The 132,805-nt window shown below is 39.7% G+C and overlaps 1 protein-coding gene across 6 annotated transcripts; it reads right to left on the minus strand.

Annotated features, from left to right (window-relative positions):
* Positions 1–4,687: 4,687 nt before the first annotated feature.
* On the minus strand, positions 4,688–106,154 carry bahcc1b (BAH domain and coiled-coil containing 1b). Of its 6 annotated transcripts, none has more exons than XM_082152305.1 (29): positions 104,936–106,154; positions 96,232–96,564; positions 51,226–51,402; positions 41,881–42,003; positions 39,803–41,797; positions 38,892–39,006; positions 38,585–38,775; positions 38,238–38,396; positions 34,767–34,963; positions 33,877–34,231; positions 31,261–32,049; positions 26,423–26,580; positions 25,256–25,392; positions 24,796–24,903; positions 18,042–18,165; positions 16,955–17,192; positions 16,655–16,846; positions 15,010–15,174; positions 14,654–14,889; positions 14,487–14,564; positions 13,524–13,674; positions 13,313–13,430; positions 13,043–13,118; positions 10,547–10,655; positions 9,987–10,103; positions 9,710–9,859; positions 7,652–8,856; positions 7,321–7,557; positions 4,688–7,234 (listed from the first exon to the last, which is right to left on the minus strand). In XM_082152305.1, the coding sequence occupies exons 2-29, from the start codon at positions 96,401–96,403 to the stop codon at positions 7,025–7,027; spliced, it is 8,082 nt and encodes a 2,693-aa protein (XP_082008431.1). In that variant the 5' UTR covers positions 96,404–96,564; positions 104,936–106,154; the 3' UTR covers positions 4,688–7,024. The 6 variants fall into 6 exon arrangements, with proteins under 6 accessions (XP_082008431.1, XP_082008432.1, XP_082008434.1 ...); XM_082152306.1 differs by having other exon boundaries at positions 105,992–106,143; XM_082152308.1 differs by lacking the exon at positions 104,936–106,154 and adding an exon at positions 98,596–98,895 and having other exon boundaries at positions 16,655–16,843.
* Between the last annotated feature and the right edge of the window lie 26,651 nt (positions 106,155–132,805).

A 132,805-nucleotide genomic window follows, 5' to 3' on the forward strand; every position in this document is an offset into this window, starting at 1 on the left:
GTTTTCTAACATATGTCCATGTTTTTGGCGTGTGCAAATGTTCAATTCCTAAATCTCTAAATATTCTTGATGCTCTGATTACAGGAGCCTGGTGGCATAATTTGTACATAAATCTCATTTAATGTCTTTTAAGTATTTTATGTTCACCAAGGCTGCATTTATTTGATCAAAAATAGGCTACAATAAACACTACAATTGTAAAATTTTGTTACAATTTAAAATAATTGTTTTGTATTTAATATACTTTAAAATCCAACTTATTTTTCGAACAAAGCTGACTAAGCTGAGCCATTTCTCCAGCACATGATCCTTCAGAAATTAATCTAATATGCTGATTTAGTTCTCATGAAACATTTATTATCATATCATCATTATCGTTGAAAACATATTTGATGAATAGAAAGAAAAAAACAAAATTAATTTGAAATAGAAATCTTTTGTAACATTATACATGTCTTAACTGTAACTTAAATGTTTCCTTGCCTTTAATAAAAACAAAATATCTGACTGACCCCATAGGCCTAACGTTACTTTTGTACGATGTATTTGTCTTTAGGATACAATTCTGATATTCAATACAACAGCAGCACCATTGCAAATGTGATACTTCTTTTATACAACAGTTCTGTAAACAAGAAACTGATATTGAGTAACTTACGTTTCTGAAGTGGCTCAGTTGGTATTTCATCTCCAAAGAAAATAGTTCCACATTAGGCCAAAGTCAAAAGCTTTGATAGTCGCCAAGCAACGCACAGACTAAACTCCGGCCTGGAACTGTCCATGGAGCGGAGCAACAGAAACGTATCCCAGGCCCCAAAGCGTTAATTACTCCTATAAAGATCCACTCCGGCTTTCCAACGCCGACGCTCTTTGGCTTTCAAGCTGCAGATAAAACCGCACAACTTCTTGTTGCGTGAACTTGCGTCTGTTCGCAAGAGAAATGACAAACGCTCCGGATATCAAAAGACGCTTCTCGCTCAGCTCGTTTTCAGTCAACACCGAAAAATGGGTCCCAGCAATAATCTAGATTCTAGAACGCCATGTCGTTCAATACCATATACCTAGACTGTAAAGTTCAATACAAACAAGCGGAGTAATACAGAAAGGTCAACTGTGCTGTTGAACTCTCGGAAGGCCTCTCGGCCAATCAAATTTGAGGACAGGGGTGTTGATGTTAATATTATGTATATAATTGTATTTTTTAATTTTGTCATTATTTGTATTACCTTTACATTGTAAACGTTTTATTTACATGTTTTATTTATATATTTAAAAAGTACTTTTGAGCTATGATGTATTTTAATGTGCTTTCGGTTGCAGTTGTAACATGCTTTATTGGCTTATCAAATGTATGTATATTTGTATTGTATTGCTAAAATACTTCTTAGAATAGGCCTATATTTGGCTAAATTTTGTGCCATACATACAATAAGAAAAGAAATGGACAAAAAAATAAAATATTTTTTTTAAATAATAAAGCTAGCTAAACTTGAAAATATATTTTTTTAATAACAATAATTAGATATTTGTCTCTGATATCTCAATCTCTAGATGCAAGTTTATTGGTTGAATTTTTGAAACCCATTTTATTGTCCACCAAGTGTGCAGACACATGCTGTGAGCCAAACACAGATTTCATGAAAAAATGACACTATGACTATTTCATTGTTTAGCACTCTTTTTTTTTCTATCAATACTTCACTAGCATGGCAAAGTATGGTGTATTTGTACTGCTGAAGCAGTAGCAAGTTAGACTGTCTCTCTCCCACACATCCTCCCTCTATCTCTGTGTACTTGTCCGCTCTCTGCTCGGGCCTTTCACACACCGACAGGTTTGGGACCCCTGAGCAGCATGACACTGCATGATGGATGAGCTCTCAAACCTTCAAACCAACCCCACCATATAGGAGGGGTCTGTGTGCGCTCTCCGTCTCACCAGCAGCACCTCATTCAGAATGCTCACCCCACCCGCTCCACACACTCTCCTCTCGTCCTCCTGAGAGCCACTCAGCAGGCGGGCCAGGAGAGGTCACGCTGCGGGCAGGACATTTATGAGGTGTAGATATTTGCCTTCTCTCAGAAAAACACACTGTGGCATTGACATGGTCTGGCTTCTGCTCTTTCAGGTTTTCAAGTTTCAGGTTCAGTGAGTTGCTGGAATAGCTGTCCTTGTCTGATACAGCTAGCAAAAGCTTAGTATTTGTTTATTTTTTGTCAGTATTCGTGTCAGGCAGCCGAACACGATCGAATCCTGCAGTGTTGCCCAAAAGATTCTGTAAAAGTAAACTGCCTTTATAGCGCACAAACTAATAAAAAATTCCTCCCCCAGTGGTCACATGCGTCTGATGCATGACGGGCCTCCGGCTCCGGGTATGACTGATGCGAGATCATTAACTTCATTAACTTCGGGTCAGCCTCACCCTCTAGTACCAGTGCGGTCACAAGCATCCCAAACCTTCCTCTCTCAACTACAGTAGGTGACATGGCAAACAGGGAAACCTTGACTGGGAAATAAAGTTTAAGAGATTCCATACGGTAAAAAAAAATACCCCTACTGATTACAAAAAAAATTAATAAAAATAAAATACACTACCTGTCTTAAAAAAACAACAACTTATTTTAAACTTTTGAATAGTAGTGTATCACAGTTTACACAAAAATAGTAAGAAGCAAAAAATTTATTTTCAACACTGATAAATGTTTCTTTAGTACCAAATCAGCATATTTGAATGATTTCTGAAGGATGTGACATTAAATGATGTAATGATGCTGGAAATTCAGCTTTGCACAGGAAAAAAAAATATACATTTTAAAATATATTAACAAATCCATTATTTTAAATTGCAATAATATTTCAATTCACAATATTACTGTTTTGACTGTATTTTCCCAGCTTTGCTGGGAATGAGATGCCTTTAAACAACATTTGAAATCTTTATTATTGTACATAAAAAATGTTAAAATTATGTTTTTTTATTTATTGCTGACTTCTTAACTCATAAGATAACACTTTGTGGAAATACAATTAGACATGAAACAGGAGAAAAAAAAAAGGAATTGTTACAGAATGAGTTTTGAATTTTAATGTGCTTGAAAAGGTATTCAAAATAAGGAGTTATCATGCATGTAAATCACACAGGATACAGAACAATCTTCTAATTCCATCTCTTCGCTGGTTTTACGTTTAACTGTGTGCAGAAACCATATTCTTCCTGCAGTGTGAAGGTGTGCATAATACAATTACATCACTTTTTTACACTTTGTTACACCGCCTGATGCCATGAAAACTTTTTAAGTGGTTCTTTTGAAAACCATCTATAGATGCTTCAAAGAATCCAGAAAGGCTTATTTTTTTTTTCTAGAACTCAATATACTGATCTGAAGAACCCATAGCCTGATCATCAAATCTCCAGAATATCATATAGCCAACTCAAAAATGATATCAATAAGAAGAGAGTTATTTGCTCAACCTATAAGGAGCTGCAGAGAGCCTATAGTGTAGGTCAGTGAATCAACACAAATATCTCCAGATTTTCACCACAAAAGCAAAAGATAAAAATAAATTATATTTTGTATAAAGTACATTAAGCCTGTTGTAATCCACCCTTCCACCAAGAAATACAATTATGTGTAAATAACATGATTCATTTGTATTTGTCATGAAAATAATGTCACAATGTTACACAGGATTCATTTTCTTTATGCAAAATATAATACTGTATTTCTTTCTGGTGAATTAGGAGTGAAATATGACATATTACTGGTCACTCAAGTCTAATCTGTTTAGATTTCAAGCTTTTTTTTTTATTGCCTGCAGAATATCCTGCCAAACTTATAATGTACCATTGTTTGCAGACTTTATTTCTCTATATTTCTCCATGTCCTCTCTCTGCCCACCTCTCTTTATCTTTCCCTTCTCAAAGCGGTATTGGAGTGAAATGACCTGGATGTGTTCATGACCTTATGCTGCCTTAACGTGCCATCGGAAATTTCCTACTTCCCACTTCTGAAGTTGTCATGAAGGACACCAGGTTTATGCTTGGGAAAATCTTATTAAAGCCAAAATAATATTTAGCCTCCCATTCATTGACAACCATATAAACATTCACCATCAAATAGCTAGTCAGCTTGCTGACAATTCTGGAATTTCGGTCAAATAGAGGCTATTTTCGCAATGTATAAAACATATAATACGCTTTAAATGATTATTCATATATGTAAATATGCACTACTTTAATGACCAGACAAGGCGATGCAGCTGTTGTTGAAAAAAACAAATAAAAAATACCAGTCACAGCAGCAATCGTAGACTGTTCGCCATGTTTAAAGTTTATGGCTCACCCAACTTGGGAATTATTATTATCCACGAACTTCCCGGGAATACAGCTTTAGAAGGCGTGCGTTCATGTCCAGTTTTAACAAGGAAACTCGTATACAATAATTCCCGATGGCACATGAAGGCAACATAGTTAACCAGCTGAATCTGAACAACATTAGATTAGTCAATACTCTGGATGACTCAAAACAGAATTTTTAACATTATTTGCCGTTTGCCGACAGTGTATCAAACTGGTGTAAATTTAATAAGACATCACATTTAAGACCATTTAATATATGCGTATACATTCAGGTAAATCAATGTTTTCACAATATCAAACAACCTTGAATAAAACACACGGAGGCAAGGCCATTTAGATTTTTTTTTAATTAAATGCAACACGAATGCAATAAAATTAAGATAAATAACGTTTTAACAGTGGAAATATCTTAGAGTTATATTCGCCACAAGGTCAAAAAGAACATCCACCGTAAAAATCAGTTCCAAGTGGGTCTCAAATTCAGGTTACACAATGATTCTATTTCCTTTGAGGCTTGGCCAACTTCCTGGCACGCGGGTGGTGCCAGTGCCATCATATCAAGCGTTGAATCCAGTGTTTGTTTACAAAAATATCATTTTCTTTTTTTTCTTCAAATTTTTTATAGACCCAGAAAGTGACATTACATTAATTTTCACATCAGATTTCTTAAAGCTTTAGCTTCTGCAGTGTAACAGCAACAATGTCAATAAAAAAGTAAGTCATCCTTTAGGATTGAAAGGCATATCTGTCACCTTTTTCACAATTCCAACACGGAACAATCTGTACAGGCTTGCATATTAAACAAATAAGAGTACAACATTGACAATGGAAAAAACAAACAGAACGATTTTTGGCAAAGCAGGAAGAAAAAAGTGACAAGAGGAAATATTTTAGATTAGATCTGTTTTAAACTGCCATCACTTACAGGTTATGATTGTCCTTCATGATCACGTGACATAGGACAGCAGGAGGCTTCAAGTGCTGGAAGCGTCTGTTCACGCTTTGTTTGCATGTCTATACTCATTCTTTGCAGACAAAAAAAAAAAAAAAAAAAAAACCTTGGCCAACACTTTGCTACAACTTTGCTGAAACATTGTAAGAACATTTCAGCCGTTTTCAAACACAAAAGCATTTGGAAAGCTATCTGCAAAATTAGTTGTCAGTCATCTAAAGTACATCAGGCAAAATCATTGCAAGTGCCCCTTGTTTATGATTCAGTCTACATATTTATTGCAGTTGGAAGTATAGTAGTTCCAAGGACATACTTTGGTTTGTCATTTTGGAGGCCAGATTCCTTCAGTCAGTATTTAAAATGAATTTCCGGACAGTAAAAAAAACCCTCAAAATATGCTATATGGACCTGGCACTTTTGACTTTTTGCTTAAATTGTTACCAATTAGATCACACAAAGACAATGAAATGCAATAGAAACAAACAATTCTTTCAAAGCCAAAATCAAACTCCAAAAGAAAGATGAAAGATAGTAATGAAGTGTACACAGACAGCCTGTTTCCTCTGACTGGACTGTTTGCTCCATGAGCAGAATGTCTTCCCAACCCTCCGTTTCCCTCCTATACAACAGTGAAGATATTATTCAGTAACTAAGGTCGCCTAAATCATGCCTGTCCCCAAAACAAACCTCCCAAACAAACATATTTCATTTAAAAAAATAACACAATCAAGAGCAATAAAGAGGAATAGAGCTCTCTCTTCATTTATATTATATTTACATTTGTTGTTTTTAATATATATTTATATATTTATATATTTACACACATCAAATAAATCAATTGTACAACTATACACCTGAATGAGAAGATAAGCAAGAGGTACAGAAGTGTATGGCTTGACTGGAAAAATCATTCCTTTTGTTTTTGTCTGTGTTTTTTTGTTTGCTCATAAACGGACTTCTTAATATATTGACATAATCATTAGCGCCAAAAAGAATGAGAAAAGAACAATAAAAAATCCCTGGTATTGTCAAAAGAGGTTATTAGACTGTACACATGTGAGAGCATCATTCAATTTAGAACACCAGTTAGGCCTCTAATCTCCAGGTCAACACCCATTCCTGTTTTTTTGTATTTGTTTTTCTTTTTTCTTTTTGTGGCTGATCTCTACATACACACATGGCTGTTCACATATTTGCATATAGCAAAAAATTACCCTCTCATTCACACCTCTCACGCAAACACAAACAAACAGATCATACCACAGCTCAAAGTAACAGTGTATTTGGTCCTGCTGGGATATTTAAAAGTCCTGGTGACATCAGTTTGACTTGATTAACCAGTGAAGAGCTTTCCAAAAGAACTTTCCGCAAATCCAAAATTTCAGTCAGTGTTTTTCACCTCCGATCCATGTCTGTCAGTCTAAATATCCTACTCTGAAAAAATCCAGTGTCTTTTTCATTAATAGATACAAAAATATTCCATGTCTGTGGAGCCTTCATAGAGTGATCACCACGATGTGTCCTCCCCACAATCCATTTGATAATATACTGTTACTCTAAGAGTGGAGATAAAAGTGGCTGCAGAAACCCATGGCTGTGGGTTAAACTCACTTTTCACATCATGCTAGTTTTGTATCTTGAATAAGACTGGCCTGATTGTCAGCCATTTCTTGTATCTCACGATTTCAGTAGTGCATTCAGCCATTTTTAAACGTTAGCAGATGATGGACTCTCCCTCTGCCGTCACCAGCTGGCCACTGGTGGGGTCGTAAGTTCCAGCCAGGTAGTATAGATCTTGACTGTTGCTGTTTGGTTTCCTGATATGACTCAGGCGCTCATATTCAGCTCTGCTTACCACCTGGCACTTATGGGAGATGGTTTGGACGTCATTTTCATCCTCATGGGAACTTTGGTAAAGGGCATGCTGTGAAGAGAGAGGTAAAGTTTTAGGTCTGCAAAGTCTACCTTAAGTCAATCAAAACCAAACAAGACTTCTGGTCACTACTGTACCTTTCCATCCCGGTGCCTTTTTCCAAGCTTGGTCTCCTCAGGGTGGTAGAACCACTTTACTTTGACTACCATGTTGCTGGACCAAGATTCCCATAGACTTTCAATGCGACCAATGAAGGGGAGGTGGGGTCGACCAGCAGAGAGGAAAACCGCACAGTCTCCGACTCGGACGGTGTCTTTTCCCCGAACGATGGCCTTGTAGAAGAGTTTTCGGGCTTTTCCTTTCAAACCCCGTCTCTGATGACAAGAAAGTAAAGTTTAAGGGACATTTTCCCCAACTAAAACCATTTTGGATTGGGATTAAAACAGAAACATCAGAATGGGAAATTACCTGAGTTGGGTTCCCAGACCACCTCCACAGCTGCCGTCCTGGCATGAACGAGGATGAGTTTGGTGGACCCTCTGAAGATGGTAACTTCTGTTTTTTAGGGAAGTCTTTGGAAGATTTGGACTGTACTACAGAGGAAGAGTTGTTGGCAATATCCTTTCTCCTTGGAGGTTTTCCTGTACTACTATTGACTGTAGCCTTTGAATTAGGGATAGTTATAGTTTTGGCTCCGAAAGTATGTCGTGGTGGGGCGGTGGGAGGTTCAGGATGCTGCTGTTGTTGAAGCAATGTGTGATGAGAAGAAAGGCAACCCTGAAGCAGAAGCCGTGATGCCTCTTCTTCATCTGAACTGTAGGACGAGTCATTGTCAGACGAGCAGATGCTAGAGCTGGACAACGAGCCCGAACTAGATGCGCTGGAGGACCCTGAGGACGACGACGAAACAGAAAGACGAGACAGAAAGCGTCCAGTGGTGCGCATGTCTGCCCTTCTGACATCTTCATCCTCGTCTTCATCCATATCTGAATAGGAGCTTAGGCAGTCGCTGTGGCAGTTTGGCCCATAATCTGCATATTCACTAAGCCCAAGACCCTGAGGGTGCTTACGCATGTCTGATGAACCTTTGAGAATATGGCAACTGTTCCTTTTGGCATCTTTGACTAGAAGAACGGACTGGGAGTAACCCATTGTTGAGGTCAGTTCTCCTATTCCTTTGGCTCCAAAGCCCTTTTCCAGTCGTCCACCTCTTTGTACCTCTGGGTTACCAAGAAGCAACAATGCTTTTCCATTCTTAGTCTTGGGGGACGTTACCCCTTCATGGTCCAGTTTGACGAGAAATTCCTTCCTGTCTCCTATCTTTCTACCCCGTAAACCAGAGACGCCCTTGTGACTAAGAGGCAGACCTGTTGCCAACTGCTGATTTCCAAAGGAAGTGCAACCATTAGCAATGCTGCTGAAGGAGTCCACCTCAAAGGAAGTGCTGAAGATGCCTTTGGCTGGAGTGGTCATGGTGGAGCTAAGTAAGGGGAACATGTCTGACTCCTTTCCTCTCAGAGCTTTCTTCGTTAACCCGTTAAACTGGAACAAATCCATGGAGGGTTTCCTCCTGGACATGGTGGCAACTGGCCAGCCAAGAAGAGGGGAAGTGGTTCCAGTCACATTCACAGACACACAGCTCTTTGATGATGCATTGACAGATTTTGGCCTTCCTGTTGAGGAAGATAAACAAAGGTATTGCTATGGGGATGTAGGAAAACAACCCTGCCATCAATGTTAACTTGTTTGCATTTTCCAAGCTCCATTGCTACGATACTACCCTTCAGCCCCTCAGAGAAAACAGATACAAACAAAAATGCCTGACAGCGGAACATCTTATGACTCCATGTTGTTTGTTGTACTATTGATAACATCTGCTGAATTGGAGCTGTTGGACCGGTAGTTCAGGGCTTTAAGTCAGACTCTATAGTTAAGCAGAGTTCAACCTTGACGCCAGTTTCCCTCATCCATTTGTTCAGTTAAACACATTTCATTCCATTAGTCAACTGAACCCTGATTTCATCAGTGCTGGTGTGTTAATTGCACAGGGTCATTTAAAGTAATGAAGGCAAATGCTTTTTTCTTCCGTATTAATACAGATTATTAAACTTTTCATCTGATAATACTTTTAAGGCTCTTGACAAACATTAAATAAACCATTTAGAAGGTGGGTCAGTTCCTGGAACAAGAACCAGGCAAGGTAGTGAAGCATGCCCTTAGGGACAAACAGATTGAGAAACATCTACCCAACAAGTTTCCCTGACAGACCTTGTGATAAATGTGTAAATTACTGAATCATGAAAACCTGTAGTGGAATCTTGTTTGATAGATGTTTCTCAATGTGTCTCTTTGAAACAACACGTTTTACCACTTTGTTGCAGGTTAAACGTAACACCTGGGGTGTCTTAGATGATGCAAAAAGCATTGATTTTAAAACATGTAATGTAACCCAAAATTATTTTAATCCAATCAATGTGGAATTTGGAAAGACATGAGAATGTGGATGATGCAGCTGTCATCACGCACCTGGCTTGGCTTTACCAACATTCTTCCTGGACTCTGTGTTAGCGGAATGCTCTGAGGACACATCAGCCTGCCGAGTTATCTTCTCTTGAGTGGAGGTCTTCCTCCTGCGGCACCTAGGTGAGACCAGGTGGGCTGGTGATGGCTCTGCACCTGCAGTACATCAACAATGCCACAGGCTTAATGACAAGCACGGAAACTTGGCACACTGTCTAACATTGTTAACATGAGACTCTTTGTTTGTATTGGAGATGAAACGTATTTATCTGCAGAAACATACATTGGATTTGGTAGCCTGGCGGAAGCAGACGAATGCTTGAAAGAGAAATCCATCCCCGGTCTCCATCGTCAAACTCTACCATGACACTGCCCTCCTTCTGTTCCTCACCTGGACCTCCTGTGGAAGACACAAATGTACAGCTCTAAAGAGAATGCATATGATTGTATTTGTGTTTGAAAAATTGCTCAAATTATTAACAATGCTAATGATAAAATGTTTTACATTTATTCTAACTTTGTGTGTGTGTGTGTGTGTGTGTGTGTGTGTGGTCCTGGTAAACCCTACATTATGGGGACAATGTCCCCTCAAAGATTGCAATATCCGAAATTCTTGTCCTAGTGGGGAAATTTTTGGTATTCTTTCAGGAAATCAGCTTATAAATCATATTAAATTATATTTTTTGAAAATGTAAAAATGCAGAAAGTTTTCTGTGATGGACAGGTTTAGGGGTAGGGGAATTAAATATACAGTTTGCATAGTATAAAATTATGTGTGTGTGTGTGTGTGTGTGTGTGTGTGTGTGTGAGAGAGAGAGTGATAGTGAGAGAGAATGATCTCACCTCTACGGACATATCCAGGATACAAACAGCGCGAGCGTTCACTCCAGTAAGCGCACACTCTTGTTCCAGCCGTCAGAGTTTCCACTGTCTCCGGCTGCACATCTAAAACCTGAAACACATGGATGACTTTCAAAATTAACCTACATATCTGGCAGACATGCAGCTTATCAAGCATAACAAGTTGATTTAGTTAAAAGACACACATGAAGAATACGAGACATCTACTCTGCAAAAAGCATGGATATCTTTGAGGCCTTCCCTTAAGGCAATTACAACCATGGGTATACCTTTCTCAAGAAACGCTGTTTGTTGATTTTGGTCTCTTTGGTCTCAACGAGAATAAAAAGAGAGAAAATCAGCATCGCTGAATGGAGAGTCTGCTTTGAAATAATGGAATAAAAGAGCAGAGAGGTGAAAAAGGCCTAAATCGATGACTTTATAGTGAGGCTGCCAGCTCCCCTCCCACTACACAGAGCACATGCACTGAGGGCTCTTTTAGGACCAGTTCAAACGAGTCTGCTGTAGATACAGCCCTTTTGATAGACAGCGCAAACGGGGAGCCGAGGAGTTTTTGGCCAGGATATGCACTATGCAGGCAATGGTGTTGGAAGCAAAACAACTGATAAGAAGTCTTAAAAGCAGCCCAGGAAAGACGAGGTATCACTGAAGCGGGGGCTAATGCTAGTGGCTAGCAGTGTCTCCATGAAATCTGACTTTTAAAAAAAGGCATTTGTAGGTTTATTCCCCCAAAAAGTATACAAGTATAAATAGTAGTTTCTATCAATATACTGCTATTTTTTTAATGTACCATCTAGCCCAATATGGAAATGTTGTTTCAACCAATAGCATGCGATTGGGGCATGACTATCTGTTTATCCAACCAATGACAGAGAGGTGAATGCGTAGGCAACCTGTTTGAATATAGTCATTATTTTTGCAATTCGTTTGGTGTAGAAATTACCCACTCCATCTGAGAAAATGGTGCAGGAAACATGGGTGCAATCTGATGAGAGAAATTACACTTGAAATATAAATATAAATATATTTCTTATATTCAGCTTTTTCATTGTAACTAAGTCTCAGCTTGATTTTAGCCATTTTATAATTGATTGGATTGTGAAGAGTGGGATTTATACACCAAAATGGAGCCAGAAAAGTTTTTTGAGTTTGCATTAAGGATCGCATTCTTTCATGTTGACTTATGTTTATGTAAACCTGAGCTGTGTTCGCTTTTTAATTCCATGCTAGTTCCAGTAAAGCTGATACACAAATATACACACAGGAACAATGCTGCAGGCTTATGGGTGAGTCCAATTTGTAGGAGTAGAGTGTAGCGTTCAATGTCAAAGCCTTTACTGTGCTAGCCTTCAGTGAGAATATAGTGCTCGCTCTCTCTGTCTTTCTATTCTCCCAGCTTTATCTCTCCCACAACTATGCACAATCACATCCAACACTGACACAGATGACAACCTCCTCTCTTTGTTTAGCATTTTGTGAACAATCAAGAGCTTTTTGTGTTGCAGCTTGTGGATTGTATCAAGAAGAGATATCGTCAGATGTTTTGTGTACTGTACAGAATTTGAGAGTTGCATAGAGCATGCTCATTAATATGTCTTTGAGGGAGACTGGGGACGGGTGGGTAGAGTTTGCGATAGGCGGTCCCTAGGCAGCGAGACACTTTTTTCCAGCCCATGATACTGAGAGAGATGAATGAGAGAAGTAACGCATATAATGTATTCAAATGAATGCATGCTGACAAAGAGCTGTTGGTTTACGGTGTGTAATCAGCTCCCTTTTTCCCCGTCGGCTTAGATAAACTATGCGTGTAAGTGCAACCCGCAGTTCAGCCCCAAAGATGTTCCTAAATAAGATAAATAAATAAAAAAGGGATAAAACATGCTATTCTGTACGTCCTCCTGAGGGGCCATGCAGAACTAACAAGGAACAGTTATATACAGTCACAATGTGAAACTGTATATGCAGGAATGTAGTGGACTGCTGGACCGCATTAAGAGCAGCTAAGCTAAGAGTACTGCTTAAAAAAACAACAACCAGGCTATATTAGCGATATAAGAGTTCCTAGGGTTGTCTACCCTCCTCTATCACAACCATATGCTGAAATGTTCCTTTACTGATGAATTTGTGCTCAATGAGATAAGAAATGAGCAATAAAAGACGCAAATGCAAAAGAATGCCTAAAGTTGGTTTGGAGTCCTTCACACACAGATCATAGCAGTTTACACGCTTCATGGCTAAGTAACTGCTTATCGGAACACACTCACACACACAACCCCAGATGCTATGTTCCTAACTGCTTTAGCAGAGAAAGTCAGAGCTGGGATGGATCCAGCCTTGAGCTGATGGGGCTCTGGGGGAGAACAAGGGGTCTGTGAGAGCCTGTGAGGGTGGCCTGAAGGGCTGGTTCAGTCCGAGGCCTGTATGGAGAGAGTCTTTTGGGGAATGAGTCCCCTGAAGAAGCTTTTTAAAGGGTCTCACCGCTTCCTGAAGCAGCTGCTCCAGAGAGTAGATCCTCGGCCTGTTTCCACGCTCTCCCTCAACGACAACACTATAGCTGAAGAGACAAAAATTCTAAACTGTAATTATCCATCTATCCATGCATCTATTCATCTATCTATACATCTATCATTCAATCCATCGATCTATACATTTATTGTTCATTCGTTCCATTCATCCTTCCATCCATCCCTAACTATTCAACCATCCATCCATATTTTTTATGTTGAAAATACAGGGTTGGTGTCTTACATATCAGGCAGGTCCAGTGTATGTACATAGGCAGCGTACAGTAACTCGTCCTCTTTTGAGATTAACACTTTCAGTCCATCCTTCAGGATTTCTTTGGTGAGAATGCAGTTGGGCAGGGCTGGTTGTGACAAAGACAGATTAAAGTGAGAGGTCATTCTCCTTTTACCACATGCAGGAGTATAACAGCATTATCTGTTTGTATATTTCTTACCCGGTAATGCACTGCCCATCGGCTCTGGTTCCTCCTCCTCTTCCACATCATCTTCCTCTCCCTCTGAGAAGCTGCTGTCGTCATCCATCCGGAATCCCTCATCGGCAGCAAAGCTCTCCAGCAAACGACTGACTGCTCGCCCCTTAGCCTGCTAACAGTCACGAAACGGCATGTAAGTCTCACACACATACTCACACGCCCCTAATGGCCCCGGGGAGAGTGATTCAGGGCTCCAACATTCATTCAAACTCCCATACAAATATATCATAACCTCTCGAACCTTAACAGGTCCAATCTTGTGCACAGCCCTTGGTACTTAACATTGCTCAAAAAAGCTGTCATATATTAATGTGATGGAGGTTTCGTCACTTGGGGTGATGCTGTTCGGTTTTCATTTTACAAGTGTGTCTCTAGGGCGAGGCCCAGGTGAAGAATGATGCGTGTCTTTGTTCTCTATCGCACACTTTGAGCAAAGCAGGAATTCTCCCCGCCTTCTGATTAGGCAGGCAAAGTCCCCTCGCATGCCTCACTGATGACCTCACAAAGTGCCGACAGTGACAGCCTTGACACCTACGGTGTAAATCCTTTCAAAACTATTGACTGTTTTATTTAGACAATGCATGATTCAGCCCGTGAATTAGCAGGCGGATCCCATCTTATCTTTATTGTGAGTAGATTTACGAGAGCCCCTGACAGGACAAACCACACGAGAATTGCACAATCCTTCTTGGAGGGATGACTTTTTATGGGCGCCAAGAGGGCAAGGCAGACAGATCTAGGCCACTAGGGGCTAATTCGCTATGTGGCGATGCAGCCTCGCTAGATTACACCAACATTCAGCACAACTCTTATAAATGAGCTCAAAAGTTCCTTGAATTCCTGGTCACCAGTATACATTTTATTTTGGAAGCGCACATGTTATCCATCCAATTTTCATGCAAACTGAGAGGAACCATTCTATACCTGCTTGTTTCTGATTCGTCTGCTCCAAGTGATGTCATCATACTGAGACGACAGTGCTTCTAACCAACAGCTTTTCCCCTGAAACAGCCGTATGGGATATGTTAGCACTGTTAGAGCCTTGTTTGTAGCTAATTTACCAAAGTATTCCAACAAAACATAGCTGATACCTTGCCAAAAAGCACTGCACTCTTCCTGGTGGTGATTTCTCGTGGACTAGGCAAGGTCTTGAGAAGCCTAGTGTGGTCAAAGGTGTTCTCCCTTGACCCCTCTCTCCACTTAGAGCCAGTCAATCTCCTTTCCTCCTCCAGTTCTGAGTGGTTATGGTCAGCACTGACCAGGGCTTGCCTACAGGGGGCCTTCCTTCTCTTCACCTCTTCTTTAGTGACGGACACATTCATAGACCCTGGAGGGAAGAAAAAAAAAAAGAAGATATTTAAGAGTGACAGTGAGAGATGAGTGTTTGTGAACTAAGGTGATATCTGTCAATCCCTGCGGTCTAATTAAATAAGGATGTAACATTTACCGTATCCCTGTCTTTCTGTTTTGTTCTTGGCTTTCTGATTGGCCTCAAGCTTCATGATGGAGCATTGTAAAGGACGGCCGACTCCAGACAGTTGCTCTTTAGATGATAGATTCTTGAAGCCCTCTGCCCCTTCCTCGCTGTCGTAGATGCCGTCATCTTCCTCCTCTGTGAAAATGATGGATCGATTGAATGCATTGACATCTTGACTGGATAACAGTTCACAGCGGACATCTGAATCGGTCATGGTGAATGTGAATGCAGCCTGACGATTCCTCTCACTGTATGATTTGTTCGATATTTAGCATGATGAAGTTCATGGAATGGGTGCCAACTGTGACTGTAACTGTCAACGTTCACAGGAACTGTGGCAGTCAGAAAAGTCTAGTCACTGACAGGTTTGACCACCAGACCTTTGCTTCCCACACGTGTCTGCCCTAGTATCTGACTCCTGCTTAAAGCCACACAAACATTACCATTCCAAGTTTGGAATCACTATGAAAAATAAATAAAAAAATCTGTTCTTCAAAACTTCTAATGAATTTTGAAGTAACATTTTAAGTGATTTATTTACTTTGATAAAAGAGACACTGTGCCCACAGAGCTGTTACTGTTTAAAACTAAAACTAATATAAAAAAATGAAGCGGAAATAAAATATGAATAATAGATTAAAAAAACAAAAAAAAACTTAAACATATATTAGAAATGTTGCCTTCACAACTAACTGAAACATGTTAAGTGCTAAAATTATTAACACTAAAACTTAAATAAAACTAAATAAAAGCTAATGAAATGACTAAAATAACATTGTTTTCCCAATACCTACAGCTTCCATTTCCATTTCTATTTCATAACATAAGTTCACAAGTTCATAACATGGATGGAAACAGCTATTGACACCATATGCATTCTAGCTGTCAGTTTATTAAGATATTCAGATAAAGTTACATCTCAAGCTTTCTGCGGCACTGTTTTTGTTTTTTGTATTTTGTACTGTATTTTTGATGACTTTTGAATTTGAATTTCTTACAAAAACCTACAAATGTCTTTGTGATTCCCAATTTTTTTGAGCGGTAGCGTACGCACACGAAGTCATACTCGCATGCTTGGGTGTCACAGATATGTATTGGCAGATGCCGTCTGTGGGCTATGTGTCTCGCATAGAGCGGAGATGGCACGGTGGCAAGCAGTGTCGGGTGTCAACACAGTGCTGACACACTTGTCACTTACAAGGCGCTCGTCAACACTCTCGCAAGCTCGTGAAATGTGAAAAGGATAACTTTCAGGGCAATTAACAGAGCGGCAACAACACCGCCTAGCTCGACCGCAGGCGTAGCTCACATTAGCGTTCATTACTGCCATGATTTCATCTCCACTTTGTTCACTTACAGAGGTGTGTTTGCAGGGAGCGTGGACTAAAACATGTAGCAGAACTGGGGCGGTGGAGGAAGTGAACCATTTTTTTCCCTCTAGGTGTGGCATTCTGAACGCAGCATGATGCAGGCTAGCATTACAGCTCGGGTTTTGCCCAATGCATGCCTGAGGAGGCATCGTTAATTTTTTTTAATGGCATGACAGTCGAGCAGGGAAATGAGAGGGTCCGCTGATCGTCATTCTGGGATGCATCTCTCTCGGCCCATAACTCACCTGTGTTGCTGTCGGAGGGAGAGATGCCCTTCTCGGTAGCTTCTAGCTTGCTATCGGTCACAGCCGTATCGCACATCAGCTGCTGAGTTCGGGTTGGCAGGGGTGAGGAGCTCAGGATGGCCTTTGACCTCACACCTCTTCTCATAGTCCGCTTCCCATCGGATCCCTGGTGGACTGCTGCCCTACTGCCTGCTGGGATAGAGCAAATGTTCTTCAAATTTCTAAATAATCAACAGTAACCTAAATATGAATGCAATTAAAAGTCATGTGTCACATATGTCTAGTATATATAATGTTTACCTGTGTCATTGTTCTCTCCAGTTTTGTTACACTGTGTGTGTTCTTCTTTTCCACTGTGCTCTCGGGACAGATGTTCTGTAATAGTACTCTGTGTTTTGGTCTCTCTGTGACACAACAGGTTCACCAGTCTCGATCCACGCTTAACTTTGGCTTTCTGCTTCAGCTGTGAGCAAGCTTTCTGCTTAAACTTAGTGCTCAGCAGTCTTGGCCTGCCTCTAGGCCTACAGTGAGCCTTCATCTGAAAAAGAGAGAGGAAAATAATTAAACAAATGCCAATATTTGTGTTGCATTTTTATGTTTGCAAGGCAGCTCTGTATTGATGTTCATCAACAGATTCTCCTCTAAATATTATTTTTTTTCCCTTTTTTTTGTATTTCTGCATAACAATGTACTATTGATGTTTCTCTTTCACTTCATCTTTATTAATATGATTAAATGTTATTTCTTAGATATAAACTGGATGCATTATGCATTAAAAAAAGTTATAATAATAATTTTTCTTATGTAAAAGTTTGAAAATCATTTGACTCATTCAAACTCTAATTAACATTTATTTAACCATGTGTGAGAGAACAAAAACCAACAGAAAACAGTGTTGAGTGTCATGACAACAGAAAAGTGTAAGGTGACATTTAAAAAAAAAAGGTAAGAATTCCCTTTACTGTTTAAAGTGTAAAATTCAAGTTAAAAATTAATTATTACTTACATTAAGAATATTTGCAACAATGACATGATTATCATATTTACTGGTCTTGTTCTCTTGCATTTATTTGAATGCTGAATTTTTCTTTCTTACATGTAAATACTTAAATTTTCTTACGGTTAAATAACCGTCTGACAAAAAAACTCCAACCAACCAAGAATGTTTGGCCTTTAAAATCAAACCAATAATGATGACAGCTGTGATAATAATTGTGAATTATTGTGAATTGGTCTTGTCTTGCATTTAGTTGAATGATAAATAGTGATGGGTCTTTCCTTTCTTACAAGTATTTAACCATGTGACAGAAAACAAACGAAAACGAAAACTGTTCAGCATCAAGCAAACTTTAAGGAGACAGCAGTTTAGAAGCGATTAGCTACGAACCTGTGTGCTAGTGAGATGGTGGTAAGGGCTACTGGTCATCCTCCTCTTCTTCCTCTTCCTGTCTCCGCCTCCAGTCAAGTCCTCCACTGTAAGCAGACCCGGCCCCGCCCCCGCTCCAGCCGACCTGTCCATCACAACAGAGAGGTATTCATGAGGGGAGAGAAGAACGAAGGATGAAAAGGAGAGATCAGAGGCGAGCGGAGGGCTTGCCTTCCCTCTCTGTGGCTCTCTAATGACCTTCTTTTCAGGCTTTGATGAATGGAGAGGCAGGGGCTTGGTTCCCCGCTGCACGCTTGAAAAATTGGGATCTGACGCCAAACCGAGAAATATCTGAGAGAAGTGCTGGTAAAGCAACCTCCCACTCATAATTTTGTTTGTTCTTTTTTTCCTCGCTCTCCCTCGTCTCGGTCTCTCCGTCTCTGCTTACTCCTTTTCCATTCTGTGCCAATGGTTTCAGGGCTGTGAATTCCAGCATTACATTAATAAAAAAAAACTTCTCTGTCTTATTACCATATCAATGCATCTGTTCCTGCACAAAGCAGTACAATGCATAGGCCTTCAGGAGGGCAACGAGAGTGAGTGAGTGTGTGTGTGTGTGTGTGTGTGTGTGTAGCCAACCATCTAGCAGACCTATTACACTGAAATAAGGCTCATACACTCGCTCTGCGGCGATCGGCCTCTCGTTTTGCAGTGTGTAAGCATCAGTGTTTTTACTCCTGAGAAACAGACAGCTACTTCAAACTCGCCACAGGCTGCCTTAGTCTATGCTCGGGGCGGGGGGTGGCGGAACAGACATCAGCTGGCCCGTCAGTCACCAGGATGATTGGCAGGTGAGTGTCAGAAGCCGTGTCGGCATGTGGTTGGTGAATTCCAGCCTCCCTTCTGTGTCCTAGCGACAGCTATACTCAGTTAATCCCAAAGCGACCCCGAATCATGACATGAAGACATTTTTAATTTTTCTTGTTAATCGAGGTGCCACATCACCAACTTGACCTCGTGATTTCTGCGGTGCTGGATGCTGGACTGTTTCCCAGCATGCACAGCGGCATGTAGAAATCAATTACTGCCTCATTGTTTACTGTGCTTAATGTTTAATCCATTTTGTGCAACACCGTTGTTGTGTTTCCTTAACTTATGGTACATTTTAAGAGCATATTTCACCTTAATGATGTGTATAATGTTAAGAGCCATATTTGCAAGTTTGAAAACCTTAATTTTTCATTATACAAGTGTCACAAGGTGTCACTTCCCTATTCTGCAGAAATCCTCATTTTAAAATACTGCTCATGGCAACTTCTCCTAATTTAGACATGAGGAGCAAAAAGCAGCATAAAAGTGGACCAAATTTGCACTGAGCATCCCAACTAGGTTGAACATTTACTTGTGCGACCCACTAAAAGTGCAGCTCTGGCCAAATTGATCTGCGCATAACTGATCTGGCACTGCCCACTGGGTCTCACGTGGATAATTGGTCATTAATAATTGATATAATAATAATTGATTAATGAATAATGAAATACTGAATAATTTGTTCAGCTGAATAGCGCAATTTCGTCCTGCTTTTGGAGCATTTGGCTTCCCATACACCTCATAACTAAATAAAAAAGCTGCCTGAAGATGAAGAAGATTACTTTGGCATGCATATGCGAGGGTCTAAACAAAATAAATACATGTGATTTTTCAGGATTACCCATTTAGAAGACGACCTGGCAGAAAGGAATGATACAAAATACATATGCACATGCACGAAGACATTCACTTACATAGACACACATTCATATACACTTTCACCACACAAGCCCAGCACTGGCTGCGTTGTTTTCCACTCTTCCTTTCAGCTGTCTGAACACTGGCTGTCTGCCCTTTACTCAGGCCGGTGCTGTCAGAAAGAATCAGTGTCCCCACTACATAAACCCCGGCCCTCATCCTCAATACAAAGAGCCCCTGCTTTAGCTGGAGATGGAGGGAGGATACCCGCAGAGACAGAGAGGCACGGATACATGACCAGATGGGTGGAAAAAACATAGACCATGCTCTAAAAAACCTCAGTAGAAGAGTCATTCAGATTTGTAGATGGCAACTTTCTCAGGGTGTATTACAAGTTTAGAAATAAAGACCGGGTTCTCTGGAGTAATATAAAAATGTATAACAGGCACCAAAGTTGCGCACCAAGCTTGAGTAGTGTTAACAGCCGCATAATCTTTCTTATTATTATCAATGTTGAATACAGTTGTGCTGCTTAATATTATTTGTAAAAATTGAATTCAGAATTCTTTGATGAATAGAAAGTTTAAAAGAACAACATTTACTTGAAATTGAAATTGAGTAACAATGCAAAAGTCTGTTCTGTCGTTTTTGATCAAATCAATGCATCATTGCTAAAAACGTACTGACCCCACGATTCTGAACTGTAGAGTGTTTATATAAATGTATTAAATATCTATAGTTATATAGAAATAAATATATTACTTATTTGTGTAAATAAAACTTTAGTACTACTATAGACAAATGGAACTTTGTAAGATTAAACAAAATCAGAAAAGCCAGAGGAACACCAAAGCATCACTAAATAGAAAGAGAAGCAGCCAAAGATCAATGTGGATACAAATGAGAATGACTGATGTAGTGAAATGAAAGAAAGAACAGAGAGGGAGGGTGAGAGAGAGAGAGAGAGCAATCCAGAGGGAGTCAGTCGACCGACCGGAGCTGGATCAATGGACACTAACCTCTATCGACTGCCACCACATGCGACGTGAACATCCCCATTTACACCCCATTCTCCACATCTGCAGTTCTGCATCCGATAATTTCATCCAAAAACATCATATTACCATATTACCCACAATCCCCATTCCAAACCACCCCCTTCAAATCACACCTGGAGATTCATTATTGTTTTTCAGGAGAAGATGCAGCAAGCACAACAGACCTGAGGGGAACTGGAGGAAAAATCGTAAAGCACAAAAGCATTACCAAGAGTAAACTGTTCAGCTCTGAACAGAGTAGAGAGAGTGTTGAGTGCACTTCCCTTTCTCCTCCTCGTGGCACAAGTACATCTATCTACAGATCCTCAACTACAAAGTCATTAAGAGCCTTAATAAAGGCCCCGTTTTTGTCAGAACAGAGAATAAAGCTTCGGTCTGCAGCAGAGTGGTACTTTCTCTGGCCGTGTGCATCTCTGATTCGCTTCTTCTGCATTTAAATGCCACAGAGTCTCCAAAACCCCCAAGGCCCGGGAGACCAGGTAACCGTGGAAACCTGATTAGTAACCCGACACCTGGTCCGAGGCAGGGTTTGGTGTGCGGTTGCTTCAGTTTGATGAGGACTGTGGCATGGGCGTCTATTAAAGAGCAGAGCTGACAGCCCCCCTCCCTACTCTCCGCTGCCTGTCGCCACCCAAAGGCGACCTTCTGACCTCCTGACCCCGAAAGGCCCCTCTAGTCCTTGTGTCAACTCCATGTCACATTCCTGCTGTTGAGAGAGTGTGTGTGCTTGAGCGAGTATGCTGGTAGGAGAATTCACAGTCCTCTAATTACAAACCCCTTCCCCTCAGAGAGGTCAGGATTACACAGTAATGCTATTCAGGGAAGGGCATTGATTAGCAAGACACAATCATCAAGCTGAGAGAGAGAGAGAGAGAGAGAGAGAGAGAGGAGAAGACAGCAGAAAAGAGCAGGAGAAAACGGTCGTGTGTGTGTGTGTGTATGTGTTCCTGCCATGGTCCCCTTCACAGTCCAATAATCAAATTCTAGCATTCTCTCTCTGAAAAAAGATGCTGAATGTTGCTATTATTTACCATTGAAACCCTCAATCATTCTGGCAAGTGAATATATATCGGCATAAATCCCAGCATAAGAGCACTGTGCTGTTTTATCATATGCAGGAAACCGTCTGACAACCACAAAATGGCCAAATAGGTTCTGTTTTCATTTTGAACTGTACGTTTTGTACATTTAAACCCAACAAACTTGCTTAAAAAGTGCACACATGCTATTTTTCTCCTCGTTAAAATAAATATCACCTTCTTTTGGCATTGTGTTATCTCAAGCAATAACATTTACACATTTTTAAGTGTCCGAATATATTTTGTGGCTAACGTACACTACTGTTCAAGCATTTGGGGTCTGTGAGATTTTTTTAAAGTTTTTGCAATAAATCTCTGATGTTCACCAAGGCTGCATTTATTTGATCAATACAGTAAAAACAGTAATACTGTTAAATATTGTAATTTAAAATAACTTCGATAGCACTTTATTTTACAGTCCTGTTCCCCATGTACATACTATGTACTTATTATAGTAATTACAATAACTGTGTAATAACTAGGTACTAACCCTGAACCTATCCCTTAACCTAACCTTAACCCATGTAGTTACCTTATATTAACCAGTACTTTCTTAGGTAAGTACACTGTAAGTACACTTGAGTGCACATACTGTAAAATAAAGTGCAACCATAACTTCTATTTAAAAATCTGATTTATTCCTCTGATGACAGCTGAATTATCAGCATCCATTACTCCAGTCTTCAGTGTCACATGGTCCTTCAGAATAAGCTGATTTTGAGTTCAATAAATGTATTATCAACATTGACAAAAACAGTTGTGCTGCTTAACATTTTTGTGGAAACTGTGATGCAATTTTTTCAGGAGTCTTTGATGAACATAAAGTTCAAAAGAACAGCATTTATTTGAAACAGAAACCTTTTGTAACGTTACAAATGTCTTTACTGTCACTTTTGATCAATTTAATGACTCCTGGCTGAATAAAACTATTTATTTAAAAAAAGAAAATATTGTACTTACCTCAAACATTTAAACGGTAGTGTAAACTGAAATGACCAGAATTAAGCTCTGTGCAAATTAACGTATTGTCCAAGTACCGCATTTGATGAACAACATCCAAACTGACTATTAAAGTATGTTCTGTAATTTATAATTTAGCAAAATATTATTATTGTTGTCTAATTTGAATTAAATATCAAACAAAATCCTAGAAGATAAATTTACCTGAGAAGCAACACTGCATAAGACATTAAGACTTAATACAAGTGTATTTTGTCTTACTGCATTAGAACTCTAAAACTCTAGTGTTGCATCTGTAGCATTTTGTTTATGTTTTTTTTTTAAGGATATTTTTCCTGGAAAGCAAGTCAAAAAAGGCCTACTCCCATGGCCTCATGGGATGGTAAAGTGTCCATCAAAGGAAACTAAGCATATTTGGACACAGGGTTAGCTGTTAGCTAAAATCTGTCTCCAATTCATGCTCCCATGATGCACCATCAACACCCTTAACCTTGTCAAATGACCCTTTGACCTCAAACAGATTCGGCCAGATGCCGAAGGATGGTACACGTTTTAGTACACAAATGCATGAGGGGAGTGAAAGACTGAAAAAAAGCCCACATATTTCAACACACAACCTCAAATCCAATAATGCTGACAAACACAACAATGAATGTTACCATTCAATTCCCCAACAATTCATGCCGTCTGCCATCAAACTGACATAAACCATGATGAGAAAGTCAAACCTTGACTTTTCTCTGCCATTCTCTAAAGGGACTCTAAAAAAAAAAACTATTTTTACGACTCGGATAGATTTTAGTGGCGGGAAGTTGTCATTTGTTTTATTTGGCAGGGGAGCTTTATTAACGACACGGATAAATGTGCGCTGGGTATAGCATGTGTAATTAAGCTGTAGCTCCTGCTTTTCATTAGCATGCTGCTAATCAACCAGGCTAGTAATAAAATGGGAGTTTTGTTAATCAGGTAGGGTAAACTTGATTTGACCGAGTTTATCAAAACGTCTAAGGCCCGGCATAAACAGAGGTGTATCTCAGGAGAGAACGCTCATCCATCAGAGTGATAACTTAAAGCCCTGACTTTGCGCAGGCAATTGGTCTCCGCGCTTTATCAAATTAATATCGCCGACGCGTCATGGGTTAGAAGGGTGTTGCAACACTTGTAGATAATCAATGGAAGTTGTAAATATGATTAATGACGGCTCTTTGCACTGATTAAGCACTTAGTCTGCCTTGTATGAACTGATAGGAGCCTTCTAGACTTATTTACATACACACACTCAAAAGAGTCGGATTGCACACGCACGTACAAAATGAGTTCACTAACATAATCTTTCAAAACATCTCCTATCTAGACTGTTATTAATGCATGTGAAGCGTTCGGCTGCAGGTAAGGAATTGTTTCCTGAGCTAGGCTTAATACTGGTCGCTGTAAAGCTCTAATTTAATCTCATCTCTCTCGCTCTGGAAACTGTGAAAGAGCATTTTCCTTATTAATATAAAAGAGCTGTAGAAGAATCGCACAATATTTGCTGCTCTGCAGAATTATATGATTCTAAACACACACATACAACTTATACAACTTGTATAGCAATTAAATATAGCTAATTATAACTAGATTGTTAGCCTATGTTGGGATTAGCGACAGATCTTTTCTTCCATGTTGTGATGAACACAATGAATTACCGAAAAAGAAAAAATGTAGGGTGGTCTAAGTCTAAGGGTATTTTTTTAACCCATTTTATCATCTGCCGCTGGAAAATCGCAAGTCCGACTGGTTAAAAACATAACAGCATAGTTTGAAGTACTAGTAAATTTAATTCAAACATAAGCTGGCCCATTTATGATCCTTTCTTCTAGCAAGGAAAGTCTTTGCAATTCAGAAATGTGTCCCTCACAAATACATGGAAACACCAAGCATGAAGAAACAAGTTGTAAGGGAAACACTCACTTGACTTTTTTAGGGGCGTCTGTGGGGATAGGGGGTGCCGATGTGGACTTGCGCTTGCGTGGCCTTCCGGGTCCTCGGCGAGCTGGACTGCGTGAGGTCTCTTCTTTCCTGTAAACACACAAACACGCACACACACACACAGCCTGTCAATCACTCTAATTCACACTAATGATGTTGAATGAAACGAAACACTAAGCCATCCTAATTGTGAGAGTGGACTAGAGGAAAGACTTAAGCACAGCTCAGGCTTATGCAAAGAGGGCTCAGCACACACTGGGTGGTCTCAGCAGAGCGTTGCGAGGGGACAGAGAAAGAGCTGGAGAGAGACTGAGCGTGTGCTGGGGGATCGAAGAGAGTTCGATCTCTCCGTGCATGTGTGTAAATGGGTTTTGAAAGGTGTGCGGAGTGCATTTATATGTGGAGGGTGTGTATTTGTGAAAGTGGTCTGTGGTTCACTCACTGGTGGTCATGTTTTCTCTGTAGCTTGGCAAGCTCCCTCTGTTTTTCCTTGTAGCGCCGCTGCAGTTCTGCCAGCCGCACACGCATCGCTAGCTCCTCCCGGTCGAGCGTTTCCATGGTACCCTTAACAGGACACACCTACACAATGAAATAATCTTCAGTGAGTTTACAGTCAAAATGCCTTTCAACGTTCTGTATGACCGTTTTTCTTCCATAGAATGCGAATGGAGATATTGTGAATAACGTTCACAATGCTCTTTTCCATAGAGTGAAACAATATAGTGATGACACGCCAAAAAGAACTAAAAAGCACCACAAAATATTATAAAATTGGTCCATTTGACTCATGCACTATATTTCAGGGTTTCTGGAACCATACAAAAGATTTGTGTGAGAAACGAACTGAAATTTCAGTCATTAATAACTAAAAGTATTTTTTTGTAGTTATTAAATCTTATTTGAATTGCAAGTAGAGCTGAACAATTTGGGGAAATAATCTAATTGTAATTGCGATTTAAAATGTGATTTTTTTTTAAAGCTCCAGGTTTGCTGTGCTTATGTGCAGAGCTGCACAAGTTTTGCCAAAAATGTTGCTATTATATAGCATTATGACTATAAAATAATAATAATTATCATTCAAGCTTTAATTGTGGCAGAAAATCGCAGGGAGCCCTTAAAGCTTCTCTTTTGCTCTTTTGCTAATGCTTTAATTGCAAGTTTGGGAAGATGGTGAATGTTGCATTCATAGTACTTGGAATGTTAGAGTTCATGTGGAGCAGCATTTACTGTGAACAGAGTCATTCTGAGACACTGAAAACGCCGCAACACAGTGCCGCACATCGCTCTGAAACGTGCAGCGCATAATATTTAATTCAATCTTTGCGATCTGATAATTGCACACAGCCAGTTTTATTTCAATTAATCATGCAGCCCTGACTGCAAGCGTTACGAGATTAGGCATCATGTGTTTAATGCAACAAATTAGAATATGCAAAAGCACTAATAAGATTTGAGAGCTACAGTTGAGGGAAAGATTTTCATTCAATAACACATTTTTATTATTTAGTGAAGTTTTCGTTTAATTTATTACAGGAGTGCAACTGCTGACTATAGTCTAAACAATGTACAAACAAGCAAATGTAAATTAATGAACATGAGTCACATGTACCGGTTCAGGCCGTGGCGTCCACCTGCACTTCCTGCGCAGATTGAGGATTCTGCGGAGGGGTGGGGTTGAGTCTGCTGGAAGGGGCGGGGCCAGCTCCAAAGCCCGGGCGGCAGCTAGGGTTGCCAAACTTTGAAGGTCAAAGGTCAACATGTCGTCTTCTGCACAAAATGAGAAGAAATAAAGAGATTAAAGGAGACATCACATTATCTCATCTTCTATCACAATGACAGATATGAGGAAGATACAGAAAGACATCTGCCTAGGGCAGGGGAGTCCAATCCTGTGCTTGGAAGGCCAACTTCCTGGAAAGTCTTGCTCAAACAAGCCTGCCTGGAAGTTTCTAATAATCCTGAAGACCTTGATTAGCTGGTTCAGATGTATTAAAAGAGATTAAGATCAAATTTGAAGTTAATTTGAAGGCAAAGTTCAAAACCCAAAGCACAATTATTAAAGGTATAGTTCACACAAAAATGAATAATTCCAAACTTGTATGACTTTCTTTCTTTTGCAGAACACAAAAGATATTTTGAAGAATGTTGGTAACCGAACCACTGGACGAAAAAACAAAAAAAAAACAACCTTCCTTTGTGTTCCACAGAAGAAGAAATGTCATGAGGGTGAGTAAATGATGACAGAATGTTCATTTTTTGGCTGATCTATCCCTTTAATCGATTAGTCTTCATCGTTGTCTTAGATGCATCAAGATGTGGTCACACGTTTTCTGACCCTTTTCAAATGTTATGAACCCTGTTTACATGTGTATTTAGTGGGAATCACTTGAGACAGATGTTAATGCCATGTGTAAACTGAGGCCTGTGTCTCTCCATGTATATTCAAAAGTGACCTAGCAAAACAGACATCCAGTCTGTCCCAGTAGATGCAAGCTGAAAAAAAAAAAACCTGTGAAGGAGCAAAAATAAAAAGAGAGTGGAAGAGAGAGAGAGCGAGAAAGAGGAAAGCCTCAAACGGTACAAAGCCGCCTCTAAGCACGCCGCTGTTTCCTGACAGCACTTTGTGCTTTCAGAGGCTGAATGAGCAATGATGATAGCTATTAACCAGAGAGCTTATCTCTGTACATGAGGCTTAGATGCCAGGAGCCATGTTACAGAGAGAAAGAGAGAGAGAGGGGGAGAGAGAGAGATGAAGAAGGGCGAATTCTCAACATTTATCACTGTCATTAGGGCAGGCCACATGCTCAGTCTCCACTCAGCCAATGAGGCTTGAATATTCATGACAGCCAAAGCTGGCCTGGGGATACTGCGAAGACTGCATGAGTGTGTATGTGTGAGCGTCTGTGTCTGTGTTAGCGGGCATCCACAGCTCGCTATTCTGTTGCGTCACTGCAAGGCAGGGGCACAGTATGAGATCGGCGAGGAGAGAGACTGAACAAGGGGGGAAAGAGGGAGGGGAGAGAGGCAATAAGAAGTAAAGTGTTTATTGAGCTATCTATTTATTCGCAAACATCCCCTCATTACTAACATGGAAAGAATCCAATTTTCTCCTCCGAGGGGAAAAGCACGGTGCACGAGCAGACCTGCGCGCAGAGGGCAGAGAGCAGGAGATCAAAACCAAACGAGAGGACAGGAGAAGAGGGTGGTGAAAACTGTACATTTCATATCACATTTACCACAAAATAAAAAATAGCTTTTTATATTAAAAAATAAATCCATTAGGTCAGGCGTCTTGAGATCTTGCAATTTTTTTTATTTTATTTTTTGAATTTCTTTTAACATGAGGTTCTCATAACACAAAGTCAAAGGGATTCTTCTAGTACGTTTACAAAGAAAGATTTTTTTTCATGACAATTAAGCAAATGTTCCCCAAAGATTCTCAGTGTCACATTTTATGTTTCCCCCCATTATTCCCAATGTTGATTCTCATTATAAATGGTGTTAAAAAAATACTGTAATCATCATGGTAGTATTTCTTTAATTTATATGGATTTAATACTTTACATACTGAATAAATGCTATACAATTTCTAGTAATAATAAAATAATGCAATTCTTAGCATTACAATAATTAGGACTGGGGCAGAAAATGTTTGTCATGTCAAAATATATTGAAAAAAATCTTAATGGTTCTAAAAATAGGCTTAATTTGCTAATAAAATGCAAATACTTTGAATTTCCCATAATTTTCTAAATCTTCACTGTATACTAAATTACTACTTTAGATACTTAATTTATAAAAAATAATAAATTTAAGCATTACAGTAATGAGAATTGGATTGGAAAATGTTCTTAATCATCATGGAAAATGTTAATGTACAAATATATAACATATATAAAATAATACATTTCTATTTTTGTTTGGGGTGAAATATGACATGGACATGTTCTTGACACATTCTGTGAGATTTGCCTCAAAAGGGAGGGAGAGGAGGGAGAAATGTGAATGACACGTTGTACAGGCTTTAAAAGAATTATAGCTGCATGAAGGAAATCTCTCAGCTGAAACGCAAAGTGAGAGAGACAAGTGAACAGAAAGGAAAAAAGAATGAAATACAAGATGAGGAAGACTGGATTATGGGGGTCTGGGAGGGTCTTTGGTTTCCCACCTGGCTGAAATCATTGTGCCACTTTTAGCCCTGTGGTGGTCTTTTTGAAATCGATGCCCATCGCCCTGCCGTAATGAAACCGGTGGGGACCAGAGCCATGGAACAGCACATGGATAGAGTGATGAAATGAAAGCAAGACGTATGAGAGGGATGGAAAAGCTGAGGCCCAAAAAAGAAATGAAAATGAGAGAGGGTATAGGAGAAAAGACAGATAATGCTCTCTGAGAACATTTAGCCTAGACATCTGGGGAAGAGCGGTAACGCTGTGATATCACTAACCAATCAATAACAACTACCAACAATACTTCAAAGAACCTCTCAAAATCTATATAATTTTATCACACGTTATTTGTCCGTACATCACAATGCCCATAACACCGCAAGGAATGTTAGCGGAGCACCTGAGACGTCTGCCATAGATAAGGATGCTTGAAATCAAATCGGTAAATCACTGAAGAGTAAACCCAATCGCATATGAAATCTTTAGCTGGCGAGAGACTGGGTCCTGACAGCCCGAGCGGCCGCCTCACCTCCAGTTCTTTAATAATTCAGAGGCGGGCGTGTTTATTGATGACTTCTTCCCCACTGCAAAGAGCTTTATCATATTCTCTTATTAGTCCCTTTAGTGCAGCTTGCTTAGACAAGAATTACACAGCAGATTACATTCCTGTTTTAATACGGGCAGAAAACGCACACACACACACACATACACACAGCTAAAACGATGCACAGCGCCAAATGCGGTTAGAATTTTTTTCCTGAGCGGTGTGAGAGTTGGGGATTTCTCAGCTGCTAGAGGATGCTGGCGTAAATAAAAACATCCTTTGGCAGGGAGACCCTAAACGGTCCCTGGAAAAGCAACAAGCCTTTAAAACAGCGCTCACAACAATGGGGCCTAATTAGCCGACAAAAACGGCGGCGTCCTGAGAGGAAAAAGATCAGCTGTTTTTACTATTTCATCAACTTCGCACTGTGGGACTCGAAGAGCTGTGGGAAAGCGCAGAGGCTTTTTTCCATCTAAAATGAGGCTTATAAAAGTGATCAAACAGGTTTGAGGAGCAGGGGCAGGGGAGCCGTCCCTCAGGATGAGTGAGTGGACACAGTCCAATCCGGCGGACCCGGGGGGAACTAGCTATCATTAGAGCTGCCTTTTAAGACAGGCTAAAGCCCTTTAAAAACACGGCCCCCTCCTCACCGCTCCGTCTTAGTCTCTCCCACAGGAAGTGCTGAACCCCAAAAGACGGGGGAGCATTTGATCTGTAGGCAGGAAAAGAAGGCAGGAGTGCGAGCTAGTGCACAGTTGAGTGAGCTAGTGTGTGTGGGTTCCTATGAAAGTGGAAAGCTGGACGGTCAGCTGAGAGTTAGTGTTTGTGTGTATTTCGGTGTGTCTCTGCACCGTATTGTCGGGATGGCGGTGTGGGGGGGGCTTTGTTATCTTTCCTTCACACAAAGCCTGGAGATCTGGCTGAGCTGAAAACCCTATTTTTTGCACCTCTTTTCTGTGGGGAGAGGGAAAAAATGAAAGCCTCTGTCGTGGTCTTCCCCTGCCGCCTGTATCACAGCGCTACAAGACCACTCATGCAAATCACTGATGAGGAATTAAATTGTGTGTGATTGGGCGTGCTTTCTATTGTGATAAGAAAGAACAGAACGGCCATTTCTCTGGCTTTTTAACTACCTTTTGTAAACCTGTTGGTGCTGGAAATGTTACATATTTAATTGTTTTTCATTAAACATGCAAAGCTGTTTTTCATGTGTTCTTTTTGTTGCGTTGTTGATCTAATGCGTATTTTGTCGACACCTTCCTTTAAGAGTGAAGTTTATTGTAAAGTTCTCTTGGTTTTGCTATGGTAAATTTGAATGTTTATTTTATCTCTATTTTTGTCTTCCTTTGTGTGAATGTTAGGAAACGTGAGTTAGTGTGCATTCATTATTTTTGGTCCATAATAAACATTGTTGGTTAGACTGCACCTCGGCACCTCGTCTTTTTAACGAGTGTCTGATTAGGAGTTCGCAACACTCACAAACAGAAATTGTTTGCTTTTTGTTCTTTTATAAAATAATTTCTATAGGGTATTTTTAGGGTTTCATCTCATTTATGAACCTCGATTTTGCTAGCAAAAATCCTATAAAAAATCTTTTGCAAAAGCTGACTCCCCTGAAAATTTCACATTTTGCACACACAATGAAAACGAATTTATGAATCTACCACTGAAAAACCCAAACTGATCAACTGGTAACCTGGATATTGGGGGGCACATGTGTGTGTTCGTCCTTACCTCCATTCTCTCCCATGTTGTTGCTCTGCTGTTGGGATCGTTCCAGCTCTGCCAGTTCACTCAGTAACTCTATACCATAATTAGGGGCCACTGCATTCCCAGACACAGGTACAGGGGCCGTCATACGGGCATCTCGTGTGGCACACAGTGCTGCTGCGATGAGCAGCTCCAGGCTCCAAATGCAGCTCCCGGGATACTGATTCCCCAGGGCAGAGGGCACAGGACAGGGGGAGAAAGCTGGTGTGGGTGAGTCAGTGGGTGACGCGCACTCATCCTCAGCAACCCTCTCAGGGTCGTGCTCGGTAGGTTCCACAGACTGTGAATCCTGGGTGGTCATCATGGAAATCTGGATAGGGGCTTGTAGCTCCTCATCTTGCTTCTTGTTGTCTTCAGCTGCTGCTGGACTCTCCATTTCACTAGTCTGGCTATTGGGGATCATGGTTGTCCGGTCCGAATGGGAGTCCGCTACTGTAGAGTCAGTAACGGGGCAAAGGGAAGTTTGTGAGAGAGTGGCATCCACCTGTCCTTCATCCACCTGTCTGTCCGTCACTTCACCCTCCTCCGCTACATCCTCTACTTCCTGGGACATTCTAGTAGGAGAGCCAACACCAGTGTGGCAAACAGGCTCCTCCTCTTTCGGAGAAAGGGGGTGGGGCTGAGGTGCAGGTTCTGCAGGTTCCGCTTGCTCCGCCTCCAAGTCGGCATGCTCAGCCAATTGGACTTCTTGAGGGGAGGGGCCACCCTTGTAACCCATGGCGATGGCGGGGTAAGTGTAGCCAGGAGGGAGATCTGCAAGAAAAAATGGGAATAAAACTGATTGAGTGTTTCCATAAACACTGATGTTAGTTTGGGCTCCTCAACCTTGTTTGAAGTCACTCTATTACAAGCATAAAGATTTAACTGCTCCTGAAACACACTTCAGCGCACAGCGAACCAGCAACCCATTACCATTCATTTGTAATACACATCACAATATGACCTTGTCAGTTAAGGGGCACGGCCCCCTGCCGCTGAAGTGCAGAGAGGGGTGATATATATGCTGTATACAGAAGCATTAGCGACAGTGTGTACCATTCGTTGCGTTTATCTAGTATAACTCACACACATAATGGAGCCGGCGCCATAAAGGCTATGGCGCAGGCATGAGCGAATTTTCCATGAATATTGAATTATGTTCAAGTTGTTATGGATGTAGTGTGTGCGAGAGAAAGAAAGAGTGCACAGAGGAATGTTTGTGTATAAATTAGTCTTTAAGTGAGAGTGTGTATTCGTCTCGTCCGCCACGTGAGTGAAAACGATTGTGCAGGGAATGCTGTGTGCATGAAAAAGTGAGAGTGTGTGTGTGTGTGTGTGTGTCTCTATATGAGATCTGCAGCATAGCCGGGTATATTGATGACAGCATGGTGTCTGGGTGTGATTGCACAGCCAGCCCTGTCACCTCAGCGCTGTGTTATTGATGGTATCCATCCGCCAGATGAATGCGTATCCCTCCGCCAGCCAGCACTCAAGGACCTCTGAAGGATAAGAGAGACCCTGTCTGCTGTCTCACTGACCTCCCTACTGTTTTCTGTCTATCTCACTCATACCTACCCTGTACGGCTAGCTGCTCTCCATGGAGTCTATGCTTTCTTGCACATACCAATGTGTCAGAAATGGATACAATGGTGCAAAGACACAAACACAAAGTGAAAAGTCAGCGCTTATACTTCCATTCATATTAACAGGCAGATTGTCTCCAGTAATCAAAGGGTAACAAGTCCTTCAAAGGCTCTGTGTATCTTATCTGCGGCGAAATATCTCTCTTCTCTTGATCGTCCCTGTGGTCACGGTCTATTTTTTCTACTTCCATCTCTTCTCTTCTTTTTATCCTTCTCTCCTTCACTCTCTCTCCCCCAGGGGTTTGTGGAGCCAGGCGCAATGGCAAGACCCTAACCTTGAGAATGAAATGAAATGTTCCAGTCTCTTTCCTCTAGTTGCTGTGTTTTTTTCTGACTCAAATATGAGGGCATTGGGATAGGAAGTGAATTTGAAAAAACACGACTTTGGCTTTTTTTCTATGCTTTATTCCGTTTACCCCTTTTTTTCAGACTGGATTATTATTTCTGTGTGATTTCTTTATTTTGGAAAATATAACTTGTACCTTGGAAAAGCTATTTCTTATAGCTATGGCAATTAGAAATAAAGGGGGGTCTCTTGATCATTTGTCTATTATAATTGGCTTAAATCAGCCAATAGTATATTATGATACCAATGATATCAGCAAACATAAACAGAGGCTCAACCGTACTTGCTTGACACGCGAGAAAAAAACTCATTGGTTGCTGTGTAACACACGAGAATGAGCCTCATTGGTTCTTACTAGCTAACTTTCCAGCATCTGCCTTTAAGTAAACAAGTTGTGCAAACATTATGAGACCTAATTAATATTAATGAGCCAAGATTACAAGGTATGAGTCCTCCTCCCACTTTTCATATTATTACTACACCCCTGCCACTTATGTTCACAATAGCACCCATCTACAGGTAAACCCATACAATGCATGTTTGTTTCTGTAAGTACACTGAATAAACGTCCTATTGAAATAACAGACATGAATGCTGCCATTTTCCACTTACCAGGCTCCAGCGACTGAGGGTAGTCCTGTGGCGGCTGGCCCTCACCCCTCTTGTCCTGGGACTCGGCGGGTTTTGGCAGGTGGTGGGGGGTGGTGTGGGGGCTGAGTGAAGGGGAACAAGGGGCGGCCACAGCCGGGCTGGGTTCAGGGCAGGGCGTGCAGGGCGTACTCTTGAGATGGGACCGCGGGGCGGGTGAGCGACAACAGGGCGAAAGACGAGAGGCGCAGCCCCCTGGGGACGAGGAGGAGGGGGGAGGTTTAGCGGAGGCTCCAACGGAGAAAGGCTTCGTGTGCTTAGGCGTGCGGAGCTCAGACGATCCCTCAACCAGATCGATGGGGGGATCCTCAGGTTTCCTCTGCAGAAACAGAGGAATTACAAACAGGTTTCAGAGACTGTATAGCACAGCACTACAGCAACATTATTTCCAGTTTTATCACAACTGAAATGCATTTATAGTGGAAAGGGGATGCTGACATAGAGCTAGATATGATTCAGTCACCTCAGGTTTCTTGCATAACGACACGCACCAGGGACGCAGTACAATGGGTGCTAATGATCCACTGTTCACTTGCATTCTGCTCTGCTTCTTTGTACAAAAGCAGCCAGATAAAAGCCTGAATCCTGCCCTGTTCCTGAGAAGAATCCCACTCTTTCAAAACTTCCAACATTTAAATGCACTTTGAAAATGAAAGCTGGCCGTTCTTTGGCTATAACTGCTATGAATTTCTGAGAGCAGGAATGACAGACTTTTCATAACCTCGGGCGCCCTGGGTAGGCCTGCTGAAATACCCGGGGCTTCAGTAGAGAAATAGCTGTTGGGAAATCACCTTGAGTGGTACGAGGAAACGTGGCTACCCATATGTATGTGTGCTGTCTCCTTCATGTGTTACCTGTGAGTGACTGTGTCTGTGCACCAACTCCATTGCCTGTGCCGCTCGGTGCTGCTGGTGCTGATGTTGCTGCAGCGCATAGAGTTCCTGTTGCCGTAGAAACTGGGTGCGGGAATAGACAGCGGGATGCTGCATGTGTGAGGCGGGCCCTCGGGCTCCGTAAACAGGGGGCCACAGTCCCTGCTGCTCCATTACATCTACAGAGAGTGAGAGAGAGAAAGAGAAAGGAATGAGAAAAGAATGAACAAAGGTTTTTCTTTTTGCCTCAAGGCAAGTCTCAGTTATCGCTCTGAAGGCCTATTGATTTACGGCTATAAGATTCCACTCCTTTTCCGTCCCTCTTTTCTTCTACTCTATTTTTTTCTTTCCAAAAGTCATCCTCCGTCCCCAGGGAAAAAATGGAACACACTCAATCCGTGGGCAGAGAGAGAATGCAAACGGCTTCCTTTTTACATTGTCTGTCCCTTGCGCTCACCGTTAGCCTGGCCATACCACAGCGGATTAACGCAAAACGACGGTCACCAGCGAGCGCACCAGCCACACTTGCCTGATCTCTGGCTATCGCATGCCGCAGTGCCAGTCAAGACGATTCAGCGCTGCTGTCTCAAACTGTCACATGAATGTGGCTCCTCTGACAAGACCTTCCTGACAGCCTGCTGAGAGCGGGCAAGAAGGGTCTACTCCAAAATGGCTCACTCATTCACAAAAGCTTGGGTTGGGTTATTATGCCTGTAATGAGGGTTAGGTGAATGGTGTTGGCCTTAAAAAGGAGCACAGATGTTATATCCAGAGACAAACTCTTGAGGAAAGGAGACAGACATGGAAGCGTTAAGGTCACCCGTTGTCTCGGCCTCACAAGGCAGCACCCACTGGCCACCTGATGCATACAAAATGCAAAAACAACAAGTGCTATCTAAAATAGCCAAATAACTAAATAACTGACGCTAAATAACTGGAAATAACTGGAAACAAAGTTGTGTTAACAAGATACTGGGTTGATACAATCAGCAGGGATGAAATAAATCACTGGATTCGGTCAAGTTTGCTAGGTTAGTGAATCGAATCTAGGAGCTTAATATCAAGTTAAAGGGATAGTTCGCCCAAAAATGAAAATTATGTCATTTACTCACCAGAATACTTTCTTCCAAACCGGTATTACTGTCTTTCGTGGAACAATACAATAAAAAAAATTTTGAGCATGAGGAAAGGATGCCAGATTTAACATTTTTGTATGAATTATACCTTTAACTAGACAAGCTGAAATGTGGACCAGACTTAATGCTACAAAGTCAAAGTCTGCCTACATGTGACTAGGCATTTCACAGATGCACTTTTGTGCTGTTTAATCGCTAAGCGAACAGGAAATTTGAAAGGAGTTGGTCATTTCTGAAACAAGCTGATCAGATAGGAAGGACGGAGGAAGGGGGAGAGTGAGGGAGAGAGTGTAGAGGGATGAAGCGCAGCTGTGCAAAGCACTTAGTCTCAGCCTTGAGCCTCAGCCCACAGAAATTTCAACACAATATGTTTTTCTTTCAGCCATTCGGTTTTGCATGCTGCATATTCTCCGCCCCTCCTTCCTTGATGTATGGCAAGGACCTTTGTTTGGGAAAGATTACTGGGACAGGGTTATGTTTCCCTAGGGAGGGATCCAATGGATGCACTTCCCTTCTTTGTTGCGGAAAGGGGAGTGTGACGCTAAGGAGCAGAGAGCTAATTAAATTTCACAGCCAGTGTGGGGAGGAGGAATGCCGAACAGAGGCGCACAACACAGGACAGCAGAGCACAGCACAATACAGCGAAAAGCCACGAAATGATGCGGCGCATAGCAAGGCACAGGATAAATAGGCCGAAAAGACATACAGAGATGCACAACAAATCAAAGCACAATGCCAGAACTGTGTAGACACGATAGCACAGCCAAATACAGCATGGCATGACAAAGCACAGTGCAATACAGTGTAAAACCATTAAAGACATGCTAAGTATACCATATTCTAACCAGAGAATGACACAAACTGCTGGCATGAGCTGATCCTAAATATTGCATTGGTTTAAAGTAACTCACTGTTCAGGTAGAGTAGGGATGCGTTGTTATTAAAATTCTATCTGATACCGATAGGCCAATAATTATTTTCAAGTTATCTCTGTTAACCAATAAATCAGTCATTTTAAATGCTACAAGTGAACTTAGGATATTAAGTATTATAACATACAGTATGAATAATTAATATTCATTCTGAGATTTGCTGAAGATTACATTTAACAGTGTTATTAAATTATTAGTGCTTTTAAAGGTAAACTTTGTAAAAGTGAGCATTAGATGATGGCAAAGGAAGTCTAAAGGTAAACAAATAGAAGCAAGCAAAATTAAATATTTGATATTGACCAATACCAATAACATTTTTTAAATAATGTTGGCCAAAAACTGATATATATACTTAGTATATAGTAGTAAAATGATATTTCGCTGTGCAAAAATGAACAAAACATTTTGATCCCTAAATTGTTATTTTTCCCTGTACCCCTCGCTTTCTTAGATTCCACACATTGACACAAAGGAGACAAACTCCTAAAAGCCCACCTGGGCCAGTTCTGCTGCCATGCGAACAACGTATTCATACAAATTTAATCTAAACCAACAGACCCTGAAACGTACACCCACACAGTGACTTTAGATCTCCATTTCTCTCACTCGCACACGCTTATCTATGCATACGCCCCCCTTCCCCCCCCCACACACACTCAAAGTCAAATACGCAAGCTATCTACTTGAAATGATAATTTGTTTAAACAGTTTGAATAATTCCACTTTGCGCATTCAGAGTGTGCATTAGGGCCGCTTGTGAAACTGTTCCCATTAAGTCCATACTACAATGTGCTGTAAATGCCTGCTTGGCTTAGTGAAGCGTTTCACAATAATGATTACAGAATGATACAGGGGCAGAAGGGGATGAGATGGAACTGTGCAGAGGGGGAAGGGACATGAGACCCAAGGGGAAGGCATTCAGTGTAGAATTCTGGAACAAAACAAGTGGACAGACTGATAAGGATTAAATTGCTACAACTGTCTTGCTGTTAAAGGAAAAGTTCACCCAAACAAGAAATTTGTTTATTTCTAGTTATTAATTGATCATTGGATGAAGGAAAAGCTGTGTGATGATTCTTCAAAAATCAGCTTTTGTGTTCCACGGAAAAAAGTCAGTCACACGGGCTTGGAACAAGATGAGAGTCATTTTTGGGTCATTTATCTATTTAAGGACTATTCACAAGTCTAAAGTGGTTTATGCATAAATAAAAAAAAAACTGCACAAACAATTACAAATATTTTAGCTTTTCTTCATTTGCATGGTCTTTGAATATATGTGGAACTGAATAACCTCCATACACTTTATATTCTAGCCTACTGGCATTGTTGCTAGAAAAGCGCAATTCCTGGGATAATTAAAATATCAGTAATTTTGGGAAATTTACCAAGGTGATGAGTGGCAGGGTGGGCTGCTGGCTCGGTAGGCAATACCACTAGGGCGGCGGAGGGGTCCTGAGGCAGGGGCAAGACTGGCTGCAAGGGGCTGGGCATGGTTGCAGAGAAGCCTGGGGTCAAGTTCTGGTGCAATGCTGCATGACTGAGACCTGAACAGACATGGAAAACTGCTTAATGATGAAAGATTTTGGCTTAAGTTTCAATACTAATGGGTAATTCATTGATTATTTAGTAGGGTAAAACTAATTAAACAACACATGCATAAATTCAACAAGACTATGAAGTATATTGTAATATAATATCATCAAAACAGTAAAAACAGATGGCAATTGCTCACCATAAGAGTGACCCATCCAGAGGGAGGGACTTCCTGTCCGAGGCATCCAGTGATGATGGGCGGGGTGGGCGTGAGCAGATGGCTCAGTGCCTAATTGGCTACCGCCTGGCACAATAAGGTGTGAGGTCAAATCTCCATGGCAACTACTGGAGGGGTGGATCCTGGCAAACTCAACTCTGTCTTTGTTTTCCCTGAGGAGAGGCCATCAAAATGGCACAATGTTACTCTCTTAGACAGGAAAACTACACTGTAGCATGCTGACTCTGCAGGTTGATCTTTGGAAACATCATATGACCAAAAGCCATACCTGAGGAGGAGTTCTCGCTCTCTGTCGAATGGAGGCAGTCCAAGCTGTTCCTCACAGATTCTCTTCCTGTCTTCATCCATCTCCCGCTCCAGCGAGTACATTGGGCGTCCAACACCTAGCACAGAACAGTTCAGCACCATAATCTGAACACCCACCACTGATCAAAAAGTCTTAGTGGCTGTGTCTGAAATCAAAGGCAACAACCAGCCTAGCTGCCCAGTTAGTAACTGACTCAAAGAAACATTTAAAACTGATTTAAAATCACCTTCCGACGCACCATAATGTGATATATACCATTATGTACATTTTAAAACTAATTTTCCTTTAATAATTTATTTAGTAATTTCACTTGTTCAGACAACATTTATATTCTTTCAATCAAATACCAAACCAGAGATACAGGATAGTGGGATATCACAGGCACCAAAAAGTACATTTATTGCATTCATGTCTTGCTGTCTCTTTATACTGTGTATAAAAGTAGCATTTTCAGATATCAGACACAGCCAAGGTGTTGCAACTGGGTAATAGCTATTCAGCATTTTTAACAGGTGGCTGCTAATTGTCATCCTACATTTGTATGATCTTGGCATGTGTTTATAAGAGAATATTGTACACTGTGTCCCAATGAAGATTTAAGAGCAATTTGAAAACAATTCACCGTAACACCTAAAAAACACAATCTGGCAAGGTTACACCTACAAAATATCATGGGATGACAAGTAGTTTGGATTAACAACCAAAACATCTTATTTTTTACCATTCCTTTAATCTCAAGATGTTTTTTTTTTGTTGCATGAGAAGTTCACAAAAGTTCATCAAGCACATCCAGTAAACTGAAAAATGATATATAGCTTGTTAGAACAAACACTTGTACACACACACCAGACCTCCTGTTGAGAGTCGCTTACCCTTCATGCTGGGCATCACTCTGCTATGGTGGCTGTGGGTGGGATGCCCGTCTGGCAGGCGGCACAGGGGCTCTCTCTGCCTGGCAACGGCCACTGCTATCCCTACAGGGGGCTGTCGCACCTCTCCCTCCCCCTGAGCTTCCCCTGAGTCCTTGCCCGCCCGCTCCAAACGCGCGTTCTCCCCAGATGATGAGGCTCTCCTGGGGGGCAGGGTCTGATTCGCCTCCTGTAGAGCACTGCTTGCTCCGCTCCCACTTTTGTCGCTTCTCTCGCTCCTCTCCCCAGTTACTGCCCCCTGCTTGATGCAGCCCAGGCCACCAAACGGGCTCTTCTGAGAGAACAGCAGTGGTTGCTGGCTGCTGTACTTCATTAGACTACTCATGGCATTGCTTTCAGGTCCCTGGTGGCCCAGTGTGGCCTCCTGCGGGGCGGTTAGAGGGGGAAGAGGCCCTTGGTCCCCACGTGAAGTCTGGGAAGCAGCACCCAGAGAGTTGTAAGCCTTGTGCGGTTCTTCATCCAGGCGAGTCGGGTGTCCTTGCACCTCCCAGGACGGTTGATTGCCGGTCTGTTGCCCGCTGTGTCCCTGTGACTTGGACTCCAAGTCCATCTTCCTCTTGTCTTGTGCGCTGTTGCTATGCTCCAACTCTGGACCCTGTCCACCAGTGCTAGCCTTGTTACTGTGCTGCTGATGACGTATCCGTGCAACTCTCTGACTGTTCCTCTGAAGAGTACACTCAATCTCTGTTGCACCTTTACCTTCGGACGAAGCCCTGTTCGACGGACCTGAGTGGGTACAGTCCCGGAAAGGTGGAGTGCTGGCATAAATGCTACTCTTCGCTTGATGGCCACCCTTCGTCCCCTGTGGCAGAGAGGGACGGAAGGCATCAGATTCCTCAGTGCTGTCCAAACTACATGAACGAGCCGAGTGGGGATGCCTATTCTGACTGTGCTGAACCTCGTTTGTGCGTGAATGGGGGCCCGGGGGCCAGTCTGGGCTCTTGTCTGCTTTGCCATATGTGTGTTGCTGCTGGGAAGATTTTCTTTGGCAGCTACTCGGAGGAGGCAGTAGGGTAGCTGCTCGACTTCCACTGCTACTCCTCTCAGGAGTTTTCATTTCTTTCCCTGCACCACCCCCGACCATCCCACCTCCCACACCTCGACAGTGAGGGTTTCCTAGCTGGAATGGTCCACTGGTTTTGTCTCTCAGTGGCCCCACAGAGGGCACAAACGTAGGCCCTGTCACCTCAGAGTCCCTGCCAAGGCTCTTTTCTTGAGCAGTGGGCATGGTTAATGGAGCAGGGGGTGGTGGGCAGAAGAGATCTGGGTGGGGATGATGAGGATGATGATGGTGCGGATGACTTGGGTGTAGCCAGGATGCTCCGACGGCAGACCCTAGGCCCAGGTGAGGGTGCATGGAGTAGGGCACTGGGTGGGCATGGCCCAACATGGCACTTTGGCGAAGACAGTCTGAGGGCTGCTCACTAATTCGCATCTCTCCACTGACTCCCTCCTTGCAACAATGACCATCTCCACTGGTCTGCCGGCCAGTCCCCAGACCTGAGGCCCCCGGCCCCACACAACTGGGCAGGGAGCCCCTGGTTGTGGCCCCTGGATCAGAGCCATTCTGGGTCTTGGTGCTAAGCAGGCAGGAACTAAGTGTCTTGGGATCATCTTTGTGCCGAAAATTTTCTTCTAGGCCATGGGGGTGGTGTTGTGGATGATGCTGGTGGTGGTGGTGAAGGGTGGGAGGACCGTGATGATGACGATCCTGCTTGGACTCTTGTTTACTTTTTTCTTTCTCTTTCCCTCCGGGTGCTACTCTTCGCTCTGCTACACCTGTCTCTTTGGAGCTCTTCTGGGATGCTGTGCTCCCAAGTTCCCGCTCACGACTGCAGGAGTCCAAAGGGTGGGCGAGAGCGGTCCTAGATAATGATGGGAGGCTGTGATTGGTGGAGAGAAGGTGGGGCTGCGACGGGAGGCTTCGTAGATAGAAATCTTAGGAAAGAAAGAAATTTAGAGAAATACTTTTACATAAACTGTTTACTGTTGCTTGACAGGAGAAATTTAACCTCACTCACCTTTCTGAGTGTCATAGAAACGGTGCTGTCCATAGAGTACGCTGCTGTTGCCATGGTGATCGAGGGGGCTCATGGACAGGAAGGTGGGGGCTAGACTCCCTGAAAAGCGGGGATACCCTGGGGCTGAGAGAGAAAGGAGAGAGGGGAGAGAACATTGTCAGGATAAACAAATGTAACAAAAGAGAGTGACAGTTTTGGCCTTTTGCTGTGGTTGGACACAGGTTCATGAAGCCCTACAGCATGGTACAACCTTTCCCAGAATCCCCTGCACAAACAAGTTCAGTTCTTTACTCGACATTTATGAGTAGCTCATCTAAACAAGAGCTTTTAGAACTTCAGTTTACAATTATTTAAAATTACAGACTTTTAAAAATAATCGTAATCTTTATTTTCAAAAAGTTTTTAAATATATTTTTCAAAGTAAAAAGTACTTTTTACAAATTTCATGAATTATTAATACATAAATATCAAGTTTTTGGGGAGTCGCACCCCCTGATATTTTACAATCTGAACTATGAACATTTTTTAATTCAGAAATAAAAAGACACTCATCATAAAAGAGGTGTATTCAAGTAGTTGCATTTATGAATTGCATTTTTTTTATTATTCTTGAATAAACTAATAGACAATACAAAAATAGCATCCTATTATTGACTCAATAACCAATAATAATATCATCAGAAAGCTTTGCCATATATATATATATATATATATATATATATATATATATATATATATATATATATATATATATATATATATATATATACACACACACACACATATTTATAAAGAGAGACACATTCACAGACACAAACCAATACAACATGCTCTTTTAACAGCTATGCACACACGTCCTACTGGTTCAAAGAGAGGTAAATGGCCGCTCAGCTTGACTCTAGTCTCTGACTCCAATCTTCAAGGACACTGAACTGTTTCCTGAGATAGTGAAGGCTACAGTGGGGTGTATTTATGTGTAAACTAAGCACATGGCTGAAACCCAACCACAGACCAGTAGAGGTCAATGGCCAGGCACACAAGGGTCACATGCTTAAGCCGCCCACAACACAGAGCTATTATAGGCCATCTGTGGTGTGTGTGTGTGTGTGTGTGTGTGTGTGTGTGTGTGTGTGTGTGTGTGTGTGTGTGTGTGTGTGTGTGTGTGTGTGTGTGTGTGATTTTGTCTGTTAGTGAAATGGTACTTGTTTGAGCGGAGAGTATCCCGGTGTCTTTTTGAGTGTGTGTTCCTCTGTGAATATTTGCTTGAGACACCCTGTCCTTGCACACTGTTTAATTGGATGCAGTTAAAAGTTTAACGGTCCGGGGCCAAAGTAAACAACAGTCCATAATGCTCATCCTCAGCATTCCACAGAGCCATTGTCCCATAGCCTACAAAACACACACACACTGTCGTGACCCCATCAGTCCTGACACAATAGGAAACTCTGGAAAAAGACGATGGATGTGCACGATTTATTGGTGCCATATCAATCCTCAGCCGATATTAGAGAGTTTTTATCAGCAACATTGACCAACTGTTTCGTGATTGGTAGAACTGATGAACACACACCTCAAGAACCTTTGTTAAGACTTTCACTATAGTAACAGACATTTGGGGCATGAATTAAACCTTTGTGTAACACATATATCAATCACGAGCAAGAGGGTGAAAGTGAGAAAGAGATGTGAACGAGGGAGTGTGAGTGTGATAGAGACAGAGCATATCATTTCAAGAGGCAGATTATGAGGGAGACAGACCGTAAGTGACTGTGTAGGTACATGTGTGAGTGTGTCTGGAAGAGAGAAAGAGCGATTGAGAGACAAAGGAGCAGGGAAGGAGATCTCCCCCTCTCCTGCCTCTCCTACTAATTGACACCAGTGGAGCGTCCTGCTGACAGTGACATCACAGGGGAGTCCAGATGTGTAATATCGGGCCTTCTGGCTGCACCTGTTTCCTACAGCCACTGAATTTCAATGTTATCGACACACACTTACGCGGAGCGCACACATACACACACTCCTGCAGCATGCGTAGATACATGCAGGAGAGACGCACACATTACCGTGAACATGCACAAAGACGAGGGACAGGGAAATAGAAATTGAAACACCACAGTCATTTGTAAACGTGTGTATGTCCTTGAGCACGTATACTGTGTACACATGTATACACTAACGTGTATGTGTACACTACAGTTTTTTTTAATATTATTAAAAAGTATCTTATGCTCACCAAGACTGCATTTAATTGAACATAAATACAGTAAAAACAATGATACTAAAATAACTATATCTGTTTTCATTTATTTTAAAATGTAATTTTTTCCTGTGATGGCAAAGCTGAATTTTCAGCATTGTTTCTCCAGTCTGCAGTGTCACATGATCTTTAAGAAATCTTTCCTTCTAATATGCTGCTTAACTTAAATCTTAACAATGTTGAAAACAGTTGTGCGGCTTAATTTTTATGGAAACCATGATCGTTTTTTCAGGATTCTTTGATGAATAGAAAGTTCAAAAGAACAGCATCTATTTGACATATAATTTTTTTTTGAAACAATGAAGTCGTCTTTAATGTCACTTTTGATCAATTTAATACATGTTTGCTGAATAAAAGTAATAATTTCTTCTTTTTTTTTTTTTTTTTACTTTTGAACGGTAGTGTGCAGTCTCAAAAAGGAGACAAAAAGGAGATAAAAAGGAAAAGGGAACTGAACAGACCAGACCACCACAGTTGATGCCAGACCAGAGGAGAGAAGAGAAGAGAAGAGAAGAGAGGAGAAGTGGAGGCAACAATCACCCCAATCCCTCCGTTCCACAATTAATTTAAATGCCAACAATTAGAGCAGAGCAGCACGGCAGTCTGAAAGCAATCACACTCTAATGATGAGCAATAAATGCAGTCCAGCAAAGACCATTATAGGCTAGAGTGACGAGACACACACACACACACACACACACACACACACACACACACACACACACACACACACACACACACACACACACACACACACACACACACACACACACACACACACACACACACATAACTAATCAAACACACTTATTGTAAACTACAGCTCCCCAGTCTGAATGAAAACTGTATTCATCTAAATGAAGAATGATGGAGCCACAGGAGCTCAGTGTGCCAGATCAAACTGAGATTGGGCTCAGAAGCCAAGACACTGTTTTTGTTCTGTAAGACTGAGAAGCAGTGAAAAGTACAGGTGGGGAGTGTTGGACAGTGTCCCAAACAAAGTCAAAGAGGATCTGTGGTTGGTTGCGTGTGTGTGTGTGTGTGTGTGTGTGTGTGTGTGTGTGTGTGTGTGTGTGTGTGTGTGTGTGTGTGTGTGTGTGTGTGTGTGTGTGCTACACAGAACTACCTATTCAATCATATGCACACAGACATTAACCCTGGTGAGCTGAGCGCCAATGTTTATTTTATGGAGGTAATTTTCTCTTTAGTCTATGAGAAATTATAAACAAATTATTAACAGTCACTCCATACCTCCATCTTTCTCTGTAAAATACTTCCAATTTCAACTTCTAATTACTAATTTCAATTTCAACATATTTTATTGCTAGGACTGTTTAATATAAATAACTAAATCAGTAACAAAAAAAAAGTACCAGTAATAAACCGAGAAAATTAAATTAAATTAACTAGTCAATCTGTTCCAATCATTAAGAAGTGCTGTGAGTGTAACTCAATACCAGCTCCACCGGCACCCACGACACAATCATATACCTTTACATGCAGGGCACAATAAAGTGCTTCAGATTACAGCCTCTCAAGTGCATGACAAACTCAACATCCATGTACAGTACAAAACTGTATGTCATGCAACCTACAGGAAGAGAACAATAGTCACACAGAGACACGTACAGCCCTGTAATCGTATATATGTGAACAAAGATTCCTGAAAAAAAAAAAAAGAAAGAAGAGTAAGAGACTGTGTGAGAGAGATGCGTACCTCTGTTACTGTTCATTATTAAAATTAAATTATTAAAAAAACGATATTTAACATTCGTCGTCTTGATTATTTATTCCTTTAAGTTACATAACTTAATTCATAATTGTTCATTAAAAGTAAATTGGGTAACACTTTACTAAAGCCTTTTTTAATGTATTAATTATGCATTGTAATGCACCTTATAATGAATTGTATGGTCTCATGAATAATTGTAACCACAGTCATATTACACCTTCATAAAGTTTAATGCATTAAAACACGACAAACAACCAAATTCCAGATGTACAGTAACAAGGAATCTGTGTGAATAGTATAATGCATTTTAACTTTGGTGACAATTATTTATGAAAAGATATAATGCATAATAACGAACGTTAAGAATACCTTTATTATGCATTATACATAAAGGCTTTAAGTGTTACCATAAATTATTGTTAATTTTTCTCTAAAATGTATTTACCTTTACTTGTCTAAATACTACAAAACAAATAAATATTGCTATATTTTATTTTTGCTATACACATTTTGTTATGCCATTAAAAATTCATCATTTAAACTGATATAGAGAGAAAGCAGTACAATATAAAAAAAACAAACAGGGCTGACGCACTTCTGATCTTCTATCGCACTAATTGAAGCAAAGCGGCAGAACGAAGCCGGCAGACGGAGGGAGGAGAGAGCAGAACAGAGAGGGGAAGAGGAGGACGAGGGGAGGGGATCTTGTCAGCTCTGTTAATTGCGAGATGTGCTGAATCAACGGCTGCAGAATGTGGCCACTGTGGCTGGCTGCAAGAAAGAAGACGCAATAAGCCACAAAAGGCCAATTCGCATCAAAATCTGTGGTAAAACCACTGTAACGAACACCCTCAGGTGGCTTATTGCTTTAATAAACGGCAAAAACAGCAATACAATAAAAGACTATTATGTTCAATAAATTGTATGATTTATTTTTATATAATCGTAATTGAAATAAACAATTCTTTCCAGCAAGTAATATAGTTCATTCGCCTAAGGGATCACATCCTGAAGTGCATTTGATGATTTTTAACTTGATTAGGCATTTAAAAAATGTAGGGCTCATTGTTTTCTCTATCAAAGAATTACTACCAACATGTTTTTGTATTATATTTTAATATGTAATTTATTCCTATAATGGCAAAGCTGAAATTTCTACAGCCATTAACATTAATCCTTCAGAAATCATTCTAATATGCTGATTTGCTGCTCGAAAATAATGTAGTATTTTATTAATGTTGAAAACAGTTGTGCTGCTTAATATTTTCGTGGAAGCTGTGATACTTTTTTTTAGACTAATGCATCTATATTTTGAGTTAGGAAGGTTTTATGTAAAAAGAAAGTAGATAAATAACAAAAAGAGAGAAGCAGGTGAAAAAGATAATGAAAGATGATGGTCTATCGATAATCAATAGTAAGAGAAGGTGTTAGAACCTCAAAGCAACAAATGATGGGGGAAAAAAAAGTTTTAAAAGGGAAGAGCAATGGATGAAGGTGAAAAATAGAGAGGAACGAAAAAAAAAAAAAAACATTAATGTAGAGGAAGAGTGGTTCAGTACATCAGGGAGAAAAAACTCAGGTATTGAATGAGTGAGAGATAAAAGAAAGATGGACAATGAGACGGCGAGAAAGAGAATACGCGTATGAAAAAGAGAGAGAGAGTCTCGGGTGGCAGATCTGTGCGTTGGCTGGGCGCCAGACACTGGAGTTCGGCCAGCTGGCAACATGCCGATTGGGGCTTCCTGGATTCAGTCCTTAAAAACAATCATTTGGACAGACTCTGTGTGTGTGTGTGTGTGTGTGTGTGTGTGTGGGATAACATATATTTGAGTGGGTGTACATGAGCTACTGTAACCAATTATTTTCCTCTTACTCTCTCATTTATTATGAAATATACAAACTGTCTCCATGTCTTTTCCCAGGCTAAACACACTCCACACACACACACACACACACACACACACACATTCACAGTCACTGCATGCAATGTGCCAAGCCAAGCCTGGCTTCCTCCACCAGCTGGGACTTCAAAGGTGATCCCCTCTCTGTTGCTTTGAGCCAACTCCCTTGCTCTCCTTTTCTCTTTCTCTCTCTCACACAAACGTAGCGCGCAGACCTACCTAACACCCTCACGCACACTCAAAGTACAAACTCTCCGAATCTTTTGCTGTTCCGACTTCACTTCTACCTGCTCCGGGCGTTTTATTAACACCCAGCGAAGCACTCAGCTGTGCGGTTAATGCCTCACACAACACTTGTTTAGAGGATTTAGAGGGCACATATGTGTGTGAGAGTGTGTGTGCGAAAGAAAGAGGGACAGAATAAACGAAAGCATCCTCTGGTCAGGCACAATCGCAACCTGATGTTCCTCAGAGGGTTCACACAGATGGGAAAACAGGTGTCCAGGTTGCTTTTAACTTGATCGTAAGGGAACGCACAGAGAGTCACTTTATTTCTAAGGGAAAACACTAATGGATAAATGGATAAAATCTTAATTCCCTCTGAAAAACATGCTTAGAATTAAAGGGAACGTGTCATTTTATACTGTTTGATTTTCTTTCTTCCATGGAACTCAAAATTAGATTAAAAAATATATATATTTTGCACACTATTTTCAATATAATAAAATTCTTTTGAAATCATACGATAGTGTGTGTGTAAATAAAACCAAAATTTAAGTTGTAGTTCACTGAAAATCTTGACTTCCGCCTTTGAGAGTTCATGACATTATTTTAAATCAGATCTTTTCATTGATTCATCTAGTTTCACAAAACCATGATTCATGAACATATTCATACTGGTTTTGAGAAACTGGATAAAACGATTCAGTGAAAATTTCCAAATCAAAAGAACGAATTAGTGAAACTGGATTCGGTTCTCAAATTCAACTCACCGACTCTGCCACTTCAAATTGGCATGAAATAAAAATGAACCCTATTTTCTAAATGCATATTATTGATCTAATTGTGATTCATCTATGCATGTTATTTGCTTTTTTCACCAATTCACTGATGGACATTTTTCCTTTTTCCGATACATTGAATCATTTTTCGATCTCGTTGTGTTCTGTCTTACGGATTGAATTTCCACAGCATGAAGGTAAGATCTTACGGATTTATGAATGAACCACTCGTTTTAAAAACGTCCTGGTCTATTAACATTCATTATGACATTTACTTTAAACATTATAATGCTCATGATAACTTTTGTTACTTCAACAGCTAAATACTCTTCAACAGCGATGCCATAGAAATATACAGAGCTGCCGCAAAAACGGAAGATCAAACACAAAATTCAAAAGATGTGTTCCATGGGAATATTTGGAGTGTAACTCAATATCTTGTGTTTTCTGTTTGAAAAACACACACACCTCTGGCTGATCTGTCTGCCATGGGGCGGTTGGGCGTTTAGGTATCTGGTTATCAGTTAGGTTGAGCCAGCATGTCTCACTGTTGGCTTATTTCTATGATATGACTACAAACACACGTTCTCTCAGACACTAATTTACACAAACACACTGACACACACCTGACCGGGAGAGATAAAGGAGGCACTGAAAAGTGTTGCCTGACCACAAACTGTTCATAGCCAAAAGAGGAGCCGAGGGGCCAAAAGGCAGAGAGGACACACACACACACACACACACACCAACACACACACACACACGCGCTCAACAGGGTCCGGAAGCCAGCACCTCCCTGTGGTGATGCTTCTAACCATCGGCATCTCTCAGTTAAAACCGCATTCACGTATCCACACAAATCCACACACAGATGTGTGTGAGTGTCGGTTGTCTGAGCAGGAAGTAGACCGTTGCAGTTGGGTTTAACCGTAAGGGTCACGAGACCTCTGGGCCTGGATGAGGAAACCCCACATAAACCCCCAAAACAGCGAGCCTCTAATGTTGAGCCTCACATTGCAACGTCTCTTGGCAGTCTGGTGTCCACGCGGCCGTTGTGACCAGCTCAACTTCATCATGAAATCCCATTACAATGATGCTCAAAATGCATTTCCTCGCCTTTTTTTGTGTGTGTTGCTTTTAAGGTAATTTACTAAATTGCCGACAGACATTACAGCACCATCCTCATAAAGTTAATGAATATTAATTAACAATTTCCTGGACCGCACAGGAGATCCCGCTGCATCCAATCAACTAACGCTTTTCTCTCCTGTCCTCCCCCTTTCACCCCCCTGGCCTAATGGGTCAGGTGGGGCGTCACATCATCGGTAGCTGGACCGTCTCCAGGGGAACGGGGCTGGGGTAATTGCATGGCTCGTTTTGATGACATGCTTTTTATGCAAATGAGGTAGGGAGTGCAGGGACACGGCTGGGGGGGAAACGAAACCATCCAATCAGTTGCTTCAAGGGGCTAAGCACAATTAAAGACTGATTCAGATAATGAGCTCTTATCATCACGATGGGGCCGTTTGTATCATTATAGACACATTCTGTTATTAATATTATTGCTATTAGTTTTATTATTATTATTTTAATGGTGATAATCAGAAGCATCATCATTATATTTATGATTATTGTTGTAGGTTATTGATGGTTTATATAAAGCTCTCTGCGCAGAAGAATATGCTCTAAGTCGGCTACGGCGCCACGTTTTTTCCTCTCCCTCTAACTCTCTCATTCTGTCTCGCACGCGCAGATTTGTTCAGTCATTCAGTTACAGTAGCGCTGGGTGCCAGCAGTAACACCACTGTGTTCGCTGCCAACCACAATTACTGTTCCATTCTGCCAGCTGCCAAGAGCTCCGCAGATACAGAGCAGTTAACCCGCACTGATACACACACACACATACACTTACACGCGGTTGTACACGAATCTGTGAAAATACCAATAGCAATTGCTCAGCTGTGCATACCATTTAAAAAGAACAGGCATGTGCAACACAAAAACACACTACACTCAGACACACACTAAAGGCATACACATTTATTTAAAGATCTATAAATGTTTAAAAGAACTTATTGCACATTATGGACAGGACAGTCTAAATTAAAACATAAGCACACGGAGTGCACATAAGGGGAAAATATAATTACGCTTGTATATAAAAATCTGAAATTAAGAAAGGAGTACACTAATATAGCACAGCGAGCGCACTGAATCTTATGTGAGCGTTTGTCCGTGTTAGGTATTGATCGATATAGAAAGCATGCTGGGTATTTATACAAGACCAGTATAGAAGAATAGGACAGTATAGATAAATAAAAGGTCTAAGAACAATATATAGAATTTTATATAGACAGACTGACAAAACTATAAGACAGAATGACAGACAGACAGACAGACAGACAGACAGACAGATAGACAGATAGACAGATAGACAGATAGATAGATGATCACCTTCATGTGAGTGGGGGAACCAGATCTGTGACGGGGCCGTGGAGTGAGGTCCAGAGCGATAGGGTGGAGAAGAGGGGGATGATGGGGGTCCGGTGGGATGAGAGGGAGGAGATCCCAGACTGCTGGCCAGAAATGTTCCCATGAAGGAGGCAGGGGAGTTCCCTATCAGTCCACTGCCTGCAGGACAAAATAAAAAAATGGTTAAAAATCAGACAAAACCACGGAATTACCAAATTATTGAATTACTGAAAATTATGAAGTGGACCTTCACAATTACAGAGCAGCCGTTACAAAGAGAAAATACAAGAAGATTATTTTCTGCCTAAAATAATCATTGTAACCAAATTAGACAATTACAGTGCAATTGTGGGGAGAACTATGACTAAAAAGGAAAAAGAGAGAGAGAGTTTTGTAGCATAAGCGTGTAGTCTGTTCTAAGACACTGTGCCCATAATGAAGTCCCTGTGATCACTCTGCTGTAGCTTCTCTCTCTCACACACACACACACTTTGCGACAAGACTTACAAAGGAGAATGATAAACAGGCCGTAATACACTCTCATCCAAATAATCATTACCACAGCACACCCAAAGTTGGGTGTCTGTCTGTCCAGCCAGCAAGGACAAAATAATGCTAAATGCAAAGAATAAACTGCAACAAACCACAGTTAGCACAGAAAACAACAGACTTTTAAAATTTACTTGATATCCAAATATAAATTCTGGGTCCTGAAGCAAAACCATGTTGAGAACCACTGACCTAAATCACCCAAAAAACACAGATGCACAAAAAAAGAGCGTAAAAAGATGGTGTGGAATGATAATAAGGAATCGATTAGCATCAAAGTGATTTAACTGTATTCTTCCCTGAAGGAAAATGCGCAAGACTTTATACATTCAAGCCAACAAGGGTTAAATCAAATCACAGTACATACGAACCACACGGAGAAGTCATTACATTTCCAACACATCATCTATATTTTGTTTTTCTCAACACAGAAAGAAACAAAGCGAATTTGCAACACTCCAATAAGTTTGATTAACCTATATGCTACAGAGGCACGGCTTTAATAAACTTCAGACATGATATAATTTAAAGATAAGGCAGCTCACCGGAGATGATTCGCTCGTGGTGCGATACAGCATATAGAATCATCAAACCAGCTTATTAAACATGGAACTCAATAGAACGAATTGCGCTTAAGACGATGTCTGCACAACATTTACAAGATTAACAACAGAGAATTCTGTGCAGACGAAAAAACACCACGCATGAACACACTGTTGTTAGTTTCAGTGTATACCGCTGTGGTTTCCTGTGTGTCTTCCCTTGACAAAGACCCTGCCCTTGTGTCCTCTAAAACAACCAACACCACCAATTAAACAGCGAGGTGAAGGCGAGTGCGGTTTCATTTCCTAAACTGATAAAAGTTAATTAACGTGGGTGAGGGGGATGAGGTTAAGGAAGACGTTTATGGGTGTGAAATTACTAAATGAGTGCTCTCACAAGATAAACAGAGCACCAGGCCACAGCTCAAGCCCTAGGCAAAAAATGACAGCAAGCAGGGAAAAAAAAAATAGTCAAGAAAGCAGGAAAAGACCAGCGGAATTACAGGTCTGGAAAGATGTTAGGCCGCTGGAGCCGGGGTGGATGCTGGGATCACAGCCGTCAAGACAGTTTGTCTCCGCTCACCCACTCACTCGCCTCGGGATGAAAGTAGCCTTTTTGAGCTGGTCTAGGAACAGTTTCCCGCTACATGAAATGGTAATATCTAAGCTGCAGAATTCCCACCACACATTATAGCCGTCTTCTACCAAATGTCCCTACCCACTTCCCATGGGTTCCATTCCCCAAATGAAAGGACTGTGCAGTATTCACCAATGCATTATGGGTGTGGTCTCCACAATTCTGGCAAAATCCACCACTTTCAAATGTACAAGGTCTTTTCCAGTTAGTTAGTTAGGTCAACAGTTAGGACACAATATAAGACTTTGAGAAAGTAAATATTATATATATATATATGCATTAAATGTAATCAACATTTCCTAATGTCACATTTATTAATTATAGTCAATTAGGCATCTAATTTTACAGAAATTTAGATACAAATTATGTAGTTGACGAGAAAATTAAATACTTAATTTATATATGAATTAAAACTAGATTTTATTTAAAAAAGATAAAAAAACGAAATATCGTGCATTTTCACCTTATATTTTGATAAACTGTATATTTTAATTAAAATGGATGCACATTTTTCACCTCGACGAAATAAAAAAACTTTAAAAATACATTTGACAATTTTTTTTGATGAGATTATGAGCTTATAAACACAAAAAGTGTATTTGACAAGAAGATTTTACTAAATATTTAAACATTTGATTTTTTTGTATATATATATATATATATATATATATATATATATATAAATCAAATGTTTATTATATATATATATATATATAGCTTTTTCAACCAATATTTTTGTGATTTTCATATTTTAATTAAAATCTACATTTCTTTAATGAACATTGTCTGTAATTTTGTTGACAAGATTAACATTTTTATATTAAACTAGATTGTCAAAAAAATCTTGCATTTTTTTAACCTCATATTTTCAGAAACTACTTCTGATTAAAACCGATGCACATTGTTTATCTCAGCTAAATAAAATAAAAAATCATTGATGAGATTAACACTGAATTTTTAGGGAAAACACTGGAAAAACACAGCAGTTGCTCATTCAGCCCTGAAATCCTAGAGACATGGAGAAGCTAAATATTCGATCTATGATAAATTCAAACTGAACGAATGAAAGCAGGGAGAAAGGGAAACCTGATCCACCCTTATGTGGACCTAAATACTCCTACATGATTCAACCATCTTGTCGCCATTGGTATCCTGGTAGCCTCAACCTCAGACAGCACAACCACAGACTGCCGACACTGGCCGTCTGATGAATAGTCTGAACAGAAAACTGGAAAGCACATCTGAAGCTCACAGCAACAGCCATGCAAGTTCATTGCACACACAGGTCCAGCATGGAGAGTAACAAAACAGTGTTTACAAGGCACCAGGTTAATATTATGAGAGCTTGAGAGGAAGAACTAATCACTGGATTTAATCTAAATAGCAGATAGAGACAAAAGCAAACTGAATGTAGCTTTCGATGGGCGTTTTTGGCCAAAATATGCAGTAAAGTGGACCAGACTTTATGCCACAAGTCTGATTTGCACTACACCCGCCGTACCCAACCATCTGAACAGCACATAAAGCCCTCACTCCTCCTCTCCTCTACGCCCTCCGCCAACTTCCCTTTAATAAAATGTTTCCTCTTGTTTGCTTTGCTTTATTGACTTTTTTCTCTTTTTTCCCCCTCCGTCTCGAGGACGTCGTGGGCTGAGCGTCAGCTGCAAACGCTGAAATTATTGCTTTCGCCCATCCTACTAACTTCCCCCCTACTTCCACCACTTCTAATAAACCAAACTGCAGAAATGAAATGCTGTTGATACATGAACAGAGGGATTGGAGGAAAGGAAAGGATGGCGGGAGGTCTAAAAAGAAATGTGGCTGCCAAAAAAAGCCCAAACAGCGTGTGTGGGGAGGCACGCTGAACCTGGGGAAGCCCAGTCACTGTGAAAAAACAACAGCGACAGAGTCATTACGGCAGGAATACAGTGAGCTATAAAGGATGATGCTGTCTTGTCAGGCGGATCCCCAAAGGGAATGTGTGTTTATTTATGTCCGTGGTGCGAAACTCGGCTGAACGAGAGAGAGTGACTCTTGTGCGAGCGCTTAAGGAAATCGGGTCATGTGCATACTAATCGCCTGATTCCAGGCTCAGAGCAACATTAATCCAATTAAGGAATTAAAAGGAAGAATCCTGAAGAGTGGGAGTCCCGAGTGTGTCTGCCACACACAAATACACACTCACGTAACTGCCAATTGCACAAGTGCATGTTCAGCCTTGTCATCAAATGAGAGTCCCCCAGCGCTGCCCTTTAGTGGAACAAGACATGTGTGTGAGACAGACAGAGAGAGAGAGAGAGAGAGAGAGAGAGAGAGAGAGAGAGAGAGAGGGAAAAAAGTCAAGTCAAAGGTTTGGATTATGTGTTACTTGTTTAAGTCAGAGATCCAAATGAAGTGCAATCCATCGGCATACACAACAGCTCCAGGTTCTAATGGGTCTGTGTGTGTACATTACAACAGCTGTCTCTCTCTCTCTATGTCTCTCTTCACAGGAGGATGTTTATGTCTACTGGTGCTGAGTACTCAGTTCAACAGACAGAGATAACACAAGTGCTGCTCTAACTATGGTGGAGAAGAGAATAGAGGACGAAGAGTAACAGAAACAAACTCAACGTATTTTACATGTCCCCAAACCATATAAATTTGCCAAATTATATATTGTTAAATGCATACATACATATATACACACATGCACACATACATACATAATATATAGCTTAGGTATGAGATAAAAAAATATACATAAAATAAAATAATATTTGATTAAGTTTTGTCATTTATAAAAATTGTAATTTAAAGAAATGTTTATATTTACCTGAAATAAATAAATAAATAAATACATACTATAGTTTAGGCAATGTATAAAAAAAGTATTATTTTGCTATAATAAATAAACAAACAAATAAATTACATAGTTTAGGCAAATTGTATTTATTTGTAAAAATATAATAAATAAAAATATAAATGTGTGAGTGCGTGTGTGTGTGTGTGTGTGTGTGTGTGTGTGTGCACATACGTACATACATACATACATGCATTCATACATAACAATTTACGTTTTAGGTAGTTAAAATAAAATATGTATATGTATGAATTTATTTTAGTTATTGCCAATAGATTATTTCCCCCAATAAACAGAAAGAAAAAAATTGGAATACCTGTTTCTGATTGGTCAATCTGCGATCAAATAGTTTATATAAAGCCTGCTAAATTGATAACACTCAATTTCCAGCACAACTGTGCCAGTTTCATGTCTCTTGTATCATTCTGCGTTCTCTCTCTCCTCTCATAATAAAACAATTTCCCTCATTCTCATCAATATTGTATGTCCAGTATTTACTTGGTAAGTAGTTGTGCAATAAGAGGGATAATATTTGGGCAGACAGTTAATATTGCAAAATAAACCCTGATAGGGTGAACAGGACCCCGGCGCATATGGAACATGAATCCTGTGCTAAATTTAAGAACAACAGATATCCCTGCAGAGATAACTAGGTAAACGTGTAAACATGAGTGACCGAGCTGTAAGCAAGCTCCGCAAAATCACAAACACAAAAGTCCAACTGTAAATATCACACACACACACAAACACACACACATCTTGTAGCTCCATTAGTGTGAGAGCTGGAACATGTCTTATATGGCAGAGCTAGTGGAGGAGGGGCATAAGAGACTTCATATTAAGGGTTTTGTCAGGGGAGTGGTTACCGCATATGTGTGTGTGAAGTGAGGGAGTGTTTACACAGCTGGGTTCCACGCTCTCACACAACCCCACATCTCACTGTCCCCCAAAACATGTGCCACTCCAGAAAACCCCCAATATTTTCTCTCTTCACAGTCATAATAAATAGCCTTTGGGAGGGAGGAAGGGTAGGGTCTGCAGAAACAGCACACTTCACTCATTGCCTGTTTGCTTTGCGTCTCTAAGCCGTGACTCAGTCAGTTTGGGATTGTGCCGTACGAGAGGATATTTTTGAAGTCGTTTGGTTTTGGCCCGATCGCTTGTGCGAATGAGTCTAAACTGACATGAGAGTATTTAGGGTAATCCACATGTAAAATTAGCATTAGTCATTAATCATTTCTCTTCCTAAACACAGAAATGGCAGTAACAGGAAGGATTTAAATGAACATGGCACTGCATGTGTAACCCTGCTCCCGCTGGAAGCCTATCCCCCAGGTTGCACTCTAAAATTACATTTGTACAAATGCTGCTAGAAGAAATAGAGCTATGATAGTTTTGCGTATTGAACAGAAATTTAAGACATTGACTGATAATCTTCCCCTCCAGTGAGTTGTTAACTGCTGCAACCGGATCACTGGGTCACTGAATCCCGGACGAGCCCCCGTATGTCACACCTGGCTCAAAGATGCGACATTTAGGGAAGACAATGTGGTGAAATGAACTAAAAAAAAGAATTTATTACATCAAAAATAAACAAAATAACAATCATAATAGGACAAATCCATGGATGCGAAACAAAACAACATTGTCAAAACTGGTCTGGCAAACTGCCCAAGCAGCATCTTATAGCGGTGGTGACTAACAACTGCACGTTTAAATAAGGTGCCATCAAGGTGTGCTCAAGTCACGCCCCAGTCACCAATCAAACCTACAAAAACAAAAGAAGAAAATAACCAGAACCACAACAACATGGTCATAACAGTAAGTTTAACTCAAGATCCAGATCAGTCCAATTGATTCAACTGGATCAAATGATTAATTCAAAACTTCTCTCATAAACATGTCAAGGAAAGCTGAGGCAGGTGTAAAGGTTTCAGTGACTAAAAACGTACATTTCAGTAAGTTTCTCACACGTGATTTTTGTCATTTCAAATGTTTATACTGAATATTGTAGATTCTTTAACTTTGGTCAAGAAAAGGGTTGTGGGGAAAAACAGAATAAAATAGGACAAAATTAATACAATAAAACAATATCTGTGATGAACAAATTTACGTAATCTCCTCAGGGATAACTATTTCATCCAAACAGGGCTTTAGAGAGATCTGATCCACTAAATCATATCACAACTCCATATTGTACTCTAAGACAGGAAGCAAGAATCAAGGTCAGCTTACACCTACGATGGTTGCTGCACATTTCTACTTTTTTTCTTCAAATCTTAGAGTGAACACTGAAACAGGCAGGAAATAAAAAAAAAGTGGACAGATTAACAACTACAGCTCAAACTGTGAAGAACATGCTACATTTTTTCCAAGAACCCCTAGAGATTGGCTGCTGTTGAGGAATTTCCTCCCTGGTGATGTCATTTGTGAATGTTGTGCCAAAAAAGGCAGATTTTCATTTAAAATTTTTAATTTAATTCGTCATTGTTGTCTGCATAAACGTTTTTTGTTGTTGTTGTTGTTGTTGTTGTTTTAATTTTCACTGTTATGATATGCCATCCGTGGTATTCCCTGGTCATGAATTGAATTGTAAATCAGAGGAAGCATCTTCCCCTGGGAATCGGGAAGAGGCCATATGAGTGGGTGTGTGGTCTTGTAAGTGTGTGAGTGTGTAACTCTGCATCTGTGTATTTTAAAAAAGGAGGTCAGACTGGAAGTGAGTTAATTCCCAAAGGATTGGGACACGCCACACCCCAGAACTGCCACAAACTTTTGGCAGCAAGGAGTTGAAGTAATCACAATGGTGTGTGTGTCTGTGTGTCACGTGTGAGTCGTCCTATGGCAGGATCATTAAACACAGCTTCTCAGGATGAGGTACGTCAAACCACACTAAAAAACTCGCACAGAGGCATGAAATAATATGTCGCAGAGGAGGAAAGGCGATTTGAGAAAAAGACAAATAGGAGGAGGGGGAATTTTAAACCGGCAACAATGAAAGAAAAGAGTAGACAGAAAGCGCACTGCACACGGCAGAAAACCAAAGACCCAAAGATCTATCGCCGAAGCCCGACAGCCAGGTCTGCGGGTCGGAGTGTTTGTATAGGCACAGACAGCACAGCTGGCGGGAACAACGGAGCATCGTTTGCTGGACAGTAAAAGTGCATCGTGCATGTAAAGACACAGAGAACTGCACACCACCCAAAGAGAAAAAGAAAACAATGACGGATAGTCTAGAAGCAACACCATGAAGTGAATGAGTAATGCAAAAAATACATTTGTTTTTTTGTAAGATAAAGGTTTAGGCCTGAAACAAATGTGTCAAAATATGATTCATAATGGGTTTTTTAAAGACTTATTTTTGGTGTTATTCCCTTTATTATGATAGGATAGTATAGAGTAAACAGGAAGCAAAGTGGGAAAGAGAGGGGAACGGGACCGGGAAAGGTCCGCAAGCCTGGACTCGAACTCGTGTCCCCCAAAGTGCAATCACGCTACGTGTCGGAGCGCTGCCCACAAGGCTATCGGCTCCGATTACAAATCACAATGTAAAAACAACTAGGCTACATGTTGCATTCTCAGTATTGCCACATTAAGGGCACTATAACAAGCTCAGTACTTAAATATATAATTACACTCTAACAATGACACTTTAAAATAAAGTGTAACCCACAATTACTTGTTGCCAAAAGGGGGCAAGTTAGCGAGCATTGGCATACACTTTTTTCTTCTGTGATTAGTTTTCTGTCAGGCAGAGCAGATACTGTCATGGCAGAACAACAATCTGAAGAAAATCTTGCAAAGCAACTTATTTAAAAGTTAAAAAATAACAACATTTATAGTTGATTTTATTGATTTTGTTGATTTTATTTATAGTTAATTTATACCTGAATAATAACATCCAGTTTAATGCCACATTTGAATTTAACCACCATTTGTCACCATTAATCACCATCTTTAGCAATGTCTCAAAATGCAATGCATTCTCAGAGTTGCCACAAGAGGCACTATTGCAATAAGCATAAACAGTCTTCTATGGTAAGTTTTTCTTTCAGGTCAACTACTAGCATGGCGGAGCAACTGTTTGAAGACAATTGTGCTGAGCAAGTTACTTAAATACATAGTTCAGGCATGCAACTCTAACCGAAAGCTGATTGGTTCTTTCAATGCCGTAGCACCAGCCAATCAGTCAGAAGTACTTACAAATCAATGTAAGCATATATATCGCACCCTAGCCTGCGATCGGCACGTTGCGCGATTATGAAAGCTTCTGTTATCCCTCATCCTCCCCAGCCCCACCTGTAGAGATCTGCTACAGGGGCTTTACATTTCTTGAAGAAGCCTTTCCTTTGTTTGTTATTTTTGACTAAGCTGAACAAATTATTCTATTTGCTCAGTGGCAGCAGCAACAGCGTAGCAGATCTCGTCAAGCCTAAGTATATTCCATGCCCCATGCCAATAAATGCCGGTTGAAATAATCCACTCCGAGAGTTGTCATGACTGAAAGTTAGTTCAACTGTAAACATGTTTATAGCACGCTACCTGAAAAATAACCCATCCAGTTTTATGGCACAGACATTTGAAGGTAACTCTATCGCCCTTGAGTAGTGGCCTAAGATTATTTTCAAAGAGATGGTTATGGTGTTTGGCAAGAACAGTTTAGTCCTGGCAAGAATCTCATGATCTGATTTTCTGAAAACCACAAGGACAAAACATTAATAAGCCAGCATGGCCACAAAACACTGGTGAAATTGAATGGCTGTCTTTCTGTTTTTTAAAAATTAGTAGGTGCTATTCATCAGCTCCAGATGTTGGATTGGGACTACGTATAATTTTGGTTTGGAAAACTGGGAGGACGTGTCCAACCACATTTTCAAATATGACAAATAGCTGTTACGTCTCCATTGCGGATCAATTAAAAGCATTCCCACAAGCCAGCACTCACACGGGTATCATTTTAAATCAGCGACAGGTTTTCAGCCCCCTTATTAAGAACCCAGTTAATTCAAACACTAGCTGTCAATCAAAAATCACACCCAGACTATTGAAAGAGCATATCCTCAGAGAGTGTGAGTGTGTGTGTGTGTGCGTGTCAAACACAGAGATGAGAGTCAAACAGAGCAGACGAAACAATAGCGGTGATGAGCAGACGTACACACACTCCAGGACACAACACACACACAGCTCCCTGCTGGCACTGCCGCCCTTCCATTTCCATGTATGAATGTTTGAATCAACCCCCCTGGGTGCGAAAACACCCCTCTATGATCAGCAAGTCTCTAAAATCACTCTACCTTCAGAACAAAACCGAGAGCCAGCGAGAGGAGATAAACACAGCAGTACAAGGTCAAACATTAAAGCCATACACACAAATAAAATAAAAAAATCACACACATACACACAGTGTTTTACAAAGCAAACACGGCAGTCTGGGTCAACTCAGGGTTTGCAGATAGGACACCAGCTTCACACACATAGACAGACCATTGTCCAAAAATTAGTTTGCACAGACAGCAATAAACTCCTTTACTCCTAACTATGGTATGGCAGGAACACTGGGTCAGAGGGGGGCAAAGTCATCTTTTCTTCTCTCATGCTATTCATGCTAATCTACCCCTGCTGAAAAGACCAGCATATGTGGCATTTTGGATGCTACCGTGCTGATGTCTACACCAGGCTTCTAAACTGGTATGATGAGTCAGATTCCTCAGCCATCGGAGAAGTGGTTGAATATGGAGAGTCTGGTTTGAATATGACCTGAGCTGTTTCCCTGCTTCTCTCTATTGCACCTTCTCTGTCCCATCTATGGAAGCATGTTTCTGCCTCAGAGTAAAAAACAGAAAGGTATTTCTGAGATTTTTTAGGTATTTTCTAAGAGTTTAAAACATGAAATAAAGTCACTTTATGAGACAGGCTTTCACAATTCCTAGATATGAATTCACATTTAAGGTCAAAATCAGGAGATATAAAGTCACAAATTATTGTACAAAATAATGCAGCAAATGTGAGATTTAAGGTCACATAGAGAGATTTAAAGTTGCAATATGAATAACTTGATCGCAACATTAAGCGATATAAAGTCACACTTGCTTGGGACAAAAAAGTAATATCCAATAGTGAAATCTTTTCTAACTAGCATAAACCAGAAAATGAATGCCAGTAACATTTTCTGCTTCTTTCTCTCCTACTACTTTAGTACTCTTTACTATTTTTTCGCTCATTTTTTTTCTGACACATCAATCTCATCCTCAGTAGCCATGTTATCAACATGGATTTCCACCTGGCCAGATCACAGGTCTGCCTGCTCGTCACCCTCCCTCCACACCACCCTGGCCTTTAATGAGGAAAACCTGCCCTAATTCCCCCGGGATCAGCATCTTGCTGTCGCCATCACTTCATTGTTATCTTAGCAAACAGCAGCTATGTTGAATTGTCATTTTTCGTGCTCTCTACCTCATTAAATCTCTCTTCCTCCCTTTGCCGCTTCCTGCAGCTCCTCTTCTGCTAAAAATGCTGCGCTAGTGGCTAGCGCTCTACGCTCCAGCGCTTACGGTAAACTCACACACGCTCTCGCACCCTCTCAGACATATGGATGCTGTCAGCCTGCCTCGGCTAGGCTAATTACATGCAACAAGCAAAGCCACCATTTGTTCCAAACAGGGAACGATTCAATTGTCTGCTACGAGCATTTGTTTTCATGCTAATCGGCCTGTTGTCACAAGAGCACTTTGGCTCAGGGGCCAAATATCATTCCACGTCCCCCCGATCCACCCTCTGTTCTATCCTGAGTGTCGGCATGGGAAGAGAGGCAAGGACTTATCAGATGGAGCTCTCAGTATAAACTAATGACAGGACGCTGTCCAAAACCTGGGGCTCAGCAAGAGTCGCTTCCCAACTCGAGGGGCGAGAGCGGAGCAACCAAGAGAGTGGGCGGAATTAACATGGAGTCAAGCCCTTCTGCTCTCTGGATTGATCTGGCGTGCCGAGCTGGAGACAGAGGCCGAAGCTTAATAGATCTCGGCGGGCTACTGGACAGGCCAAACAGGTTCTGGACAGATGACTGAATGATGGTTTGTGTGTTTTCCAACCAGAAAAGATCTACTAACAACAGTCCTACAGCGCTCCCAGTACAGGATTCCTGATGTAAAGACCAGCAAGTGCCTCTCTCGTTCTCTTCCCAGCATTCTTTTATCTTGTTTTGATACGAGTTCTTCTTTTCCACTGGCACTGTATGGAGAAAATCATATTCCCTTTCCCACTGGGCTCATGCAGTTGCACTGATATGGAAAATTATTTCAGAGGCAGCCTTAACCATAAACGCTATTTTGTTTTCTTTTTTTTCTCTGCTTCTCTTTCTCTCACACACACCTCATTTTTTTCATCCCTCTCTTTCGAACTCTTTCTCTGTTTCTTTCATTCTTGGTAGGGAGGATATATTCCGAGGCCTCGAGAGCGCTCTCAGTGAGGGCGATTTGGCTGGTCTGTCCATTCCACAAAGAGCGAGAGGTGAGAAATCCATTTAGCATGTACAATACCCTTCACACACACCTGAATCACACCAGGTGCATGCTTTCAAATCGACCAGCTCGGCTAACACTCCTCCATTCAGTCCATTCATGGGGTGAAGTCAGACTCGCTGCGCCTCTCTTTTCTGGATTATGTTTTGTATCATCCACACTGCTGGTGGAGAATTTGACCCACTGTAAGCAGAGATTTGCCAGGTCAGAGCCGTCTCCCGTGGGCAGCGAGTTTCTGTGAGCTGAGTCTGGGGGAAGAAAGCCGCTCTATTTCATGGGTGGAAATTCACAAGGCATCCAGCAAGACTGGAAAACAGGCCCAGTGTGAGACTGATTCCTGTAATAGATGACTAATACATTGCTTATCCTCACGCCACTGTGTGTTTGTGCATGTTGGCGGTGTCTCTTTGGTTTTAGCTCGAGCATGTGCGTGCATTACAGTCTTCCCTCTGGTTTTCTGAGCATCCTACCATTCCGCTTTCTCCGGCACACTCCTGACAACAAGATGCCACGTGGCATGAGAAAGAAATATTACAAATGAAATCTCAGGTCTCTCTTAGAGTTTCCAAAGAGATCCCAACTTTGTCAAAATACCAAAGTCTTCAAAGTAGAAGTAGAAGACTTCAAAATATTCTACTCAAAAAAGACTACTTAAATATTTAATATATAAGTTTTCAAGACCATGTTATCTGAGTTATCAGTCTCAATGTAACAGAGGCCAGCTAGTAAGAGCTGTGCGAGTAAACCTCACTCCCCTGGCCTCAAGAGGCGCACTGGCGACTGACACTAGGGACTGCAGTTTTTAGCGTCCTTGTTAGTGCACTTTCCACCCATGCTGGATTGAATCCCGCTCGGAGTGAGTCAAATAGGGCCGGTTACATTTGGTGCCGTGACCCAGATAGGAGTGAGGTTTAGGGGGATGAGTGTGTAACAGAAGCCAGCTTGTAAGAGTTGTGTGAGTAAACCTCACTCCCCTGTCCTCAAGCAGCAAGAGATTGCAGTCTTTAGCGCCCTTAGTTAGTCCGCCCGCATCCCATCCCAGAGACGCCGATTCGAATCCTGCTCAGAGTGGGAAAAGTAGGGCCGGCTACTTCAACATGAATAGCTTTATTATAGTTTTGTTTCTATTAAAATAAATTCTTATGGAAGTTTAGGACAGTGCTTCTAAAACATGTCCTTGATGTCTCCCACATCTTACACACCTGATTCAACTCATCAGATTGCAAGACTTGAATTGGGTGTGTTCAATGAGTGAGACATAAAAAAAAATGCAGTGGTGGGGACAGGCTTGAGAAGCACTGGTTTAATAGAAAGAATTGAAAAGATTTGATTTAATGAAACATAAATGAGAACTTAAATTAAATCTCCTGAGCTATTAAAGAGCAACCTCAAAATTTAAAGAAACATATAAATACTAGGGTTGTGCTACATTTAGAATTTGATTTTGAATTTGGCAAATAAGAAATACTTTAGTATTGTAATTTAGTAAATTCCACTTCCTATCATTCAAATTCACATTCCAATTTAGCTTCCTGTGAGTCGTGGCCTATTAAATTAAAATTCCAACTATGAATTGAAATAAGGCCAATTTTTCAATTCTGAATTTTGTACAAGCTTTATACACACACATACATATGCCAGACAAAAAATAAAAATACACATGACATATGTATAGCCACATGAGCCCACTGATGTATCTGAAGAGTCCTGGGATCAGGTGGTTGGGTGGTCTGGCTGGGGAGGATGGGACTTTGGGCTGAGCTAGACTGTCAGCTGGGTGGGCTCCCAGCATGAAGCCTCAGGGGCCACTCAGCCAGTACACACACACACACACACACAGTATGTCCGGTGCACAGGACTTAATTCTCCCCAAGGAACAACACATTTTAAAAGCAAGGACACATACTGTCTGAACAGCAAGGGAGAGAAGGAAAACAAGTGTGATAGGGAGGGAAGAACAGAGAGGAAAGCTGCAGCAAATTAGAAAAAGTAAAAGTGTTTTTGGTGTTGGTAGGGTACAGTTGGAGAATGCTACTTATCCATCTATCTTTCACTGCCTTTCGTCCTAATTCCCAGATCCTGTCTTTTTCATTATCATTTCAATCTTTCATTTCATCCCTTCTTTCCCAGAAGCCCTTGCCCTTCCCATCAGGCTGATTCTTACGCACACAGCACATCATCATTGTTTTTAATCAATGTCCATCTTGATTATTTTCAATGTCTTCACCAGTTCTACCAAGAGCATTTGGTGTACGTGGTCTTAGAGCTCATTAGGCCCATGTGCATTCTGCAGACATTCTGTTGCATTTCTGCACTGTAGAATTTTGTGGGATGTTTTTAAATACTGCAAGAAAGCGTTAAATCTGAGCTGTTCTATTGTTTAGCCAAAAGCATAATTAAAGTAACCATTAATTTAAAAAAATGTGCTGAAATATATCTATATATATAAAATGCATTTCAATGCTGTGGAAATCTGTTGACATATGTATGGAGTTTTGTGGCCACCGATTACACATAGGGCATTGTTACGAAAATAAATGATACTAATACTTTAAATTAAGCTCCTTTATGTTAGCATTAGATAATGTGATAGCTAATAAAGAATAAGATTGAAAACAGCATTTATTAATCTTGCTTGATGATGATTTACATGATAAATTAATACCGGAACATTACTTTAAAAGTTGCATAAAGTAACATTAATTGCATTATTGTAAAATGCCTCCAAGATGTCTGGTTAAAGATTTTATACCCAAAGAAAATGAAACAAAAAACTCTGGCATTAGGAATCCACTGATATTAAAATTGATAATATAAGCTAATAATTATTTTCATGTTATGGCTGATAACTGGTAAATTTTAGATACAATCATTTTAAATAATTTAAGTGAATTTAGGCATCACGACATTATCATGTGCAGTATATAAAAAAAATCAATATTCATTTAGAAATTTGCCAATGTACAGATTAAGTGAGTGTGCAAAGGTAATTTATATAAAAGGGGGGAGAGGAAATGAGCATGAACAATTACATTTCCAGCATTGACTTATGCAGATAATAAAAAAAAAAACTGATATGGTACAGATATATTGTGCATCCCTATTTTAGATATGCCAATGTCCAGACAAGAAATAATTATTTGAATCAAAGCAAGGGTCTATGAGACATATTTCATACTTTTCCAGTTTCCCAGGCTTCTTTTCTCTGACCCTGGGCCACGTCATCACTCCAGAGGCCTTTTTGCAAGACTGCAGCCTCACAGAGGAACCAGAGATCCCACACAGCACTGACAGCTCACTGAGAAGTCATTCCTGCCCTTGAATCACAAGACCTTCCAAAACTTTCCATAAAGCTGTAAAGAGTAAACCAGGTCAAAAGGAATCTAAAGGGAGTCGGTACGCCCAAGGTTCAACTCTTGACAAATCATCAGCGGTCAGTATTTACACAAGCAACTCAAAATGCATGTCATAGATTTCAGCCAGATGCAAAATTGCACACTCACTTCTAAAAAGCTAGACGGAGAGAGTTCATGAAAAATTCTGCCGCCGTTCTATCAAGAAATAAACAGGACATGAGACAAGTTCACTTATTGAGAGAGTTTTGCCACACTAACCACCCATTCCCACCATTAACACAGTCCTAACATTTACACAACTTTGAAGCATGGGCCAAATCAGTTTTTGGACCGACAGCAAACATTCATATGCCTCACACTGGTATCAAGACCTGAGCTTTCTCAGGGCCGCACTCCCACTTCAGTGAGTGAGAAGATCCAGAGCAGGCTAGCAGACGCAAGACAGAGCTGACCATGACTCGACACCCGCCTGCATCTGCTCAAAGCCCAGCCCTGGGTGAAATCTCCCCGGGGGTGAGAGAGCGCTCAGATTGAAAGCAGAGCTGAGAAGATAAGACTGCCGGCTGCACCGGCCAAGGACACTCTGCCCCCCGGTGCAACGTCTGGTGCTGGCGTGTACTCTGGGGGAGGAGAGGGAAGATTCTTTTGGGGTTTGAGAAAGAAAGACAGGAAGAGCAGAAACGGAAGAGTGAGTCAGGGAGGTTAGAAAGAGAGAGGAAGGGAGTAAAGGTGGTCCACATGCAGGAAGATGAGGTACAGATGATCAGGTGCAGGAGTGACAACTGGTTTAAATATGCATTTGTTTGAATGCTCTCAGAGGGGGTTGCATGTGTTTTCAATGCGTTTCCATAGGAAGAGAAAAACAAATGAGAAATCTGAAATATCTGTATTGTTTCTCCACGGCAGCAAAGTGATCAAATGCAAGTTTTTCTTATATTATATGAGATATTAGATGCAATTAATTGATTTGACAGAAATAATTTACATATTGACTCAGTTCTCAGGACATTCTTAAAGCCCCTTCACACCAAGTATGATAACAATAAAGTTTCAAGAATCATTCTAATTCTTTAAGAATAGGGAAGTCCACATCAAAACTATAACAATAACCACAGAGAGGAACGAAAATGTTGGAATCACTTTCATAATGATTTTCCAAGCTGATGAATGGGCCTTTACTTCTGATTTCAGAATTATCACTAGTAATTTTTTTGCAATTTTGGCAGAACCTCATCTGTTAGCCAGCTAGAAAATTATTATTGAGAAACAAAACAGCAGAATTTGCAACAAGGCATAAACACAGAATAAAAATAAATGAATTTAGTGGCAAAAATAGAAATAAAAAAATACTTTTTTTTAGAAGAGGTCTCAGTGTCAAGTCACCTTTACAGCGCTTTATACAATAAAGATTGTTTCAAAGAAGCTTTCCAGTGAAAATTATGCATTTCTGCTGCTGTTCAGCTGAAGTCAACCTTACGTTGTAAAGATCATTCAAATTAAATTAGTTCATTTCATCTATAAAGCAGTTCTGCAAAAAAACCAAAATGCCATCGTCCATCTCAGTTCAGTTCTCATACAACAGCATCAGTACAGTCAAATCAATAATATTGTTGAATTTTAAGTGTCAACATTAAGTGTTAAGTATGTCAACTACTGTCACATTAGTGGAAACTTCAGAGAGAAATCTCATAAATTCTAGTGGTGCATCCGAATATGCCTACTTCCATATAGCCGAGCAGTAAAGTATGTCCGAATTCATAGTTTTCATAAAATAGTAGGCAAAAAGTACCCGCATTTGATAGACACTTTACTATCCCGTGAGGCCACAGGAGAGGATTTATGAATGGAGGTGATGAAGCGACGCAACTAACGCCGTAGGTCACGTCAGTGACAACATAGCGGATGTAGTACGTCCAAATTTCATTCATACGTCACACATTTATAATACATAGAACATACATTTTTAATGTTAGCGAAGTAAGTTTAAAAACAAAAGTAGTGCCTACATTCGGAAGCAGCATAAAAAGTAAATAACCATTTTTGGGTGGACTATCCCTTTAAATACAACTGAGTCTCCAGCAGAGCTATGAAAGAGCAACTCTGAGCAATAATTTCCTTTGCTTGTGTATGCATGTGAGAGCTTGGAAACCACATAGGTTAAACACATGCAGATGAAAAGGTTCATATATAGAGATCAGACAGTCTTCTTATCTTCCTCTCCTCATCATTGCTCTACTGAGGCCTAAAGATTACCCCCTTATTCCTTACAGTGAACCTGCCCAGGGGCCTCTTTCATGTTTTTCCAGTCTCTGGACTCCACCAGTCAGGGGTAAAACGGAGAGTCGGAGGCGGGTAAAGCATTACCAGAGACACATCTGAATCTGACTCGCACTAAAGTTGAATTACGCCTTCCATCACACAGCCGCATTCATCCATGGCGTTCAGATGTCTGCTGGACATCTGGTGAAATAAAGCAGCAAGCCTTCCCAGCTGGGGAGTAAAATTAGGGAGCACTTCCTGCAATCTGTACACTCAGAGCAAAGGTCATCTTCACAGGGGAGCACGCACAGAGAGAGGCGTCATTTGACCCCGTGACGTTACTGCAAAAGAGAGATGTCAGCCAATACCTGCACAGCTCAGAGTTAGTCTTTCATAGCTGAGCTGGAGACATAATGGAGCTCTCAGTTATATTTAAAGGGATAGTACACCCACAAATGAAAATTCTGTCATCATTTACTTACCGTCAAGTCATTCCAAACCTGTATGCATTTCTTTCTTCTGCAGAACACAAAAGCAGCGTGTTGGTAACCCTACTGTTTTAGTTTACATTGACTGTTCCATTGAATTTTTATCCAATGGAATGGGAAACAAAACTGTTTGGTTACCAACATTCTTCAAAATATCTGCTTTCGTGTTCCACAGAAGAAAGAAAATCATAACCGTTTGAACAACATGAGGATGAGTAAATGATGACAGAATTTTTATTTTTGAGCGGACTTTCCCTTTAAGTTTCAACTCCTTCTTGCGTTTCTCCTATTAGTCTAAAAAGGGGATGTGTGTGATGTTGTTGAGGTGTCTGAAACACTGAAACAGGAGACAAATGTGAAATGAACAGGGTTATTTTCTCAGGATAAAAATGTGTCTCGGAGAAAGAAAAAAAACTGATATAAACAGAAAAGAAAATATTTTCTAGTCCTCCAGTTAAAATATACCAAAATATTTCAAACAAAACCAATATATTTTTTATAAATAACAATTTATTTATTTATTTATTTATTATCAATACTGTAAAACATTTTAAGACTTCATTTCATAGTGTGTGCCTTCAATAAAAGTCAATTTTAATTATTTTAATCTGACTACATCAAACTGGCACACTTTTGGGAAAATATTGTATTAAAATGATAAATTATTAAGTGTTGGTACTCAAATTAATTTATTTTGTTTCAAGGATTTTTTGATATTTTAACTAGAAAACAACACAAAAATACTATTTTCTGCAGTAAGAAAAGCTTTTTTTTTTAATTAATATATGACATCCTTTTGTCAGTAAAAAGAAAACAAAAAGCAAGAATCCCACATTTTTCTCCATTTTAATCTAATTAGGAACAATGTGGCATCAATTCAGTTATTAAAGAGTTTCCTTTAGCCTAAACAATTTTTACTGATTAAAACCAATTAAAGTATTTTCACAGGCCACACACACACACGTGCACGCTCACAGTGTGTTCAGTCATGCTGAGGAGTAATACTCTGCATATTCGATCCCTGGCCGATCTGGAATCAATAACTGCCAGTGTTCTATTGTCACAAATGCCAATTAACAGGGTCTCTACAAATGCTGACTTGTTGATCTGGTAACTCCTTTTCATTCTCGCTTTCTCTCTCTGTCTCTTCCGTTCTGTCTCATTCGCTCTTTTTAACACTTAAACAAAGCGTGTGCACGCATACTACCTTTGTTGAATTACTGCGTGCTTCCAGGCTTGTGAGGTAAATAAATCTGTTGGAGTAAAGTGGGAGGACCTGAGCCAGTTGCCATAATGGAGAGAAACTGCTGCCATATTTCAGCGGAAGAAAATCTCTGAATATCCTTTACAACATATAAAAAGTCAGTTTAGAACACAATAAAAAGGTAAAAGGCTTTCCTTATGTACCTGACCAAAGCTGTGCGTATTTGCACCATAAGATGGGGATGAGATAGTGGCTGAGTTGGAAAGCTTAGGCATCTGACTCGTTGCCTCGCTGTCCTATCGGGCAGTGAAATGCAGGCAGCGTTTGCACATGAAGGTAGCTCACAAAACTGATTTTACACAGGCTTCTGAGGCAGTATAACGCTTTAATGATCTACAACACAACAGAGAGAGCTTTGGAGATAACTAAGCAAATATTTAATCACTATAATGGTAATTTTAAGCTAGAAATGACATCAAAAATGGAAAAAAGTTGGTCAAAAATGTACATTTACACACAAAGTAGCTCAACTGTCATGAAATGGAACGCACAGGATTGTGGGATATCATAGGCAGCGAAGGATACATCTATCCTGCCTTCAAAAAATTATCAGATGAAGATATCTCACTAGACAGAATGTGACACGAATTGGATTTGGACATGCCTTCTTGCCTTCCAAGAAGGAAATAGTGCGAGTTTGTCGCAATGCATTCTGGGACTGCCTTGTCTTCAAAGTCTACATGGAATCTGGCCAAAACAAGGTATCTTAGGAGGCAGCATAATTAAATTTGGATCTTTTTGAAAAGCTTTTGCTCTGGGAACATACCTATGATCGCTTAAAATGCGGCCTACGTAGGCAGCTCTCTAGGTTTTAATACAGAATGTGTGTGTATGTGTGTGTGTTGCAGGCTGACAGGAGTGCACAGGGCCTCTGTGCGGTGTGCTCAGATCAGCACCTTCCCAAGAGTTCAACCTTTTAACAGGTTGAGCTCTGTAACCACCCAGAGACTTGGCAGCATGCTGGTACCAAAAGTGTGTGTGTGTGTGTGTGTTGTGTTGTGTGTGTGCGCGTTAAGAGTCAGAGCGCAGTCCCTGCTTTGAGATGTTTTGACATAAAGCAACAACACAAGTGACAGGGGTACTTACTCAGACAGGAAGCCTGATCTCATATGCTTACACACATACGCAAACATGCACGGAAGCACACACACATACGCAATAGGCTCATTAACGCAGGACTGAATTCTTATTAACACCAGCGAATCCCTCTGTTAAACGTAATTAGGAAAGAAATCGTTCATTTTCCCTTTTTGTTTTGTGGAAGTGGAACAAAAAGCGTTAGAATTATGGGTTTTATTCATTAATAATTACGTACACATTGAAAGGTTCAAGATATATTTCTGTCAGAGTCACTACAGGTGCATGGTGTGTGTGGCATGCACACATCAATTTGTTCTTGCTCTTGATCTAATGTTGGTGAATCTGGACTATTCTAAATGAAGGAGAAGATAATTAGCACAAAAACAAGCCAAAATCAACTGCATATAAAGGTTTTCTTCACTCTATGCAAACGTATCCTTGCACTCTTTAAAGATGCACAAAAACAATAAATAAACATTTTTGTTTCTCTGAAAAAAGTAAGACTTATTGTAGGATCACTTGGCTATTGAATTTCTGAAAATAGGGTCAGTACAATATTTTTTGGTGAAAAATGTATTTAGCAAGAATGCATTAAATTGATCAAAAGTGACAGTAAAGACATTTATAATGTTACAAAACAATTACATTTCTAATTTCTGAAGTATCATTCAGTGATATTGGTATTGATTCATGCCAGTGACTGAAGATTGATGGAATGGCTGCTGAAAATTCAGCTTTGCCATCACATTAATAAATTACATTTTAAAACATATTAAAAAGTTCATTTTAAATTGTAATAACACTTCTCAATATTACTACCTTTACTGTATTTTTGATCAAATAAATGCAGCCTTTGTGAGCATAAGAGATTTCTTTCAAAAGCATTTAAAAAAATCGTACTGACTCCAAACATTTGAACAATAGCGTATGAAAGAAAATAAAAGCATATAAATACTAAATCAAATATAGAGAAATAAATCTATGAAGTAGATAAAGTATAAACAGCATATTGATGAATCACGATATCGGCTCTCTCACACAGGTTTACAGCCATTGTCAAGTCAACATCAAAAGCCACATGCGGAGCTTTACAGCCATCACAGTGCGATAAAAGAGCTGGTTCTGGTCCAGCGTGTTCTGATCTGTGTAATGTTTGTTATGTGAAGCTATTTGAAGGGATGAGCTGTGGTATCAGTGTGGTGCAGGTTCAGAGCATGTGTATCTGGATGGGTTGGCTTTGGCCTGCAGCCTTCTTGTTTTATATCTGCATGCGACTGTAACAGCATGCTGAACGCACTATATGGACAAGTTAAACTCAGTATTTCCTCATTAGAGTTGAGCGCATTGACACACACACACACACACACACACACGCAGACATACACACTCATGCACACAAAGGACTCCTGTGTTAGGAATGTTTATTCAGGGCTGACCGTGTGCTGCTCTCTCTGATAAGGGAGCAGTTAAGTCAACAGTGGACAGCGGGTCTGCCGGTGAGCATGTTAGCCGCTGTTTGTTCAACAATCTGTTTACAGTAAACACTTTGACCGCAAGTCTGACCCCCTTCACACCTTCCTACCTACAGCGCCCTCTAGCAGAGTGTCGCCCCCTGTTGATAGCAGTCTGGTTTTGCAAGTCCTGATGAGGACAAAATGAGTTCCCTAGAAATCTATTATTACACACCATCAGTGAAGAGTTTGGATTCAACAATTTGCTTCTTACGATAGTAAAAAACGTTTGACGTAAAAAAAAAATGTGCTTAAATTAAAATGTACAAAATATACATGAATAATTAATAAAATATACATACAATTTTGTAGATAAATATAAATTGTTTATGAATTTAAATGTGGAGTTCAATTCAAGAAAACGACCGGCTTTGCAATGAAAAATAGTAGGCTATTATAGGCCTACGTTTAATGACGACATGTTGATGGTACTAACATTCATGTGACAAGCTTGTAGACTATTTATTACCAAGTCTAAACAATATAAAAATGAAATAAAAGAGGGTTATCAAGAACAGTGGAAACTACGATACAGTCCGAAAGAATAACTCGTTGGAACCGGTTCTTTTTAGTGAATCAAAAACATACTGAGCAACCAGTGTAGAACGATTCCCCTTTAATTGACTCATACGAGTCGGTTCTTTTTCGTGAATCAACACACAACAATCATCTAATCATTTCCATTAGGACAACTTCTGCCTACTCTCTCGCTTTTGTCTTCTTCTACTAATGTTTCTCACCCTGCTTTCTCATTCTTCTTCAGTCTCGTAGTCACTGAGGGAAAAAAAATTGAGAAAAGAAGAGAGAGGGAACGAAGCAGAGAGCAGATCACCCAAGAGAACCAAACCAAGTGATCTGAATCATCTTAAAGCAGCAACAAAAGGGGAGAAGAATGGAAATGGGGAATAAATGAAAGCAGGAAAAGGATAAACCATTGCAAATAACAGATTTCCATGGCATAATTTCAAGAGATGTAGACTCCCAGTCGTGAAGGATAAAGGCTCCTTAGAGTTTGACTTTCGACCACCACTTTGAAAACACACACTGAACAGCCCAACGGGAATGCTGTTGGTCCAGAACTGGGATGAGCGCTCATAAAAATCAATCTCTGCCCAAATTAGCTTGAAGTTTCAAATTAGTCATCTGTACTACAATTGGCCACCATAAACAAAGTGGCATGCTCAAATTAAACTCACATTAACACATCAAGGTGAATGAACAGAAGGCTCAGTATGATTATCAAATCGCAAAGTTTCTAAACCCACAGCAGACACCAGCCTACCATGATTTTTAGGGATGTAACGGTTCTCGGAAAAAAACTAACCGTACCGCTCTCCACCCGCGGTTCGCCACGCATTAATCTCAGTTCTGACGACGCATTTATGATATGATTTGTGGAAGAAAAAGAAATTCATAAAACGGACAAATAGAGTTCCACTAATGCATGTTTGACAACCTGTAGTTAAATATTACATGTTATTCGTTTTGTCGATAGTATTTCATAAAAAAATGATTAAATGAATGTTACCACATTTTTGTTCTACCTCAACATCTTTAACCATCTTTTCCCCAAATATTTCTTCATTTTCATTTGGACTATTTGACCAACCTTTGAAGCATTCTTTATTTTTGCGATTTTTTTTGTGTCACAAGTGATGCAAATATGACATCCTTCACCTTTTAACACTACATCTTTTACAGTTCTTTCTTTGCACATTTACAACTCTTCTTTTAGTACCCACTCTCTCTCTCTCTCTCTCTCTCTCTCTCTCTATGGAGATTTGTATTGGTTCAGCAGCAGTCAGTCAAACCTTTCTGACTCAAGACTGGAGGTTTCTGAGAGTTCACTCCAGGTATCCGCCCCTATACTCTCACACACAGTCACAGAAATCACTACGCAGTCCTTCAAGCACTCATCCGTCTGCCTGTCAAGAGACTGAAAGACACCCCAAACTATAGAGCTCAGAATCCCCCAGAGAAGAGAATGACAGAAGAGACAAAGAGAGAGAGATGAGCGTAGAGGAAGGGAGGAGCAGAGGGTGGATGAGTGTGTCTGGGGAACTGGGGGACGCTCTCACAACATCAAGGGCAGAAGTGCATGCTGCATCTCTCACACACTGAAAGGTGGCTCTGTGTGTCTAGACGAGCACACACATATACATACACAAGCATTTCCATTTACACAACATAGAAATGCAAAGTTATGCACTTACAAAGACATCAGCATGCAGGAAAATGGGCACGTAATGCATAAGAACCAACACACTCTCTATACAAATAGAATGAACACGGTTCATGCCAAAATCAACCCATATGCACACACACGCGCACGCACGCACACACGCACGCACACACACTCGCGCACACACACACACACACACACACACACACACACACACAAGGTCTCCCAATGGCCTCAAAGAGAGCTGAGCCGATGATTGGCTGACAGGCCAGCTGGGGTTTGTGTTCTTCCTGTGATGGCGGAAGAGAGGAACCAATCAGAGGCAGCCGCAGGGGGCCAGGCACCAGGCTGATTAGATTCACCAAAATAGCAGTTAGCATGGAGGTAATCACAACTTTTAAGTCAACGCAACAACATTCACTTCACATGAACACTCACATATAGAAGAGATATAGGAGAATGAAAGTGATTGCACTATATATATATATACCTGTCAAAAGTTTGGAAACATTCCAATTTTTTTATGTTTTTGAAAGAGGTCTCTTATGCTCACCAAGGCTGCATTTATTTCCTTAAAAATACAATAAAACATTAAAATAGCAAATTATTTTTTTTCAATTAAAATAACTGTTTTCTATTTGAATCTATTTGTAAAATGTAATTTATTCCTGTTCCTGTTATATAAGTTCTTTTGAACTTTCTATTCATCAAAGAATCCTGAAAAATAGTATCAAAGATTCCACAAAAATTAAGCACAGCCGTTTAAAACATTGTTAATAATGTAAAAAAATACAAAATTAAAAAATTTAAAAAAAGAACTGGAGTAATGGCTTTATATAAAAAGTAGGTGGTATATTACCAATTAGATAGCAAGCAAATGTGTTTTACTCTGCTGTTCCAATATTTGAGGGCAGTAAAAAAAATTTTTTTTTGAAAATAGTCTCTTATGCTCACCAGGGCTGCATTTATTTGATGAAAAATACAGTAACAGTAATATTGTGAATCACATGAATAATTTTTTTATTACATATGTAAATACATAGCCTATGTAATTACAAAACTACAAAATTACATTAAAATGTTTTAAAATATAAAAGTTCTTTGACAATACACAATATGCACAATGTACATATAAATTGTGACTAATGACTACAAACAAGCTGATAATGTAGCGCAAATGAGCGCAATCACCAGAGACATCATTTGAAAGTAACATTGATATTAAAGGGTGTTTGTTATAGCAGTGCTACCAGGCTGCCAGAATCAGCAGTTCCTCATTCTCACTTTAATCACAGACACATATATCTGAACGCCTCCTTCCTGGAGAAGGAGTGAGCCTGGTATAATCCAGCAGCCTAATTACACCGACTCGTCTGAACATGCCACGAGAATCAACTAGCAGTATTTATACCAGCACAAACACACATTGGCATCTGTCATGGTGCTGGCAAAGACAACCAATGAAAGCATGACTCACATTTGAAGGGAGTCACACAGGCAGTATGTGGACCCCGAGGAGACGTACCTACAACTCATTAGTTTCTTGTATGGAGACTGTGGGAAGAACAGGAACTGTGGGAGAAGCCATGTTCAGCATGCATATGTTCCTGTGTGTGTGTGTGTGTGTGTGTGTGTGTGTGTGTGTGTGTGTATTATGATAAGGCTCTGATGGTGCTGGAGGCGACCAGGGGTCAGACACCTCATTAAGCCAAGAGGAGGAGGAGGAGGAGGAAAGGGCAATTAACCATGATGGAGGAGAGAAAAGCAAACACACTTCATTCACTATACTCACACACAAATATGCACTCACACACACATGCACAGAAACCAAACAAAACAGGAGTGGCTGGATGGGCCCTGATCATTAATGAGTAATCACAGAGACAAATGACTTTTTCCGCTGCCCTATAGTACGTGTCCACTTACACACACACGCATCCAGAGCTTGTGCAAACAGGCATGCGGAGACCTGCAGATGAATTACTCAAGCTATTCTCTTCTGAACTACTTCAGTCACACTCGCTAATTCCTCCAGGTTGCTTTTTTTCATTCTTCTTACTCTTCTTACTTAGTCTTTTTATACCCATAATGATATTTCTGTGCCCTGCCATTGTGTGTGTATGTACAAACCATGTGTATACAATGTGGTTGTGCTTCTGTTGTCTTTTTGGTTGGCTAAGACTGTTTTTGTTAATCTGCTTAAGTTTTTCTTGGGTTGTTTGGTTTATGGTCTTCTGTGTATGTGTGTGTGTGTGTGTGTGTGTGTGTGTGTGTGTGTGTGTGTGTGTGTGTGTGTGTGTGTGTGTGTGTGTGTGTGTGTGTGTGTGTGTGTGTGGTCCTGGTAAACCCTACGTTGTGGAAACAAAAAGTCCCCACAAAGACGGCAATATCTGAAATCCTTGTCCTTGAGTGGACATTTTTTGTGTCCCATGAGGAAACAAATGTATAAATCATACAGAATAATCTTTATTGAAAATGTACAAATTCAGAAAGTTTTCTGTGATGGGTAAGTTTAGGGGTATAGGGTAGTGTAAGGGGATAGAATAAAACGTGTGTATAGTATAAACATCATTATGTCTAGGAAAGTCCCCATAAAACATGAAAACACAATGTGTGTGTTTGTCAGTGTCCGTGAATTTGCTTAATAATAAGTTGTATTACTAAATACAAAATATGAAAAAATTTTGTTACCAAACTCATTTTGGTAACATGTGGGGATGGATGTCCTTATAGGTATACTTGAGGATAAGAAAAAAAAAAAATCCTTTCGAAAAAAGGAATAATTCAACTGGAATTCTTTTGGATTCACAATAGCCTATTCTTAACCAGATATTATTAACTAATACATTAATAAATACTGTTTCGTAAAAATACAAAAGTTTTTTTTAAAGCTTTATTTACAACAAATGTATGATGTTGTCACTTGCAAAAAGTTTAAAGTTGAAATTTAATTTAAATAATTTAATTAGCTTTGTATAAAAAGTAGGTAGTATATTACCAATTTAGAAAGTCTGCATTTATTTGATCAAAAATACAGTAAAACAGTAATATTGTGAAATATTGTTACAATTTAAAATACCTTTTTTTTCTATTTTACTAAAATGTAATTTATTCCTGTGGTGGCAAAATATTCCAGCATCATTACTCCAGTCTTCATTACATGATCCTTCAGAAATCATTCTAATATGCGGATTCTAACGGATCTAACGGATTTGTTGCTTAAGAAACATTTCCTAATATTATCAATGTTGAAAACAGTTGTATTTTGTAATTTGTTCAAGATTCTTTGATGAATCGAAAAGTTCAAAACAACAGCATTTACAGAAAAAAATATTGTCGTAACATTATGTCTTTTCTGTAACCTTTGATCAATTTAATGCATCTTTGCTGAATAAAAGTATATATATATATTTTTTTTTTATATATATTTTTTTTTAATAAATCCAAACTTGTGGGGACCAAAATATTCAGCAAGGATAGTGAAACCTGAAAAACACCTATAATGTGTGCACAACAAAAAAGTGAAAAAGTACAGAAAGGTTTCTGTGAAGTCTAAGTTTAGTTGAAAGAAAGATAACATAATTAGTTCAGTATAAAAACAATAGAGGTCAAAGGAAAGTGTGTGTGTGTGTGTGTGTGTGTGTGTGTGTGTGTGTGTGTGTGTGTGTGTGTGTGTGTGTGTGTGTGTGTGTGTGTGCAACATTATCATCACAATATCAGTACACTTTAAATGCTGAACATAGATATTAAATTGCCCACTTTCCAACCACAACGCGCCTAAACAATGGTTGTTTTTGCAGCTTTGCAAACAATGACACTCTTTTGTGAGAGCAAATGAGGAGGAGTGAGGGATGAGGGAGAAAGCAGACACAGAGGAACACAGGGGGAGAAGTAGCTTCCTGCTCCTTGATGCCGTTGTAACTGCTCTCTAGATCAGATATGCACACACACAAACGTTCTTTCTGTCCAACATGAGATTAACCCGCACATGCGCGCATGGCATTAAAACCCTCCTTACTTTCTCTGCCACACACACAAACTCACAAACTCGAAAAGCCCTTGCTAAGCTAAAGCCACACAGCCAGTTTCCTGTTAGAAAGTGGAAATAGCAGCACTTGTTGCAGAGGGGTCTAGTCTGGTCATGTCTGGCGGTGTCTTGCACACTGGAACGAGCCTCTATATTTGGCCTCTGCAAGAGAGCGTGAAGCACGCCTGAAACCCCAAAGCTGAGGTACGGCAAAACCCTAGCTCTCCCATGTTGAAAATAAGTGATGGGAGAGAGAAAAGGCAGCAGTTTCCTTAGGAGGGGGTTTAACAGAAGTGTAACCAAAAACCACATCTGCTTGGCTTCCACTCATATCAATTGGAAAGGGCTGCTTCTAGAGGGAATTCTTCAGTATGGCTTGGGCTAAAAAAAGATATAGATAGAAACAAAGAAAGATGGGACACATTCACGTCACAAACCAAAGAGATTTTCTGCTTAAATTCAGTTTTTCATGTGGTTGCTCACAACTTTTTAAATGTGACCCATATCAAACGTCAGTTTGAACAGGTGACGCTCCTAGACCCACATGTGTTAAACTCTCAAACCTGCTACGTTCCACAGAACTAAAAAACAGAAAATGTGGCCATAGCTTTCCATGGCCTAGAAAAGTCATAAAATGTAGTAAAATCTTAAAGATTAATGCAGAAAAAAACAGTGATTTCTTTCAATAGAATTAAAAAAAATATCTATTTTTTAAAATATTTTTTCCATGTATTCATTTTCCTAGTTTTGCTCTGCTCTAAAACTGGCTAAATATTGCTCTTTATGATTGTTTGTATATATTAGAATTTGAAAACAGTGAAACATCATTCAGTGCGTTTATTGGAGACATTTGTACACTAAATGTATAACTCTTTAAAATGATTGGTTTTAAATATTTCTACCCCATACAAGTGGAAATCCTGTCCAAATAACTACCTAATAATAATAATTTTAATTAAATATCTGGTTTAAAAATACTAATAAAAAATAAAAAAAGTTGGTAAAAAAAAAAGAAGAAGAAGAAAAAGTTCTAAACTAGTAATCATGAATAACTGAAAAGGTCATAGAAAGTGTAGGAACCATGAATGTGGTTTTTGCTGTTCAGACTGTGTCAGATCTGTGTCACATGTGAGGGGGAAAAAATGATTTGGGGCACATTTACAGAGAGAGAGAGAGAGAGAGAGAGAGAGAGAGAGAGAGCAGTCAGCAGTCTGTGGTGTGATCCAACCCTGATCATTCTGTGTTCATGCTTCATTGTGCGTGTGTGTCGTGTGTGCGCGCAGTGGTTAGGAAGGGTCAGGCTAATGTTGAGTGCAGTTCAGTGAAAAGGTGAGAGTTCCTACGTAAGGCCACCGCTTCCTCTGACAACCCAAAACTGTCCTCCTAATCAGACTCTATCAGGACACACACACACACACACACACACACACACACACACACACACACACACACACACACACACACACACACACACACACACACACACACACACACACACACACACACACACACACACACACACACACACACACACACACACACACGCAGGTCACACAATTCTCACTATCTAAAGTGACCTCTCACTCTAGCTTCCTCTCCTCCACATCTTCTTATTTTCCTTTAATCTTTCAACAAAATGTTTGAAAAGAGTATGAAAAGCCATTTATGTATCAGGCTTCCTGTAAAAAAAACCCTCACAATTAATGAAGGTGATATTGAACTTTTTTAGGAATGTTAATGAAAGGATAAACCATGGGCAATGGACAAGGATAAGTAGATGTAACGAAATAACATAAATGAAATAAAAAACTAAACAAGTTCAAACGAGGACATTTGACCAATAGAGGAAATCACAGTTTGACCTCTTGATTCCATACAAAATCCATTTATTATATACTATTAATTTTGTAAGGAATTTATTATTATTTGTGACTTATTTTTTTCTAGTTTGACTGATACAGAGAAAAGCAACGCAAACTGCAAAATTTTCCAGTGTGTGCATCACAATGTTCTCTCCCTCTCCCTTTCCTCCTTTATTCCCTTCTGTTCATTCCCCTCCCTGTCGTCCACCTCCATCTATCTGCCTTCTAAATCAATGTGTCTAATAAAGCCATCAGCTGCGCTGAAATATTGGGCAAACATGCACTCAATCAATGCATGCAAATGCCAGCCATCCATTCAGGGCCCTTCTGAATATCGACGGCGCTGCATGGGCGCACCGTTCCGGGGGTTTGTGTTCGTGTGTGTTCGACAAATAAAAGCAGAAGGAAGGACACATGAAGGGTTGAGAGAAGAGGAAAACCCAAGATAAATGCGTTTCATTTTCTTCTCTCATGGCTCCAAAATGGAGAGAGAGTGAACGGCAGGAAAACAGACTTCCTCTCGATCCGACCTGGAGGCCACAGACATGCCCCTGTTTGAACTGCTGTAGAAGCGATGCGAGGAAAGGCAAGGCTGATCCCAGATCTGAGATTAAACGCCTCTGAAAACGAGAAGATTGGAGTAGTATTGTAGCGTTCTAACCTTGAGCAAACACACAGCAGGAAAGATGAGGCTGTGTGGGTTCAACTAAGCGCTATAGAGGCGATTTCTCCCTCAAAACATAAACTAACTCTAAGATTCATTAGAAGCAAGGGTGAGCTCAGCTCAAAGAGATCTGCAGGAGAACCTGAATAAGCCTTCCAATCCTGGACAATCACACACAGAAAATAACATAAAAGAGTAAACATGGCTGATTTACTGAGCTCATCCTAACCCTTAGAGGCAGTGGTAAAGACTCTGGGTTCAGTAACCTCATGGAAAACCATCAGAGAAGCAGCCAGTGTGAGACTCTCTTTTTATGACCCTAAACTAGAGTCAACAGCTGAGCATTTAGCTCGTTCTCTCTCTAACCCCACATCTACACTTGAATTGATCATGAAAACTCAATAATCAAAGATTTAAAAAAATGAACTCTACACAAACATGTTAACGGTGTTAGTGACTTTACTGTAGTAGCAGCACTCTACACTTTGGAGAGTCAGGACACGTTTTCTTCAGTTTTTTTTTTTAGACACTTTGTCAAATTATTCTTTTGAACAATAGACAAAGACGTCCATCTGATGTAAATGCACATGAACAAAGAACTGCAACAAAAAGCACAAATGGAATTTTCCGCACAACAAAACAAAACAAAAACAAAACTAGATTGCTCCTATTATTATCATTTATGTTCATTTCTTGACTTATGCTTGACTTATTCAGACTACCAATTTTGTCATGATCCATTTGACGTAGGGTGTCATAGGGATTCGTAAATGACAATGGGCATCAGGACGCAAGAAATCTGTAACATTGACCAATAGGAGCACAGAAGCTCTTCCGCAGACAGCTTTCAAATTGGCGAAACGAAAGAGAGATGATGTATCTGTGCTGCTACGTGGAATTATGCAATGGAGGAAAGGTTTGTGGAGATATGTCAACAATCCTACTGCCTTTATTATGCTTCCTCAAGGGACCGTCACGACGGATTGAAAAAAGATCAATGCTGGCGACAATATCGGAGGCGCTTCAGGAACCATGTGAGAGTACTGGTATTAGCATTAAGCTAGTGCAACCGTTGTTTGTTTACCCTCTTGTTTACAGTCAGTCGCTAGTTCCGCCTCCTCAATGACATCACGTAGGGGAGCGCGGGGCACAACCTAACGCGGGGCTAGTTGTAACACGCTTGTTTTAAATACTTTCGCACATGCTTGGATGACGAAACTTTGTGTATTTACTAGTTGCCATATCAACACTATATAGAAAAAAAAATTCCGCCAAAATTATAATTTTTTGGAAGATATCCACAGACATTTATTAAACCATAGCAAAAGTAAATTTCTTACTTAAGTTAATTTTTCATCTCTATTTTTTGTGTTTATTTAAAATAAGACAAATCTGATATTATTTTAATCTCCAAGATGTTATTTAACAGTTGAGATAGTTATTTAATGCTTCGCTAACTAGCAGAAGACACTAGCAGGGTTTAACCCCCAGTTGTGCAGGCGGGGGAATGTTGTAACAATGCGTTACAATGTGCCCCTATTAGAAATATGCTATTATATTCTATACTTTTATTAATTTTATTGAGAAAACGTGAAAAAAAGCTGAATAAAGACTGAGAGTCAATGTTCAGAAATTACTAATTATTTATTTGTTTTGAACTATGTTGTATAGCTGTGTTTTCATGTGTTCGTAGTCAAAACTCAAAAATGAGTTTATATTTAATTATAAAAAATTGCCCTTATTTTATATGAAAACGTTTTTTAATTAGAAAATATTTTAATTTGTTTTGTATATTTTTTTAATTAGATCAGATAACATTTTAAGCTGTCATATGTTATGTTACAATGTGCCCCACACATGTTACAATGTACCCCACCTATGGGGCATGTTGTCACATTTCACTTCCATTCTTTCGGGGTATATCATGAAAAAAGTATATACTGTATTAATAAAACAAAAACACATAATTGTACTAGACATGTGGGAAATTAATGTGGGAAAAAATAAATACTCTGAACCATAAGTAGATTTACACAAACTGAGAAAGTCAAAAAGCGTTACTTTGTGCCCCGCTCTCCCCTACGTTGTTAAAGACGGCAAGCGATGATTGATCGGGAAGCAACGTGTAGTCTGACATGTGTTTGTCCACGACACAATAAGAATTTAGTAGTCAAAATCACATAATCTGACACAGTGACTATCGTAACAAACAAAAATACCATGTAGTCTGAACCAGGCACGGCTCTTACCAATACTCCACAAAGAGGATAAAGAGTTATTGAAAAGGTATTAAAGAGCGACAACTCAAGGAGAGACGAACTGAAAAATAAAGGCACAGAGAGATGGAGGAGAAAAGAAGTGAAAGGCATAAGAAGAAATAATGCTAGTAATATTCAGAGGGTGGTGAATGTGTGACTATAAAGGAAACTGAATCACTTTTGCAGATTGTATGTTAAGGATCAAGGCTGCTGTACAAAGGTGTGTTTGTCTGCAAAAATATTAGGATGAAGCAGAGAGTGTATTGAAGGCGCTGTAAGCAATATTTGGAATACGACGCATAAAATGTGATTACCTGTCAGATTTCACTGAAATAGGTGTCCGAAAAACTATCTCTGTGACAGTCCTAGGTTGAAAAGAAACCCTTTTTACCCAACCAGAATAATTCCTGCCTGTAAATCATTTAGCAGGTTTGGGTTTCGGAAGAAGAATGTGAGAATGAAGTTTGGATTTTAGCAAAACAGCACCTTTAAACTGAGTATCAGACTAACAGTTGGAAGTGACGGAGAAAGAGCAAAGCAAAACAAGCATGAAGTGAGTGAAAGAGAAATAGAACTTGCAGACTGAGTCACACGGAAAGCTGAATCGGAGCCAAAGGGAAGTGTATATCAGCCAAAGTGTAATCATAGGCCGGTCTCTCGGCTATTAGGAGAATTAAAGGCTGATTGAATGGTCTTTACAGTGGCAACATAACATTGCGCCGCCTCATCGTGTTTGTCTACTCACTCTTACAGCTGGCCGAAAAACTCTTCTGCCCCACTGAGAGGAGCCAAGCTATGAAGAGCGTTTGAATCATTAAAAAGATCTGAATCACTAACTTTCATAAAAAACGGCACTCGTTCTATCCTTAGACATCCGTCAAGGAGCGAGAGGAGCAGCGTTTCTGGCACCCGAGATGTGGAATCACTATAGCCTCGATTCACGCCTCACATCTTTCCCTCTTTCATCAGGCTGGACCGGCTCCATGTCCTGAACGTATTTGTGTGTGTGTGTGTGTGTGCGAGGGGGAGATGATAGGGGAGGACTGTGGGACTTTGACTGCCTCTGTGTTGTGTCCACAGCTGTGTGTAAGGCTCCTGACCTCCAAACAAAGCTCAGCACAGAGGAGCCACTATCTGGCAGGCATGATAGAGGACAGGCCTGCCCGACCAGACGTGCTGAGGGAACGAGCGTAAAGCCAGAGAGACAACACAGCACCCGCAAGGCCTTTGATAACCGCTGACGACTGGAGCCGGCGTCACACGCATGCACTCATAGCATTCATACAGACAGAAACTGCATGTACATGTATAAGAAAGTGTAAAAGCACAGATGAGGGTGAATATGTTGTCCATAATGACCCGTAGGAAAGAAAAATCACAAATGAGATCTGTTTCTTTGTTTCTTCTAGATAGCAATGAGATTAAATGAAGAGCAAATTGAGTCTCCTGCTTTAAAGAGATACCAACAATGATGAGGAGTGTTTTCCTTATCGTTGCAAACATGGCACGCATTCGCTAAAGAGTGTAGGCAAATTATTTATGTGGCTATTTTATTTTGTCCTGATTTCCGCCTGCTCCCTGAGAACTGCTTATTTCCTCTATAATCAGATGCAGGATGTTGATTTGAAGGACAAAAACAGGAATACAGGAATTTTCTGATCAAAATATGCGTGATGAAGCCCATAATCTATTGCGTAGTGTGGCTCTTGTTGCAGAGTTGTTGCATCTCACACATACAGCGCTGTAGTAAAGGATGCAAATGAAGCTCCTCGCATTAATGAGAATGCACTGCTGATGATGTCATTGCCGTGAGCCCTTTAGAGAGTCATTACACAACTTTCCCTTTCATTAATCAGACACACTTTGCCTTTCGTTTTTCCTGTATCTCCAGCTTTCCCTTTCTTTGTTTCCCCACACTCTGCACTTTCTGTTACTCATTCTTGCTCTCTCTCTCTCTCTCTCTCTCTCTCTCTCTCTTTCTGTCTTTTTCTGTCACTGTCACTGTCTTTCATTGACATGTTTCCGTGTGTGTGTCTCTGCAGTGTTTAATGTGCCGGCAGTGTTTACACCCAGACAGCGGGTGCAGCACTTTAATCTTGGTAGTGTCTATATGACATCAGCACTCTCGTTCAAGCATAAACCATAGTGGAGAGATCACACACACACACACACACACACAAACTCTCACATACATTATATTCACAAATATATCACCTGCTTACTTTCTTCCTTTCCTCCTCATTTCCTTCCTTCTTTCCTGTCTGTCCATCTATCCTTCTTTCCTTTTCATTCTTGCTTCTTTCCTTCTCATCCATTCTTTATTTCCTTTATTCTTTTATAATTTCCTTAATTTCTACATTTCTGTTCTTTTCATTTTCCTACCTTTCCATCCTACTTATCTTTTCTCCCTCCCTCCTTCCCTTTTCTTCCTTTTCTCACTGTTCTTTATCTTTCTTTCTGTCTATTCTTCCTTCCTTTCTGTCTATTCTTCCTTCCTCTCCTCCACCTTTCCTAATCATTTCTTTTCATTCTCATGTTCTTTCCTTCTTCCTCTTTCCTTGCTTTTTCCCTTCCTTCCTTCCTTCCTTCCATTCTTCTACCTGTTCTCCTCATTTCTTTCCTATTTTTCTTTTCTTCTCCCCTTTCCATGTTTCTTTGATTGCCTTCTCATTTTCATTCTTTACTTCCTTTTTTCTTTCTTTCTGCCAGTTCTTCCTTCCATTGCCCCACCTTTACTTATACTTTTCTTTCTTTATTCCTTTTCCCTTTCCTTTCTTTCCTTCCTTCCTTCCAATTCCTTTCTGAATTTTGTTTTCCTTTCATTCATTCATTCTTTTTTCCCCTTTTATTTGTCTCCTTCTATCCTTCCTTCATTCCCTTTTCCTACATTTGCCACCTTTTCTTTCCTTCTTATCTTCATTTTCCTTCCTTTTAAATTTTTTTCCTTTTCTTTTCTTACTCCCTTTTCCCCCTTTGCCTCACCTTTCCTAATTATTTTCATTCCTTCCTTGCTTTCTCGCTTTCATCCCAATCTTTCTTCCATTTCCTTCCCCCTTCCTTACGTTATTCCTTCCTTCCTTCTTTCATTTTCCCACTTCTATTCTGGGGTCCAGTGAATGATGAAGTCCTCTAATCCCCCTCTAACCATAGTATCAGTGAGAGAGCGAAGCTCAGAAACTCAGAGCCCAGAGAGGGATTACCAGCAGCCCCAAGTCTCATTCTGCTGCCCTGCAAACTCTGACTCAGGAGAGACGTATAGCAGTGCACACTCATAGTGCAGAAACCCCATAAGCAGCATCATCTTTAAAAAAAATTTTTTTTTTTAAATATTACACAAAGAAACTAGCTGTATAACTGGTTACTTGTCAGTAAGCAAAAAAAAATGTCATTTAAAGTAGTTTACAGTACTTTAATTACAGGGACAATAGCAGGTTGCACAGGTTAACCCCCCTGCCCAAGGGCACCATGATTCTCAGTAACGCACAGTTCGTGGGTCACCCCTATCTGGGATCACACCTGTTTGGGTCACCAGCCCAGAGCTATTATCACCAGGCAACCAATACCCACATATATGTGTGTGTGTGTGTGTGTGTGGGTAATTAAGCAGTTAAATAAACAAGCGTACTGATGTTAGCCGATACGTTTTTAAAGCTAGAGATCTGTTTATGGGAAAAGAGCGATAATAAGGGTAGGCTCATACACATGCTCTATAGACTTTCACACACACACACACACACACACATCCACACACTGACATGCCACTTTCCCTTGTCAACAGCCCCTCTGTATGTAGTCATGCATTCCTCTTCAATCCAAATCACAGTCATTATGTTGCCAGGCTGATAGCCGCTGAGCAGGTTTGTGTCCTAATTCAGCTGGCTGTGACCACACAGTACACCTGACCACAGATCAGCTCATACACAACAAAGCACGCCAGCCAAGCCATGCTCGTTTAAGCAGTTTATTGTTAAATCAGTGCATTTCGGGGGCCAAGGTGGTGTGGAGAAGGAGGACTCTTTTAGATTATTGGAATGAAACCCACATGTTTTGACATGTTGTTCGCTTCGCAGAATTTTACTTGTGGGAGGAGTGAAGCTGAGAATTCATGTGGTCAAATAAGGCTTCATTTTTCTGTGCATTCTGGGTAAAAATGGCAAGGCCAGAGTCCAGAAATAGAACAGGGGCTATTATGGGATGCATGGAAGGCTGGCTCCGTGTTCAGGCATGACTGTGTGGTCACGGTGGTCACGGCACTGTCTTCCCCCACAGCTAGCCAACCTCCTGCTGAGTCTGAGAAACGCTAATCAGAACCAGAGAGAGACAGGCAGAGAGAGAGCGAGACAGAGAAGAAAAAAAGCAAGCAAGCTCTTGCCTAAAAAAAAAAATAATAATAATGCAAACAAAAAGATTCGGGAAGACGATTAGGGAGGGATGAAAGTGAGCAAGGAAAACTCAACAAGCAATCAAAGCACGGGCCAAAGACAAAGGCGACGCGTCAACCAGAGTTTTGTTTTAATCAGAGAACATGAAAATATTCAGACATGTGGCTCAAAAGCAACAAGTCCCTCTCGAATTAAAGCCTTCGCTTTAACGAGAGAGAGGAGAAGGAGAGGAAAACAGAGAGAGAGAGAGAGAGAGAGAGCGTGTGTGTGTCCCTCGAGACTGATTAATATTGAATTCCTGATGCTAATCTTTGTTTTGTGCTTTTTTTTCCTTTACTGGTGTGGAAGCGACGCGTCCTTAAAAAGCATGCTTTATGTATATTTAATGAAGGCTCTGCATACATTTGGAGCGCTCGTCTTGCTGTGTGGTATCCCACCCTCGCATGATCACATACTGCCACATACTGCTCAAGATACCCAAATATCGAAATTTACATTGTGCCTTTTATAATAGTCATATGCGCCAGGAGAAAAAAATGTGTTTAATAATGCAAAATGATGACAAGCATAAAAAAAATAAAAATACTAAACGATAACTGCATGAATAAGGTAGTCGGATTCTGCTTGGATCTTGACTGGGGAGAACAAATGGAGGGAACAAAATGTCCCCACAAAGATGGCAAAATCCTTGTGGGCACATTTTTGGTCCCTATGAGGAAATCAGCTGATAAATCATACTAAGTGATGATTTTTGAAAATGTAAAAATGCAGAAAGTTCTCTGTGATGGGAAGGTTTAATGGTAGGGTTAGGTAAGGGGATAGAATACATTTTGTACAGAATAAAAATTATTATGTCAATGGAAAGTCCCCATAAAACACAATGTGTGTGTGTGTGTGTGTGTGTGTGTGTGTGTGTGTGTGTGTGTGTGTGTGTGTGTGTGCGTGTGCGTGTGCGTGTGCGTGTGCGTGTGCGTGTGTGCGTGTGTGCGTGTGCGTGTGTGTGTGTGTGTGTGTGTTAGCGCGCACCTGGTACATACAGGTGTCAGATGCCATTGCAGCATAAAATCCTTGATGATATTGCCTGATATCATCTCAGTATCTGATGGTGATGAGCTCAGCACAACTGTGAAATTATGTGTGCAATTGTGTGTGCCAAGGCGGGACGAAATTTGACCTTGGCGAGGACACACAGACAGATCGATTATTGATCACCGTATGCACACACATGCACAAACACAGAAATTATACAGCATGATTCAGAAGACACACATTCCAAAAAAAAAAAAAGGGAAGTGGATTTCCCAGTTCCTCCAAGCACACACTCAGGACTGTCACTAGTTTCCTTGTCCAATCACACATCCTCACCACAGAAATGGAAGCACTTTCAAGGTTTTGTTTTTGCAGCCTATTTAAAATGTCATTTCTCTCTACTATCAGACATCAAAGCCAATGCGGAGGGCTTTTATTTTCTAAGCCAAATCCCAAAATTGTTTCTCATTTACAAAAGCTGGCTGCAGGCCTAGTCAAAGTTTGGACTTAATAATGACAGCAGTGCAAGAGACAATGCGAGGGAAAGAGTGTGGGAGGAGAGAGAGATTCCCCACATGGTTATAATATGCTGTGGTGGTTGAGTCCATCAGTCGAGGTGTCACAATGAAAAGTAGCTCACAGGATGTAGCAAGCAGCATGCAAGCGCACACACGTACACATGAAAGAAAGAACGCATTCTGCTCAAACCCTGTACAAAAACGGTAAATTGACAGGGTTCAACAAAAGAGATAGTCTCCTGGACCGGGCCAGTGTTTATGTGAAGTTTTGTTTTTTCAGATACTTATTAAAAATGTTTTGTAAAAAAACAAATACAAACATATATATATATATTCTTTCTTTCTTCCTTTTTCCTTTCTCGCGTTCCTTCATTCCAATTCCTTTCTAAATTTTGTTTTCCTTTCATTCAATCATCATTTTATCTTTTTATTTGTTTTCTCATTCTATCCTTTATTCATTCCCTTTTCCTATATATATATATATATATATATATATATATATATATATTCCAGACATAATAAATTGTTTGTTGCATATTAGTATATTTTCTAATACTTATACAAATTAAACAATAACAATATATAAAATATATAAATGTAAATTTCTAGACAAAAGTCAAATAAAAAATAAAATAAAATAACAGGCCAGTGGAAATGTTGGCATGGCAAGTAAAATCTGATATATTGGCCCGACTAGCAGGAAAAAAAAAATCCTTGTTCAGCCTTAAGATTCAGTTAAGAGATTATTTATAACTATTCATACGAACATTAGACACTTAAACATTTGCTGATTAATGCGAAATTAACCAGAACATACAATGCATTTTAATCTGCAGTATAAACTAATTTTCAAACCGCTGAAGAAACCCCTTACAAATTTCAGAGAAGAAACGTGTAACCCCCTTAAGGAAATGTGTCAAAATGAGTGAGATGGCTGAAAGAATCACTTATGCTAAACAAAACAATAATAAAATGGAAAAAAAAAAAAAAATGCTGGGTGTTAAACTGATGAAATCCAAACAGCAATGTTGACGAGTCGGGGGGGGGGGGGGGGGGGGGCTGTTTTCTTGTGAAAATGTGAGGCAGTAGGAAACAGAGGAGGAAGAGGAGGAGGAGGAGATTGAAAAAGGGAGGGAGGGAGGGGAGGGAGGGAGAAAGAAAGAAAGAAAGAAAGAAAGAAAGAAAGAAAGAAAGAAAGAAAGAAAGAAAGAAAGAAAGAAAGAAAGAAAGAAAGAAAGAAAGAAAGAAAGAAAGAGGGAGTCTGACAGCTGTATAAATGAGCTCTGTAGCTCATGGCGCCCCAGAGTACTGCCTCATTGTTGTGCTGATCCAATGCACAGCAGATGAACCCAGGGTTTAAAAGTTGAAGTGTGTGTGTGTGTGTGTGTGTGTGTGTGTGTGTGTGTGTGTGTGTGTGTGTGTGTGTGTGTGTGTGTGTGTGTGTGTGTGTCAGTGTCTATTATTGACCCTTATTTGCTTGCATCCGTTATTAAGCTTAGCTTATGTGTGTTTGTGTGCGATTGTGTCAGTGTGCATATTACTAGCCCTCCCAGTGAGCATTTTCAGTTCTCAAGTATCAGTTGCACAAATCCAAGTCGGAAGAGCGACAATTTTCAGATTTGGTGTGAAAACACCGTATCATATGTCAGGTGTGTAATAGGTGCATATGCATGTCTGAGTTGCCATGCATGAAGGAAGAGTGTCATTTATTATCACTTCCTCATTTAAACCCTCCTGATTTGCATTAAATCTATAGCAAACTGTTTGTAAATGTCTTGTCAGCATAAAACAATCGCATTCGTTTGAGTAAGTACACCAAAGCTAGATTTGAAATTACATATCCAGTGTTTTAACATTTTAATTCCATAATCAATTTTTCACCCTCATGTTTTTCTTCTACAAAACAAGATATTTTGAACAACTCTTTTTTTTAAATGAGGGGGCAAAACAAAATTAGACCCCATTGATTTTAATGATATACGGTACGTCCAAAAAAATTGAAATTTTTCAAAATTGCGTGAACTATCCTTTTAAGATGAATGCAGGCTTCAACGTTTCGGAAAGCGCCATATTGGCCCTCATGAAGTTCACGGCACAGCTGTGCTTTTGGGGAACACAGTCCTGATCAATAGTCACAGACGTTGAAAGTGATGATATTCCACGGTGCTGCAGCAGGTAATACATTTTTTATAGGTGTACATAAGAAGGTGTACGTATCAAATATTAATAAATGATTTTCTGCCGACATTGATGACGTGCAGATGCATTGTTTGAGGGGCAGCGGTGATGGGTGCAGTCGGGCCAGGGCGTTGGGACTCTCTCGGCCTACTGAGGCACATCAAACAGTGAAAGAAGAGACCGTGGGGTGGAGGGGAGGGGGGGAACGATGTCGCTTCTGCCAACGAAGCTCTGCTGAATCACACACACACACACACACACATAGAGAGTGCCGTACACTCGCTCACAGCACTCAGCTGGCAGGCATAGTGAGTGGCGATGGAACACGCCAGGCTCTGTGCTACCAAGCAGAGGTAATTGGGCCAGATTACCAACCAGGTGGAAACATTCAGCCACTCTTTTTCCTCGTCTCCCTCTCTCTCTTTTAGTCACTTTCACTCGTCCCTTTTGGAGAAGCGGAAGAAACGCATGCCATTACGGAAGTTCAGGATGAAGATGGAATCAAACTAAACGTTCAATCCAAAATAGGGGATATTCCCGAAATGACCTAATTCATTTAGCATTCAGGCCCAAACTGATCCATTAGCTATAATTCAAGAGATGATGCAGAGACAGACAGGTAAAAGTGAGAGAGAAAGAAAAAGAGAGACTAACTAGATCCTAGGGAACGCAACTAATTTAAACTACAAGCCCTATCAAAGGCGAATGGCCCGGGGGCAGCAGTACCTCTGTGCGGAACAGGGCTGCACCGCGGAGGAACGAGTGGACGGGGAGGGTGAGACAGGTTAGGATCAACAGCAGCGCAGACAGCATTGTTAAATCAGGACTCAGGGCACACAGAAGCGAGAGAGGAAGAAGTGATATGAAAGAAGGCCAACCGAGGTTTGACAGGGCAGACCACTGCTTTTGCAGAAACATGACTGCTACAGCACAAAGCTACAAAATAACTCTCTGTAACACAGAGGGTGAGGGCGAACAACCACGTGGATGACCGTGACAGACAGACAGGGTGCCACCTAATTGAACTGCGGGATGGTGTTTGTCCCATCTGAGAATAATTAAATTATCCTCTCTCTTAATCCATCTACCAATCTATCAGTATTCGTCTGAATTGAACAGTTAGAAAATTGAAGCTCTGGCTAAAAGAGTATACCAGAATGCATTTCTTACTTAATTTCACAAACATTGAGGGACTTTTACACATTCCTCCCATGCTGCATGTCTAAACTCAATGGATTTCACTTTCTATGTGAGTGTGAGTGTCTGAAATAATCTAAATTCCCTGATCTAAAGGGAATATATATTAAATAATTTATCAATTATGAAGAAAATGTAATAATACATACAAAAGGGAGGAAAATATGCTTTTCTATATATATATATATATATATATACGCACACACACACACACACACACACACACACACACACACACACACACACACACATTAGTTACATTCCATTCAAACAATAAGGGCAAGACCTAAAACTAAATAATAAATAACTTTTGGAATGTAACTAATATATAGCCTATATATATATATATATATATATATATATATATATATATATATATATATATATATATATATATATATATATATATATATATATATATTAGTTACATTCCATTCAAACAAAAAGGGCCAGATCTAAAACTTAATAATAAATAACTTTTGTCCCAGTATATGATGTAAAATAATACACATATCATCTTATACTACAATATACTATCTATTCTGTATGAGCAGAAAAGACACCTGTGTTGATTAAAAAAGCCACAGCGGAAGAACAAGAATTTGATACGAGCGCACACACATACTCATACACACAGACACACATAGCCTACACAAGTAAATGATGCACCTGTATGGCATGAGCTGGCGTCCGCCTTGAGGCAGACGTTAAAGACATCTGCTGAGGATATGGAGGAAAGAAAAGAAAGAGAGAGAGAGAGAGAGAGAGAGAGAGAGGTGGGGGAAAAAAAAGAAGAAAAGGAGATCCTACTGTACACATTATCCGCGCGCACTGCCAGAGCAGCATTTGATGTGCACGCGAGACCTGAGCAGCACAACAAAATCCATCAATCTACCGGGGGTTCGGCTTTTAAAATGCATTCAGCTCGACGACAGTCGTCGAAGAAAGAGACAATGAACCGATTCAATACATTAGAGATGAAAAATAACGACAGGCTACATTTTCTCGAAAGCAGCTATCGTAAAAGAGGCTGTATTTTTTATAGAGTTTGCCTTGTGGACTTTCGTTGTTTGTCTCTGTGTGAGGCATTAGGACGAAGTTATTTGTGTAAGGAACAAATAAAAATGACTTTTAAGAAGGCAGTGCGAGGGAATGCAGCGGGAGGCCGGAGAGAAAGACAGCCGCTAAAGACCCCGTCAGTGCCCGCGCGCATTCACCGTGGGCCGGGGACCATCAGGGTCAGCGCGCGCTGTGATAGATCTCGCTTCTGAAATTTAATTCTACAGCACGGAGAACGTTATGAGTCCATTTCGAATTCGACTGAAAATACGTCAGCAGGGCTGAGCATACCGCCTATTCGACTGAACATATTTAATTTGAGTCTAAAGAACAGCAAACCCCAAATTGAAATACACTTTAAATTAAGTCAATTTTAAATGCTGAACTTAATAACACACCCAATTACATGCAAAAAATATATAATCTGATACAAAAAATAAAATAAAATACATTTAAGCGATATAAAACTAATCAAAAATATATATCGTCCTATATTACACTAAAACAACACCAACGGGAATTTATTTATTTCATGAATTGTTTAGAACTATTAAACTACTGAGCACATTCTTAAAAACAACAACACGTCAGTCAAAACGGAGTCTATCTCAACAATATGAAAAGTTAGGCCTATATAGCCTATAAAATGATAAATTGTGGAATTATGCAGGCTACATATGATTTTCTCAGTGATTACTAACAAAAGAAGCATTCACAGACTGACGCATTCATATAGCATACGAACTTATTTCTCATTAATAATCAAAATGCAAAGTGTACCTCTATCCCAAAGGTACACTGAATGCTGGAGACACTTGTTAAATCTAATGCATGTACTGTCAACTCATTCGCACCCCGTCACATCACCGCTCAATATAGAAACCGGATTTTCTGGTATTACAGACGCCTCTTTTAGCACACACACATACGCATACACACAGAGCTACTGACCCTAATCTGGGAGACTTCTCGAACCACAGCGCAGACACACTCACACACACCAAAGCGTGTGTTATTAACTTAAAGCAGCAAGCCACTCAAAGATGCACCCTAATAATTAACATAAAATCATGGGGCTTTACTAGAATAGATATGACCAAACAACTTGTTTTGTCAAAAGAAAACTAGATGTCTGAACGAGCGCGAAACAAAGAGGGCAATCCAGCTATAAAGTAACAGTTCGTTACTAACAAAACACTAAATTAATTAAATCATCAAAAAAAATTATTAACAAATATAAATTCCATTTGACTATATAGCTAGTAAACTTCTCAGTTAAGGTGGATGGTAATTTTCTTGTCCGCTTTCTTATGATACGAACTGCTATCAACTAGAAACGACCAGCTTTTTCGCAGCTCATGACAGACATTATGCAAGTAAACTGTTCAATAAAACGCTTTAATTCTGTCAGACGTGACTTACACTGAGTCCGTAGCAATTGCTTATTTCCAAAAAGACCTTCATTTCCCAATAAAAAGTAAGTAGGCTACAAGTCAACGCGCTTTTCTGAAGTTAAGCAATTTAATTCTGCTAAAAATATATGTTTTAAAAGCATCCACTTATCAACAGGGAACCACAAGCACTTACCTGAATGTGGAGGCATCGCTATATGTGAGGTGTAATATTTCCCAGGCTGGAAGTGACCGGGATGCTGCACTGTCGTGTGCCCGGCATGAGTGATCCTCGAGGCGGCTCTGTGAACCAGCGCGCCTCGCTCTGCCAAAAGGTGCGGCGGAGGAGCGAAATCCCGGCCTTCCATCCCGATAAAAAACGTTAAATCCGAAATCCAGAGCGGGAAACCACGAGAACCGAACCAAACGCCGCCCAGATGTTATAATTCCGTTAAGAGTTTCGGTTAGGTCTTGCATTCAGCACAGTTTTGGCTCTGACGGCCAAAAAAGTATGTCCCAGTCATGTTTTCTGCAACACAAAAATCATAAAATGTAGTTTCAATTACAAACCAGTTACACGAATGAGTGATGCAAATCCACAAGATCGTATCATGTTAGTATCCTTCAGAAGTGTAATGGTAATCCTTCATTGGAAACACCAGGAGTGTACGTCCATTGCTGCGACTGCTGCCTAAACTACACATTCTCCGCTCGTCTCTCTCATCTCACCACAATTGAGCGAGCTTGCAGCACACCTCCACTTTTACACGGAAGACTCACTGCAGGCTATATACCATTCAGAGAGATGCCAAGATCAAAACATTTTTACAGTATTCTTACGCATATGGAAAACTAAGGACTTCTAAAGCAAAACATAGGACAAAGCTAAACCAGTCGTTCTGTCTTTCACAAGACAAGATGAAAAAAAATCAAGAAAATCTATAATCGCTGACGTTTGGTATGACTGCTTCCATTGCAAACGGTTAATTATTTAATGCATCAAACTACAAATGTAATTTCTTCGTCAATTTTTCTCAGTCATTCCATTAAATTAATCTGCTTTGTTCGCCTGAACCAGGATTTCTGTAACCTTTGTATATGGGGTAACAGCACATGGATGATGGCGTCTATATTTCACCTCTGGCCTCCAGTCCTTTAGTTTCCTAAATCACGGGTAAAAGCAACATCTTGCGCTGTTGCAGATGAAGTCTTGTCATGGCAAAATGGTGCATTGAGAGAATTGTCATGGGGTGTTACTAATGCGCGAGATTTGTTTCAAAACATCCTCATAACATGCTTGCATAAAGTACTTTTGCCAGATATTGAACATTGAAAGGCAATAATTATAAAGTCTGCTCAATAGAATAACAAAAGCTCGCGCGAATGGTGCTCTCCTTATCTCACTTATCTCGCATCTTCAGATATTTGACGCTCAGAACGTTGAACGTCTGTTGGATGTTTCAGCGTTTTGCTGAATGAGGCCTTAAAACGTTGGAAGTTCCCAGTTTTGAGTGTGAGGATGGTTGCAGTGCCATACTGCAGTAGCAATACTACTTTCATTAAAAACACAAAAAATGAAAAGAGAGAAGTTGAGTGAGTGAATTGATGTGCACAACATTAGGCATCAATTTAAGAGAATTTTCCTCAAATAATGAGCATTCGCTAAATAACCTAGAATGAGCTCACTGAGGCACAGAATTAAATGTAGTGCACCATTTTTGCGCTGACAAAGGGCATTTATAGCAAACATGTATCATTTCTGCAACATCATGAAAAGAAATTGGGCAGCAATTTTAAAGCATGAAGTATTTGAACGCAGCAACCTCCCACTATAAAGTAAAGCCGAACTTTTAACGTTCATTGGGATCTGAGATCTATTAGACTTGGCTCGGAGGACGGATGGGAGGTGAGGAGGAGCACATGAAAGAACAGGTTTCCTAGAGAAGGTTTTGAGTGTTCGGAAATGCCATTTTAAACTCCAATAAAATCCAGACAATTTTATGAATCATGGTATTTCAATATAAAACGTCTATAGAATAAAAGCACGTGAAAACAAAAATTTTGTTAACAGGCCAATGGTCAGTTTCAATTTAATAAACAACTGTCCATTATTCAAGTGTAGCCTACAAAGGTAAAAGCGCGTATGTTCTTCTGCCATCACGTCCATTGCATAGCAGTTTACAGATGGAAGTCGAATTTAGTCTTTTGTTAAGATTGTGTATAATTATTCACACTTGTATTTTTTACATTACTAGTCGATAAGACATTAATGTATTCCCTCTAAATAAAATTCCTTCTTTATTCAAACAGAAATTCAGTCTTGCTCTAATCTTCTATTATTATAATGATAATGATTATTATTATCATCATCATTGCTCAAACAAAGCAACAGAGTCGGATGAAAATAAAGGGATATTTTTCTTTCACCCCCCTGCAACACAAACTCGGTAATTTTGTATAACGCCAGATGTTCTTTAAAAAAACAAAAAGTAAGAGCAGCTCTTGAAGGCAAATGTTTATTATTGCACGCATATAAATACAATATAAACGAATTACTTACTGGTAAGTTATTCCTTGCAAAACAATAAATGGATTTAAAAAAAACATAATACAAAAAATACGCAAAAGAGAGCAGAAGCAGAATAAAAACATTTGGAAATGGTTACATCCTAGAGTCTGCTGATTGCAGTGCGTGTGCAGTGCAGAAGTTCGGAGATGCACCGTAGTAGTAAGAGCTTCTGCTGAATCGAGCCCCGTACAAGCAGTCAGAGGCTCTTTCCTGAATCTGCTAGTGCCACTCAAGGAGAAGAGGGGGAGGTGACTGTGGGAGCAGTCGCGCCCATTGGTCTAATACCTACATGTCAATAAGCTCGTGCAGCGCGCCCCAGGATAAACAGTGGCTCCGATTGGATGGCGCTCTGAGCCAATGGCGTGTCAGCTGGATCAACTAAACAAAACGGCGGGCGCTTTATTTGAGCTTTCCTGTCTCGCGACTAGTTCAGTGTGAGGCACGACCACATGGTTGCTTATGCAGCCTACAGTGCCATTATTTAAATGACTTCAAACTACACAAGAAACGCAATTCACAGCACTTGAGTTTTTAACAAGCGGAAAAGTAAGCCTTGCAAACATGACAAATTATTAGTTGCCATTTTAAAGCCTATTGATTATTTTAAATGATAGCCGGTGTGTCTCATTGAGTATAATACAAACTAACTGAACAATGATAAAATGGGAATTTTAACATCAGCCAAACGTAAATAAACTCTCTTTCTTTTTTTTAACCAATTTGTGAAAATACAGTATCATTCAATGTAAAGCATGTCACTGCACGCTAGGTTTAAGGAGTTAAGAAACAAATTTAACCCAGATCACATCAAGATGGGAAATCACTTAAAGCCCAAACTACGGTGCAATGGCAAACAAAGAGTTAAAATCCTGGGCCTCGTCCTTAAAATTGTTTGATTGGTTGGCGTGTTGCCAGAGCGCTGTCAATCATAGAATGTAAACAAGGCTCTGATTGGCTGCTGTCCAGTCCGCACTGGGCTGCCTGAAAAAAGCAATTACTGGCCTTGCGGTTTCAAGGCGGCCCAGAGCTGGATGATGAAAGGAGATAAGGAGGGGCGGTTTCAAGGCCTCCCCTAGGCGAACCTCGTTGGCCCCAAAGCTAAAGGAGAGTCAAGAGTGACTTAATCAAAGGGAATGCGTTAAAAAGGGGGAAATTACATGTTGTATTAAATTTAAAGTATAGATTCTCGGATTAATATCGCTTAATTCAACAGCAACATGACAATTCTAATACATGGAATCTAAAAGACTTAAGACACGAGAAGGCTGAAATGAAGGCAAAAGCGACCAAAACGAGCGTGCGTAGCTAACTGAGGATTTTTTTACGATGAAATTTAAACAAAAAACTTCCCATTGACTGCGACTTATAACTTTGAGTGGATATTTCATAACAGTAAGTATATATAAACTAACCGTAAAATATAAACTAACAATTAAACGCTAAACGATGCCGTTCTTTTTTTCTCTCGGTACAAATGCAATTCTGCAAAACCTGGGTAAGTGAACTGGAAAATGATTATTAACAGAAATTATTACATTATTGTTGTTGTTTGTATTAGCCCACAATGCATTCTTATTAAAATATCTACAATAAATATATACTGTACTGTTTTGGCTTTGTTCTTCTATGTTTTTTTATACTCTGCAATTATTCCTTTCTTCATTACCTCTTTAAATTCAACCCATTAAACTTCATCCAGCAAAACCTTCTGCGTAGCAACATCATAAACTATAAGGGCAACTTCAGATAAGCCATTAGAAGAACTGTAATTTCATGAAAATGTAGCCTACTATACTTTTTTTTTGTTAAAATCTTGTATCCATTTGTAATAAATAAATAAGGGGGAGGCGTCGACCACCATTAGCTTTATTGGATATAGAATATTACGTTTTTAATATTTGCTCAATATATTTGGGGAAAAAAGCATAGGTATATATAATGATTACCAATATATAGAGAACAGTTATAATGTGCTATATTACAAACCACATATGCTTGGTATTTTATATATTTTACATATGGGTCTGCATATAGCCTAGTTACAATTTTTGATTTAAAAATGGGCTGATCATTGAGGCCATCTAAACAAAAGAGAGAAATAGAAAGACAATAGACTTACTAAAAAATATATAATTACTGGAACTTTTTGAATGAAACGATAAAACATTCCATGATGTGGTGGAATCAATTAATAATCAACAGTTCAATAAATCATTCCATTAATGTATAAATTGTTTATGATCCTGTAGGAGTGGGGCTTGTTGTAAAGGAAAGGGAAAAGACAGATAAAGAGAGAGAAATAAGGTCAGTCCTGAAAGAAAAATGCCACGGTGAATGAGATTTAACAGAAATGTTGGCCTCAGAAGTATGAAATCAAGAAACGATCCATAAGCAGAAGCTCTTAATATGACAAAGTGCACAGTCATTGTGTTAACCAACTCTACAGTACGTGTTACAGAGTGTGTGCTATGCCCTACCGCCGACCCTTCTATCCCCAAAAAAAAAAATGCTGGAAAAAACCAATAACATTGGGGCAATAAAGAATTCCGTTCTGCAATACACAAAAAGGTGCAGCGCTTTAAGCAGATATCGGCACTTAATTTATTTAGTGACAAGAAAGACCCTTTTATTGTTGGGTTTTTATTGGCTCCTTTTCGCAACTTGAAAGGTGGGGGTGGGGTGCATTTTTAGTGGTGTGCGGATAACACACACACACACACACACACACACACACATACAAGCAGCCCATGCAAACACACGTTTACACACAACCAAATGCACTCTCTTTCTCGCATGGAGGCTCGTCTAAATACATATAGCCTACATGTATACCTGAACACAACCTCAGTGTCTGTTTCTTTCTGTCACACACACACACACACACACACACACACACACACACACACACACACACACACACACTCCACACAATCTCCTCTCCCCACGCGCGTACACACATTCTTACTTTTTTTTTCTTTCACTCACTCACTCACGCACACACAAACAGACACACACTGTCCATGTGCCAGCGCGAGCTGCCCTACTGTGGGACGCGGGGATAATTAATGCGGAGTGACTGATTGCTCTCGAAACAGACCAGTCCTGCGAACGGCATTGTCCGTGATCAATGAAGCGTCTCTGATTGACACTTTCCCTCCATCTTCCAGCTACATTCAAACTACCGGAACGGGGCGTTTGTCACCAGCGTATAGGCCAAGGGTGCGCAGAGACGCAGTTATTGTCAGGCCTAAGTTGCACACCAGTTTTAGATAGTGCGAGATCCCAATGGTCTGCCTTTGGCAAAAGAATAAGACAGAGGATGCCTGAATACTAGAGCCCACTCTGATTCGAATGTATAAACGATGCTTACATGCGCATACACGTCCATGTAGGTTAGGGGATTTTATGCGAGTCCGTCGGATGAATCATTGTGACAATGCACTCCATAACTGGTGACGAGGATGGAGCATGTTCAGTCAAGACATTCATTTCGCTCACTGGCCGGAGATCTGCTCGTAAAATTGCACGAGAAACACGATTTTAAAACATCCGGTGTATTGAAAAAAAGTAGGCCTAATTAATTATTGTGTTAACCTATAGGTATTAATATTGTATCATTTAACTAACGTGAAGTGTAAAATGTTACGTTGGTGTTAAATGATACAGGAACATCAAATTATTTTATTCCTTAACAGAACTTGATTGAATATAGCATGCAGGCGTCTTAAACCTATAGCTCTAAATTAGGTTGATTGGTAGCTATTTGGTGACCTCTCCTCTCATTTGGATGATTTAAGTTAGGCTACTGCATTTGATATCCAAGTGAAATATATTTGGAGCTACTTTTGAACATTTGCAACCATCAGAATTACAAAATTCTTGTGAAATGACTTGGCCTCTGGTAAGTGTCAGGCATCAGGGACGTGCATACACGGCTTGGACAAACGGTTTAGAAGGCCCAATGTATGTTTCAGGACTTGTATTTAAAACGTGGACATTATAAATAACCATTTTTAGGCGTAAGAATATTTAGTTTAAATTTGTGTTTTGTGGCCCGTCGTCGTTGATCGAAGCGTTATTTGTGTCGATGACAAGAACTTTACAAGAACTGTAAGGTCTAATGAAATCAGCGATGCAGAAACACGCACAGTTGATTTTAGCAATCGCATATGAGGGAGTAATATTAGACAGACCTGACACCGAAGTCAAAACTCCACCTGAAACGATGAAGAGACAAGCTAAATCAAATGTAGCTATTTGGAAACCCAACCCTAACCCTAACAACCGAAGAATATTTTGGGTTTAAGACAGTACAGGCCTAGGGATAATTTTTGAATGATAAAAAACAACTGCCAATAAGGGTGAATACCGACTAGCTGCCTTTTATAAATTCCAGGGAACGGCGTTATCGATAGAAAAAGAGCATCTGTGTCCAATTAAGGGAAGTACTGCTTCACCCCCATAAATGGCACAAACCTACCTCATTACGACCTGTTTTATTGTAAAAGCGAGAAGTCAAACTATAGAGAGGTAAATGAATCTAGCAAAATATCACACACACACAAAAAAAAAAACACTTACACACGTTTAAAAAAAAAATTCAAGAAACTTTTTGTTATTACCTTGCAAATCTCCCTAGGACTTTAGAACAGAAGCACAAAACAACGTAGATGAAGGGGAAGTAAATAGGCTACTTGCCGTTGATATGCACCAATTATTGACTGATCCATTTATAATGAACAAGAAACTGACGACTTACCACCCAATGTGCTTCATTAATGAGACTGTCTTATAAATACCTCAGTTTAAATTCTGTGATAATTCATAAAATGTCTCCTTAAAGCTTATCTCCCAAATTTAACGTGACTAAAGAATATTAATCGGATGAGTGGTCTAATTGCTAGGAAATTAGTGAATAATATTAGCAATACCTATTTCGAGTAATCTTCGTATTGTAGTTATACAGTTGTTCAAAATACGAGTTACAAAAGTAGCCTATGACCTAAGTAGGAATGACTGCGAGCTGTTATATTGCTCATTACTGCCATAAATCTAAAACAAAGTAGTGCAACCATAATTAAATAGGCTACCTTATATACAAATCTTATGAGAGATGTAGTCACACAACGCAGTATAATAGTCTACACTGTTTGCATTCGCGATAATGAGTCTGTATGTAAAGATTCAAATAAATCCTTGAGGGAATGGCTCAGCACATGCTTTTGGATTGTCAGTGGCCCACTCGGTTTTGACACGGGACACTGTGCTGTTTTGATCTGAGTATAGCCTATGTAGCCTATGCTTTTATCACAGCCTGGTGGTTGTCAGATCTTCATAGTTCCTCTCACAGGTATGTATTCAATGTTTTACACGTTATCAGTCGACGTAATTGTCCCTCCTGAAGGCCCTTGATACATGTTGATTTTTATGGGAACAAAAATGAGTCATTCCGAGTTTAATTTGGTTGTATAAACAAATGTATAGCTAGTATTACATTTCACGAATGGCTCAATCCAAACAGACTGAAATAATATGAAATCATATAGGCTACCATCAATACATGTTTCGTTTAACAGCAATAATGTTTTGACCCTGTGACCAAGTAACCTTGGTGAGCAAAGCAATAATGCAAATGACTGAATTCGAATGAATGAATTACTTGAACTAGCCTACTAATCGACCATAGTATAGATGTAGTTAAACATTTAGCATGTGAACGGAAACAATAAGTATAAAAGTTAAAATAAATTATATTTAATTTAATATAATTTATATGTATTCAAATTTTAATTTTTTTGTGTGACGTAAACTATTTGAGAGCCCAGCACAAACAATGAAAAAGTCAGAACAATCAAATATCCGGTCAAAAGGCCCTCTCCCATATTACACAGAACGGCGTGTCTTTTGTGGGCTACCCTAATAGAGATAAAAATCTTCCGAGATATAACACATTAGTATCTTTCTAAAATTCCCATATCAATTGTAGGCTACAAGTAAATATATTGTTTAGGCATTAAAATACTGAATTCAAAGCCAGTTTTAGAAAAAGGCTTGACTTCTCAAAAATTGATACAAGTCTCTTTTACTGACCGCTAAATAGTTCTTGATCGAATGGTGTATGTCCGAGATGAAAGTGTATTTTAATGTCAAGAACAGCCTTGTAGTAAACCATTAGCATATTTATTCTGAAAACCCATATACCTTCTGCATAAAGGACACAAACATTTACGAGTAGCCTAAACATGTAGGCTATAGCACGATCTTCTCAATACTTCTGCAAAAGTCCTTATGGCTGAAATAAATCACAATCAGATGAGTAGAAAACACCTACCTATAAAAATGGAAGTCCATCCAGACAGAAAATATTTTTTAAATAAGAATTGACTATTGATTTATGCGAAATGGGGAATGCGCCCGTGATCTGGATTCAAATCTTTCATCAAGAAAAAAGCCGTCTGAAGTGTCCCTTCCTCGCGCGGAGCTTTCTAACTAATCTTAACAGCCTTTGAAAAAAAATAGAGGCTTTTTAATTTATCATGACTACTTAGTCATAGTCTAGTCCGGTAAAAACTATTTAAAGCCTAAATGGTATATAAAAGACACTTGAATGGTTTCTGGTTGTTGAAGATATATCTGAAGGTACGGAGCAAATCCGTCCGAATAGAGTCAACTGCCTCCTCGAGCCTCTATAATCACAAATTTATGGCTGGATGACGCGTCCTCTTCTCCCACAATGGAGCTCAGTGACATTAAACAGAAAATTGATGGAGAGGCGAACGAAATTTAATCTGCTGTCATATCCAGACCATTGCATTTTTGCCTCATTTAATTAGGGGAGAGGGCACGTGTCTCTTGAGCATACCCCAACTCCTTAACACACCTTGAACTGTTCTACTTTTTTGCATGTTTGCACCGAACGGGACCTTGGAAAAGATTAGGAGGAAAGCGGCCCCTTTCCTCTGCGTCGTATAGACCTTGGATACTTAAATCAGATCTTCTCCACCATATTGGACTTTCCACATGATCTGCAAAAAGAACCAAGCCTACCTTAATCGGACTAAAGTAGCCAGTTTCATGTGGTAACTTCAGGAAATTAAAATACATCGCAGACGATCCGCGAGTCGATCGTGACCACGCGTGCGAAATTAGCTATAAGACATTGAAACAACTGTACAGAATATTGATACTTAAAACCGATTTTAACGGTTGTTTTTCAATGTACATACGCGTTTTGTAAAGGGTGCTGCAGCTGATACAATGCATTCGACAAATCCAATGTGTCCGAGAACAGATGTTATGTAGAGGAGTAAGATCAGTAGGCTACAAGAAACACCACAAACACACGTTCGCTTCAATATGTTGTTTACTTAAATAACTACAGATTTACCTTGAGGAAACACAGGCAATCCATTACAAAATACATTTGTTGTCCTGAAAGAAAAGCAATGCCCGACTCTTACAAACAAGTTATGTTTTTACATCCAAAACAGGCTATTTGCCTTGAAAGCGAGGCGTATTTCCCACTCATCCCCGGAGCAAAAATCTGCCCCCACCCCTACCTTTAAGGTCACCGCCCCGGGAATGATGACGTCTGAAAATTAACGCTTTCAGGCCCGTGAGCACTGATCGAGTGAGACGCAAGACTTTTAGCTTTACACAAATATATTGATATAGTGCAACTTTGGCATGCACTTACAAGTTAAAGGACCAACTTGCAAAGGGTGAATGCTGTACTGCTGAACAGGCGTGCAGTTTAAAGGTGCACTCAAAGCTAAAAAAGTTTTACACAAAGAAACAAACACTTTTGAGAATATCATTAAGTGATAAATATCATTAAAGTGATGCAGGCTGAGCCTCTTTAAAATGTATTCAAAATGAACCTAACAGCAAAAGTGATAGAGCTAACTTTTCTCTTCTAATGTGCATAACAAGCATTGTCTATAGGCCTACAAAACAGTCTTTCATATACAATAACCAATCAAGGCAAGAATGTTAAAGAAGGCTGACAGAATAAAGACCGATCAGAGTGGATATACCAATAACATTATTTGCTTGCTTATTTCCAAATTGAAGCCGAAAAAGGCAAACGAGAGATTAAAAGAAATTTGTAATTTGGGAGATTTACTCTGTCAGACTATTATCAAGACTAAGGGTATATCATCTACACGGAAACAATTGTAAACATTTTTTTACCAAAAAAATACTAGTAAACTTCACAAATAATTACAAAGAAACAGCAAGTAGCATTGAATTAAATGTAAAAATGTGAAAGACTAAAACAGTACTTTCTAGTAAAACGTACTGCAATATTTATTTTAAAAACTCAGTGTACATATATATGAGCTGTAACTGCATACAAAAAAATAAATAAAAATCAAACCTGACACTTTTATTGGTTTAATCAATATTGATTTACATATTAACCTCCCTGAAAAATTCCCTCACCGATTGCCAATGTTTATAAATACCCAAAGATGTTACAACTTGCTCATGAAAGTTCGTGGAAGTGCAGAAATGTGCTGAATGCAATAGTTTTATTCATTACAGTTGTCATATTATATTTATCAGAGGTGGACATTCCATGAGCAGGCCTACCCCAAATGACAAAAAAATCTGAGACAGATCTGCTAGCATGCATATACTGTACATCCGCACACTTATAATTAGCAGTCAAAGTGTATTTAAACAGCATTCCTGACAAAACAGACACCACGGCACATCTGCATTTACTGCGTATACTGTGACTTATATGGACGCTCGTGTTTAATAATGCAATTTCAAAAGGGATCAATCAAAGGAGGACAAGAAAAGTCAGATTTTTCATGGACACAAACTTAACCCCAAATTACCCTGCTGTACCGTTAAAGACGATGTCATTGGCATGACTGCAATGGCAGAAATTATAAACATCATCTGTTTGTGTGGTGAATATTCTTAATGACTGTGTGTTTTGGGCACTTCCTTGTTTGTTGCATAAACATATGTGAATGGTAAGTGTTTGAAGGAGAGAAGCATGGAATAATTAACACTATTGTCTGCACTAAGCAAGCTTCGGGGCAGCTAACAGAAGATTAAAGTGATGGAGCTAAACCTCTCCATATTCATGAAAGCATGAATGATGGTATCCTGCTACTACAAACTCCTAACCTTTCACTTGTATGAATGCGTTAATTAAAATTACAGTGAAACTAAATTTAAGATCCATGCTCCTTATTTGTGCACAGAGTCCTGCAGAATACAAGTGTCAGAAGATGCAAATATGTGACTGATTCGGGAATGCTTTAATGCATGTTCCATTTATTTCAATTGGAATGTAATCTAATCAGTCCCTCTGTACAAAGATTTTTCTTGCCCTGCCCTTGTATATTACATATTTGAAACAAAATGTATAAATCTATTTTAAAAATGTCATTTAATATAGATATTTTCACAGGAGAACAAATCCTCATTGACCTTTCAATCATCATTCGGCCCCTCCAGACCAGCACTGAGATGATGAGATTAACAGATTAATCAGAACGGTGGATTAAATAAAACATAGGCAAATATCATGAGATGACAAAATATTTTAAAAAACAGGACATGGATTTATGGCAAATTAAATTTAAAGTAGATATGGTAAAAAAAAAAAACATAAAAAAAAAATATATCTACAGACATAATTTTCTTCCTTGGGCCTGCAATTTTGCCTGTGGACAGACCTATCACATGTTAAGGGCGTATTTCTATCCCCACTGGAGAAATCACAGTAAACCTGTCTGTGCTTAGTCCACTGTGATAACAGCTGTAATATGTTAGAAAAATAAGACTCTAAATTCCTCCATGAAGCTGCTGACAATCCAATAAATGGAAAACTTTCTAAAAGATCCATGATTTCCAAAACATTTGAGATTTTTTGATAGTAGGCTAAAGGCATTCTAGGCTTAAATGGACAAAGGAGCAGGAACTTCCATGTAATTAACCATTGAAAGCAACTCATAGGCTACAGAAATGAGAGTTGCGTTTAAATAGGCTACATTGCCTAAGTGAATCACTTAAATGATCATCCCGTTTGTGAACGGAATTCAGGAGTCACTTCCGAAACAGGATGTAGATGATTGACACAGGCCTACTAAATTAATGATAACAATAGCGACATTTCGACTTCTCACAGGCATAAAAGACGTGTGGTGGAGATGTTTACGATCATAGTAATATTAACGATAGAAATAATCTGTCGCTCTCGCGCGCAGTTTAAAGACATGCGGACCTATATAGGGTTGGTGTGGGGAACTAGTGGAGAGAAACAGAATCAAAATTTGAGACTGGGTAAAGACGAGTAATATATGTTTTGTGCTTTCCTTGCACCGTAACCCAAGCTGTCAGGGTCCAAAAATAGAGTGACGTCACTGCTATGGTTGCCTGAATCAATTTGGTAATTTACGCGACGGATGCACGGAACGATTCAGTACACTATGCGGACTTTCTAAAGCTTAATGTGGTTGTCAATACAGTGAATTTTCTAGAGTACATTTTTAGAATGTAGAGAAGAAATATATAGTTATGGAGTGTGCATGTGGCTTATAGGTGACAGAAAAGTGCTCCAAGAGAAAAGCATATGGGCATATTCTATAATGTTCAAACTTTTTTATTTTTAAAACAAACTACGGTATCAAAACATTACACTGAATGACTCCAGTAAACAACATAAGTTTAGAAAATGAGGAATTGCATCAGGTGTGTTAATTCCATGATCCTTATTATGTTTATGAATAAGAAAATAAAGCTAAATATTCAGTGCTAAATTCACACCACCAAATCACAGCTCCAAATGGCTTGAGATGTGAACAGGATTGAGTAGTGCTCATTATTTTATCTTTAGATCAGAGCAAGAGGTCTGATTTAAACACTTGTATACATATGGATGAGGCATTAGATGTAGTACAGAGGGAACTACAAACAGAGACATCCCTTAAAAAGTCTGAGGCATTCAATTTCTTCTTTTTTCAGGTTTTTCAAATAAGCTCTTTATTGCAGCTGTTAAATACAGCAGCTGGGAGAAAGATACAAGGACAGTATTGTGACGCTCCCTTTGTATCTGACGCATTTGCTTTTTGCCCTGGATGTTAAAAAAGTTCCCTCACCACATCTGTAGCGCCATCACATGGCAGGGCAAGCATCTTCTGTGACCCCCCGAAGCCATGGTTGTTGTTGGGAAGAAGAAAGACAGTTTGTGAGGGCATCAGAACCCAGCTGCAGGGTTGAGGAGAGTGCCACAGTCATCAAGTGATGGAACTGCCCACCCAACAATGAACCATCTCTTTTCCTCCCTCTCCCCACTGTCCCTCGTTCCTCTCTCGCATTCTGCTGCCTTTTATCAGTCTCTATCTCCAGGCCTTGGGCATCGCTTTCTTTTTAAAGATGTGCAGAGAGAACGAGACGACCCTGTGTTCACCCTCTGATACACACCAAGGTCCCAAGACTACTGCTGATTTGATTTTATGAGACGAATGAACAACGGACTCCATCAGCCACACAATGGAACAGATTTAAGCAAGAGAATGTGAGAAGCAGAAAGTGAGGGAAAAAAATAAGCAAAATGGTGAAGGGGAGGATGAAATGAGTTTGTGGGCCTAGACCTCCTGATCTGTTTGTTGATTTTTACATCACACTCATGCCTCTAATTACATTAATTATTCAATTATCTTTCTCAAAAGATTTTAAGTCAAGTCAAGTCACATTTATTTATATAGCGCTTTTTACAATACAGATTGTTTCAAAGCAGCTTTAAAGAGATAACAGGAAAATAATGCAAAAGAGTTTGTTTCCAGAAGAAAATAGCGTCACAGTCCAGCTTAAGTCATTTCAGTGATGTTTCATTTTTGTTTAAAAAAAGTTATTTATTTAGTTCATTTATATATAGCCGCCACTCCGGAGAAAACCGTGATGTCATCGTCCAGCTCTGTTCAGGTCTTGTATAATAGTGTCAATGCAGGCAGATCAATATTATTGTTGAATATTAAATTAAATGTTCAATTTAATGTCCCCAACTAAACAAGCCAAGCCAAGCCAATGGCAACAAAGGTGGAAAAAGGCGAACGTTTAAAAGAACGAAAATTCTGTCATAATTGACTCTGTGTTGTTTCAAAAAAGGTCATACAGGTTTGGAACGACATGAGGGTAAACCAATAGCCTAATTATACTCAATTATTATTATTTTTTTTTTGGTGAACTGCCCCTTTAAGTGTGCATATTTGCTTATATGTATCATTTTAAAGGAATAGTTCACACAAAAATTTCAATTCTGTCATCATTTATTCACTCTCATGTTGTTCCAAACCTGTATGAGTTTCTTTCTTCTGCTGAACGCAAAAGACGATATATTGAAGAATGATCGCCACTGACTTCCATTGTATTTTTTTCCTACTATGGAAGTCAATACTGTCAACTGTCTGGTTACCAACATTCTTCAAAATATATTTTTTTTGTGTTCAACAGAAGAAACTCATACAGGTTTGGAACAACATGAGAGTGAGTAAATGATGACAACATTACCATTTTTGGGTGAACTATCGCTTTAACACCAAAATTAGTTTCACATGCATTAAAGAATATGGCTTATTAACAAAATTAGGTCTCATGTGACGCATAATATTATGTACTGATAATGGTTCATGTTGTATCCTCTGCAACAGGTGGCCTCTTCTGTATAGATCAGTTCCAAATCCTGTTGGCTCTTTTATCACCGGACAGCAAGAACACAAGTGATATTTCATAGGGAAGGCTTAAAGGGTGCCCAGACATTGAGTTTTACAAGCTACATGAGCAAACGCCCCCCTTGGCAAAAGGCAATAGTGCTGTTATACACATATTCTCGAGCGCACACACACACACTCAATCACACACACACTCTGTATCCTGACCATGTTAGCTGGAAATAAAATTTTAGTACCCCTGGTAATGTGCAAGTCGTACTGAAGACCAGGACAAAACTGAACACACACACACACACACGTATTGATGCACATTACATTTTCATTTCACCTTTCTATTTGTTACAGTACTATCAATAAATGCTCAACCCTGGTGCAACAAGTTTCAGCATGTACGAAACATTGCAATCAAAAACATTACAAGATACAAAACACAAACAGAGGAAAGGGGATTAGTAAATTAACAACATGAATTGATCTACTTGGTAAATTGTCCCAATAAAAGTCAAACAATAATTTACAAATAAGGTTTATGCATTTTTAGAGCAAGTCTCTAAAAACCCACTGCATTCAAAAACAGATCTACTGTCTGATCCTAAAACTTCAAATCAAATCCAAAATGCCTCTCCATTCCCCTCTCTGCACGCGCTGCTGTGTTCTTTATTGCTTTTAAATGGGGCTCCTTACAGACAACAACAGGGGGTCTGCAGCTAGCTCAGGGGTAAATGACAGCCATGTTATGTTTATCAGAGTTAACGTTGGAGATTGCTTCCAAAATTCCAAACATTATTGGCTACTTATTGCACTTTAATGCTGACATGCAGAACTCTCTTAAAAACAGCAGCAAAATAAATCTATAAATGAACTTAGCATGACTTTGGAAAAAGAAAGAACTGTATCACAGTATCAAAATGTGCTATCAGAGATAGATAGATAGATAGATAGATAGATAGATAGATAGATAGATAGATAGATAGATAGATAGATAGATAGATAGATAGATAGATAGATAGATAGATAGACTGGTCCAGCTGATTAATAAACCAGTGTAAGGAATATTGTCAGTTGAACTCGATTGTCTAGACTAGAGTGGTAGTAATTCGCACATTTAGGGGGTGCACCAAATGTGCGTCAAATGATCAATTGTCATGTAGCTGGTGACAGACGGACTATGAGAAAGGCAGATCAACCCGAAAGTCGAGTAATCACCCCTCTACGGAGTTATCCATTAATTCAGGGTTAAAGTCTATTTGCATTTAGACAAAGAGAGATCGTCCATCCATCACCGAGTCGAGGGTAAAAAGGAGGGGTAAAATAGTTCTCTTGCAAATAAATCTGTTGCCCTCCGGGGTGCGTTTACATAGGTGTGAACTGCGACTGTTGGAAAGCCGAGAGTAATTCATTTGAAATGCGAAACCCCAACTCACAATACTTTCCAAATAGCCACCCCTCGACTTTTTTGGTAACACTGTAATTCTCCAGGCCTTTACATTATACAACGTATACTTTACATTATATAATGTTTAACAGATAAGTGCACATAAAACATAGTAAAAGAATACCGATTTAATTAAATTTCACACACGAACCATATAGGCGTATCATCACGATAGACTGCACTGATCTGTTGATGACTTCACCATCACTTAATTTATTCTGAGGCATTTTTCTGATATCCTCATAGTTCCCCTTTTGTTTTTGCAAATCAATAGTCTTAGCTTTCCAAAAAGTAGCCAAGCAGAACATCTAACCAGGGCATTAACCACCATCATGAGCTCTCTGCGTTTGAAAGAGCTCATGTTTTAAGGTGGACACGTTCAGCTCCAACACACTCAGTTTTCTTTTAAACAAAAATAGGCTTCGTGCTGAATTTAAATTCTGCTATATTTCAATCGGTTCTCATTGGGAACATTCTATGCCCACGTATGATTGCCCAGATCTATTTGTGGACATAACTGGATCACGTTTATTTCCATATTATGTTATGTTATCTATAAACGACCCATACCATTCCCTGTATTTCAAAACAACTTCTCCAACGTTGTGTTTTATGAGGTCTAAATAAAAATCTGGCACGACCGGAATGCACATTTAACGTGCCAGTTGTTTGTGTCTATCGAGTCTACGGATCCCCCTTAAATATGGGCTACGTTTGGTGGGAATTCCTTTTTGCGCGGCTGGCCAAGGGCTCCCTCCCGTAGATCCAGCGGGTTTCCCCTCCCCCTATCCACCTCGGCGGCTGGGTTGGGGAGGGGAGATCCCCTTGCACGACTCCTCTCCAACCCTGCTACCTAAAGACGCCTGTGATTTTGCGTTAAGAAGAATGGCGCGCCTCCGGTGCTTCAAACCCTGTTGTGGAAATGGACGACGGTGCACCTTCAACGGAAGATGCCAGATATCTTGCGTTTTTTTGATACGTCTAGATCGTTGTTGTGGAATACAACAGTGAGGAAGATTGCAGAGCGGACTGTATCGTCTGGAGCAGAGAGAGGGCTAGATAGCTTATTTCACAGTCTTGCCCGAGAGCTGTTACACCTAGTCTTTAAAAAGGCAATGAATTGCACCGCGAGCATGAACGTTCTTCTCCGCGTAACGCTCTCATGTTGTCATGGATGTCGACTATTTGTAAATGTTTCCAAATAGCACTACGAGATCAGCACGCGTTGCAGCATTGCGCGTCATTATGACCAACAAGACATTGGATAATTTGGCGCGAGTTTCGAATGTCGCGCTTGCTTGTTTTCTTCTAGCCTACTTGCGTTTCGGAGTTTAGTCGTACGATAGTGTAAAGGTAAAGATAATGGCGACAATCAACAATAATTGAGAAAAAAAAAAAAAAAGGAAAGAGATTTTGTGTGGTTAAACAAATTCGTCGTTTTCACATCAAGGATGTTTTATATGCATGGGATGTCTCGGAGGTCACATTGCCATTAAGGTGGGATACAGCGATTTATTTATTTAGCCTATATATATAGGCCTAGTCTAAATAATATTACAGGCTGTTTTCAAAAGGACATGTATGAATAATTCATTGGGTATCCACAGATTTCTTAGAGGACAATTGTTTGGATCACTGGTAATATACACTTTTTTTAACTACGCAATTTACAGCAAGACAAACGATTTTTTTTTTTCAGTCATCTTTAGTAGCCTATAAAGTCTATAGGCATATTTAAACATGCTAAATTGTATATGAATGATCAAACCGAATTGTTCAGAAATAACGAATACACACCTTGCAATATATATTTTAAATCCACGCATATACAATTGCGATTCTGATTCAGGAACCGAAAAAGACTTATGGTTATTTATTAGCCTAAGTTCTGCTTTCTTTTTTATATCGCGCATGATTTGCATTTTTTATTGTATTTACAGCCTACTTATTTATTTTATATTTATTTGCACAGCATGTTTTCAGATACAAAATACTGTAATCGGATGTGTATTGTTTATTCGTGTGAAAAATAAAAGTAAATAAAAATGTCCTGGTCCTGTACCGTATTTTTTTCGACCTATCTATCAATTTAAAAATTGAGTCATATTTTGTTGCGTGTCTATTAAAAATCCCTATACACAGACACGATTTTTTTTAACGTGTTCTTTTAAGCAAATCTCGTCTTTAAGATCTGTCGTCTGATTTTTATAACGTTATAAATAGAGTTGATTAAGATTTTGTTAGTTGAATTATTAGAAGCCTATAAGGACTTCAAAGAATGATATTTGTATGGTGGTGAAATGTACATTTGGTGTGTGACACAACTGCCTAAAACTAAAAATCTTTTTGTGTGTGTTTTGTATCGCCATAATTTAACACATTGTGAGTGTGTGTGTTTTTATCAACATGCACACAAGCAAATCCAATCCAGCAGTGCCGTATAGGCCCCAGATAATTCATAAAACATATTGCCCCAAATCTAAAGCAAACTACAACCCTATTTTATTTTACGACCATATCTACAATTTTCTATTTTTCTACATATTTACATGTAAGCTATTTATTTTACCACATGTTTGTTTTATTTATTTTACCCTTATTATATATATTTTTTGTAATTGTATGGCTATACTTTTTATACCTAGGCTATTACCTATATAATGTTTTTCAATTTGTGCAGGCATGTTGACTTTGCGTGGGAGTGTGAGTTTGATCATATTTTTTTTTACATTAAGCCTATATCCTTGTATTTATGTTTTGTAATTTTGAGATTAACCGTTAGATTATCGATAAACTGGCATTCTTGTGAAGGATATAGATAGGCAGCATAACCGGTTTACCTAGTGCACTGACTTAACAAAAACAAGAATTCAAAAACACAGAAAGAATATTTAATTTTCCTCGTTTTTTCTTTCTTTCTGTAGGCCTATAACAATAGACGGAGCCCCGCAGCGAATAGTGACGAGTTTCTGAAGTTAATTCAAACTGACTTGAGCAGAAGGGAATTTTTATGAATACGATGACGGAGTTAGGCTAGTAGCAGTATATTCTTAGAGGAAAAGACTAAATTTATAATAAATCAAGACAGTCAATTTACGCATTTTTGTGGCAAGGCCCTATTATGGTTAATGGAACATTGTGATTTGCAATTACTCAATCTTTCTAAAAAGGTTCACGCCAGACCAACAGCCTGCCTATGACCCAAAGCCTTCCTCCTACGACGGCCAGTAGAGGATGAAGGCCAAATAACCAGTTTTTCCTCGATTCTTTTTACAAGACCAAAGACACATCTGTGTTTTGTAGATTTTCCAGATTGACGTAGGTAGGCTACTTGATGTATAAAACATTCATTAATTTATGCAGGCTGCTGGCCAGTAGGGCCTCTCATATAGTTCGTGTTATCAGTCTTTTCACTTCACTGACAATACATCTCGCTGCCAACTGTATTTGGGATATGTATTTACAGTGTAAACCCTTTAGAAAAACAAAAGCTATTGGGGGGGGGTTATTTCATATTCGAATCGAATGATGTTTTAAATAAATTCAAATGAGGTGATTTTATACGAAAACCTGAAAGCTATGCATAGACTCGGGCCATTTTACAATTAGGCATACCAATAAGTAAAAAAAATAATATTTTATTTGTTTGATTGTTTGTATGCTTGTAGACTGTTGACACGCGTTGAAGGTAGCAGAGGAGTTAATGTGTGACATTTTATATGGTCATATAATAGCTTTATGTTATGTAAGCTTAGAGTAGCCTAATGTAGTTTACCAACGTTCCAATGCCTAAGGCAAAGCAATAAGAATATTTATGCAATTATGTATTTATATTTAATTTGATTTCTTTTGTTTTTTATGTCCGTTTTCAAAAAAAAAATTAAAACAGTGGGGAAAAATACGGCCAGAGATTAGTTCACGAAATTCTTACATTTCTTGTTCTAGGCGTATGCAGAATTATAAAGCCTATTAAGTTGATGATGGTCAGCTGAAACATTCAAGACAGATAAACTGTTGTTCGTGTAAGCCTAGTTTAAAAATAGTATTGGTGACGATTTATAATAGGCCTAACCTTTAATTTTAATAGGATTGGCAAATATTATTGTAGGCTATACATTATGTAACGCTCATATAATTTGTGGTAGGCCTACATCCAGTGATAAATTCCTTAAACATTTGAATAAATATTGTACATTTAATGTACACGAATTACTGATCTGTGTTAGTTAATATTAGTAGAAGTTATTTGACCAATAGCCTATATTCAGTGGGCCGACCGGCCGGTATCAAGACAGAAGGTGTATGATCGTAAACTCAATGTAAAAGTCAGAAGTGTCTCAGGCAGGAGACTCTCTCGCCCCCCTGAGGCAGCCTCATACCTCTCCCTTTGTGTCTGAGAACTAAACTATCACTTCAGAACGCCTTCGAAAATTCATTATGGATTTATAAGAAATTTTGGAGGCCAACTGAACACAAAGAGCTTGCAGCCATTTAAAGTTGAGTCATTACTTGAAAGTCGTCAAACACAATATTTAATTAAGCAAATGCTTATTTGAAAAGTTCGAAAATAGTGACGTGTGGATGGAACATTCTAAGTTGTTGAAAAGAATTCATATTCAGTTTTCAAGATATTCCAAATGTAGGCTAAATATAGCTAAGTATTATTACAATTGCTATATTAATAATAGCATAATTATATATTTATTTATATTTTAATATTATTATTTTTTAATTAATAACACCCACAGTCATCGCACAGATAATAGGCCTACCAGATTCTAGAAGGCCTATTTTAATTTTTATTGAATGCATCTTTCTTTTTTTCACATGATAAACTTGTTCTTAAAGTTTACAACTTAAACTCAATGCTTCAGGTACGCTAGCTGAACATTATTAAACGTTTAGAAAACTAGAACTCAACGGCTGAGAGTCGACAGAATCCTGCGCTGTAAAACACAGGAGAGCCCGTTAAACACAAGTCCAAAGCCGCCGTGCTCATTTAACCAGCTATTAAAGTAAATCCAAATACCTTTCTGATCCTTTCTGGAAACGAGCTTCTTTCCTTTGATTATTTTAGCTATGGATTTTAAACATTTTGGGAGCAACGTGACTGAATTTTACCTTGCATAAAAACAACCGTCACTTGAAGGCGTTTTTTTGACAAATAGGGCGTGATTTCAGATTAAATTGCCAATACAGACAATGGCAAACAGATGTTAAAAACATTATAGAATTAACCCAAGCATATTCTTTAGGTAATGAAATAAGTCAAACAAGAAGCATGTCTGTTTTTAGGCTTTCCCCCCCCCCCCCCCCCTCACAAATATAATATGTGGTTTTGTATGACCCTGGCTCTTTCCTGCAAGTTCCTGTTTTATTTATTCATTTTTTGTAAGTTACACTGTATCAGCACCGAAGCAGTTTTATAACTTTGCCAATGTGTTTTCTTTAGTCTGTGTGTGTTTTCTCTCTTTAGTATTTCCTGTGGTTGTGTGAGCTCTGCATGTAATGACCAATGAGGATGTGAAAAGACTAACTGCAGATTCTGATGCAGTGGCCATGATGAATGTCCATTCAATACTTTTATTCTTTCACTGTATTGATACAAACTGTTGACTGATGATCAGAGATTGATCTGGGGAGTATTTCATACAATGTTACATTCCTTCTTTTCTGTTACTCATTCCCTTGTGTGTGTTTTTAAGACCCCTACTTTTAATCCCTTTACAAATGTTATGACAGCAATAAAAATATATTGGAGAATACTGTATTTAGAAATACTAGACATTTTGTTTTATATAAGATCAGACGTATTCTGGCTATCCATGAACATTTTGATTTGGACTGATTGGACGAAGAGCAAAAATACTTTGTTCGTATCGAAACTATCGTCCGCTCCTGTCATGCTTATCATTTCATAAAAAAAAATTGCTTGGGTCAAATCTTTTCTCCATCCTTACAGGTGTCCTGGCCAATGACAGGGCTTCTAGGTGTGTTTTTTTTTTTTTTTTTTTTGGCTGAAGTCTGCCCTGTGCTGAATCCCCACTGAAAACACCCCACAGGCTTGTAAGGTACCAAACATATCCGAAGACTCAATGGCCTTTCTCTGCTCTTTGGTCTATCTGCTTTACCTCCAAGGCCCATGGCTATGACTGACAGACAGTGATGACAATAGAGATCTCTCTTTCTTTCTGTCTCTCACTCCCTTAGTCTCTAGCTCTCGCTTTCTTTCTCTCTGTCTGCCTCTCTGAGTGAGGAATGAGTGTTGAATAGGAGGTGCAGGGGGTCTTGGAGCGAAGGGTGGGTGGGGGTAGGGTGGAGCTGGATTGGTGCTTATTTAATTGGCTGTCAGACCTCCTGGAGTTTCAGCATTTCCACAAAATGGGATGAGCCTCCCTCTCCACCCACACCCCCCACAACACACACATGCACACCCCTGACATCTTTTCAAACTAATGTAATTATGATTCCTGGGGATGTATTACGATACATTGACTCAACATGCATGCACAGAACAGAGAGTAGCACAGCAGAGAATAAAAGCAAACCAGAGTTTGAACCTCTCCACTTAAACTGATATGACTTTTATGGTAAATTACAATACACATTTTTTTTTTTAATCCAAAGAATCCCCATGAAGTCTCAGTGGATGATTCCTGTGGGAAGACAGCCATCATCTGTGTGTCACAGAATCTTAACTTGAAATCAGTTTCTTTCTGACTCCCTAAAAATATGGATTGGTCTGTGTGTGTTACTAAAAAAGTGGGAGATATACAATGTCCATCTGTCTCATAATAAAATAATTAAAAAAATGTTTTTTTGACCTCTCATTTATTAGAATGTTTGTTTTTATATATTTGCATACAGGATCTAATTCCCCAACATCTGAGATACAATTTTTAATTGAAAAAAAAATTCATAAAGCTTTTCAAATAGTTAATTGTAGCCTATGAAAACATAACTTTCTGAAAATTCCAAAAGAACAGTAATTGAAAAATGACTTGTTCTTGACTCTTTAACTTCAAAAACACAAATTCATTAACAAAAACACCGCCCACTTTTACACGTCAATTACGCTTGTTTTGTGTTCAGAAACTTGGCCTGACAAGTATATGGCCACGTTCACACAGCAGCAGAATACGGTTGCCAGTCCTATATTAGATTGATTCATTCTTGGTAAGCGGCATTCTATAACTGAATTCACAGGCTTCACAACTGCATTTTCGGTAAATATGCTTTGTGAACGAAATCGTAAGTGGGCTGCGTTTCTCAAAAGCATCTTGAGCTAAGTTGATGGTCGTAGAGACCATTGGTGCCAATTATTTATCTTTCACCTGTCTTGTATACCATCAGTTTCTTCCTCATCTCCTCAACACACAAAACTGTGTGTGCACGAATTCTCGAGATAAAAATAAATTAATAATAATAATTCTGTAAAAAAAAATTTTTTTTTGAAATATATATATTTTTTTACATAGGTTATAGCCAATACACATTTAACATGCATTACTGTGGTGCATCCGCTTCATTTAAGAAAAGAAAAAAATGCTTTTATTCAGTGATTGTGTACTGCTCTTAATTATTACAGCCTCTTTGTGAGGTTCAAGGGACAGAATTACGGTGATCATTGTTTTACAGCGAAAGCTGCGGCAGCGTGTGGTGTGTTTAGGCTGAGAAATAGCGGTGTTATTGCTGATGACAAGATGGCTGAAAATGAACCCCACATTGTCTTTCGAGACAACAGTTAGTTGATGTTTTTATTATTCACAATGACAGCACAATGCTCTCATTCCGCAGAATCATTACAATCTACTGCACTACTGAAAAAATTCTAATGACAAAATGCATCATCTCGAGACTTCGTTCTACTCTGCAACAAAAGCGGTGCAGCGTTTATCATAATGGGCCTTACATTTCCAAAAATTAACTGTATTTACACAGTAAGATGTAGATTTGGAAGCACATAAGGCAGCAACTGCCTTCTCCAGGTCCTCTTTCTAACAAGGCTTCGGCTCAGATGCTTCCAATAAAGGGCTGAAAAACTCCTGCCTGTAAACCGTTGTGACATATAAGGAGGACAGGTGTGTCTTGCCTATTGGGAGAAAGGATTTCTGGGAGAAGAGTGGGGTCCTTTGAAGGGGGAGAGAACGGCACAGCGGGGTCCGGCCGAGGTTGAGGTTCTGCTCGATTGTCGTTTCCGTAGCAGAGCAGCTCATACATCATTTTCACGTCTTGGGTTTACTTTACCAATCACTGCGAAAGCTGAGGGCACGATGTGGCTGATACGATTAATGGACGGAGGGCAAGAGGTGGCGTGCATGTGTGTTATGTTGAGGTACCTGTGTGTGTGTGTGTGAGTGGATCACCGGCAGGGATAGGGATAACCAAACCAGATGTTGAGCCAGAGGAAAAGAGGGGTAGAGGAAGGTCATGTGCGCTGTCTTCCTCGTGTCCTTTGAGCCTCAAGTCCTGTCTCAGCTTCTCAGAACTGCACAGACCTGGCGTGTGGAGGACCCCAACGGACACCGCTGTATGTGTGTGGTGTGTCCAGGTTTCCTTGACTGTGAATGCCTTACAGGGGAGAGAGAAAACAAGGAATAAGGCAGTGTATGTGTGTTTAAAGATGTGTGCGTCAATCTGAAGCCAGACCTGTCAGCGGGGGTAACCTATGACTGATGAGATCTGAAAGGGTAAGTTTCAGTAAGAGAGATGTTCTAGGGGAGCCCACGAGGGAATTCTATTATGAGTCGAACGGTGAGGCCTGCAACATTCAGTCCCTCTTCTTAAAATTCACAGTCACATTACTATAAAGCCCACTTCTATGAAGCAAGAGAGAAATAAAAATTGCACTTCTTGCTTAAATTACGTGTTAAATGATGTGTTCATGTTATGCAAGGAAATATGAGCAAACATCTCATAAAATACATGATGTTCATAATTCCATTATTAGAAATATTCCCGAGTCAAACAGGATATTCAAAGGAGAAAATGTTAAGGACTTGATTTTATTCATCAGGAACTGATTGGATATGTTATTATTTATAACATTTTGATGAGATATATAGATAGGCAATATTTAGCAATATATCCCCCCCCCCCCCCCATTTGGCTTCTGCCAAGTATAGAATACATGACAGACACTATGACGACTCCACCTACTGGTGTAAAAGCACAGTGCAGGCTAAAAAAAAACTCAGTAAGATGGATTGGTTTGTGTCCTATTTACCTGTTTAAACATGCAAGTGAATAAGGAGCTAAAATAATAAGAGCAATAATGTAACATGTAGCCTGTAAAATCGTGAAATAAAGTAAAATACAATGCTGATTTATTAGTTGGAATTCTCATTTAACCATAATTTTCTGTAATTTGTTATGTAAACTTTTTGCAGTTCTTGTTGTTTTTTCCTTTGGGGGGGATTGTAAATTTACAGATTGTAAATGTATTTTCGTCCGTGCCTGAACTGAGATGATATTGCCACGCCTGTGATGTATAACCCAGGCTCAAGGTTTAGTGGTAAACAGTAACACCTGCTGTATGTATAATTCATACAAGACCCTCTCTCTCTCTCTAACACACACACACGTACGCATATACAAGCCTATGTATGTGGAAGAGGCTTGCAGTGACAAAAACATCTGCAAGAGATTTGTAGAGTGAATTGATACCTAATCATAAATAACATGAACATTTGAAACTCATTTGGTAGGCTGGCTGTGACCTCAGAAGAGTTGAAGGGAGCATGAGGGTTTGCGTATGGCACAGAGAAGTTTTAGGCATGGAGTTAAGTGACTCTAAATGAGATGGGAGATGAGTGCTGTAACATGGCTGCTGATTGGTACGGGATGAGAGGGATCACAGGGATACGCAACCGGACCCGGATCCAACGCAAGCCCCCCTTGTGCCCCCTTATTAAGTTGAGTTCAAGATTACACAAATTGTAGCTGGGAAAAAAATTAAGAAACAACTCCAATTTTAACATAGTTAAATGAGACACTTTGTGGTTGCTTAAAATGATTGCATAGATTAAGTTTTTCACTAAACAGTAAACAACACATATATAGTTGCAGTTATGCGAAATAGTGAAATATGGTCAGAATTTCACAATTGTGGAATATAGTCACATTTTGAGATTCGAGACTCAAAATTTTAAAGTATAAAGTTGCAATTGTATGACAAAAATCACACAATATGTGAGTTATAAGAAATGAAGTTGCAACTGTGAGATGTAGTCACATTTTAAATTAGAATAACAATTACGATAAAGTTGCAGTTATGAGAATTATAGTTGCAATTGTGAGATGTAGTCACATTTTGAAATATAGCCACAATATGATAAAGTTGCAGTTATGAGAAACAACTGGGAGACACAAAGTCATAACTGAGATATAGAGTCAACCTTATTAGAAATAAAAGTGCAATTGTGAGAAATAAAGTCACAATTACTGTACTGTCACAGTAATAATAAATTACTGGTGCGGAAATGGACATCCCAAGCAAACACTGTTTACAAGCCTGTCTTGCAAGGGTAAATAAAAAATTGAAGTATTCAAAGCCCGTAAGCATGTTGTATGTCAGTGTGCAGAATACACTTTATGTGACAGACTTGGAAAAAGTATGTGCATTCCAATTTCCAACAAGCTTCCAAGAACTTTTCAAATCTGTGGCTTGTAAAAGGTTGCTTGTTCATGCAGTTAGTCAAAACCAGCATGAATGAAACTTGTCAGCAAACACACATTTTTCCCACAGACACTATTTTTAGTAGTAAAAACACTTCAGCCTCACACATGTGATAGCCGTCTGCCTCTGTGAGCAGTAACACAGCATGTTCCTCGTATGAAAACAACAGCACGCATTATGCGTGGACAGTAGAAATACCAGTGAAGGTTCAAAGTGTTTTTCAATCAGTCTGAATAACTTGTCTATGTATAATGCAGTAGATGATTTGAACTGCACATGGTCATTCAATCAAATTTCTGATAGCAACACGAAGCTGATGGAAATATTTTTGTTTTGTTATTTTACTGTTTTATCTCTCCATAAAACAGTTTTCATCACTTGCTTCTGTTGTCGGATCAAAGAGTCGGTTTTTGACAAGCAACTAGGCCGGTATCTCAGAGGGCAGCAGTCTTGTTTCAATTGAAATCGGTTCAGCCCAGGTTGGGTGGGTTTAAATATTTTGACACTGGCTTCTTTAATTTGAATCGGCTTGTTTATGTTCTCGCCTCAGCAGAGGGAATCATACAAGAGGAGTCTCTTTGTCCGAATTGCATGTGTTTCTTATCAAGGCAGCCAGGCACAGGCATATTTCCAAACTGCACACAAGGATCCTGTGTGGCCAATGAAAACCCCAGACCCTACAGCGCCCCCTACCTGCACCAACTTGTCTGCTTGCGACTCATTAGTCTTGAAGTCTTAATTGTTCTCCGTCACCTTTTAAATATTATTTTCCTTTCGGATCCATCATTAATTATTCACGGCACGCCCTCTATCTACTCGCAATCGTTCTCTCTCTCTCTCTCTCTCTCTCTCTCTCTCCCCCTACCTCTTGTCAGTGTGATTTGCTGTGTTTCTGTCAGTAGCTGACTCAAGGCAGGTGGAGGGGTTTCCATGTGCTTTCCATTTGCCCTGGACTGAAACGGCCACAATTAAAACCAAATGTGCAACCTGTGGCTCGCGCATGCAGCGCCGCTCTGACACACAGACACGTACTCGCTTGCAAATAGTGGGGCGAACAATAACAATTCTAATGTATTGCCTCGAAACAAAACGATTGGCTGAACTCTGGAAGTCCGCGTTGTGCTGCAGTCTCCGAGCAGGAGAGAGCGTAAAAGTTGTTTTGGTCGGGTGCTAGACGTGCGGAGGCCGGGGTGAGCGAGAGGCCAGGCCGGGGTCACCGGCGCATTTCAGTTAAAAAAGGAGAAAATTATGCGGGCGAGCTGAAGTTTCTCCGCTGCAGCCAGAATGTCTGCTGACCACACTATGTAGCTTGAGGACATGGAGACTATGATTAGAGCCCTGGTAGGCAGGGCTGGGGTGACTCTGGTAAGGTCGTATATAAGTACACCCACATGTTGTAGAAGTGCAGGTCCTTATACCTTGTGGGCATATGCACCCCACCTCTGACACCCCGAGGCCCCTCTTCTCTCTGTAGCATGACCTCAGCGAGCTGATAATCATGGTTATTGACAGAACAGGCTCCAACTGCGCTAAACACTCCCTGTGGACAAACCGAGCTCTGATTTTCCTTTTGTCCAGATATAGGCTATGGTAGTGGTTATGTACAGCATCGCTTTAGGGTGAGGTTGAATCAATTTTGGGATGTTCAGGGCACAAATGTTCACATTGCCAGTTTTCATAATACATTTTGATCGATGTGCAACTTACATTTATTAATAATGTTATCCATAGCACCACTACTACAATTGCTCATACCTCAAGTAATAAACTTTGATGCAAATAATTACTTGCTTGCTTGTGTTTAAAATTGCGAAGCTTCTCAATATAGATATTTTTTTTAAACGTAAAATTGTGGTGCAGACAAGAGTGACACGTCAAATTGTGCGGCTTGTTGAGGAGAGTGTGCTATTACTTTTCTAAACAACTGGACTTATGAAGGCAAGTATGACTTTTCCTTCAGAAAATGTAAAAATCTAGTTTCATTCCTGCCTGAGTCTGACCAGGCCACCAGTTTCCTCTAATACAGACAATAAACCTGATCAGAATATTGAGTCACTGCAATGAGACCCAGAACGCTAGTAATTCCCCTTGCAGTCTATCTGTGGGCTTCATCTAATTTCATAAGAGCTAATTAAGCAGTGAAGGAGAGGTGGGTAAAGGGTTAGTTCCTGCGCTCGTGCACAGAGGGGAACAGTTTTATCTCTCTGTGTCCAAGGGCAATGCCACTCCTCTCTCGTGAACACAAAGTGCCACCCACTATGTGTTCTGTGCCCAAATATTTACACTCACTGCAGGAATGACCCCCACCCCACCCCTCCTTTTGATGCGGTTTACAGCTCAAAACTCACTGGAAAATGTGGCTTTGGCACAAAGTCAATGACTCACAGCAAATAAGCAGCACCATTACAGAAAATAAAGAGCAGGGCTGTTGTTTCAGGACACTTGGGGGGAAAAAACAAATGGGTAGGTGGGTGTAATAACAAAGGGAAGACATGGCTTTATTCCTCAACCACTTTCCTCTGTCCACACCACTGCATCATCCCCTACAGCCGCCAAACACATCAATCGCAAGGGCCCTCTTTTTTCATTTACCTGGAAAAAGGCATGAATTACGGAGCTAAATTTCAGAGAGAGAAGAAAGCAAAGGAGTAGACATAGAAGAGAAATATCCCCTTGAAAGTGCACGCAGGCAGGGCACAAGGAGCTCACAAAGACTGCCCTTGATCAGACCAGTGTAAGAACAAAGGCGAGATTGTGGGGACAGTGAAGGCTTTCATGTGGATAGCCACTGTCTGTGTGCAGGCCTCACTCATGTGCAGGCGGACACAAAGCCCAGGCCATTCACAGCACACAAGTGGCAACCAAAAAATACAAGTACAAAAGCCCCAAAAAGTATCTGGACACTTAGGCTTCACTAGCATGAAAATACATAAAAATGTCATTGCATGTTCACAAAATATCAAACCAAGTAGCATTTATTTAAAGTCATCTCTAATTTCTAAAGTCAAATCTATTTTCTAAATGAATATTATAGATATTATTAAAAAATATTAATAATAATAATAATAATAATAAAAAAAGTATATTTATATGCTGAGTATTTTAAGTAAAAATAGTCAAATATCATGACTGGTGAACACATAAAAAATACATTAAAGCAATATCACGTGTAAAATATATGTGTATGGGCATTTATCAGCACAGCAGATACTTTGTTCGAATATATACTGTAGCCTATATACCCTGTATACACTGTATGTTCATTCCACAAATGTTCTCTGTGCGATGAGGATATATAAAAGGCAGACTGTGAACTAATAACTGTTTAGATTTATGTGTGATTATGTTTACATATGCAGGCTTTCAACATGAAATAAAAAATACTGTGTTTCCAGGGCCCAACTGTGCAGTGAAGCCCTTACTTATGGCTATTTAAGAAGACATTTCCTGTTTAGAACAGGATAATGTGTTTCTCTTTGGCCCGAACCTGCGGCTCTTGCCAGCAGCTGCTCTGTGGTGATCCTCACGCATTTCTGCGCCACAGAACGAGGGAGGAGGAGGAGGAGGAGGAGGAGGAGGAAACGGGGCAATAAAACGTGAGGGTCTGAGATTCCAGAGGACCCGGAGCAAGTGTGACACACTTTCTCTGGGTGAGTGTGTACCTGTCGGTATTTGTTTGTGTTTGAGTGCAAGTATGTGTCTGGTGAGTGAGTGTGTGTGTGTTCCTGAGCATGTGTTCGTGAAGGCTGAGTTAGAAGCAGATGCAGAGATAATGGATGGATGTTGATTCTACACTGTCACCACTGTATGGCCATTTGGAGCCATTAAAAATCCCCAAAGTCTCCTTGATTCCTGTTCACTTCAGCTGCTGTGCTCCTTCTGAATTGCATGTGTGCATTTGTGCATGTACGTGTATGTGCCTATTAGATCTGACAAAATGATCAAAAAGGAAAACCATGCTGGAAAGCGGAGAGACACTGAATATAAGAAATCCATATAGACGTTTCTGGGTAGTTCCACTGGGCTAGTGGGCTTATTTTATTAAGCGATTTTAATCATATAAAAAATTGTAAAAAGAAAAGGTTCATCCCATAGACTGTAAAAAATAGGTTCATCCTCAAACTGCCCCATTAGCTTGTAATAATCCTGAAGTAAGTGTGGGAGTGTGAATTCATATGTGTGGGAGTGTCAGTGAATACACACACACACACACACACACACACACACACACACACACAATATATATATATATATATATATATATATATATATATATATATATATATATATATGAAAATAGATTTGTGAATGGTGAGTATTGTATGTAAGATACCGGTATCACGACTGGTGAGCACATAAAATATATTACGTGTAAAACGTATGATGTTATGGCCGTTTATCATCAGCACAGCAGTTACTTTTGTTCTTATAAATATGATTTAAACATAGCAATATAACATATAAGAACAATTCCGTTAGAACAGGTCTCCATTGCTAATTCAAAAACGTCACGTTAGCAATGACGGTTTGGCCATTTTTGAGGCGCAAATATATCTAAGCTCAATTTGATATTGCTTTTATATAACAGTTCCGATAAACATGAAGTTAATATTGAGTAACTTACTGTCCAAACACGTCTTTCAATTCGCCTTCAATACGTCTTAAAAACAAAAACAACAGAAGAGCGATGCAGTAGTGGCGTTTCGTTGCTGGAATGATTCCGTCATTTCGAATGAATCGGTTCAATTAATGATTCAATTAATCACCCGTAGACCTTTGCTGATTTCGGAACCGCATTCTATCCATACTACTCTTACTATTTCTGCCATAGAGAGATATGGTTTACATTTTTTTTAAAGAATATTATGCGATTCCGAATGCATCATGTCAATTGTGTCTATTCTTGAATGAATCAGCGTTTTTGAACAAATCGGCTGAATGAATGATTCCAAAAACGTATTCATAAAGACAGACACCTGCTGCCACCTAAAGGCGTATCGATACTATTTACCCGCAGAAAGAGTTATGCACTTTTTGTATTTATCTTAATATTATAGCATTAAGTATTGTTTGACAAGTTTTTATTCTTTGACAAGTATTGTCAGAGTAAAATGACATAACATTACACTTTAAAGCAGTAAGAATTGCCTCCATAACTCAGTTCATTCCACCAGATCAGTTTTTGTAAAATGTATTGTGTAATCAAATCTATTTTGCTGTCTAAAACATATTTGGCAACATGAATAATAAGATATAATGCCTGAAAAGTGGCAACAGGAACATCTCCTCAATAATAAACGACAACATGAAACAAAGCTCTCCTGTATCAGGTAGACTGTTCATTTTGTTTTGACGTCAACTTTTCAAAAGATTCTCTATAATATGCAGCACACATTCACTTCCCTGGAAGAGAGGAGCCTTATAAAGCTATATACTGTTGATGGAGAAGAGAGAGAGAGATTATGGGGTCATGGTCCATAAAAAGGGGGGTGGGGGTTATGTGGTTATTCGAAAGAGTGAAAAACGGGTGAGGAAAGGGGGGTATTCCTGTACCCCATCTGTTCCCCTCAGTCACTATGAAGAATATACGTGGCCAGGGATGGGGTCAATCGGAGGGCAGGGGCTGGGTAGCTCACTTGCTGCATGTGAAGCCATGAAAGTCATCTAAAAGAGATTCATTAGTAATGTTAGGGGAGCAATGGCTGTACCCCACTAATTCCTCAGCAGCTGTGAGCCACGCATCTGGTCTGAACACTGTGCCTGTGATTGGCTGTGTTTCAGTGGGAGGGGCAGAAGAGGGAGGGGCCACTAAAAAGATCTATGATCTATGCTTTTCTCTTTTAAGGCACTGAGCTGCCACTGTCTCCTCTCTTTTGACCATGAGGGTTATAATTAGTGAGAAACGGCCGACGCAGATTTCTCAAAGAATTATAGAGAGGCCCGAAAGTGGCATAGAAAGATTTCCAGAGGCATGCGGTGGCCGTTGCTTGTGTAAACTGAGGCCAAATCAAAGCATTTATGGAGTAATATATTAAATTTAGAATTCACTTTCATCAAGCAAGTCCTAAATGATCCGTTAGTTTTACAGAAACCTAAAACCAGCCCAATCACTCCCCACTGCCACACAGCAATGAGGTGCCTTCTTTCTCCGCACGGACCCACCTAAGACTGTATATCAAGAAATCAGTCAAGTGTCGGCATTCACACATAACCATGTCTCAAAAAAGGATTTTAATTGGAGGAGCTCGACGGGAGCCTACTCAGGGGCCCTTTCTGTGCCCGCCGCATGTAACAGGCCTGGCCATTGACTGGCCCTCCATCCCCTGTGGCTGATATACGGCGGGATTGTATGAGGATGGCTGTGCATAACTTTGAGAGGAGAGGCTACATAGATCAGCCCATCAGCGCAACTCTTGTCACCCTCCTTTTTTATGAGTCTGAGGGGTGTTTTTTTTCTCGTGTAAAGATTTATGACAAGTTTTTTCTCTGCTATTTCATGGGTGTTTGAGTTAGTTAAGCCCAATTCAACATGAAGACCTGATTGAGCTGTACCAACAGACGCTACTGTAGTTGGCAGTCAGGGGGGGAGGGATGGGTCGGGTACAGAGAAAGACGTAGAGGAATGTTTTAGGCCTGTAAAATAGCCATCTCTCAAGCCGAGACGCTTGCCATGTTTGGGTGGAGAGCAGTTTTTAATGGGGAAAGACAATTTGGCGCTCTTTCTGAAAGACTGACTTTCAGTGAGTGCTTCACAGGCAACCAGCGTCTGTACACATGTGGTCAGACAACTGATAAATGAACAGGACAACTAATCTGAAAGGAAAACATTCTCACTTTAATTACCCCCTATCTTTAAGCTGTGTGAAAACCGAAATTATAGCTGTCAGGCCAAGTAAATACTGAATGCACAGTTTTTCCCTTCACAATTGCCATCTTGTGTGTTTGAGTGTGTGTGTGTGTGTGTGTGTGTGTGTGTGTGTGTGTGTGTGTGTGTGTGAGAGAGCTTCGCCTCAAGCCGTAATGGCAGTATCTGTAACGTAGAGAGATTTAGTCGTTCTAATGGTGTAAATGTCATTCTGACACTTTTACTGTCCACATGCACATGCCAAAGAGCTGCCTGTGCATGTGTTACTGCGGGAAAAATTCCCAGCAATGTTGCTGACCCCCACGCAGTGACGCGTCGATGTGTCTGAGGCCGTGTTCTGCTTATTTAACAAGAAATATCCATGAAACAATGAACACTGTTTTTAAGCACCAGCTAAAATTCTGTGTCATCTCCCAAATGTTCTCCCTAAAATGGTCACGTCTTCCCCGATATTTCCATCAATGATGAATTCTTAAACTTTGACCCTCAATCTTGAATTTGGCATTTGGTAAAAAAAAATATATATATATATATATATATATATATATATATATATATGATCGATTTAACTAATTAGTCAATTAATTCAGTGTTTGTGCTTTTTGTTATTTTATTTACTTTATTACCAGGATTATGACAAATTCACAGAAGAATTGGTTCCCATTCAATCGCACACCTACAGTTGGAATGACAGGAAGTGGAATTTACTGAATTGAAATTCAACACTTGCATTTTGGGAAATGAAGTGGTTGCCCCACCCTAAAATTAATTTATATGAATTAATTTATTAAAATATCTACCTCTATACTGTAAAAGGTGATCAGTTTACAACTTAAAAATGTGAGGAAACCAGTTGCCTTAAAATTTTTAAGTAAATAAACTTCATGCGTAATTGAAAAAATTTAATTATGTGGAATTGTCAAGTTCACATAACTTCAATTTTTCAATTACACAAAGTTTATTTACTTAATAATTTTAAGGCAACTGGTTCCTTCTATCTATCTATCTATCTATCTATCTATCTATCTATCTATCTATCTATCTATCTATCTATCTATCTATCTATCTATCTATCTATCCCTAGAAACAAACTTCAATGATTTTTTAAACTTTTTTCAAAACTTTCAAACTATTTTTTAAATGTTGCAATTTTAAACCAATTACAATTTACGGTCATTTGAATTAAAAAAAAAAAAAAATCAATTCATTTTAATTGTATGACATTAAAATTCAAATTGCAAATCTGCATGCTGTTTGCTTCATTCCAAATTCAGTTCATTCAATTCTGGAATGACACACAAACATATGCAGAACAAGACATTCAGGATTTTCTTCTAAACTGATTTTCTTATCTTCATCACTGAGTCTATTGTATTTAAAACACACCAACATGAATTTGAAATAGATTTGAAACTCGTGATTTGATTTAGCAAATCATATTAAAACAGGTGACACTGGAGTGAACAAACACCGACAGGGCTGTTTAGAATACTTAGTAAACCATTGATTGGTGACTACAAGAGTTGACAGATTATTGGCACAGGAACAGGTATTTGTTTCTTTTACTGAATCCGTCCTTAATTTCAACCAGGCTCCCATTATAAATAGGTCCGACCTTTGGTTGAACGGTTGATGGAGGCATACCATTCTCATTGCACAAAAAACATCTTTTGTTCCTTTTATTCACTATTATCAACATAATGGTCGTTATCTGCAGCCTTTAGCAATGCTGATGGTTAATAGAGAGGGCTTTAATAGATTTTAGGAGGACAAAGGTAGGCAATGTTTAGCTGCACATGTCAGTCTTTTTGTGTGCAGGGAGAGTTTGCATTAAAAACCTCATTCACAAGGCTGGTTGATGTGTAATTAAATGTGATTACAGCCGCAGTCTGTGTGTGTCCTTTCTGAGGTCACTTGCGCACACACACACACACACGCTGCAACTCTCCGTCGCCAGGTTTCATCCCCCTTCCTTGGCTTCCTGAGGAGCCTGTGACTTTGGTGGCTGATGGGAAATTTTGTGCATGCCTGAGCTCACAAAGGCTCTCTTTCAGCTGCATGCATGCTTGACCTCTTGCAGTTCATCGCCCCGCTTTGTGCTCCCGTGACCTCGCGCTGACCAGGGGTTTCCCCTGGAGGTCAGCGGTTCAATCGGGTGCCTGTGTCTAATTTCTTGCTGGCTACAGAATCTCTCTCCCCCCGCTGCCAAATCTGCCCAGCAATCTGCCCACGGTCTCCCCTTCTGCTGCTTGGGCCTAATTCCAATCTTCAGGGATTAGGTGTGGAGTGACAAGACCCTCGGGCCAATAGGCTGACTTGTCAGTTAGGTTCGAAGGCCAATGGTACACAATAGCCAGACTTTTCCTGTCTCCTACCTAAAACCAGCCCCCCTAAAACAACACACTAAAATCCCCTCCCAGGAGAGCATATGCCTAACTGGGGCACGCTGGTCCCAACCTCTCCTCCAAAAACACTAGCAACAGAAAAGAAGCCTATGTTGCCCGGAATCCGCGGAGCTCCTGTTGCAG

Source organism: Leuciscus leuciscus, assembly GCF_965113295.1.
Source record: "Leuciscus leuciscus genome assembly, chromosome: 21".
Taxonomy (NCBI): Eukaryota; Metazoa; Chordata; class Actinopteri; order Cypriniformes; family Leuciscidae; genus Leuciscus; species Leuciscus leuciscus.

Bases quoted from the DNA above. Each gene is read 5' to 3' on its own strand.
- bahcc1b (XM_082152305.1), bottom strand. From the start codon at position 96,403: ATGGAAGGCCGGGATTTCGCTCCTCCGCCGCACCTTTTGGCAGAGCGA. The intron at 38,397-38,584 runs GTGAGCAATTGC...ATGTCTGTTCAG, and splicing joins CTGGATGGGTCACTCTTATG to GTCTCAGTCATGCAGCATTG. The intron at 25,393-26,422 runs GTACATGTGACT...TTCATTGTGTAG, and splicing joins GGACGCCACGGCCTGAACCG to GTGTGTCCTGTTAAGGGTAC.